The sequence below is a fragment of the Heloderma suspectum genome, chromosome 2 (assembly GCF_057233095.1).
Source record: "Heloderma suspectum isolate Gila_16-S chromosome 2, 16-S_ref, whole genome shotgun sequence".
In the NCBI taxonomy this organism is placed as follows: Eukaryota; Metazoa; Chordata; class Lepidosauria; order Squamata; family Helodermatidae; genus Heloderma; species Heloderma suspectum.
Window position 1 is genome coordinate 210,789,905 of NC_139459.1, and position 144,179 is coordinate 210,934,083.

Below are 144,179 nucleotides of genomic sequence, written 5' to 3' on the forward strand. Positions count from 1 at the left end.
CCAAAGCCATTGAGGGCTAACTGGATCCCCTAAGTTTGTACACTGTATTAACTATTTTATTGTTTTAGATTTAAAATTGGTATTAGCTAGCTTAATGATTTAGTATGTTTTAGCTATTTAAATTATTTATTATTTTACACTGTTTAAATTTATTTTATCTGTATGCTGCCCTGAGATCCTAATGATATAGGGTGGGATACAAATGTTTTAAATCAATCAATCAATACTCCTCCCCCCCACACACACACACAAACACAAACACACAACAGTCTGCTGAAAAGCAGCCATTAAAAAAAAAGAATATGCACAGAATTGTCAGTGTGGGGAGGGGGGGGGTCAAAACCCTTGTATTATAGCAATTTGTGAAATGAATGACATTTCATGACAGCTGTAGTGTCAGTATATTCTATCGGGATATAAAAAATATTGTGGATGTGGCACATTTCCAAGCTTCTCAAAGTTCTGCTTTTTTGTTAGAGACAAGCAGCTCTGTGAAACCCAAATATTTGCCTGATCCATCAATGGGAATAGGCCTATAAGAAGATGTTAGAAACCCCCTTCATTCCCATTCCCTCTCTTTCATATACTAGCACTCTTTTTGCAACTGCAACTATGAGAGAGAGATTTTAGGACTGGTATATTTGGAAGACATGTGACAGGGAGAGAGCATCAGTAATGTAGGACAGGAGTCAGGGGTTAGCATCGTTGGACACAACCAAGTCCTGCACCCTAAAAGGGGGTGACTGCCACCCCTGCAGTCCCGTGGTTTCACTGCCTCTCCTCCTTAATGTTACTGTCTTCTCAACTGCCCTCTTAAAGCAAGCAACGACAGGAACCAGGAGAAGAAGCAACAGCTGCAGCTTGTCTCTCCCTCTCTGGGCAGTGCTGATGGGGCCCAGAGGGAGACAGCAAGCGAGCAGACAGAGGCAACAGAGGCAAGGTAGTAGGCCTGTTCAGCAGGGCTGGCTCTACCATTAGGCAGAGTGAGGCAGCTGCCTCAGGCAGCATATACTGAGGGCGGGTAGTGGCAGCAAGTTGTTGGAGAACAGAGCTGTGTCTCATGGCCTGCCCTACGCCCCCTAAGGTATCTGCTGCCTTCAGGTGCAGTGGAGGATGTTGTGCCACCATTAGCGTTAAAGTAAGATTCAACTGCTAGTCCGGTAGATGGAAGGGGGGGGCACGCCATGTTGTCCTTCGCCTCAAGCAACACGGTGTCCCTGGCTAGCCTTGCCACTCAGAAATGGAGCCGGTGTTGCAATAATAGCCTGATCAGCAGATGTCAACAGCACTTTTATCTTCATATAGGAAGCTTTTGCAGAACAATTTGACCTTCATTGGCTGGGGCAGGGCAAAGAGTTGCATTCATTTTAAGCAGGATAACCGAGAGTAAAGAGTTAATCCATCTTTGTAGAGGTGCTGCAAATGAAAGCCTTTCTTTCAGAGAAATGAATAGCAAAACTCATGTAAATTTAAAATTGAGTTTAAAATTTATTAAGGATCCATGCTATAGAAAGGGAAGGGAAGCCAGGCTCTCTCGGGCGGGCTCTGCGAAGTACCAGGGGCTCCCGTTCAGTGCCTGACATCTTGGTGGAACCAAGTTGTTCAGAGTGAATGCTATGAGTGGCAGTTCCTTACCTCATTCCTGAAGTCACAGTATCTTGGGGGAAAAGAGCAGTTGGTTCTCAGATGACACTTTTTTCAACAGAATAGGACGACGTCTTTTTTTTCCAACCCTTTATTTTGGAAATGATTTTTTTCCCAGAACCACAAGGGAATTTTTCATGACACTCTGTACCTCGAAGCTAAAAAAGAAGTCACTCAAAAATAAGAAAAAAAATTCTGTTTCCTGACTTTTTATTATAAACTTCCTTTCCTTAAACTAAAAAAACTACAACCAACTAACATTTTTTTACAAAAGAACACACAAAGGGCGGGGGGCGGTTTAGAAAATTGGATTGGGGAAAGAAAATATGTAAAACACAGATGCAAAACGAAAGGAACAATTAACATTATATTATGATGAAGATTGAAAAAATAAATTGGAAGGAAACTCTCCTGGCTGCTGTTCTATCAGAAGAACTCTACAGAGATCAGTTTGGTACCACGTAAATGATTCTACAAGCCAAACTAAACAAGATGGTAAATTCATGATTGCATTTAATGGGTCTAGGTTTATTTGTCTTCCAAATAAAAGCTGCAGGAGCTGCTCAGGACCACAATACATGGATTAGGGGTTTAACCTTTCCTCCCTGGTTCCAGTGAAAATCCCCCAACAGCTGCTATTAGTGCAGGCAGCAGGGAACTCCATTGGCACCATTTTTAGCCCCTGGTGCTAATGGCAGCTTTGGGGAGCCGTTTTAGCAGCACTTCTGCACATTGTGCTTTACAGGATAACAGCAAGAAGACCAGATTCTGCCTTGAGAGGCTCACAATCTAAAATTCGTCACAGGGGAAACAACAGAAAGAGGGAAGGAAGATGAGGTGAGATTAAACAGGGGGTGGGAGGAATGTATACATTCAGTTCAGTAACACAAGCTTAATTTCAGTAGGAGATGGGGATTAACAGTGCAATCTTATACATTCCTACTCAGAGGGAAGTCCCACTGAATTCAGTGGGGTTTACTCACAGCAAGTAAGTAGGTATAGGATTGTCATAAATGCACCCTAAATAGGATTGCCCGAAATGGCCTTGTGGGCCCCTTCCAACCCTTGTATTCTATGATTCTACTATTCTATGAAATGTGTGTAAGAAGAAGGCTTAGGAATGCTAGAAGTATATGGAAGCCAAACTTCCACCGATCTGGTGCCCTCCATAGGACCAGCCCGATACATTTTGCTGTCTGAGGCAGAAAAGCGAATGGCACGTGCGCGCACACGAATCAACGTGCATAGTACTCAAGGCCAATCAAGTATTTTGGCACCTGAGAAAATCTGCCTCTTCTCCCTTTGGTGGCAGTAAAAATAAATAACTCACAATTTGCCACCCTTTAATGATGCCCCCAAATTAGCTGCTTCACACTGCGTAATGGTAGGGCCAGCCACAGCCCTCCAAATGTGTTGGGCTACAACTCAATGGCTAAAGCCTCCACAGAAAATGTGGAGTTTGAGGAAGGATATGAAGGAAGTACAAGAGATGGGATCACCCAGGTGCTCTGGGAGGCAGCTGCAGGCATAAATAACAGCAAGGGAGAAAATGTGGAGTTGTTTAAGGGAACAGGAGATGAGGGCCCCTGGCACCGCAGCCATGAGTCACCCCCTCTCCCCAAGCTAAGCCAGCAGTGGTGGTGACACTGTGACGGGATAGGATCCAAATGGCTGCTTAGCTTCCATCACAGTATTGTGCTCAGTACTGTAGTGGAGGCTGCGCTCGCAGGGTCAAAAGGGCGGGACTTTTTGATTAGCAGGGACAATGACATCATCTGCCACTCCCATCAGGTTCCCTTGTTCCCTCTGAGATGAGCTGCCATCTCAGGTAATGCAGGGTGGGGGTGGATTATCTCTGGAACAATATATTGCTGTGAGCTATCCCTCTGGTAATACAAAGTACTTTGGGGTGGTTTGGTCTTGAATAGGCAATTAAGACTCATTAGCTTTATGAAAGTTCTGTGCCTGGTGGAGATGAGAGAGAGAGAGAGAGAGAGAGAGATCAACACAGTTGCCTCCCTTTTTGGACTGTCCTTAGGGGCGTGGCTATGGGGATTGTCATGATGATAACTTGCACTTCAGAGTTTATCAGTACACCACTGCTTGTGAATGGCACGTCTTGCAGTCAATGCATATTAAGACCTCAGAAGTCATATTCCTTGAGATGAAGGCCCTGAGCAATATGAGCCTCCTTGCCATGATGCCTTGCACTCAAGTCCACAGCTGTCGTTAATACAAAGGCATGATCAGGCTCTGGGATTACAAAGCCGCTCAGGCTTTTTTCCTCTGTCACTTTGTTCTCTACTTCTCTTGTATTGCTAAACAGGGCATGGAAAGAGCTTTCCCCAAAGCTGGTGGGAGCCACACGTAAAGGGTTTAGCCTGGGTTCATTGGGAGGCAGAGGATTCATTCTTTGCAACTGGCATGCACACAGATTTTTCCGGCTTCTCCGTTCCGCTGCTTGCATGGAATAAAAGTTTTAACATCTCGGCCCAGCTGGACAGCAAATCCTCAGAGAGCCAGTCTGTGCACAGTTAGTCCCATTAGCTTTTCAAAGCAGAAACAAACAGGCCATGTACAGAGGGGAGTTCTGCGAAGGGTGGTTAATATTTCATTGAGAAGATGTATTTGATGCTGTGTCAGTCATTCAGGCAGAAGCAGCCTGCTAGCTGCCCAGCTCCCTCTGGGAGATGAAGTTCTGTCTTCTGGCAGGCATGACACTTGGTGATCCCAGCCTCCATCTTGATGAACTGCAGATTCTGAAATTTCCCACCTATCTAGAGGACTCCTGGTGGGGGGAGGGAATGCTTGGCACAACTATCTATGTCTCAGATAAAGGGAATGGAGGAAAGACAAAGGAGTTCCTTTATCAGCAACAGCCAATGATAAATGAGAGACAGATGTTGCTGAACAGTAACGGGGCGAGGGAGAAGAAGCCCCCATGCCCTTAATTAGAATCAGACGTGAGGCAATGGTGGAGGTAGAACTTCTGACTGGTTATGAGCACCCAGTGTGGCTGTTAATGTTGGTCAGCAGCCATTCCTGCATAGTGCTGGAGTCAGCCACCCACTACCTCCACCACCTCTACGTCATCTCTCCTGCCCGTGAGGGCGTAGGCGCTCCTGTCTTGCCAGGCCTGGCCCAAGACATTTTACTGCTTGAGAGGCAGAGTAGCAAATGGTGCCCCAGCCACCCAAGTCGAGGTGCTTAGGACCCAAAGCTGGCCAGGTTATTTTGGAACATGAGGCAGAACATCACGCAAGCCCCTCTCCCCATTCCTGGCAATATAAATGCAATAACAACAAATTAAATAGCCCTTTCATGGCACCCCAGATCTGCTCCTTTCACTCTGTCTGATGGTAGGGCTGGACCTGCATCAAGCTCAGGTGGCTTCTTCCTACCTGTGCTGCCTCATTGGCCTCCACTGTCAGTTAGGTCCCCGATCAGCTGCTAATCATTTCTAAGAGGGCATATTTAGAATTGAAGATGTGCCGAAGGGCCAGTGACATTGGCTCTGCCTGCTAGCTGTGAGGGTGAGGATACCTTGGGTGGAAATTGTTGCTAAGAGTAGTGCAATTTCAGTCTTTTCCATCTTTTGCTGCTAGTTTGATAACCTATTGTTAGGTCTCTTAATATGAAGTGCTGAATGGATTGTTTAAATGGGTATGATGTTGAAGTTCTTGGTACTGGATATTGTTAAACAGCCTATTGGTATGTGTTGTGCTCTTCAATTTTTTAAAAAATCAATTAATGGTGAATTGTTGAACTGTCCGCGTTATGTTGTCATGCATCAATAACTTTATTATGAATTATGGTGATTGTGCTATTTGTATTTTTCGCTGAATTGCTTTGAGCACTGACAGTAACTCTTATGTGGGCAAAGGGGTCTTTCATCTCCTCCTCCCCAGTGGGAACAGCAACAGAGGCTTGGGCAGAGCCCACCCCTCAGCACTAAGTCTCCTTTGCTTGCATCTTGGCATGGAAAGCAAGGGAAGGGCTCTTCCAAAGCTTTTCTTCCTCTTCACACTGGGAAGGAGCAGGCAGCCCAGATTGTGCAAGAGAAAGTGATTCTTATCTATAAGGGTGTGGGGTTGCAAAGGTTTGAGGCCTACAGAGGCAAAGGTAGGGATAGGTGAATACCTCAATGTCTGGTCCGGGGGGGTCCATCATGGGGCAGTTTGGGCCGCTTGGGGCTCCGCAGATCCCTCCGGAGCCCTGCCGCATCCTCCAGAGTTGGTGGAGTGGCTCTCCAGGTTTCTAAAAGGCATGATATTTTATACCATTTGCAGCTGTAGAGCACTTGCTTTTGTATAAATTGCAGCTGTTTACAAGTGTTTACAAGTAGGTGCTTTATGGACACAAATGTCGTACAATACGCCATTTGCAGCTGTAATTTTCCTGTGATAGGCTAATGGCAGCCACCATTAGCGTATCGCATTTTATAGAAAGCTGGAGAGCCTCCCCTCAGGAACTCTTTCGGATGCAGAGGTGAGTGCAGCCAGTCTGCTACTGACTCCGGAGGTCGGATTCTTTGGAATCTGGCCTCATCTGAGTCTGCAGCAGATTTCTCCAGCATCCCTAGGCAAAATGGGAAAAGGGACAGTCTTCGAGGCCTGGAATTTTCTGTTGGGAGGGGGTAACCCTGAGAGGAGTAGTTTCATTTCTCCCCTTAAGTTTCATTTCTTCAGGTTCAAAGCAGTACTTTGTTTTTGATGGAGGAGGGTATCTAAAGAGAGTGAGAGAGCCAGTAAGGGCAGAGCCTGAAGAGTGAGCAGGAAGAAGCAGCCTAGAAAAGTCTAAGGACAGCTAGGGTAAAGGAACTTGAATTTTGCAACTTTTATTTTCTTTTAATGCCTTTTATATCACTCAGCTCTATTGTGTAAATACCTTTAGTTGTAATTTGTTTGCTTTAAGTCTACTAGTAAACTGTGGTGGTTAAACCCTATGTCTAGAGTGTCATTCACTCTACGTCTACAGCCGAAACCCCACGTTACTGGGAAGTTTAAAAGAAGGAATGTGGGACTCTTAAGGAGGCAAGAGATCCTTAAGGGGTTGCTCAGGGGGTCCAGGTCATAAGGGGAACCTTGACAGAGGTCATATGGGAAATGCCTGGAAGCCTGGTGCAGGCTCAGCACCACCAGTGGCCTATTTCTGTCCTCAGATTTATGGAGGAAGACCTTAGTAGGAATTGACAAATCATGCTGATCTGTGTTGGATAAGGATGAGGATGGCTACTTCTCATGATGGTATATGCTACCTCCAGAATCAGAGACAGCATGCCTCTCAGTGTCATGCTTGTGGTAGGCTTCCTAGAGGCACCTGGCTGGCCCCTGTGGGAAACAGGATGCTGGAGGAGATAAGACTTTGGTCTGATCCAGCAGCGTTCTTCTTGTGCGTAGTGTCCCTCTGAAAGGGAGCTCAGACATCTGACCAGTGGCCATGGAGTAGGACTATTAGCCTGGTCCTTAACCTCTCGTAGCCAGGCTAGGGAACAACTGCAAGGATCTGCAAGGTTGTTGACTTGATCAGGCCCCCACGCTGAGCAGGGGATCAGGCTGCTGAAGTTGTGATTCAACAGTTAGCACTTGGACAGAAGCCTGAGCAGACAGACAGGTTATCTGGTCATAGGCTTTCCCAAAATTATAGCATTTTTTCTCAATTTACATCTCTAGATATAAGTTAGCATATGCATAATGTATGCAAATCCGTGTCTTCTTTTTGTGTTTGATGCATGTTTTTAATTTGGGGGAGAGAGGCAATGTACGCATTGCCACTTTACATCCAGAACATCTTAATGCACATTGCTTGCTAATGATTAAATATGTATACCTCTAAGACAGTAATCCTATGGCAGTCAGAGGAGAGAATCTGCAGGTGTAGCTTTTGTCACTTCCTATACCCTGCCAGTTTGTTGTAGGCTGAGTGGGTGGTGGTGGAACAGCGGTGGGTGGGGAGGGTGCACCACTGCAGCACTTTTTTCCTTCCCACTGGTATCAGTTGGGGAGGGGGATCTTAAGAACATAAGAAGAGCCCTGCTGGATCAGACCAAGGGTCCATCTAATCCAGCATTCTGTTCACACAGTGGCCAGCCACCTGTTGACCAGGAACCCACAAGCAGGGCATGAGTGCAACAGCACCCTCCCACCCATGTTCCCCAGCAGCTGGTATACATAGGCTCACTACCTCTGGTACTGGAGGTAGCACATACCCATCAAGACTAGTAGCCATTGATAGCCATTTCCTCCAGGAATTTCTCCAACCCCCTTTTAAAGCCATCCAAACTGGTGGCCATCACTACTTCCTGTGGTAGCGAATTCCATAGTTTAACTATGTGCTGTGTGAAGAAGTACTTCCTTTTCTTCACTAGCGCAGAGTTGGAGTAGTTTCTGGGCTGCTTTGGGGGTGCTGGAGGAACAGAAGGGCTTTGAATCCTGCAGATACAAGGCCTCTCTTGATCAACCCCAACACATCCCTTTCCTCCCTACAGTGATTAGGGCACTAATGGCTTCTACCACCACAATGGGGAGGCCTCCAGTGGTGGATCTCTTTCTCTGATGCACACCACTTTCTCTGCCTGCAGAGAGGGATGTGTCAATATCCTAGGGCCCCTGGGATATCTTTCCAGGGACCATGGTTAGGTCTATGGTTAGCTCCATGGTTAGCTCCACAGGCGTATGGTTAGCTCCACAGGCCAGTTCCAGGGACCTCGCCTCTTGGTTAGCTGTACAGCCTTAGTGTGTGGTCCTAACACATGTACTAGAGTGCAAGCCCTGTTAAAGTCAGTGGACTAACTTCTGCATAAACATGCATAGGATTGCACAGCACAACCTGATAGGAATAATGTGAGATTTACCCAGTCTTCAAATTCCTACTAGTTCTTATGTTGATTCCTGTATATCTTCATGTGTAACTCTCAGCAGCTCACCAGAAAGATCTGATTCACTAACAGGTAGGAGAAAATCTCTCTCAATTCTCAAGCTGAGATAAGTAAATGCACTCTCTTCTGTGCCCATGTTGTGCTCAGCCCTGGCTGCAAATTGTATTGTAGATTAATTTATTGCATTAGCCAAAGGCCATAGCACTTGGAAATCAAACAAATACATCCATGTTACAGATTAATAACACAATTATAACAACATGTGCAATGTCAGAAGATATCAAGAAACTCTCAATTCTCCTTAATAAATGTGTTTCTAATTCTAGTGCCAAAGAACCGGCCATCAGTACTGATTTATTTATTTGCATCTTTATATCTAAGCAGAAAAACAATAATGAATAGAATGTCTAATCTGTAAATCCCTCCTTTCCCAAACTTGTGCTGTCCAGATGTTTTGGACTTCAACCCCAATCAGCCCCAGCCACCACGGCCAATGGTCAGGAACACTAGACGTTCCAGTCCAAAACATCTCCAGGACACCAGGTTTGGGGAAGGCTGAACTACACCCTGCATTTATTATAGAGATCAGCCAAATGGAGATGGTGGTGGTAATTGTCCGCTGCACCAGACCTACATACAATGGTGTCATTCATACCCAGTGCTAGCTCTAGGTTTTTGAGGGGCCTGGGACAAGGCGCCCTCCATGGGCCCCCTCCCTCGGTGAGTCTGCCTTCTCGCCACCATTGTCACCAGCTGCTCTCGCTCCTCATCCTCTTTCTCATCATGCCTTCCGCTTGCTTGCTTGACAGGCAGAGAGCCAGTGGGCAAGCAGGCAGGGGCATCTACTGCTCCTCCTTCTAACCCCCCACCATTGTCTGGGCCAGAGCAAGAGGCCAGTATGTTATGAAAAAGTATGTAGCAATGGTGAAGAGGAGGAGCAACTCCAGCGGGACTATTGTCAGTGTGCCCCTGCTGGAATGTGGGCCCTTGGCAAGTGCCCAGTCATGCCCACCTTTGACACTGTCACTGTTTATACCTGGGTTTTCATAGCAGCTGTCAAACACATCAGATAGCATCTATTAGAACCCCAATACCACAGAAACATTCCTTAGCTGAAGATTTACCAAGCTGATGGTTTTACTAGTTTTCAAAAGAGTGAGCTTTGAGGGGAGGGAGAGAATTAACCAGGGTGAGCATCTAGATTTTAGGCGTATTCATAAGAGCTAAATCCTGCTGGGCTGCCATATCCTGAATTATTTCCTTTACTATTGGATCTGACTTTGCTTTGGTCAGATATGTTTGCATTCTGGAGCAACACACATACACAGCTCCTGGCTGACTCTCTCCCATGCCAGCTCTGTGCCCACTCTTCACCACAAATTACAACTGTCAGTTATTCATAGCCCTCTCCTTGGCCTCGTTCCCCTGACTGCATCTTGCGTCACAGCTGATCCCTGCCCCCTGTTTATCTGCCACTTTTGGAGGAAGTTAGAAATGCATTTGATAGTGAAATGCTGGCCTCTCCTGACAGTTTATAAATAGTTTCTTGGAGTCCAATTTTGAGATTTGGACTTTAAAAAACAAACAACCCCCCCAAAAGCCCCTATCAGCCATCTATCTGCAACACAATCAAAGGTGGCTTGCCTTTCCATTTCTCACCTCCCTCCCCGATTCCATTATATCCTGCAGCACGCTCATGGTTCCTTAATATCCCATGGGAAGAGAGTCCATTAAGACAAAGACTTATATCAATCTCTCCCTTCCAACTTAATTAAGTTTTTATAAACACTCAGCCCCATATGGAAAAAAAAGTGCAACCCCGCACCAAATTACCAAGGCAAATAGAATCCAAATGAAGTTATTTTCCCTGCCTTGTTTGAGTCCAGTTTTAATTAGGCAGCTGTTGGGACTTGCTGTTGCCTGCATGTAATTGTGTCATTGCCATTCATTAGAGGCTTGATTGGAGTTATTGTTTGCTTGCCTCCCAACGTTTTCATTTCTTCTGTTTTCTACCGATGACCTGGCCAACTTTGCCTTTCAAGTAATTACAGTTTAGCAGCATCCATTATTTATCTATTAGGGCGGTGTTGCAGCTGCCTCAGTCCTGGCTTCAGGAGTGAAATGTTGTTCTCCCACCCTTGCTGATAATTTGGTTTGGGGAGAACGGACCCAAAAAATTGTCCTTCATCATAAAGTCCAACATGTTAAGTAGAATGACTGGTTTCGAATGCGAGTTGCCCATAAAACTGAATGTGAGCAGGGTTCTCCTATTTAATAAACCAAATGTATCGATCTCCTTTGATATCTGTAATAGAGCTGTGATTTCTCTAAAGACCAGGGGAGTGATAAGAGGTTTGTATAATCAAACATTCAGAGAACTTTGCATGGTTAAACAGACATGGAGTTATACAGAGGACATCCAGGGAACCTGGACACTCAGAAAAATTGAAGCTTGGTATCTGCATTATTTGGGGGGTTTGCACAATGTCCAACTTCGCCTCATTCACTTTGCTCATTTGTTCGATTGCATTGAGCCATGGGCTCACTCAGCTGCCAATTAATTCAATCATTCTTAATTGATTTTGCCTAAAATCCAGCTAATCAAAATCTAATTTGGGCTTTGTTATAAAGTAAGTGGATTACACAGAGTTCAACCCCAGGCTGCAATCCAGAGGGACATGGGCACACGTTCCGCACACGCACCCATGTTTTTCTGGGCTATGCTTTCTAAAGGAGCCTTCACAGAACCCCTCAAACTACTCTTTAAACTCCACCTCTGAAGCACTTTGAGGATTTGATGCAAAACCTGTTTTAAAGAGGAAGTATCAGTGGTGTGTGCTATTCCATGCCCTGCAACATTTCCCGAATGAAAATGGAAACACACTTGTAGTTCACTTATTTTTATAGCAAGGAACACTGCTTGAACACACACACACACCTGTCTTTCTGTCTCTTTCTTTCACAAACATTTTACACCCTTCTTCAACTAATAGGTTTCCGGAGTAAGGATGGATAATAAGTTCAGTTCAGTTTTGAGAAGAGTTTACTACAATTCACAGAGTTCTCCATAATTGGCACAAAAACAACTTGAGACTGAAAAAAAAATGTGGGAGAGACTGAAACTTAAAAGACTGGCATCGAATCCTGGTGTATTCAACCATTTTAGCACTGATTTGGGGCTGCCACTTCTTTTTTTCTGGCAGGCTCCTCATTTTTAACATCTATATGGCAGGCAGGTGCATCATGGTCCTAGAATGGCTTTACCTATTGCAGTTGTTGTTGCAGATGGGAGAGAATTTTGTTCCACTTCGTTTTTATAAGAATTTCCCCAAATTCAACAAGTTCATATTTGGGAGAAAAAGAACTTAAGATTTTAAAAAAAATGAATGTAAGAGAGAGTGAGGGCTCCTTCACAGAGGGCTTTTATCCTGCAACTGAGATTGCTCCTTCAGGGAAGTTTGCGGGCTCTGTACAGGATGCCGTGACCCTCCTGCACGAAATGCCCTTTGTTCCGTTTTTAAATAGATTGCAGATAATGAGCTATCAAATTACCCCCTTGTGTTCCACTTCACTTTCCTCCTTGAAAAGTGGCAAGAAGAGGAGCAAGGTCAATGAAAGATAATGGAAAATTCAGGCAAGGGAGAAGGGGAAGGAAGCACATGCAAAAGGAGTCAGTTGTGCTCCTGCATTTAAAACAGAAGCAGAAAGCCCCGTTTTAAATGCAGGATTTTAGGCTGGTGTAGAGATGCCCTGAATCTGAGAAATTCTCCCATCCTTGTCCTAGAGCAGCTTTATGTAGAAAATAATACACATTGCTGAAGCTCTGCTCTCTCTGCATTACTTTACAGTACTCTGCATTTCATTGACTTAAAAGCCAAGATGTTTTGTTCTTAGGTTACAGATAGAAAAATAATAATTATCCTATAGTATGTTATCAAGAATATGTCAAATGGCTGGTTATCTACCACTTGTGTATTTACATGTATCTGCAATTGGGATAAGATGCATCTACACCCTACACAGAGATTTAACTATTAGGGACCAGAGTGGGGACTGAACTACTCTAGCAACTCATACTAACAGACATTGAATGAGCCCACCCCTGAAAAGCAAAACTAGGGGGACATTGGGGTGGTCATTTACCAGGGATGGGGTTCAGACAATAGGGACTGTCGCTGGGAAATAGAAATCGTTGGAGCACATGCTATTTTCCACTTTGAAAGCTCCCCAGCCTCACTATCTGCCCTCTTTGCTTTCGACACAGTAACTGTGGCAGCTCATGCAGAAGGGAACCCTCAGAGTTTAACTGTCATGGCTGGGAATTGTAGTCTGATGACGGTGTTAGGAATTTTCTGTTAAACATCCCTAGCTCCAGGGCATAGTCTGAAGGCACATGGGGCAGCCACCTTGCTGAAGCTAAGCAGGTCTGGGTATGGTCAGTGCTTGGAGGGAAGAGTACCTGGGAACCACATGTGGCCACCTTGAGTTCCATGATGGAAGAAAGGGGGGATATAAATGTAATAAATAAATAATAGTTTATTAATAGTCCTCTTGCAGAACTGCGGTTCCCAGCTTTCCCTGGGGAGAGGAAATGGCTATTAAACCAGCTTCAGTCTCTCATGTGGATATGCTCCCAGTCTCCTTGTAGGCTGAGTTAACTGGTTCCTGGGTTTTAAAAATCCCACCAACCAGGAGTGATCCTTTCCATAGTGTGACCAAGGTAAGGCAATTTGGGGTTTGAGATGGGGCTGGATCCATCTGGCTGGGGCTAGCTCACATCCCAGCAGGTTGTGAGACACATTTATCCTGCTTTCAGCTTCACAGCATGATCCTATGTAGGCTTAGGGAGGTACAAATTGTGTAAAATCCATTCTGTCTGTGTTTCACTGGTTGTCGGGCGCCTTTCGTTCTGTCATCCACCAATAAATGGCATTGGATTTTTTTTTTTCATTTCTGGATTTGTGCAAATTCCCATGTGCAAAAATGCACACATTCCCACAAAATGCGGAAATCCCCCCCATGCACATTTTCGTGCTTTAGCCTATAGGGAAAATGCATATTTTCAGCAGGGGGGTGGGGGTGGCATATTTTTCTACAATGAAATTTGCACAAAATACCCAAAGGTTAGAAAAACGGTCCGCAAGTCCATGGAACCTACCTGATACGGGGAAAGCCAGTCCCCTGCGGAATCCGCTGGTCAGATTCATAAAAATCCAAACTCATTTGGTTCTGTCGTGGATTTCTCCAACATCCCTATGTAGGCTACTCAGAAGCAAGGCCCACAGGAGGACTTACTCCCCATAGGTCAGCATGCATAAGACTACACCCTTAATTTTTATTAGGGACAGTAGAATCAATGGCAGAACTCAAGCTGTTTGAGATTTGCTGAGTTCTGCCTCGAAGCCTGGTCCACCTTATTCCCCTTTCCAAATGCAGCGCCTTTTGTTGTAGTTGTTCAAACAGGAGAAGTGCACATTTGGGTACATTTTTTTAGAGTATGCACCCAAATATGTACTTCCTCCCCTCATTGACTAAAGGTGCAATCCTATGCCTGTTTAGACAGAGAAAAGTCCTGGGAGTTGTAGGACTTTTTTCTGTCTAAACATGCATAGGATTGTGCCCTAAAGTGTGAAAATATGCATGTGTATGTGTGTGTGCGCGTGTGTATGTATTTCAAAATGTGTATTTTTTAAAGTACACATTTTTCTAACAAAACTCAGGAATAAGTGAGCTTTGCCAAAAAAATGTGCTCGTGCTTGGGGGGACAAATAAGGCAAGTTCTGATGTTTAGCGAACTGAAACAAAATTCTCATACATCCCTAAGTTTTAACACTGGAAAATAAAATATGTCCAGTGCAAATAATTTCCACTGGCGAGCTGCACACCACAGACTCACAGCATTCAGAAGTCAAACTAACCACCTAGCCCTTACACGTGTCCACAATCGGAGCCAACAAAGGCAATTTCTAGAGAACTGATCCAATTGTGGGTTTTCAGCAGTGCTCACAAGGCCTACACTGAAGACCTACACCACTAAAATGGGTGGTGTAGGGCTGCTGCGGTATTCAGTTATGGTTCAGAGGAAACATGGAGCACAACACAATTCACAGCTGCTAGACATTCAGACTGGCTCACATTTATTTATTTATTTATTTCCCACATCTTCAGCCCTAGCAAAACAGTGGCTAACAAAAAGTAAACAATAAAAACATCAAATGAGATTAAGAGGTACACAGTAAAAGAAAAAAAACGCGAACCAGCAGCCGTATACCAGCTATTAATTTAAAGCAGTCAAACTTAACAAAATAAAATGAGTCCTCAGAGAGAGAAAGAGAGCCTAACCGAAGCTATTTTCACTTGCTGCCTAAACGCACAGAATGAGGTGGTCTGCCAGTTCCCCAGAAACTGAACTGCCTCAGTCTGGGCACTGCTACAGAGAAGGCTGAATCCTGTGTGCCCATCCTCCATTCCTCTGAAAGTAGCAGGAGACATAGCAGCATCTCCACTCGTGATCCATGTGTTCATTCACGGGAAAGGAAATCGTCCTTCAGAGAACCTGGTCCCAACCTGTTTAGGGCAGGCTGGGCAACCTGTGGCCCTCCAGATATTTTGGCCTACAGCTCCCCTCAACCCAGCCAGCGTAGCCAACAGTGAGGGATTATGGGAGCTGTAGGCCAACATATCTGGAGGGCTACCAGTTGCCCAACCCTGAGTAGGACTGTAAAGGTGATAACCAGCCTTGAATTGGCCTCAGAAGCAAAGAGGGGAGCAAGTGCAATTGATAGGACTGGTGTTCTATGGCCAAAAGGCCAAGTCCGTGGCAGCAGTCTCACTGGGGCATCCTACACCAATGGAAGCTTCTGGATACTTTTCAAGAGTAGCCCCATGTTGAGCGCATTACAGGTTTTGAAAGCATGGCAAAATCATTTTTTTCTCTAGGAAAAGCTGCAACTGGTGCACCAGATGCAACGGGGGCTGGGGAACACTCCTAGCCACAGCAACCGCTTGCCCATCCAGAAGCAAAGCTGGTTCCAGGAGCAGACCCTTGCTGCTATATTTTGTTCCAATCGAACCAAGGATGGGAAATGTGTGGCCCTCTAGTTGTTGTTGGATTACAACTTCCATCATCCCTCACCATTGGCCATGCTGGCTAGGGCTAATTGGGAGTTGCAGTCCACCAACATCTGGAAGCCTGCAGGTTTCCCAACCCTGAATTAAACTTCCCACACACTCTTCAAAGACAGCCCTATGTGGAACAGATTACAATAATCCAATCTGGGAGTTGTCAAGGCATGGGTAAACTGTGGCTCAATCAGGAGAAGTCAGAGCTGGCATAATAATCTATGCTGGAAAAAGACACTCCTGGGTACCATCTCCACCTAGGCATCCAGGAGATGGAATATACAAACCAGGAACACCCCTAACCTTGATTTTTAATGAGGTTCCAACCCCATGCAAAAGAGGTTAAAGACTTGGTGCTAAATCAGCTCTTCCACGCACCAACTAACAGCACCTCCATCTTCTCTAATTAAGCTTCCATTTGTTTGCCACATACCCAGTCCTTCTTTCACTGACCTTTTCGTCATGTGATGAAAAGCTCCACCGGCTGTTTTCTGCAGATAAACTGCTGTTAAGGCACAGGGCCAGGACAGGTCATTTCTTTCTTCTCCTGGACAATTGGTAACCCTGGCTGTGTGTTCTGCGCATTGGCTTAGTGGTACATTTTGAAGTTCAGGTGCCCATCATCCCCATCACCATGCCCCCAAGGAGAGTCCAGAAATGCAGGCAGTTGTGTTAATCCATATCAAGAAGCCAGTTTTAGCAGTTTTCATTTCCACTAGGAGCTACTCTTTTGTAAAGCAAATGAGTCTTAATTGCCCATGGAAAACCAAGGCACTCCAAAAACTTTGCAAGACAACAGGGATAGTTCACAACAACGTATTGTGGCTGTGAAAGTCCATTTCCTCCCCAGACCCCAGCTACTGTGAGGAATACAGCTAAGCTCAGAGGGAAAGTGGGGGAGATGATATAATGGTCCCTGCTAATCAAAGAGCCCTGGTGCTTCAACCTTATGACCTCCACTGCTCCGTTGGTTCTGCAGAAGTACAGATATAGCACAGAATATAGTACTGGACAAGGATCTGCTACCTCCTGAGAGTCTTGGCTTTCATTGGGGGGGGGCAGTTCCTAGCCTTTATGGAAGCAAAAAAACATGCTTGAAGGTGTGTGGGCGATGCCTGCTGACATCTCAGAAGTCTGAAAGAGCTGGCTGGATAAGATCTCCTCTGGTGAGCAGGGGATTATACTCCAATGCTCTGCGTAGTGCTTTGCTTCTCCTTTTGATTAGGAGAACCAGAATGGAATATGGAAAATACTGAAAGCTATAGAATCAATAGTACAAAAATATTGCCTACCTGTACAATCCTGTACATATGTACCCAGAAGTAAATTCTACTGTGGTCAATGACGCCTACTCCTAGGTAAGTGTGCAAAGGATTGCAGCCTAACCGTATAAGCAGGTTTACTCAGAAGTAAGTCCCTCTGCATTCATTGGGATTTATTTGCCAGTCAATGTGTTTAGGATTGCAGCCTTACAGTGTAATCCCACACATGTCTACTCAGAAGTAAATACAATTTAGTTCAATGGGGCTTATGCCCAAGTAAGTGGGTATAGTATTGCAGCATTAGGCTGCTCATACTGTCCTTCCCAATATAACATAAAACTTCAACAAATAATTGCAATATTTTTGGAATGTGTCTTGAGGTCAGACAGAGAAGTATATGGATATCCAGGTACATCACAGAATGAACAGATTTAATAAGACATAATTCACATGATGATCTATTAATTTAACACAAGAGTCTACAGCCACTTTGATTTGACATGGTGATGGGAGAAGGGATTCCTTCCCACTCTTAAGCTGACAAGAAAACAACGCACCTGAAATACCACTGTCATTTCAGCACCAGTTCATCCCATCCAGTGCAACCTGCCCCACCCACTGACACACCTTGACAGACATCTAATTAAAGTTGACAGGTACAAGAAAATGCATGAAATGTATCAAATCCTCAATTCACCATGGGCTTTTGCACTGGCAATAATATAAGCTGAGAAAAGCTTGATTTTCACCACCTTAATATCAAGATCATTCAGCGTGCACATTGTACGGGAATCAGGTGGCTCCAAAGCCTACCCACTGCAATAAAAACAGGAGCAATTCTTCTGCCAGTGAGTGGGACAGAGGAGAGATTGAAACAGAGAAATACTTTCTACTCTAGTGCCCCCAATCCATACAGATGCAGGAATCATCGTATTTTCTATGCCGGTGCTCCCAGTATAAACACATTTGTGGATCATCATCAAAACACACTGAGAGAAAAATAGTGCTTAGGGAAGACTTTGGAAAGAAAGGCATGAACGAGTACCGATCTGTGTAGCTGCATGCCATAAAGCTGAAGACTGGTTAACCATGGAAACTGGCAATGAGGCTCCAAAGACTGGGCAAGCAATTGGGGAAATGGGCACTGGCTCATTTTTTGCTAACAACTGCAGAGTCAGTCATTAGTTATATCAAAGATACCTTCATTTTATTAACCAGGATAGCTTGATCTCCACTGCCTTGCTCTGTGTGCATCCTGCTTTCTAACTTAGGGCACAATCCTGTGGGGATAGTCAGCTGCCTCTGAACTCTGAGGCGGCCAACTAGGCAATACAGGGAGGGCGGAGTGTGGAGGGAATTGTCTCCTCCATGCTCCGGCCACCCTGCATTTGCAGTTAGATGGCCAATGTTGGCCTCCCCAGCTTCAGAGTGGGGGTGGGGGGAGGCTGGATGGCACATAGGTAGCGTCGTAACAGTGCTTCTGTGGTCCCCTCGCCATCCCCAGGAATGCCCCCTTTTCAGCCGATCCATGCTTCTCTTCCAAATGCAGAGCTGGGGGACAGACAAACTTCACCTCTTACAAGGGGGCGGGGGCTGGGAGCTGGATTTCTGGGAGCCGAACTCAGAGTGCTGGCTCCGAGCTCAGTCCCCAGAAACCAAAAAATCCTATGGCCATCTAGCCACTAGCAGCCATAAGATGGTGCCCTTAGTTGCTCCTTTGGTGAGTCACTTCCTGGTTGTCTTGTCATCATTCCCTTAATTTCCCTCCATGTGCCTTTCCTCTATGAAAAGCCAAACTGGAGAGATATCGATTTCCTGCCAGGGGCGTGGGGCAAATGGAACAAGGAAGAATTTGAAGGGGGGGAGTGTTGAACTCTCCTTTCCCTCCATGCTGTTTTCCCAAACTAATCCCAGAGGGGTAGTTGTGTTAGACTGTCACAGCAAAAACAAAAGGGTCTCTTGTGATACCTTAAAGACTAACAAATGTATTTTGGCTTCAGCTTTCATGTACTCTGTCCACAGATGCATGCAGTGTCCAGAAAAGCTTATGCGAGAATAAATGTGTTGGTCTTTAAGTTGCTACAAGGATCTCTGTTGTTCCCAAACTGAAATGCTGATTCCCAAACATGGATTTCTCTTTGTCTCATGATCTCATAGTAATACCTGTACATTTTATCCCATCATGGCACACATGGCACTGGGAAGCAGGAGGGTGATTTCAAGTGGGAAAATGACAAGAGGAGGAGACAGATTTAAACTTCCCCCTTGTCTAGCACCCAGCTCAGGGTGGTTCCAGACAGAGGGCTCCTGGCGCTACCTATCAGAAGGCATTGGGCAGTAATTCCATCTTTTCCCCCCTTAACATATTTTAAGAAAAGTAAAAAAAAAGGTAAGAAAAGGGGTAAGAAAAAAGATGGAAGTCGTGTGGGGAAACACAGGAGGGTTGTGAGTGGAAGACTATGACATCTGGACCCCCTGTAAAATTCTGTGGATGAGGCAGGGTGATGGGACTATAAAAGCCTCATCTGGAAGCACCTTCTGTGGATTAATAAAAAAAATGTGGGCGATCTTGTTCACATTCTTGGGCCTCAGTGAATGGTGGAGGGAGAAGTGCTCAGTCTTCTCCCGAAAGAAGGTCTATGACCCCCCTGGCAAAGGCGAAGTACAGGCTGAAGGGGCAGGACTGCAGCTTGAGATCGATGGCCATATGGTCAAGGAACACCTAACTACTTTGAATGAGTTCACATCTCCAGGGCCAGATGAACTGCACCCTAGAGTAATAAAGGAACTGGCAGAAGAACTCTCAGAAGCGCTGTCTATTCTCTTTGAGAAATCATGGAGGACGGGGGAAGTGCCAGATGACTGGAGGAGGGCTAATGTGGTCCCTATCTTCAAAAAGGGCAAAACGGAGGAACCTGGGAACTACAGACCAGTCAATCTGACACCAATCCCTGGGGAAATTCTGGAGTAGGTTATAAAGCAATCCATCTGTAAGAAGACACCCACATATCCCTCTTGCCCTTTCATGGAGGACAAGGCTGTTATATATATTACCTCCTGCGAGGCAGTACGTAGCTCAGTACCAGGCAGGAGGATGCTCTTGTGCTCATGCCCTGCTTGTGGACTTCTTACAGGCATCTGGAAGGTCACTGTGGGAACAGAATGCTAGACTAGAGAGGTCTTTGGTCTGACCCAGCAGGGCTCCTATCTTCTTAACAACGGCAAGGTCCATCCCCACAAAACACAACATATAATCTAGATACAGACACAAATGTGGACACCTCCCATCTCCTGAGTATACAAACAAGCCGTCCAGCCTTGCCTCCACCAATAGCTATCTTGTGGCAGACAGAAAGCAGCAGCAGCAGCAGCAGCACCGCCCCTTCCTTTTCAGGGCTGGAAAATGGCACTGCTCCCTTTAGAAAGAGGAGCCCAAGGAAAAGACGAGGGAGACTGTGCATGTGCCAAGTAGCCAGGCGCTGCTTCATGGAGGACTACAATACAAGCACTCTCCAGAGATGCAGCATTTCCCTTATTCACCCTGATGACCCCAGCATCCATATATAGCTTCATGAGGCTTCTTCCAGATTGCTGGACAGAAAAATCTGCCCAGCAGCCAGTTAGAAAATGGCTCATTGATTTTACTTGTCATTTGCTCAGGGCCACTTTCTCACTGGAGAAAATGGAACATCAACATGCTTAACTTTGATTGGATTGCGCCTTACTCTAAGGCTGGGCAACTTGTGGCCCTCCAGATGTTTCAGCCTAGAACTCTCTTCAGCTCTAGCTGGTTTAGCTGATGGTGAGGGATCATGGGAATTATAGGCCAGAACATCTGGAGGGCTACAAGTTGCCCAGCCTTAGAGTAAGGCGCAATCCAATCAAAGTTAAGCATGTTGATTCATGCCTTATTCTGTTTCTTGACCTTTTTAAAACAATTGTTGTGACTTTTGAGAAGATAAGCTGCAACTATATTTTCATTTCTTTGTTATACTGTACTAGGACTGAGACCAAATGGGCACCCAGGTTTTTACTTCTGTTCAAACATGGGGAGGGGGGCATTTTTCTGAGTTTTGTGGTGGCTGCTAATTGTTAGTAATGCAGGAAGGTCTTCTTCTTCTTCTTCTTCTTCATCATCATCATCATCATCATCACCTGAGTGGCGATGTCAACAAAAAGCAGCACTCTTTTTCAGCAGCATGGTCACCGTTTTATTTTCCCCTTGACTGCCCGGACACAGCATCATTCCAGGACATGGTGGATAGAAATTGATTTTCTAGGGGCTACCATTTTTTGTTGCAGCCACCCCCCCCCCCCCAATGTACTGAAATGATGCTATGTCTGGGTAGCCTGGGGAAAATAAAATGATGGCTGGCCCATTGAAAAGAAGTGCTGCTTTTGTTGCCACTGCCACAAACAAAGCCAAAGGGGGGTGAGGAGGGGGAGGAAGATCTGCCACAGTGAGAACCCCCCACCCTTAATTGGGCTTTTCCCTGCCATGTTTGGAAACCAGAATTTGCTAATTATTTTGATTATTTTACACTATTTGGTACTTCTTGCTCTTAGTGTACAATTAACATCCTTAATACTTACAGAACAAGAAATACACCAGCCATTTAGTTCATGGAGTTTGTAATTAAGTTTCTGTTACACTTGAGTTTCATAGCTTTATCCTTTTTAGACAAGGTGTTTGTTTTGGTATTAATTATAAGTAGCCAAAAGCTTCTGAACTAAACAAAAATGCCTTTGCATGAAAATTCATGCACATTTTTATGTATAGTTTTGTCTAATGTGTGGATTTTACAAACAATTTTCCTAATATGTATTTACTGTTATTTTCATGAATATGTGCATTCTTGTGTGCACTTTTCCCTAACATATGCCTTTTGTATAATTTTTTTATTGGAGAACTCCATTGCAAAAAAACAGCAAAGTGTGGATTTTGAAGGATAACTGTGTTTCAGTTCACATATTGGTTCAAAAGTGTTAAATTAGGGAAATTTGCCTTAAAACGCAAACCGAAGGGATTCTCCTCCATCCCTAGCAGAACAGCTGCTTGAAAAGACAGGGCCACTGACAAAGCTGAGTTTATCAGCAGGAGAAAGCAGGTTAGCCATTCTTTGACTGGTTGCTTCCAACCCTTGATAAAAGCAATAATGGAGATGATGGGTTGTTTCCATCTGTCTCTGGGATTGTGAGAGAAAAGTTTCTTTGCATGTTCCAGGGAATCTAATCACGTTTTTTGCTGCCATGTCTCTTTCATCCCTGGGGAAAACTCCAGTTCTTCAGGCTTTGTTCAGAAATGCAATTTCCCATTGTTGAGGATTTAGACAGTGAATTTCTCAATTGCTGCTTTTCCCCTCCTTTTTTATTGTATTTGGGCAAATCCTTTGCTGTCAAAGTATACTGTGCACACAGCCCCTGGGAATGAAGATATCTGTCTGCCTAAGCCCAGTGGTTCCTATCTTCTTCTTTTTAACTTGAAGAAGGTAACAGATAGTGGGACAGATCACCGTCACCAGTTTCTTTCAATTGATTTCCAGTGATGACCCAGAGGCTCACTCCTTCTCAGTTGTTTCAGATAGTGATTGTGGAGTCTCCTCTTCTCCATCCCATTTCTGATTTCTCTCAGGATCAACTGAAACATTATTTTTCCCTTCTTGTAGTCTTCAAGGAAGAAATGTGTGTGTCGAGGGTATGTGTGAGAGAGAGATACACACACACACACACACATTTGTAATGCTGGAATGGCCACATGCAATTTTGACAAGTGCACCTGATGGACTACAGTGCTAACTTCAGGTTTGCAGGGCGGGGGGAGGGACCTTGGACAAGATGCCTTCAGTGCACCCATCTCTGCTGCTCTGTCACCACTGCCTTCTCACTAGGGATGTGCGAAAGTCACCTTTTCGAAGGGGTGATTTGCGGTGGGGGGGAGGCGCTCTGCACCTCCCCCCAAAATTCTAACCTGGCCGGCTCCGCTCCGCAGCAACTCCACGGAGCCGCCAGCCGGGTGCATTCGCAGGTGTGCAGAGCCTGCAGATGCAAATGGCGGCGGCTACAGCAGCCGCCATTTGCATTCCCTTTTTTTTTCCATGGTAGCCTACGTAAATATTTATGTGGGCTACGTAAGTATTTACGTAGTCTATCATGGCAAAAATGGGGAAGCGAGTTTTTTGCAAAGCAGCACGAACGGCAGCAGGTAAGCGCTCCGTTTCGTGCACCTTTCGCAGGGTGGTGGGGCGGGGGGGCTTCGTTCCACCACGGATTTCAGGGGGCCGAATGTACTGGCATTCAGCCTCACTGAGATCCATGGCGGAATCCTCTGACATCCCTACTTCTCACTTGCCCTCTCCCTCTAGGCCCAGTCTGCACTGCCAAGAAAAGGAGAGGCAAGCAACAGATGATGCTCAGTCTTCTCACTTGATTGGAAAGAGCAGTTGAGCAGGCAGCTGTGAAGTATGGGTTTCACACCAAAGACATGAGAAGGTCTCAGCTCTCAATTAGGAATGGTGAAACTCTTAATTAGGGTCCCATTCATTTTTCCATCCTTAGGTTTTCAGCCCAACCACATATCCATGCACGAATTTTATTTTTAGAAGTTCACATTAAAATTCATATGGATTTTCATGTGCACTTTTCAGATATACATGTTTTTGTGTGCATGTTTTCCAAATGTATGCATTTTAGTGTGCACTTTTTGCAAATGTACACCTCTTCATAAGCTATTTCCCCTATAATAATGTTTCTCTGTGTTATTTTCACTATTGTGCACATTTTTTGTGCACTTGCCAGTAGTGTGGATTTTTGTGTGTGTGCACTTTTTCCTCATGTACTTTTTTTTGTGGGGAGGAGTAGAGAACTGTAGTGCTAAATTCAGAGAAGTGCAAATTTTAGTGTACAGCTCTGTTCCATTTCACTCTTTGGTTCAGCAGGTGAACATTTGGTAAATATTCAGATGGAATGAATTTCTCACCAATCCCAGCTATCACCTGACTTCATTTGGAAACCAAAGGATGAATGTATAACAACAGCAAACACAACAAACAGGTCTAGTATTCTCTAGCTAACTACACACAGCTCACGTTCTGTGAGGCCTGACAAACAGGAAGTTGTTCCATAAAGATACAGCAACACTACTTTACAGAACTATTCTATATGCTACATCAGTAACAGAAAGGAGATGCAGCAAGGCTACAGGGTTCTGGGATTTGGCCATGGGCTCCCTGCTCGTGTGTGTACCTCGGCAGGTGGCCAATGATGCTGATCTCTGATGCCAGCCCTAGCACAAGCTTTGGACATTGCAAAGGGTCAGTTTGGGAGCAGAGCCCAGCACAAATGTGAGCTATTATTCCAAGATGTATAGTGGGGGGTGGGGGGAGAGACATAGAATCATAGAATCGTAGGGTCGGAAGGGGCCTATAAGACCATCGAGTCCAACTCCCTGCTCAATGCAGGAGTCCAAGTCAGAGCATCCCTGACAGATGGCTGTCCAGCCTCGTCTTGAACGCCTCCAGTGTGGGAGAGCCCACCACCTCCCTAGGTAATTGGTTCCATTGTCATATTGCCCTAACAGTCAGGATGTTTTTCCTGATGTTCAGCCAGAATCTGGCTTCCTGTAACTTGAACCCATTATTCCGTGTCCTGCATTCTGGGATGCATTTGGGGGAGGGAATGACCTTGCCCCTCAGTTTTCTGGCAACTGCCCCCAAATCAAAAATACTGGTCAGGCTGGGGCCTTTTCAGGTCAGATGGCAATCCTATGTCTTACTAAGTGAAGGAAAAAAACATTGAAGTCTGAGAATCATCAAGAATATAGTTAGGTCTTTGGGATGGCATACAGTAGCTGGGTATTAAACTTCTGTTGAAGCAACACCAACAAAGCTTAAGTGACTGTTAGGATTTGGTGTGGTTTTGATCCTGGTATACCATAGATAAATCTTTAACCATTTCAGAGAACAACCCTTTGGTCCCTGGGAGAATTTCCCAGGGACCATGGGGTATGGTGAATCTCCCACACCCCAAGGCCAAAGACAGATCTATGACCTTGGAGGGTGGATCCCTGCTTGTATTTCCCACCCCTGCTACCCCTCTCAGCTACCACAGAAAGCTTCACAGTGGCTTCCTACCCTGAAGTCACTGTCACAACCACAGAACAGGATGGAGAGGGAGGAAAGGGGCTGTGACAGTGGGCAGGGAAGGGAGAGGAAAGGCTGTGGATCCACCAGATTCCACAAGGCTCTCTTCTCGTCCCCACCCCCAGGAAGGTGAGCAAGCTAGGAAAGCTCAGAGGCCCATCTAGCTCAAAATTGCACAAAAGAGCAATGGGAGGTGAGAATGCCTCTGGCATTCCTCCTGTCCTACCTGGCTCTTGCTGACAGGTCTACACTAGATGGAGGATTCTGATATCAGAGCCCTCCATCTATTAAGATCAATCCTGTAGGGTTGCACTCCAAGGCTTAAATCCTCTGCACACTTCCCTGGGAGTAGGGACTACTGAATACAATGGGACTTACTGAGTTTGCGCTGTGACTTTATGTTTTTTCTGTTTTTTAGTGCTACAACCCATCTGAAGCCTTTTGGGGACAAAATGGAATAAAAAGCCAAGTAAACAAACTATTCATCACTGTCTGGGAAGGTTTTCTAGGAGAGGTCAGAGGGTCAATTTGCCTCCTTTGGGTTCCAGGAAAACAACTTGAAGGGGGCATCTAAACGCAGTGCCATCACTTCCCAGAATTAGCTTAAGTGACAGTCGCTTTGTACACACATGTTTACAATCAAGAGCAGATGGTGTGGCTATTGGATCGATTTCAACACCACTCCAATACATTCAGCTGAGCCCAGGACTGGAACAAGACATGACGACAGATAAACACCCTGTATTCTGTTGCTGATCTTCCGAGATATATGTTCGCTCTCAGAAAACAGGTAGACAGGTCCCATGCCAGCTGTCAGCATTTTTAGCAGGCTTCCTGGGTTCTTTAAAGGAAACCACTTGGGGATTTGATGATTTGGCAGATGAGGTAGGGAGGAATCTACAGATAATCACCGAGAACATTATTTATGTTGCCAAATTATTTATAAAGAGCAGAAGGGGGGAAAGAATCACACATCCTCTCACACACACACACACCATCTGATTTCTGATCAACGCAGTCTGTACTTACCCAGACATGACATAATACATGAGGATAACTGACAGCAGGCAAGCCAAGTAATGATTTTTAAAACATCAACAAAAATGCATTATAATTGGGAGGAGGTTGTGTATTTTGGGGGTGTATGTGTGTGTATGTGAAGAATCCCAGCCTGGTGAATATGCTAGGAAGAACAGAGACCAGGTGGGCAGAGCTGTGTGGTGGGAAATCAAGACAGCTTGGACTAGACAAAAGGGGACTCTGTCACAACAAGGGTGCACATTTTAACTAGTCTCAAAAGGGAAAACAGATTTTGTGCAGTTAATGTGTTTTAAAAAGAAGGCGGAGCTGGTTTGGGGGGTTGATCCAACAGTAGCACATGTAGTCTTTCGGCTGGCAACTTCTTTCCCCATAAGGGTTCTTTCTGTGGTTTAGAAAGCCCAGCCTAGCATAAATAAGCAACTATATTAAGGGTCAGATCTGGTACCCAGGACATTTTTTTTTTAAGCAGAATGCTGTGCCAGGGTAAACCCACTTCTGTGCCAAGAAAAGTGGATTCTGCAACCTTACAAACTAGGGAAATTAAGAAAACGCGGCATGTATTTTCTTTTGTGCATAATTTATTGAGCTCCTGCCACTCACAGGGAAGGTGGCCACTGATGCATTGCCAAAAAAAAAGGAATCACATCACCAAAAAAGAGGACGAAAGAGGATACCAATTTGGGTAATATTTGCATATGCAAATGTATATGTAAAGGTGCAAATTAGAAATAATAACTATAATTTAAATGGAAATACAAGACATCTCAGCATAGTGAGGAAGACTGACCAGGTGACCTGTGTGCCTGTTCAGATTGCTGTCCGAGCGCCAACTCTTGATGGGCAACTTCAAGGCTCCTGAACCTCTCCCTTCTTATGGTTCTTCATCTTTAAACTGGACTTTGACTGGACAGCCCATCAAATAGAGGACACCTTCAAAGAGAGGACTGTCCCCTGCCAGCTCTCCAAAATAGAGGACTATCCTCTGTAAAGTAGGGCACCTGGCCACCCGATGTGACAGGGAGGGTCAAAGAGGTGCTGTGAAGGGTGCTGGAGGCCTACCTCTTGACCCTAGAAATCCTGCTCAGCCCTGCTTTTCCTCCTGCTCAACCACCATCTTCACTTTTAGGCATGACCCATAATCATTTCAAGACTCTCTCTCTACTGCTCTAAGGAAAAGAACAAACAAAAGAAAGTAAATCAGGCCCAAAATAGATATTACTTTAAATCTGTAACTAGCAGCTACATTTTCCTGCCTTTTTTTTTTTTTTTTACTTTAGAGTAGGCACAGGGTTGCCTGATCCAGATTGGAACCCTGGGCAGGGCAGATAGGGGGGGCTTTAAGATCCAGATCAGGTCCCCTGCACCTATTTCAGAGTAAAAATGAAAGAAAAAAAATATGTAGCTGCTAGATACAGATTTAAAGTAATGTGTTTTTCACCCTCAGGATGCTGAATTTTGCATCTGGAGTCTAGCACAGCCCAGCTAGCTTCCACAGAGCGTCCTATTGTGGAAGGAAGATTCTCCCCTCCTCGGTGAAGGTGGCTGATATAGTCTGATGTGCATTGCTAGGCTCAGACACTGTGCTCATTCATTTGCTAATATGGGCCACTGATGCCATCAATCCATGTCAATGTGCTAGGCCTCAACCCAGGCCTAGTGAGGCCTAGCTAGCACCCTGGCACATGAGCTACAGTTTCCATGCTAGAGCGTGGGGAAGGCGGAGCATACGTGCAGTGTTCAAAGAGATATAGCAATGGACACACGGAAGGAATTTCCCAGCAGTTCTTAGTGAAGACAAGATCAAGGAAGCATCCAGTGGGGAGCCAGCTGAAAGGCAAAGGTCAAAGAAGGAGGTCAGGAAAGGCAGGCAACAGTCAGCTGGGCCAGAGAGATGGTCCACATGGAAGTTAAAATAATCCAGGTGCAAAGTAGTGATATTCTCAGGGAAGCAGAAGGCAAGGGATTAGTTGACAGTTGATGTGAGACCACTTCAGGGGAAACAGTGCAGGACAGCAACACAGAGATGTGAAAGAAAGTAGAATCAGAGCCGAACTACATGTTACGGGAACCGCACGGTGCGTAACTGAGGCGTGTCTTTCATTTTACTCTAGCGTAACTGCATGTGGTCCAGATTTGGATTGGGACCAACATACTCTGAGAGGGGAGAATTACCCCCACTCACATTTTTTCCCAAAATTCTACACGCACACCCCCATGTGGCGGGAGGTGAAAAAAGTCTCCAGTGGAGTCAATGGAGGGTGGGGGTTCATTTGCATTGAAATTTCAGGATGAAAACATGTAGAGAAGGTTTAATCCTCCCCTCCCAGAGAGTGCTGGTCCCAGTCCAAATCAGGACCACACACAGTACATGTCAGGGTGGACACTAAGCCCATAGAATCCCAGAGTAGTTCTGATTCTGAGGAATAGGAGTCGCTCCTGGGAGAGGAGCGCGCTCCTCTTTCCCAGGGCCAACAGCTGGCAGAGATTCCTCCCACCGGCATTCCTAGCTTAGATTAGATAGCAGTCCTGGGAGTGACAGAGCGCGGGAAGCAGACTTGATGGACGCGCGTCGCCGACGCAGAAAGCAGCGCCAAATGGAGGGCGCAGAAAGGAGGCATAGTGCCCGGTTGGCGCACAAACAACGGTTGCGTCCAGAGGATCCAAGGGAAAAGGGGAGGGACTCTCCCTAGTCCGTAAGTTCAGGGGTCTGCCAGTGATTCCCTTTCAAACGGGGACCAACTGTTCCAACTTAGGGCATAGGTACTCTGCTGCTCATATCTAGTTGCTAACGGTAGAGTTGTTAAGTTGTAAAAGAGGAATTAGGGATGTACAAAAGTCACTTACCTTTTAGCGAAATTGATTCAAGGTGGAGGGGAGGCGCTCCGTCCCTCCCCCCCGAAATTCTGGCCGGGGGGGGAGGCGCTCCGTCCCTCCCCCCCGAAATTCTGGCCGGGGGGGAGGCGCTCCATCCCTCCCCCCCCAAATCCTGGCCAGCTGGCTCCGCAAATGGCGGCGGCCATAGCCGCCACCGTTTGCGTCCCTGCAGTCAGCCGTGATAGGCTATGTAAATGTTTACGTAGCCTATCACGGCTGATTTAAAAGAAAAAAACCTGCGTGTACGCAAATGGTGGTGCCCATGGGTGCCGCCATTTGCGTACGCGCGGTTTTTTTTCTTTTAAATCAGCCGTGATAGGCTACGTAAACATTTACGAAGCATATCACAGTGTTTTTAAAAAATCTAGCCATGATAGGCTACGTAAATGTTTACGTAGCCTATCACTTTTTTTGTGTGTTTTTTTACTGGAAATGGTGGCGGCGGCAGCCGGTCAGAAGACCGGCCGCCGCGGCCGCCGAACCGCTGCCGGAGCCGCCGCCGCCAGGAAGATTCACTGAAGGTAAGTCCTGGGGGGGGGGCAGACCGTTCCGCCACCGATTTCAGGGGGCCAAGTGCGCTGGCATTCGGCCTCCCCGAGATTCGTGGCAAAATTCTCTGACATCCCTAAGGGGAATTAAGCTTTGAAAAGAATCCCTTTGTGTCTGGACTTGGCTACTGGATTAGACTGAGAGAGGCCTCCAAGGAGCCCTTGACAGCACACTAGAAAAAATAAAACCATCAAGCTCAGCTACACGCTACACGAGGAGCCGGCAACACGGCACCCATGGGTGCACCTGCATGTGCCAAGGCCCCCTAGTGTACCCACTAAGACCCTTGTGTTCTCCTCCACTCACTACCACTGCCCTCTTTGTCTCCCAACCTGGAAGTGTCATGTGAGGATATAGGCTGTACGCTGAGTGAGAGACAGACACCTCCCCACTTCCGTTTCCTCTGCGTTGCCTTCTGCTTCCTCATCGGTGTGTCTGCAGGACCAAGAAGGCCCACGCTGTGGCTGAAGTAGACAGCCTGAAGGGGCTGTGGCTCACTCCCCCTTTGCAAGCCTTGGGGTGGGTGTCACACACGTGGTCGCAAGGACAGCCTCTTCCAGGACCAGTGGGGAGGGTACACGGAGGCCGACTGGTAGAGGAGGAGGTCGTGGAATTTGCCAGTCTCGTGCCTCGCAGCTATGTGGTCAGTGTTCCGCATAGTCTGCCCCTCATACAGAACGAACTGTCAAGGCTGAGAAGCAGTGGGATGGGGATGAGGTGTGGGCGGGGGCTGGAACTGGCAGAATGTAGACAAGGGAAGGCCGACAACACCACTGCTGGTGTTCCGAGCAAAGCATGGAGGAGAAGGAGGAGCCTCCCCAGCAGAAGGAAGTGACAGTGGCCACGTCCCAGCGGGTGGGGAGAAGTGATGTTACGGTGAGGGCAAGTCGCTAGAGGGGATTGAGGGAGGAAAAGGTAGTGGTGGGTGATTGCTTTGTGGGTTTCCCATGGCCAGCTGGTTGGCCACTGTGTGAACAGATTGCTGGACTAGAGGGACGCTTGCTCTGATCCAGCAGGGCTCTTATGTTCTTATGCTTTCTGGGTTGGGGAAGCAGCTTTTTGAGAGGTGGCAGGAAAAGATGAGACGCAGTGAATGTGGATGAGATTTGGACAGAGAGGGCGAATGGATGCAGTGATGCTAGAGGCAATTACTGCTAGGCTGGGATAGATAGACTGGGAGCTTCAGGAGGGAGTAAGAAGGGGCTCCAAGAAAAGGAAGGGAATTGACGTGGACAAAGTAGTGGGATCCATACAGTGCAATCCTCATTGTAGATGGAAAACTAACTCATTAATTGTTGCTATCAGCCTGGGTTGTTGCTGAGTTCTTCAAAGCATCATTCCGCTCCCTCCCCTTTATTGCAATAAGGATCAACTCTGAGTGTTTTTACTGCACACACTTTATTCTATAAGCTTGCAGGTTAAGTGTTATGTAGTTGGTCCTGGCTTTAAAGAATCTGGTCTGGAGTTGTAAATACATTTATTTTCTCATTTCAGAGTGACTGAGAGCCAGGCCATTCCAGCCAAAGGAGGTGAAAGCGGAGGATATTACAGCTGCCTGTCACCCTCCTGGAGAACAGGGGCCCTTGTCAATCATCCTCTATAATCAAGGAACGGCTGGGAGACAGGCAAAACTCATCTCAATCTCATTCGCTCTCATGCTTCTTCTTGGACAAAAGGGTGCTGATGTTGCTTGGACAGATGGGTCTGTTGTTATGCTACTTTTAGTGAAAAGCCAGGGCTCAGTTCCTTGAAGACATTCATGATGGTGTGTCCTAGGAATGTGGGAGAAATCTGCAACAGAGTCAAGTGAGTTCAGATTTCTATGACTCCGACCCACTAATTCAGTGGCAGACTGGCTTTTTCTGAGTCACACTGACCTGTGGACCTTTTTTTCACTTTCTGGAATTGTATGCAAATTTAGTCATACACAAATTACAAAAGATATTAAGAAAAAGAAACACTGACTGAAAATGTGCATTTTTCCCACAGGCTAAAGCATGAAAATACAGATGGGGGGAGGGGATTTGGGGATTTGCACAAATGCACATTTTCAGAAGTGTGCGTTTACGCAAGCATGCAATTTCCAACACAAACACAAGTTCAGGAAATTGAGGGAAATCCTATTCATCCATGAGTGGATAACAGAATGAGAGGTGCCTGACAATCTGTGAAATACAAACAGAACTGATATAACAAAATCTGTACATCCCTAGTGAATGCAGATAAAGCACTGCCGAACGCTGAGCTAACTGATGTGAGTTTCACACAGAATTTAACATAGAACAAAGGGGTTGTGGGGTAAGGAGGCAGGGTTTTTCAACCACAGGCTGTTGCTAGTCCAGAGGCTGCTGCTGGAAAAAAAGCAATCTCAGGGTGCTTTCACACATGACGCTGAAAAGCTTTAAGCTGCTTGTGCTTCATATGGGAAGGAAGGCAGCCCAAGAACCATTCTGAAACTGGTTGTAGATCCTAGCTACCATAGTCTTTAATTTACATTGCTGTCCCATTTGAAAATACTGTCAGCTGCGTATTGCTAAGACCGGGGCTCCATGCTCTCCTTCCAGGGGCAAAAAGGCAACAAAATTCTCCCTCCCACAGCAAGAACAGGCTGAGCTTATCAAACTGCAGTGTTGGGTGAGACTTTTAAAGAAACATCCATATTCATGAGAAACAGGTGAACAGTGTGGTCAGAAAAGGGAGCACAAAGCTGCACTCTGTTCTGGCCAGTATAAAGGCTCTTAACGGCAGACACTTGGCATAACAAGTGAGTTAGCTTCAGCATGTATGGAGCTCTTGGTTCCCCCACAACTGAGTTATTGCAGCAGCCTTCCCCAACATGGCACCTTTCAGATGCATGGTACTACAACTCCCATCATCCCCAGCCAGCACATAGCATGGGGTGGTGGGACTGTAATACCAGGCATCTGAAGGGCGCCAGTTTGGGGAAGGCTTACTACAGCAAACTTCAGTTGTTCTAGGATTAGGGAGAGCAGCTTCCAGGTCGGAGGGCAGAGAATTCCAGGCAGACTGCAGTACCAAGACTTCCCCTTTTCAGAAACAGAGCCCTGGAAGTGGACCTATATGCTTTGTATGCAGATGGTCCTCAGTTCAATCTTTGGCATCTCCTGTTAAAGGATTAGATAGCGGTAGGTGATGGGAAAGACCTGTCCTTATGCCCCAGAGAGCCCCTGCCAGTCAGTCCTGCCCACCAGGAGTGGGCAGAAGGTAGATCTCCAGCTGTTTGGGACTTCAACTCCCAGAAGATTCTGCCAGCATGGCCAATGGTCGGGAATGCTGGGAGTTGAAGTACAAACATCTGACCATCTACTTTCTCCCCACGATCTATTGGAGTAGATAATAACTGGGCTAGAGAAACAAATAGCTTGACCTGGTTGAAGCAGCTTCCTATGAAACTTTCAACTGCAGTCCTACGCACACTTACTTGGCACTGAACTCCAGGCAACTTACTATCAAATAAATGTGCATGGGATTCTTGCTGCTGGGTTCCCATCCTGCTTTGGAACTAGTAGATTCTGATGTGACCAAAGCCCTCTTCAGATACTCCAAGCATGTAGAGGGAATGTGTGTGAGCAGGGCATGAAAACATGCCCAACATGCGTGTTTTCACTCAGCTATAAGTACCATCCTTATGCACATAAAATCAGAAAATACATGCATGTAACTCTGTATGTACAGTTAGAAACTCTGCAAAAAGCAGGCTTCTCAACTACATAGATATACAGTATGTGCTCGCATAGGAACAGTACACACTGTGAAGTAATTGGGTGTAGGTCTGCCACCACAATCAACCTACACACACTCACACACACATACACACACACTTGGAACATCTGAAGAACCCTACTAAAGAGGCACAAGGGCAAATACATCTGTGAAACAGTCTGACGTTGGGCCTGTAGGCTTTGATGCTGGAGGTGTAGAGTTTGGGGGGAGTTGCACAAATTTGCACTTGCGCTAATGCGCGTTAGTGCTAATTCACACTTGCATTAATGTGCATTATTAATTTGTATGTGTGAATTAGCACTAATGCACATTAGTACATGTGGAATGAAATATTCATACATCCTTTAAAAAAATCCAATTCCGTCAAGGAGCCGACAATGGAACAACAGACCCCTGACAATTCACGAAACACAGGCAAAACAGATTTAATGAAATCCATACATCCCTACTCCTTCCCTCCATCATGCACTCCTGCTTCCCCTGCCCCCCTCCACACTGCTATCTTGGCACTGTTATCTTGGCATTATCTTTCAGAGCCAAGGTCTCCCCGCCAGTTTCACCTTGACCAGCCCACCAGAGAAGTCTTCATTTGCTTATTATCCTAAGCCCAGCCACTCCAGAAGAGGAAAATAAAGCCAGCTGCTCTGTTTAAGGGAAGGGTGTATTATATTATTCAAAATTGGAACGATTCAAATGTTATTAATAGAAAACACACCTTCTTGACTACATAAGTGAGTTCACACAGGCCTCAAGGCACACCAGCTGCAGCTTCCATCCACCCAGGGAGTCAATTGCTCTTGGGGAATTTGGTTTGATAATTGAATTCCCTTTCTCCCTCGCCATTTAGCAGATCAGCTACTGTATTTTGAGCTGCTGTTATTTGTGGCATCTCCCAGATTCATTTTTTTTCCTTGTGTATTCTGAAGTCTCTGCTAATTTGATTTCCTTGCTTCATCCTGTGCTTTGGTGGTCTTTCCTGTCTTTATTAAATGGCAGCAGGGGAAGTGAGCGCTGACAGAGGGGCGTGTGTATTTGTGTGTGTGCTTATAGCAATCATCTCCCCTGTATGAAATTGGATTCCTTCTGCATTCATGCTTATTAAATTATACCCAGTGGAAGAAAATACATTAGTCTGCAAAAAAATAGATAATCCTTGGAGGTTACTTTAACACCTACCTCTTGGGACACTTTTAGAAATTTTCTGTCAAGGCCACATTAAACTGACTTGACATGCGCACGCGCACGTACACACACACACACACACAGAGTGTTTGGGGGAGTTAGTTACACACTGCTCTTGATAGTGTTTCTCCATTTCATGGAAGGTGAAACTGCATTTCTTCCTGCTGAGCTAGAGTAGAATGTTATGTCTGTACTGATCTGACTGATGCATTGTTTGCTATCTCAAAAGAAATAGAGAGAACAGCAGCATAAGATGGAAAAGTGCACAAGCATTCACTCTGGTTTCTGGTTTGCCTTTTTATTAGGATGATTTCAGTCATTTCACACATCTTTGGGCAAACTCATCTTTTGTGTGCAAAAACTCAAAAATCTACAGTAGGGCAATACCAAAATATTTTGGTTGGTCCTAATAAATGTATTTCCCTACTGTAGGTTTTGTTTTTTATGGATCATCATGGCTGACTTTGCATTTAGTGTGTAAAAAACTGTACTCTTGTTCAGTGTGAAGAATGCACATATTTTTATTTTGTCATGGTTGCACAGGTTGGGAAGACACTATGTGCAGTGCTTTCTCCACTCATGCCTTGGCAATAAAATAAAATATTCATGTCCTTCACAAAATGATGGTATAGATGTCTTTCCCATACTGGAAAAAAAGTCATGTGTAAGGAAACTATTTACTTACTTACTTACTTACTTATTGCATTTATATCCTGCCTTTTTTTCTCTTGCAAGGAACCCAAGGTGGCATACATAATCCTGTCCTCTCCATTTCATCCTCACAACAACCCTGTGAGGTGGGTTGGGCTGAGAGTCTGTGACTGGCCCAAAGTCACCCAGTAAGCTTCCATGGTTGAGCAGGGACTAGAACCCGGATCTCCTGGCTCCCAGTCGAACACTTGCAGCACTACGCCACGCTGGCTCTCCTTCTTTACGTCATCTTTACAAGATCTTTTAGGAAGAATGGTGTAATCACAGATTTGTACCAGGGCATTAAAACTAGGGATGTTTGAGTATGTGGTTTTGTGTACAACACATGTGAGCATCCCCCATTTGAAGCTCCAAACCTGAGCACAAACACATGTACACTCAAAATATTTGTAAATTGCCAAACACATGCTCATCCAGTTTGTGCAAATTTCCTCTGTAGACCGAATCAGCTCTCCCATTTGATCACTGCTTGATTTCTGCAAGTTTCCCATTCACGCAGAGTGAGCAGCGATCACAAATGTGACTAGGAATCAGGCATGAGACAAGTGAATCCTGGTGATTGCAAACATCGCTCAGTCGCCTATCCCTACTTAAAACAAGAGAGAGAGAGATTGAGAGGAGGCAGTGCAACGAAACAGAAGAAATGGAAATGAAGGACCCTGACCTTCTTCAGCTAGAGCTGACCACCACTAACGTGATGTCATTACAGGACAATACTTCAGTATCCCAACGTCTACTGTGCAATTGGTATGAGCACCTCCAGGTAAGGATGGACAAATCTATCAGTTTTGCTTTCTCCCACATTCATTTTTTTTTAATCTCATGTTCTTGCCATCCTCTACATGAAGAAATTTGCATTTGGGGGTAAATTCTTATAATAAATAAACAGAAATGAAATTCTCACCCATTAGCACCAGCCAAATTCAACAGGTACAGCTACTCCCAGCATGGAGAGGACCATTGTTGTACCTGCCTGCCACACAACTGTTAAAGATGAGGAGCCTGTCAGAAAAAAAGAGGTGCCAACCCTAACTCAGCATCACAATCATGGCTGAATACACATCAAGACTTTTAAGAACTAAGCACTCAAAGCCTTGGGCCTGGATGGATGACTCTGTCATTTTTAGTATCTCCGACATCAAGGTTTTTTAAAATATTGAGTTCTTTCCATCCTGTTTATGAAGAAATGTGTAGATGTTAGTAAGTTCTTTAAAAAAAAAAAAAAACTGAATGAAATTCTCCCCAATCCATACTTAGGGATACACATTTCAGGAAAAGTTTCACAGGTTATGTGTTCATCCAGATTGGTACATACCTACAGTAATGAACCTGCCTGACTCAGCCTAGTTCTGGCTGACCTAAAATGAACCTAGGTCAACATCTATTGCAGAAGTTTAATCAGAGTCAGAGTCACCTCTGGATCACCTGGAATAAATTCACAGCTTGCATGAAAATTAAAGAAATAGCAGGGCTTTGGTGTATGCATATTACTTGGCTCATTACTCTTTGGCTGTGTGTCATGTAAGCATTACATCACCCACAGTGTGCAGTGCAGTCCTAAGCAAGTTTGACTAGAAGATGGTTCCCAGTGAGTTCAGTGAGGTTTAGTTCCTGGTTAGTATGCATAGGATGTATTTTCCCAACCTGGTGCCCTCCAGATGTTTTGGACTACAGTTCCCAGCATTTCTGACCATTGGCAATGCTAGCTGGGGCTGGTGGGAGTTGAAGTCCAAAGCCTCTGGTGGGCACCAGGTTGGGGGAGACTGTTGTATAGGAGAGTCTGTGAGAAAGTATAGTCCTTTGGATCACATAGTAGAAATGCTCTCTCCCTTTGACTGATTTATTCCTTCAACATCAGCAGAGAATGCTAAGAGTTAACCATAGCAGTAGTTGAGTTGCTGTGCATTCGGTGAACTTCCGCTTGCTCCTAAACTTGATAGCCACTTGGCACAGACCCTAACAAGAAGTCACAAATAGGCCTTCTTAAACTTGGGTGCCAAGATCAATCATTTTGCAATGGGCTCCACCACTGCTACCAGCAGCCAACAAAATGCCCCTGGGAACAGAGTGCCGTCTCTTTGCTGATTCAAGTTACACAACCACTTGATCCCGCGACTCTCTGTTGCCCCTAAAGCCACTGGGGGGCCAGTAGTTCTTGCATCTGCCCTTCAAGCTGCCCTCGTGAGACAGCTAATCCTTTCTGTCCACTAGAGGTCAGCGTTGTGCTAAGAGTTAGGTAATGATCATAGATTATTTGGCACTTCCAGCACGATTTGTCATCGGTTTATGGACATTTTGTCATTGGGGGAACATTCTGAATTAGTCAAGGGTCTCATGGGCTTCTCCAGTCAATGGGAAATGTTATTTGAAAGGAGTGTTTTGTGAACAGGCCCAGTTTCTGTACAGAATCGTGGAGATGGACCTCAAGAAGGGAGAGTGCTCACTTTGGGAACTGTTTCACTGTAGATTGTGTCAACTTCGCTTTGCGGGTGATCGATCTCTCTCTCTCTCTCTCTCTCTATATATATATATATATATGCATAATTTTGCTTCTATGCAGATTGTTAGACTTCCTGCTCATTTATTGGCATATGGATTCTTCAGTGCTTTTTTTCTACTCTACAGCTATGTTCCAGGCAAGACTTCACAGCATATTTTGATGGGTGGAAAATTGCCTGTATGCCACTATTCTTGTGTTGTTTTAACAATTAAGCATTTATTTATTCATTCATTTAGAAAATTTATCATTTGCTTTTCAAATTCTCAAACCAAAATCATTTTTAAAAATGAAGCAATGAAAACAAGAAAGCAACAAAAATAAAGCAATAACAATAAAACAATGACATAATCACTGTAAACACACACAGAGAGAGGGTGGGAGGGAGGGAGGGAGAGAGAGAGAACCTGAAAAATCCAGTAGGAAAAATTATAACACAGAAACTAAGTATATTTGGAGGACTTTCTCCCAGGCAGAAATGATGCATATAGAATCAGTTTCCTACTGGGATCCTGGGACTGGTAGTCCCAGTCCCATCCCCAGTAAGAAAAGTCACTATTCTGGGACCTGCAGCTGCATTACCTTGCCCCAAGTAAGTCACTGGGCCCTTGGAGGAAAAAGGGAGGCACTGGTGGCACTTGCAGAGTCAGGACAAGCAGGGAACTGCTGTCTGCACACCTTTAACTCTGCTTGCAAGCATCTAAACAGGGATGCTCACTTTTGTAAGCACCCGTAGAGGGTGATGTCATAACATCCCTAGTCACAGTGAGCCCCCAGAAATCCCTTTTACCACTTGAAAAAACTCTGCTGGATAAGAGTGTCCAGCACACAGTGGTGGCAGAGAAGGAAAAGACCGCTTTGCTGCTATCACTGTGACTGCCACCATAGAATTGGTCCGACACCCCTGCTTTAGTGGGATTTGGGGTGCTTGGAATGTGGGAATCATGGAAGAAAAGGAGATTCTGGGACACTAGTAGACAATTAACTCAGGGGAGAGTTGCCTAGTAGTGGGAAAGGAGGCGAGGAACCAGGGAAAAGACATAGACAAGATTCTGGTCCAATCAGGGAAATTCATGAGCAGGGATCTTGCAAATGAGTGGTGCGGAGCAGATATGGATTGTGGGGAACAGAGCAGTAAGTGAGCTGGGGGGGGCGGGGAGAACCTTTGGGAGAAAGGGAGAGGAACATTGCTGAGGGTAGGAACTGAAATGGGGTCATGGTAAGGCAGAAGAGCTGAGAAAAGATGGACCTGGCTGGGGCTTTGAGTAAAGAGCTTTAGAGTTTGGAATGCTCTAGGCGAGCTCATTCATTCCAGGCAGGGATATATGGATTGTGTAAAATCCGTTCTGTCTGTGTTTTGTGGATTATCAGGCACCTTTCATTCTGTCATCCACCCATCACCAGAATCGGATTGTTTTTTGCTTCCTAACTTGTGCAAATTCAGAAACAAACACATTTACATGTGCAAAAATGTGCACATTCCCCACAAATGTGCATGTTCATGCTTTAGCATATGGGGGAAATGTGCATTTTTGGCCATTAAAAAAAAAGTGTATTTTTCTACAATGAAAAGTTCAGGAAAGTTAGAAAGCCGGTCCTCAAGTCTGCTGAATCTGCCCAACAGTGCTAAAGCCAGTCCACTGCAGAATCCGTGGGTCAGATTCATGAAAATCTGAACTCATTTGGTTCTGTTGCAGATTTCTCCAACATCCGGGAATTTCCCAGTTCTTTGTTATCAAACATCCAAAAGAAGGGTCATTCTAAAACTTCCCTCCTGCCTTGGTTTTTCAGAATGTGCTTCTCAAACGGCAATGAAGGGGAGACCAGGAAGTACACCCCGGGTAGCTCCCTGGAGCCAAATCAACCTTGATAAAAGGTAGGGAACACAGCTGGGGAAATCTGGTTGTGTTCCTCGGGAAGAAGGCAACAGCAAAGGAGAAGGGGGCTGTGGCAAGCTGATGGAGTTGCTGGGGAGAAATTAGTACACAGGGAGGGGGACAATACCTGTCCTTGTTCGTCTGTGAAGCTCGGATTCAAAGCAGTGGAGATAAGTGAGTACCTCTTTGGTGACAGAAAGGAAGAGAGAGGATGGGGAGAAGATGGAACATAGGAAGCTGCCTTATATTGGGTCACACCGTTGGTCAATCTAGCCCAGTATTGCTGACACTGACTGGCAGTGGCTTTGCAGGGCTGCAGGCAGGATTCCTCCCTAGCCCTACCTGGAGATGCCAGGGACTGAACCTGAGACTTTTTTTTTGCATGCAAAGCAGGTGCTCTACCACTGATTTATTCCATGACATTTATTTTGTGCAAGAAAGAGAGACTTCTTTAGCTACTGGGGCAATGCAAACAAAACCAAAAATCCTGTCTCCGATGACTCATTGGAACTAAGATGGGGCTGCTGAAAGGTTTAAAATGTATTTGTCTGACTGATAATCTTCCTGGTTCCTCACTTAAGCAAGGAAGTAGAAAAGCATATTGCTGAAAGCATTACCTAGTGACCACTTCTATGGCCGGTGCCTGAGACATAATCTACAATTTTGCAAGGGGAGGATACAGAAGGTCAGGGGTCAAGTCTGGACATAACAGGCATACCACAGGAGTGATGATCTCGTGTCATGTAGACACTTTTTGCCTTGAATGTGCCCTGCCTGACTTCCAATAATGGCAAAGGCTCCTCCTTTGTCCTCAGTCCAGAATGAAGCCACTTTCTCAGCTATAAACTACTATTCCCCAAATAGCAGAAAACAGAGGTGCCTTGCAACACAGAGACGATCACATACATTTATGGCACTTCCAAATGTAGTTTCTTGTGAGTACTTAGTGCTCTGAACCAGAGCACTGGCCACATACTGTTCACATGTTTTCATGGCACCAGTCCAATGCTGCCCAGACTAATCAGCAGGGTCACAGAGCTGGCACAGCTGCCATTGTGCAATTCTGCTAGAGTAGCTCTATATTACCACAATAGGAAGTGCTTCTTCTTTGCTGTTTGGCTCTTCCTGTCACACTGTCTGGTTTGACACTACAATCGCTACTGCAAATAGTGTCAGAAAGTACACTTTGAATAACGTACTTTCCGACACTATTCACTCTTATCCATTTAGGGGGTTGGACTCGATGGCCTTGTAGGCCCCTTCCAACCCTACTGTTCTATGAGTCTGTTCTATGATTTGCTTATAAGATCCACTCTTATCCATTTGCTTATAAGATCCACTCTTATCCATTTGCTTCTTATAGCCACAGAAGTTCTGCAATTCGACATAATGCTCACATGCTCTTCCCTCATTCACTTGGAATGGGAGAAGCTGCTTTGTGCATGCACTGAAGCACCTACGTAGCTTCCCCTCCATCAAAATTAATGGGAAGGCCGACTTGCCTGCACTGCCATTAGTGTTTTGGAATGCACATAGGGCTCTGAGGCACTGGGTGTTGTTTTTGGTTTGGGGTTTGTTTGTTGTATTTAGATCAATTAAAATGTAGTTTGGTTTTTAAGAGCTTAATGTTTACATAGGCCAACTCATATTTCATCCCTTTTAACATTTCCAGCCATTAGCACTGTGTTGAGTTATGTTGGCATGTTGTCTCTGTGCACAAAAATAAAGTTTTAGCTGCCCATAAGCTCCAAAACTGTTATTCTAGTCATTTTCTCTGTAGCATCTGGTACTGTCTATTGCTGAAAGCAGAGTCCTGGACTTGGCAGACCATTGGTTTATCTCACTGTGGCAGCTAATTTACCACAGATGAATTAACCATTAGTTAATCATCAACTTAAAAGCCAAACTCTTTCCCGTTACATTACATTTGGGATGACAGCTCAGTGGCAGAGCACATGCTTTGCATGCAGGTTCAGTCGTTTTCATCTGCAGTTTAAAATGATCAAGTCGTGGGGTGATGGGAAAAGACACTTGCCTGCCCAAACCCTAGAGAACTACTGCTAGCCATAGTAGCGAATTATGGGATAGATGGACAAATAGTCTGATGTGCTATAAGACAGATTTGCAGGTATGTAATAGTGTCGTTTTCAAGAAGCAGCCATTTCAATTAACTAGCTATTAACTAGTTAAAAACAAAATTAATCTAGTTCCAAGTGAAAGTTGATGTAGTAGCATACAGGCCAAAAGACTGAATTATGAACCAGAAAGTTCCTGTTTCATCTCTCAACTCTATCACGAACTCACTAGGCAAGCTGCTACCTTTCAACCTTCATGTCCCCTTCTGAGATAAGGGGATAACAAAATAATATTGACCACCTTACAGTAGAGCTGTGCACCGCTTCGGCCCGAGGCCTGAATCCTGAGTCGAAGCAGGCTGCTTTGGGCCACTTTGGGCCTCTTCCGAGGTGAAGTGGAGGAGGCATGAAGCAGCCCGGAGTGGGTCAAGGGCTCGCTGCGCTTCGGCCCCCGGGCCGGCCCCCTCTCCAGTGCCTCCAGCTCCTTATCTGGGCTGCCACCTCCTCCTTTGCTGCTGCTGCCACTGCCGCCACTGCTGCCATGGCTGCTGCACCACCCGCCGCCACCGCCCGCCGCCTCCTGAGGCCTGGTCACACGGTGACTGGTCTTATTCCAGGGAGGCGCCATTTTAAAAATGGCAACCTCCTGAGAGTTCCAGGAGGTTGCCATTTTAAAAATGGCAACTCCTCTTAAGAAGAGTCGCCATGCGTCCAGGCCTCAGAAGCGGTGGACAGCAGCGGGCTGCTCCCACTTTTGCCGCCTCTGCCACCGCGCTGCCACCTCTGCCGCCACCTCCTGAGGCCTGGATGCACAGTGACTGCTCTTCTTCCAGGGAGTTGCCATTTTTAAAAGAAGAAGGCCAGTCGCCGTGCATCCTGGCCTCAGGAGGTGGCAGCAGGCAGAAGCAGCAGAGGCAGCAGCAGCGGGCGGCGGTGTGGTGGTGGCGGCAGTGGAGCGGTGGCAGCAGCAGCAGAGGAGGAGGTGGTGGCCCAGGTAAGGAGCTGGGGGGTCGCGTGGGGGCGTCAGGGGGGGAACCCGCTTTGAGTTCAGGGCCGAGGCGGGTCAGGGCGCCCCAGATCTGCCCAAGCTGGGTCGGGCCCAACTCGGAAGCCGCAAAGTGGCTGCCAAGTCAGATCGGCAGTGCTGTTGCAAACAGTTAAGTGAGGTAAAACATTTAGAATCTCTATGGACTGATTCATTTATTCATAAGATGCTTTCCAAATCCCAAGCTTTGTGTTTTTGCCCAAATTACAATGAAGTGCAGATCAGCCTTTCTTAGATTGATCCTCTTTTATGTAGTTCTTTTTCATTTTAATTCTAGCGCTACTGTGGTGCAATGGCTGTGAACTAAAGAGTCCCCAGTCCATAATGAGCCTCTGGCATCAATTCATTAAATACCATAGATAAGACAAGGCCTCATATCTCAGTCCTCAATCTGCACTTTGGAGTAGGAATGTTAGAGAATTCTGCCACAGATCCCAGGGGGGCCGAATTCCAGTGAATTCGGCCCCCTGGAACCCATGGCAGAACGGAGCCCCCCGCCCCACCACCCCACGAAAGCCCCGCGGAATGGAGCCTACCTGGCTGTGGCTCCGGCTCCGGTGGTGGCGGCGGTGGCGGCAGCGGCGGCTCTGGCCACTGCTAGGCTGCTGCGGTCACAAATGGCGGCCGTCATAGCAGCCGCCATTTGCCTCCCTACGCCGACCCGTGATAGGCTACGTATATATTTACGTAGCCTATCACGGCTAAAGCAGGAACGCAAATGGCGTGGGGGACACCATTTGCGTCCCTGCTTTAGCCGTGATAGGCTATGTAAATATTTACGTAGCCTATCACGGGCCGGCGTAGGGACACAAATGGAGTCCCCTACACAGGACACCATTTGCGTCTGCAGCAGCCCAGCAGCAGCTGGAGGCCCCGCTGCAGGTTGGCCCGGCCAGTGGCTCCGCAGCCTGGCTGCAGAGCGGAGCCAGCTGGGCAGGATTCCAAGGGGGAGGAACGGATCGCCTCCCCGCACCTGCGGAACCCGGCGGAGCCAGGTAAGCGGGGTTTTGTACACCCCTACTTTGGAGATGATGATGACCTTATCGGGTTTTTGAAAAGCAGGGGTGTTGAACTTCTTTTAGCCCAAGAGCTGGATTCTTTGGAGAAGCTCTCGGGGAGCACATTCCAGTGGTGGGCGGTGCCAAAGGCAAAAGAGGCGTGGCCAAAATACTAGCACATTTTAGCTTAAAAGTCTTACTGCCGGTGAGTAACCCTCATGTTACTTACTGAGGTATTTCAAACTTTTAGTGTGGGGGGAAAATACACAAAAGCTGGGGAAACAGCAAATGATTGGGAAGGGGTGGTGCCAGAGGAAGGGATGTGGCCTTCTCCAGATTGGGACACCAGGAGGGGCAGACTTGGCCCTCAGGCCTAAGGTTCCCTATCCCTGTTGTAAAGTGATAATATATTTGAAGCGCTTAGCAGCCTCAAAAAACTTTATATAAATTAGTGCTGTGCTGAAAATGTCTCCCACATTTTTTTCAACCATTCTCATTCAATTTGATAGAAAAGAAATTGCTTTCGAAAAGAAATTCAAAGGAGAATAGATTTTGGAGAAAATCTCATGGGCTCACTATTGTGCTTATGAGGCGGCTGAGGAGTGTGTGCAAGTGTCCTGTCTTTCATTGCTAGGGATGTACGAAAGTGACTTACCTTTCACGGATTATGTTGATGGTGGGGGGGGAGGCGTTCCGTCCCTCCCCCCGGAATCCTGGCTGGGGGGGGAGGCGCTCCGGTCCTCCCCCCGGAATCCTCGAATGGCCGGCTGTGCTCCACGGCAGTTCCGTGGAGCAGCTGGCCAGGCCCAGCCCAGCCAGGCCAGAGCCGTCTGCAGCCGGATTTCCGGCCGCGGAGGCTCTGGGTAAAACAACAACAACAACCACCGCGTACGCAAATGGCGGCGGCTACAGCCGCCGCCATTTGCATTCCTTCTTTTTGGCCGTCTTAATCTACGTAAATATTTACGTACACTATGACGGCGAAAATCAAGGGGAACGCAAATAGCGTAGCGGGCACTATTTGCGTCCCTTTTTGATTCACCGTTTTAGCCTACATAAATCTTTACGTAGGCTAAAACGGCGAATCAAAAGGGGACATAAAATGCACCCGCTACGCTATTTGGGTTCCTCTTGATTTTCGCCGTCATAGTCTATGTAAATATTTACGTAGATTAAGAAGGTAAAAAGAAGGAACGCAAATGGCGGCGGCCGTAGCCGCCGCCATTTGCGTACACGTTGGTTTTTTTTAAAACCCACCCCTAACCATGATAGGCTACGTAAAGATTTACGTAGCCTATCACGTCTTTTTTTTTTCTTTTTTTTTAAACCTAGCCATGATAGGCTACGTAAATCTTTACATAGCCTATCACGTCTTTTTTTTTTTTACAAGCAGGGAAATGGCGGCGGCGGCGGCGGCGGCCGGTCGGAAGACCGGTCGCTGCCGCTGCCGGAGCCGCTGCCGCCCAGAAGATCCGCCCCAGGTAAGTCTCGTCCCGGGGGGGATCCGGGGGGGCGGGGGGGCAGGCCGTTCTGCCACAGATTTCGGGGGGCCAAATGCACTGGCATTCGGCCTCACCGAGATCCGTGGCGGAATTCTCTGACAACCCTATTCATTGCAGAGTCACCTCTCTGGCAGCCTGGCATCTCTGCATTAAAGCCGTCATGAGGAAGACATTGTGAGGCAATTCCTCCCCTGGGGCTTTTTCAGTTCAGGAACAGCAGGTGGCCTGGGAGGGAGCAGAACAATGGAAAGATCTGTAATAGACAGAGAAAACACACACAGCACCCTCGGCCACCTCACAGCGATTAGGTACTGTAGGCTCAAAAATACCACCCAAAGAACTTCAAAATTCTGCCTCAGAAAAGTGGAGGCCTCAACATAGTTGATGCTGTTGCCATTTGCAGGAGCAGTGCAATAAACCTAAAGCCCCGAGGAAAAAAGAAAAAAAAAACTGTGCTACAAACCCTGCCAGTAGTGAGCCATATCTGTGAGAAACTATTGGAGAATTTCTCCTCGCCTAGGAGAAATTTCGTGAAATTTTCTCCCCAGTTCCTCTGCCCACAAATATGCTGGAGAATTTTGAGAGGCCATTTGTGCATAGCTCTAATATAAATGCCAAATATTATTATAATAAGAGTTTTAAAATGGTAGAAGATAAGTTTCTCTTTTAAGATTGCCTTTCAAAAACCTGCTTAACTACTGAAACAGAGATGATGAAAACAACACAATTAGAAGTAACCCCACCCACCTGAGTGTCAGAGTTTAGGGGGGTTACAGCAAACTGCACAGTGCATTCAGAGTGAGACTGGTGCGTTTCGCTTTGTTATGTGGGCAGGTAGAAGATTCGGAAAGCCCATAGCTATTAATTTGCTTGCTTTTCAAGTACTTGGATAAATGTTATGAGGAGGAACTGCAGCATGGTCACCTAGCAACCTTCCTTGGTTTTCAAAACCAGTGATCCAAGGGTGCTTGAAGTGTAAGATAATTGACGAGGGGCGGGCACGAAACAGTAGCTGAAATAGCAGCACAGCGGCCCACCAAATGGCATCCTTAAGGGGGTGAAAGAGGGGCCTCTTCTAACGATATCATCACTCCCTACTTCTCTGAAAAAGATGGGGGGAATCCCTCTACTATCAGGACCACCCTTAGTGCAGACCCTGGCCCAGATAAGACCTCCTCAGAGGATGGGGAGCCAGAGCAGGCCCAGCACAGACTAGGACCAAGGGGGTGAACTTCCCCTGAGGGCCGATCTGGAGCCACCACTCTAAAAGATACCTCACTCATGCAGGCTGTGGTGATTCACCTCCCAGCTCTGGTTGTCCTACTATCACCTTCAAGGCTTCTGGAGCAGAGATGGTGATGGTCCTATGCCAAAGCACAAACCTGGAGGTGCAGTACCCGTCTGGTCCCTCAGTCCTGCTCAGAAGGAGGCCGAAAAAAAATAATACACAGTCTGGATTGGAGCCGTGCTGAGGGTCAAGGAACAGGTAAGGCAGCAGTGCCAACTTAAAAAAAAAATGGCTCAGTTACTGCCGGATGGTTGCTGGTGCAAGAGCTGCTTAATCCCAGTTCCGTTGTTGGATTCCTTGGCCAGACAGCTCCTTTGGTGGTTCAAGATTCCTTGCCTAAAACCTGCTTTGGCCTTACCAGACATCCAAAGTATTGGTAATACTCCACTTCAGTTAGTTCTAGGTGGCCACTTTCCTCGTCAACCAACTCTGAAGTGGGAAGGAATATACCTCAGATGGAAAGGTAGCAACCAGCACTGTTTGGAGATTAAAGTTGTTGATGAGGATTGTGCCTCCTGTGCTGATCCTGCCACTCTCATCTGGTCTATCAGCCATCAGGATGGGAATGGCTGATGGATATCAGATGACCTGATTCCACATGCCAGCCACCTGCAGAGCCTTCCCTCTGACTTTAGGTGGCTCTTCCTTCCTTCCATACAGGCCTGGGATTGCGATATTTGGAAGCACCTGTAGACTGCAAGCCAGATACCAGTCGTCATCCATACAGAAGAATGATCTCTGTTCCTGTTGCACCTCCCTTTGCAGCAGCTTTCCCAAACCTGGTGCCCTCTAGATGTTCTGGGCTTCCACTCCCATCAGCCTCAGCCATCACGGCCAATAACCAGAAATTCTGGAAGTGGTAGTCAAAAACAGCTTGATGGTACCAGGTTTGGGAAGGCTGCTTTAGAGTGTGGTATTCTCCCCTAGCTGTTCACTTCTAAGAAAAATCAGAGAACAGAGTCTTGTATGAGGGAAAAGAAAATAACATTCTTTGATTTATATGACAGTATATATATGCCATGTGTCATATATTTGCCATGTGTCACTGCCTGCTGCCTAGCACTGAGACCAGTCCTTGGGACACATGTAGGTCGATGCAAACAGCATGGGTGGCAAGCCATAAGCTTTGTTCTTTATATTACTGATCCCAGGTTGTATGTGAGGAAGAGCCTACTTAAAGTCAGGGAGATGGACTGCAATTTAAGTGTGTATTTTTGTGGCCAATTGATGAAAGCCTCCCACTCTCTCACACACACTCACAGGGATGCTGGAGAAATCTGCTGCAGACTCCAATGAGGCCAGATTCCCAAGAATCTGACCTACAGAGTCTGCAGCACATCGGCCCCAGTATGTAGCAATGGGCAAACTCCCCAAAGTCCGGTCCAGGGGGGTCTGCCACAGTGAAATCTGGGCCTCAGGGATTTCCCAGGAGCCCTGGCGTGTCCACCAGATTTCACGGGGCAGCTCTCCAGCATTATAAAAGGTGCAATAGCCTAATGGCGGCTATCATTAACCTATCGTAGGGAAATTATGGCCATAATTGGCATATTTTATGCCATTTGCAGCCATAAAGCACTTACTTCTCCATAAATTGCAGCCATAAATGGCCACAATTTACGTAGAGGTAGGTGCTTTATGGCTGCAAATGACATAAAATATGCCAATTACAGCCATAGTTTTCCTGAGATAGACTAATGGCAGGTGCAATTAGTGCATCTTGCCTTGTTTAAAGCCGGAAAGACATGCGGTGATGCAACAGGGTTCCAAGGAAATATGGTAAGTCCCAAGCAGCCTGGATTTCCCCACCATGGACCCACCCCCAGACTGGACATCAGAGGGTTTGCTCATCCCTACACATACACACATACACATGCGCACGCATGCAGGCACTTTTGATCAGGGACACTAACACAGTGAAGCCAGTCCCCACAGGCTTGCAAGTCTTCAGGGTGTGCTAAGTCTCTTAACGGCTAATAGGCATGCACAGAATTGAACTGTGTGGCTTCTATGCCTGAAAACTATTGCACTACTCCTGAGTAAATAGACATCGAATTGAGCTGTGGCTTATATGCTTAGTGAGAAATTGGTACGAAGTATATCTGGCCCTGCCCATTTTGCTTTGGCCCCACCCACTCTGTCCTTGGCCCCACCTGCTGGGCCTTTCACCCTGCCCACTGCTAGGATGTGCCCCCGAGATCCTTCTCAAGTTGGAATGTGGCCCCAAGCTGAAAAGATTCACCACCCCACATTCAGAGGCAATGTAGCTCTGATTACTAGATGACAAAGGCCAATGTTATGGTATGGATAAATCTTCCCAGGGGCATCTCTCTGGTCATCACAGGAGATATCACTACTGGAGTAGATGAAGCCTTGATCCAGCAAGGCAATTCTTATGATGTTGTTGGTATAGAGCTGCCCTGCTATATATGCAGGGATGGGGAAGAAATTGGTTCACTTTGCATTTTAATGTGAATTTACCTAATTCTGCACTTTCGAACTAATACATGAACTGAAACTCAGCCATCCTTCAAAATTTGTCCTCCGAATTTTGCAGTGGAGTTCTCCAATTGAAAAATGCATTGAAAAATGCATGTAGTAGGGGAAAGTGCACACAGAAATGCACATATTTGTGAAATTAATATTCATGAATGCATTATAAATGCTCTATATGAGGAAAACTGCTTGCAAAAAATCTGTATATTAGGCAAAGCTGCATAACAAATACATGTATTAGAAGAAATGTGCACCAAAAATGCATATGACTTCATGTGAACTTAAAAAAAAAAATCCCCAAAATTCAGGATGAACGATATTTAAAACTGGAAAAATGAGAAACTGAAAGAAACTGAAATTGACAGACTCATCCATCCTTATTTATATTATATCATATCTCTGTTTCGAGCTGGTGGGGAGACCGCTTCTAAACTTCACCACTGACACTAAAGAACTAATCTAGTTTTGGAGGAAAGTCTTGCGTGAGCTTATTCTCTATACCTCTTAGGTGTCATGGCACAAGGACAAACCACGCACAGTGGGTGGAAAGATTATGCTTTCTGGCAGCTCTTAATTAACATAATTGTATTAGAATCCTGCCTAGCGCTCTGTTCCTTCATTTCCCTTGTTGTTTTTACTTTTTGATCATTTCCCGTGCCACTTTGAAATGGAGATAAACCAAGATGGCCCCAGGGTCCCCTTTGAAACGCGACAGCGACGCCACTTGCAATAAACCACACTCCTGACACACCGAGACTGTTAAATCAAACTGGTTTGAGGCTTTAAAGACAACTTCGTTTCATGGTGTGTTTATTTAAAAATAACTTCTGAAAGTCTATTGTTGGTAACATCACAAAACAAACATACTTCAAATGATGGATTCCCCCCCCCCACCCCTTCCCGCTGGGTCTAAATTCACTCTTTTATTTCCTGTGTTCTATTATTTGTCTTGACTTCGAGAAGAGAATAAAGCCCAGATTGTACAAGCAGAAGAGCAGGGGAAATGGATGAATGGTTCACTTTCTGTACAGAAGGATCGACCAATTGGGATGTTTGTATGGGTGGAGGTGGAAGGCAAGACTATGGGAAGCAGAAGCATCTTATTGTGTGGTTCAACTCTGCAGCAGAAGGAGAATGTATATTGAGTGGCTTTGTAATGAAATGTAATGAAACAAAATTCAGTTATACAGAGGAAAGGAAATGCTGTAAACATGAAGAACTGAAATTGAATTGTGTTTTAAGGGGACAGACTTTCACATAACGTGCAGCCTGAACCTAACTATATTTTCTCAGAACTAAGCCCTACTGATTGCAATGGGATTTACTTCCAACTACGTACATTTTGGTTTTGCTGCCAGTGCCTGTTACATCAAAAACAGGGAAAGTCACTGGCTGTTGACAGTTTTCACTGAAGCCACTGATTATGTTGAAGTGGAGTGTTGACATGTCCCACAAGCTAACTGACGTTGTTTAGCCAGAAATATGAAAACAGCAGAAAGCAAATTTGGAACCGATGCATATAACATTCCAATTTACAACTGATTCACAGTGTAACCAATTAGGAAACCAATTCAAAGACAGGATGCCACTGGTTACTGTCTGCTGTGGAGCAACAGCAGGAGAGGGCCTAGACCATTTCTTTGAAGCTCTGCTTGTGCACTTCCCAGAAGCATCTGGTTGGCCACTTGGAGAAGCAGGGCACTGGACTGGATGGACCATTGATCTGATCTGGCAGGGCTCTCCTTGTGTTTTGATGTTCATACATTACAATATGCTCAAATATCTGATCTACTCATGTGAGCCGTAGGGAGGGACCATACCTCAGTGGTAGAGCACCTGCTTTGCCTGCAGGGAGTCCCAGGTTTGATCCCCAGCATTTCCAGGTAAGGCTAGAGAAGAATCCTGGCTGAAACCCCAGAGAGCTGCTGCCAGTCAGTGTCATCAGTACTGGGCTAGATGGACTCAGGGTCTGACTCAGTAGAAGGCAGCTTCCGATGTTCCTGTGTTTCTATGAGCCACATAATGCTGGAGGAGAGGACTTCTGTGCCAGCACAATGCTTCCCCATGAACTGTGAAAATTGTAGGGTGCTGTCCTTCTAATCGCGGAAAAGGAACTGTGACCTCATGCAAATCCCCTCCAGCAGTGCAACGCTGCCTATGTGAGAAAATCACTCACTCGTTGTTGCAGGTATTCACTTTTATTAGATGAACTGGCTTGTAGAGGAACAGTATTAGAGAAATACCAAACTGCAAGGGAAAATGAAAACATTTTACAGGGGAAGTATAAAAAATGGGGGGAAATGTAATTTTTAATTGAGGGAATGGTTCAATCTTCCTAATTTCAGAGGGAAAACGTGGGCATGGCCCAGACAAAATGAAGCACATTCATGGCCCATTGATTTCTATGGGAGAGTTAAGTATGCTAAGTGGGATGCAGAGCAAGTTCTTAGATGATGAATGCGGTGGGCAGGATGATCATACATTATTATTTCTATCTTTACCTCTCTGTGGTTGAAGTAGCAGAAATGGACACAAGTGACCAGAATTCGGTTCTCTCCAGGCACTTGTGTAAAATTTCCCCTGTAGTATTCATTTGGTCTGTTACTTCCAGAGAAGCATTTGAAAGTTTAGCGTTTCCCATTCAGTGGATTTGAACTTAATTTAAAGAAAAGAAAAGACAGAAAGCAGATAGTGTTTTTTCATTTCTGTTTAAGCATCCATCGCACTTCCTAATTTCTTTGTAATGGTAAATTCCAATGAGGAGACAGGATGTGGCTAGGCAAAAGGAATTAATGTAGCAATGCCAACTCTCAGACTTGATAATAACCCTATTTGTAAGACAAACTGTCAGATAAGACTGGGCAAATTTCAGTACAACATTACCTTGAAATTATCAGATGGACAATAGAAGGCTAAGTATGGACCATTCTCAGAAATAAAATGGCAAACTAGGAGTGGTGTCCAATGGTGTTTCAGTGTCAGTGCTAATGATGTTGTGCTAGTGCAAATCAATGCTTGCACAACAGAACTAACCAACAGGGAAAACTAGCAATTAGCAATCAAAATATGGTGATACCAAAGCAGAAAAGGGGTGATTTTTCTTTAATTTTTTTTAAAAAAACAATAAAGAAAACTTGCCCCTTTTTTGCTACCACACTGCAGAATTTTGGCAGCATATTGTTGTTCTTTCCCATTGTGCTAGTTATATTGTGCAAGCATTGGTTTATGCGACTGCAATGTCAATGCTAGTGCTCGCACACTGTTCGCTGAGATCACAACCCTGGATAGGACACACACACACACACACACACGAGTGCAAATATCCCTCTTCGATATTTGAAAGACTTTCACATCTCTGATTCCAACAAATCCCACTGCACTCATGAATTGACATTACTATAGAGAATTCTTTAAATCAAATACATCGGCCCTATCCCAAGATTACATGCCTTCATTAGAATGTGTATAGAGAGCTTCTCATGTATGAGTATTTGCACAGGAGGTTCTCTCCATGCATTATAAGGAATGTGTGTAGGTCAGGGACAGGGCCGGCATCAGGTGCAGGCATAGTTGGGCACCTGCCAAGGCCCTCCTCCCCAGCAGGGGCCCATGGACGAGAGCCCCTGGAGCTGCTGCTCCTCTTCACCATTGCAACCTGTTATTCACTTGCCTCTCACTTGGACCCAGACAATGGCGGGGGTGAGAAGGAGGAGCAGAAGATGCCCCTGCCACTTGCCCACTGGATCTCTGCCCATCAAGCAAGCAAGTGGCAGCAATAGTGAGGAAGAGAACGAGGAGCCAGAGCGGGTGGTGACAATGGTGGCGAGAACGCAGACTCACTGAGGGAGGGGCCCATGAAGGTGTCTTTCCTAAGGGTCCTCAAAGACGTGGAGCCAGCACTGGTCAGGGACACAGCCTGCTATTTTGATGCTGCTCCCCCACCCCCAAGTGCATTCACTGTATTCCGTTCAAATGGCTGCAGACGGCTATTGTGTTTGCAGTGAAGGAATTGTGGAAAATATTCCCCACTACCTGCTTCAAGTTTCCATCTACATGTGAACATCTGAAGCTGCCATGCCTTGAACTGAGAACCTCCTGTGCAAACAACAGAATGACATTTAATGGGGATAAGTGCCAAGTCCTGCACCTAGGAAAAAGAAACCAAATGCACAGTTACAAGATGGGGGATATGTGGCTCAACAACACTACAAGCGAGAAGGATCTTGGAATTGTTGTCGATCACAAGCTGAATATGAGCCAACAATGTGATGTGGCTGCAAAAAAGGCAAATGCTATTTTGGGCTGCCTTAATAGCAGTATAGCTTCCAAATCATGTGAAGTACTAGTTCCCCTCTACTCAGTGCTGCTTAGGCCTCATCTTGAGTACTGTGTCCAGTTCTGGGCACCACACTTTAAGAAGGATGCAGACAAACTGGACAGGGTTCAGAGGAGGGCAACAAAGATGACCAGGGGACTGGAAACAAAGCCCTATGAAGAGAGACTGAAAGAACTGGGCATGTTTAGCCTTGAGAAGAGAAGACTGAGGGGAGATAGGATAGCGCTCTTCAAGTCCTTGAGAGGTTGTCACAGAGAGGAAGGCCAGGATCTCTTCTCCATCATCCCAGAATGCAGGACACGGAATAATGGGCTCAAGTTACAGGAAGCCAGATTCCCGCTGAACATCAGGAGAAACTTCCTGACTGTAAGAGCAATACGACAATGGAACCAATTACCTGGGGAGGTGGTGGGCACTGGACGCGTTCAAGACGAGGCTGGACAGCCATCTCTCAGGGATGCTCTGACCTCTATTCCTGCACTGAGCAGGGGGTTGGACTCGATGGCCTTGTAGGCCCCTTCCAACCCTACCGTTCTATGATTCTATGGATCATTGAACCTGGGACCTTCTACTTTCAAGGCCTCTGGCCTACCACTAAGCTGTGGTCCTTCCCTGTTGCCGCTAAGCCAAGACCCCTCATCTAGAATGAGGCAAGAGCTACATTCCTGACCGAGCTCCCTGTTGGTTCTGACTTTTGAAAACTGAGTTCCTGCTCACATCAGGAGAGAAGGTGGCCTTGTGTGCTCTTGCAACTGAAAGGCAGAGGCAAATTTAATGCAAAAGTTCTGCTGGATCAGAGCAAATATCTGCTGGCCCAGCATTCTGTTCCTGACATAGGTCAGCCAGATGCCCCTGGGATGCCCATGAGGTGAGGGCAACAGTCTTCCCTGTGGTCCCCACAGCTCCTGGTATTCAGAGAACTAGTGCATCTGAACAAGACGATGACTTACTGCAGCCTTCCCCAACTTGGTGCCCTCCAGATGTGTTGGATGGCAGCTTCCACCATTCGTGGCTGGGAACAGGGATGCCAGAGAAATCTGCTACAGACTCAAGTAAGGCCAGATTCCCAAGAATCCAGCCTGTGGGGTCCACAGGGGACTGGTTCCCCTTACTTCCATGACTGCCAGACTCCACATGAGACAGATTCCAGGTTTTAAAAAGACAAGGTCTTTAACTCACCAGCTACCCAACTGACTAAGAATGGATTCACAGCCCCACTGAAATTGGAGCCACCAGCTTCCACTGAGTCCTACCCTCTCTTTGAACTTGCTCAATCTCCTTTCAAAGCCACCTGGGCCCACAGCCATCACCAGACCTTATTGCCACGCATCCCATAAGTTAATTGTATGTTGAGTGAAGAAGTTTGTGTTAGTTCTAAATCTATTGCCAATCAATTTCATTGGGTGATCTCAAGTTCCCCTATTATGAGAGAGGGAGAAAAAAATCCCCCCCGTCTTTCCATTCTGTTCATAACAGTTGGGATGTGCATGTGGTGGGCTTTTGAGGATAATTCAATGTTCTGCAATGTGTGATTGTACAGAATGTTCTACAACCGTTTGTACAGGGCAGAGGGTGGGGGGGGGGGTTGTGACCCAGGGTCCAGAAAATAAACTAATTGCTTGTAAATTTTGTCCTGCTCTATCATATGTTAAGTATTCAATTATGTATTCCGGGGGTTATAGCTGTCACGACTCCAACCCTGAGCAGCAGCCAGGACTCTGACACATAGGGGAAGAACTGGCTGGATCAGGAAGACCAGTCATGCAAGCTGAGGAGGTGCTATACCCAGGTCTCGATGCTGAGCCTGAGCCAGATCCTGACAGCCAGGACAGGCTTTGAGCCAGAGACCCACACACTGGGACCTGTGGAGGCAGTGCCTCCTGAGCTAGATTTCCCTGAAGAACCAGGCCTCATGCTCCCCATTTCCCACTCATCACACAAGGCAGGGGCTAAGTGAGAGGCGGTAGAAATCTAGGTCCCAAGCCAGAGGACTGTCCCTTTAAGGCTACTCACCCTTCAGAAAGGGGGTGGAGCCTGGGATGGTAGGCTGGCCCAAGAGGGATAAAAGGCTTCTGCTGAACACTAGACCTTCTTGCCTGCTTGGAGCTGTCCAATGTCCTGCCTCTTCCTGCAACTCAGAGCTACCCAACTGACAAAGCCACTCTCAGGTATCCGTCGTACCCTGTGGGGCCCTGCAGGACAGGAGCCAAAGACCAGGATTTGTAGCCTTGTTCACAGAGTAACTAGGCTAGGCTTTGTGCAGGAGTAGAAGAGGAACGCACGCACCCCTCCACCCCACCATATATATAGCTTAACATGTGGGGCAGGCAGCCACTCCACATGGAGGTGGGAGATGTGATTCTTCCCCAAAAAAAGTTTAGGAGGGGGGACATTGCACAGATAAGGCATGTTGTGGGGGGGGGTGTCTCTACATGGAGTGCCTGCCTCGTGTGTTACATTGTGTGGGGAGGGGAAGAGTTTTGAGCAACTGCTGTTCCACCAGGCCAAGAGAACCATCAGCACAGTAGGGGGGGTGAACCTTGCCTTAATTTTCAAATAGTTGATAATTAGATGTTCTGTGTAACAGTCTTCAGTAGTCATCTTAGCCATATTAATTAACAGATTAGCATCATGTGTGTCATATGCATATAACAGAAGCAAGACCCTTTTATCCAAAGTAGAAATGGGAAGGGGGAATGACTGCTACAGTTTAATAACTGTATTATTTACATAAAAATTAGAAAGGAAAAGACTGAGATCAACAGGCATCTTTGCTTAGGCCCTGCTAGGTATGAGGATACAATCTGGCAGTTGTCTACTGAGCCCCAGCCTCATTCTGGTTTAGTTTATTCTGCAAAGGGCTTTAATCAAAAACAGTTGCCTGCAGCCACTGTTAGTTTTCTGGAATTTAAACCATAGTCTCTCTTTATGGATCAAATCATAGACCAATGAAAGGCTGGCAAAGAGTATATAAAGGTTTTTATTTTTGTATTGTTATTTTTTCATACACGAAATAATATTTTTTATCCAGTTGGGACAAGCTGAAAGAATGGTCTATAGTAGATCTCCTGCCCTTAAATCAAGAGAGTAGAGAAGCAATGTTCCCCCCTGCAGCAAGTCCCTCCCCCTCCCTCAACATAGCAAGGCTCCTCTCCCTCTGTGGGAAGTACTCTCATCGCTCTTGAAATGTTGCTATGTATACACAATCAGAGTTTATGGTATTGGAAATGTATGTGTCTGCTCTGCAAGCACTCCTACATATGAGGCTTAAGGAAGCAACTCTTGCTTTGCAAAATGAATGTAAAACCGACATCAGCCAGAATGTTCATTTGCATTACAAATGCCTTTTTCTGCTTTCTCTTCTGCATTTTCATTGATCAGACATTCATGCAAGTAGGGTAAGAAGGAAGTGGTGTGGGAGAGGCTCAAAGGCAATTTAAACTAATATACAAAAATGCACAGATTTTGCTGTGAAAGCAAGATCTGCACATGAAAAGATCTCTCCTTTCAAGATACACCCCCACCCCCACTCACTTCCAAATGTGTGCCAGTTGCTGTCATTATGCAACTGCTGTAATTGCCAAAATGGCCATACATGATTGCCTGGTGGTGCAAGAAAGGTATAATTGCCATATTTTCAGTCCCTGCAAAGTATTCCAAGCCATTAATCTAAACTACTTGATGATTTTGTGTTGAATGTAACATATGATCTAGCCTAAACTCATCTGGCAGTCTAGGACTTCAAAGCCTTCCTGGCTGTTAAAGCCCATTTCTTTGAAACCAGACTTCAGGAACTTCCAATTCTAATTCTTCACCACTAGAATGGTAATAGTACCTTTTCACTTCATCAATAATGCTGATGTTGGGTCAGCTCTTCAAGCTGATCTTTAGCTCCTTTCAGATTTTCTTTTTCATTCCCTGAGGACAGGACTGAATTGTGCCAGCTGTGGCATGGGAACTCCTTGGGCGTCTTTCTACACCAGCCCAGTAGGATATGGATGAAAGAACTGGGGCAGGGCACAGGGGAGAGCTAGGCAGTGGGATGGTTGCTTCTCTCATTCAGAATACGTGGCATGGACTTTGGGCCTAGACTCTTTTCAGACCTAAAAAGGAATCTGTACATAAGATCTTTGGGGCTGCTGTAGGTCTTGTGGCCCAACAACTTTCATGCAGAAAACTCAACGTGGGAGCAGGTCATGCAGCAACTGTGATCTGTGTGATGGTGGCCACTTACGGTGTAGTGGAGCGAGGACTCGCAGGGACACATCATCTGCCACCCCCTCAGAATTCCCTGTTCCCCCTGAGCTTAGCTGCAACCCTCACAGGAGCTGTGGGGAAATGGATTCTCCCAGCAACAATATTTTGTTCCCTGGTGTCATGCAAAATATTTTGGGATGCCTTGGGCTTGAATGGGCAATTAAAACCCATTAGCTTTACAACAGACCTGCTCTTGGTTGAGACGAAAACTGCCAGAATGGGCTTGTTGATATGGATCAACACAGCCACCTGCATTTTTGGACTCTCCTTGGGGGCATGTCATGATGAACACCCATACTTCAAAATTCACCATTACACCACTGCCTGGCACTGCTGCTGCTGGCCACCCCTGGAAGTGCCACTGATGCCATCCCCAGCAGTGGCACTCCCACCAGTGCTACTACTGATCAAGCCCACCCCACGACTCCCAAAGCCTAACCCAGCAGTGCCAGCATTTGGCTTCCTATGGGAGCCAAGCATCTGCTTAGCTCCAATCAGTGCTGGGGTTAGCACTGATCGGAGTGCTGATCAGAGTGCTAACCACCATTCTTAATTTCCCACAATGCAATGCAGTAGAGCATCCTACGTTGGGTGCTCCGCAGTGTTGCATTGTGGGAAGTTAAAAATGGCAGCCTCTCAACTCCCATAGGAAGAGCGGTGGCTCTATGCAGGGGCTTGATCGACAGTAGTACCACCGCCACCAATTGGCAGTGCTGCGGTAGGCTAGATCAGTGGCAACTCCACAGGAAGGGACCCACTCAGCAGTGCCCACTAGCATGGGGGTGGGAACAGACAGGTTAGAATCAGCCACCGAGAGCATGATGGGCTGTGTGGGTCCCAGCAGCTGCCTGAGAAGTGTATGGACACTGGGCCTGAGAGCCAGTGGTAGTTGTGAAGGTGCTGGATCCAACACCAAGCCCAAGCCTGACAGTCCAGAACCCCAACCCATAAACCCCCTGAGATAGCACCCCCAGAGCCAGATTCCCCTCTAAGTAAGAAGCCTCACACTTCCCAATTCCCATTTAAAAGAGCAGGCAGCACACCAGGCATGTAGGGAACAAGCAGGTGACAAAATGCCCAACTCAAGGTCTGATGGCTATCCCTTTAAGGCTCTTCACTCCTCAGCATGGGGGTGGAGCCTGGGAGATGAAATGAGGGCCAGAGGGGATATAAGGACTCAGTGGAGGCTGAGGTTCTTTGGGAACAGGCCATCTTCTCCCAGTGATCTGTCTATGTTCCTGAAAGACCTGTGTCAGACCAGCCTTGATCTCCAGGACCTTGACCTCGGACTATCTTCTGACTGCCTGTGCATGTTCTATACCATCCACCCTCTGGGGATCTCAATCGTGATCGACTCTGTCTACCTGGTGTTTCCTGCTCTCTCTCCCCATCAGCCCCAGACTGCTTACAGGACTTTCCTTCTCCCTCCGTCGGTTCTGACTTCCTAGGACTGAATTGCAGTGTCTAGAAAAAATGGTGTTGTGATTATGCAAATCATGGTGGCGATCGAGAAAGCATGCACACGCACGCACGCACCCACGTGGCAGTGCTGGTTCTCCAGTGACAAGCCCCCTAAGTACAACTGGTCCATGACATCGTTGGTGACCCTTTGTATGTCATTAGATCTGCGCCTTTGACTGTGGAGAAAGCAGGGTCATAACACCTACCCTGGGCTCTGCTCATTCCATGTGCATCCACTAAGGAGAGATGTAGTCCTAGGTGCTTAAACACCTTTGAATAAACATTCACAGAGTCTTAAAACAGACGAGGAGGCAATACCTTTAGAAAAATGGGAGGGATATAAATAATGGAAGAGGAATCTATAAGTAATTACTTTGTTATTAATTAGGAATGATGAATAGAGAACACCTAATGACTACACAAGAGTCGAGCGAGTCCTAATGTCCTTGTTCTTACCATGTTAAAATTGATTTGCCAGAGGCCAGTAAGAAAAATATATGGCCACTTAAGGGAAAATCAACAGTAGTGGAAGCTTGTCCTCTTGTAGAGATTTTTCTCTGCAGCCAGGAGCAAAGGAAGTAAATTTCATACCACAGCCTTCCCCAGCATGGCACCCTCCAGATGTGCTGGACTACAACTCCCATCATATCCATTGACCAAGCTGTCTGGGGATTATGGGAGTTTTAGTCTGACACAACTGGAGGGTGCCAAGTTGGGGCGGTCTGTCCTACCACATTTCAGGGCTTCTGGTGATATTCCCACAAGCCTTTAAAAACCAACAACAGTAAATATATCTCACCAAATGGGATCAGTGTAGAGCAGGGGTCAGCAACGCAGCCCATGCGGGTGCAGCAGTATCTGTGAAGACCCCATCCTCACACCCACCATCCTCCCTTCCTCGCCCCAAACCCTCACTTTTGCTACAGCTGGCGCTTCTCCCTCCCTCCACGCTCATCCAGGAAGCAGGGGGTAGGCATCAGAGGGAGGGGGCAGAAACGGAAGCGACGACAGGACTGGCCAGATGGCAGATGGGAAGAGGCAGTGGATGGGAAGAGGCAGCAGAAGTGGCTGCAGCAGGTGGCCAGTGGGTGAGCGAGTGAGCGGGCAGTTTGGCAGGGGGAAGGAGGACAAGGCAGCTGTGGGGGAAGGAGGAAAGGCAGGGGCAGCAGCAGTGAGTGGGGAGGAGGAAATCTGCAGGATGCAGCAGAAGTGGCGGGGGGAGCAAAACAGCATTAGACATCAGAAGAGGAGAGAGAAAGAAGAAATGAGGAGGAGGAAGGGGGATCAAGAAAAGAGAGAAACTGGGGGGGGGACAAAATCCCAAGGGGGGGCAGCAATTATAGAGAGCATGTCAGAAGGGTGGGCAAGAAAAGAGGATCCAGAAAAAGATGAGCCCTGAGGCCAGGAAAAAAATGACAAGTGGGCCCCAAAAGGTTGCCTACTCCTGATGTAGAGTGTGTTGGGGGTACAGCCTTGAGCTGAGGGCTACATAAGCTAAACTGCCCTTGCATGGTACAGGTGGGGAGTGCTCAATCCCTCCCCCTCAAATGAAATTAACATTTTTTTTAAAGGTAAGGGGTGGAAAACATAGGTATTGGGAGTGGACAGGGCTGTGGTGCTTGTTACTAGACCATCATAGGCAATATATTTGAAAGGGGCTGCCATTCGTTACAGAGCATGTGGCGTGTATTTAGTAATTTTGGTTGGCAACGCATCACCTTGACTAACCAGTCCTTTTTGTTAGAAGAAAGGCAGCAAGGGCCAGAGGCTTGAAGGCTGCCAGGAGGAACAAGAGAGTCCCAGATGGGCGGGAGGGGGGGGGCAGTACCTAATTGTCTATGTGTGTCCTCTGCTGATTAAAATAAAAGGAGTTGCTTCCACAGAACTGTGGATATGTGCAAATGGCTACCTGACTTCCAAGTCACCACTCCAGTCAGACAACCAAATGCTCAATCAATCTAACTTTAATTCAAGCTGCCAGGACCCTCCTTGAGGTCTCCTTTCATTCAAAAGAGTCAAACGAATGATCTTCTTGTCCTACCAAATCCTGAGTCCAGTCTCAAAGCCACTGACACTTTGTACTGTCTGAAATAGATAAGTGCCTTGGAGTTTGAGCACTGGCCACTCTCTGTTGGGACTCAGCATGGGCAGATTTGCTGTCACACCATTCCAATATTAGCTGAGAAACTGCTGAGAGCAAGCGTGGTGTAGTGGTTAAGAGCATCAGGCTAGTTGCTGAGAGGCCTGGGTTCAAATCCTCATTCTGCTGTGAAACTCACTAGGTGGGGGGGGGGCACTTGTGAATTGCCCAAAAAGAGGACATGCATCACCAAAATGAGGACAAACAAGGGCACTTATTTGCTTAATGTTTGCATGTGCTAATTTATATGTATAGATGCCAATTTAAAAATGGTTATTACTATTTAAATAGAAATACAGTCCATCTCACCAGAGTGGGTAAGACTGTCACCACGTGACCTGTGTGCTTTGCTCAGTCTGCTGTCCAGGTGCCAAGTGCCGATGGACAGCTTCAAGGCCCAGCTCTGCCTTCTGATGGTTCTTTGTCTTTAAAACCAGACTCGGTCCTACAAATAGAGGATGGTCCTTTAACAGCCCTTCAAATAGAGGACTGTTCCCTATACAAGAGGACACATGGCCACCCTATCACTAGGTGACCATGTACCAGTCATTATTGCTTATCACACCCTACCTCACAGAATTGTTTCTGAGTATAAAATTGAGTAGGGCTGTGCACCGCTTCAGCTTGAATCCCGAAGCAGATTGGGGTGATTTGGGCCAAAGTGGTCTGGTTCCGGAGTGGGTTGGAAGTGGATCGAAGCAGCCTGAAGTGGGTTGGACTGCTCCAAAGTGCTTTGGGCTGCTTCAGCCCAATCCAGACAGCCCCCTGCCCAGCCGCACAAACCCCCTGCCCCTTACCTAGACCCATGGTGAGTGACCACATTCGTCACCGTCTTGGAGCGAGTCGCCATTTTCTTTTAAAATGGTGGCTCATCTTCTTCTGGTAGTAAATGGTGCACAGATTGCGGCCATAAAGGGACCATCTATGCAATATTACAGGGGTAAATGGCCCATTTTAAAAGAAAACAGTGACTCCCTCCAAGACTGCGACACCTGCGGGTGCTCCCCACGGGTCCGGGTAAGGAGGAGCAGGAGGTTCGCACAGTTAGGCAGGGGGTGGGGGGGTGCGGGGCTTACGCGGCTGGGTGGGGGCTGAGCTTCAGGTGTCCGGATCTCACTTCGCATCCGGAGACTGAAGCAGGTTGGCCCAGCTCCGGATCGGCCTGAGGCAGGCCACGGCTGATTCAGAAGCTCCGAATCAGCCTCTGGAGTGGGTCAGGGGGTCCCTGCATAGCCCTAGTTTTCTTTCTTATTGTATCATGAACTCAAACTTCATTTCTTGAAGACTGGCATGGCCAATCTCTTCTGTACTTCTCGTTCTATGACTTTCTTCCCAACACTGTGGCATCAGCACAGGCCTGAACATTGGATTTTGCAAACATCATGCATCCCAAGGGTGAGGTCTGTTGGAATACGGAACAGTCATTAGTAAAAACCCATGGTACTGAGACAAAATGAAAGCTTGAAATTCCACTAAGTGTAGGAACAGCGAGTTGAGATGTGGTGGTTTTGGTTTCACTTTCACCTACTTACTTAGCCTGCTTTAGTTGTAACAAGAAAATGCCTGATAATATCAGTAAAGATCTTGTCAAAAGCCTTCAGTCATTTCTGTCTTGCGTGGTTGGATGAAACTTACTCTCCAACAAAATCAACATACACTTGATCTGATTTGATCACACTATGCAGCAGGTCTGCATACACATGAAGATAAATCCCCCATCTTTATTCTGCTTTTTCACTCCATCACCCCCAAAGCATTGCAGTACAATTTAAAGTGACTCCATTTATGAGTCAATGATGCCTACACATCTTCCTTTGTGAAGAGGGACTTTTGTGATATTACCTTGGAGACTAATTAAGCTGAATATGAGTGCCAGAACACCTTGACACCAAGGTTAATGGTCCGAGCCTATCTTCCTTTCAGGGATGAGAAGCCTGCATGGAAGTCAACTTGGCGACATTAATTGTCGTATGGAGCAGAGCAGAGTGAGTGCTTCTGAAGTCATTCTTTGCTATTACATTAATGGCATTGCCGTGTCTATGTTCTTTAAGTAATTGGCAGTCTTTTTCTCACAGGTCTTGTCCTCCATTTGCTTTCACAGAAGATTAGACACTATTGTGTACACTATCTTCTCAATGCATAAGATGCATGTATAGAGAAACCAGAATATAATAGGTTGACAGGACAAAAAGAGGATAGGAACGGGGAGAGGGAGGAAGGGAGGGAGAAGGGAAAATATGTCAGGTTTGTCTCTTCAACCCCTTGTGTGTAACGTTTCCATTGCAAAGTAGAGCATTAAGCATGACAACTTCCATTATCTCAGGAGCCTGATCTGCATTTTATTTTTTTCATAAAAATATTAATTGAAGGTATCTGCATTGCCACTGCTTTTGTCTGTATGAAACAAAATCTAAATGTTTTTGGGAACACAAGATCAAGGAAGGTCAGAGCTACATTCAGACTATGTAGCTTTGTATGGTTTATACAGGGATTGCTTTGCAGCAATGCATTAGTATTCTGATTCAGCACACAAAAGCTGATAACTCTGGGTTCTGCCACATGTGAAACGGAGCGATAATTTATCAGAACCTTGACTAGTGCCCTACACTTCTTTGTCTGGCCTGGTCCACATCAATTTCTCAGGTTTGTAAGCATTAGAAGCAATGTATTTCCACATGGATCAAATCATAAAAAAGTGACAAAGTGCAGAGCATGCAGGACAGGGCAGAGTGAAGATCCCATTTCTCATACCACCTGTCCCTTGGGTAGTCTTCCATCATCAGGTCCCAGCATTACTTTGTATTTGATTAGCACTTTGCATTCATTCACACTCCTACGTTCTTCTTAGGCAAATCCTGCAACCATCAAAGCTCGGTCAGCTAAGGCTGGAGGTAGACACGTTTGATTCTGATTTTCGTAGAGCTGAGGCCATTTTTTATTTTTTTTTTTAAGATCACTGCTGCTCATAGTATGTACACTCAACCCAGGTTTGCCTCTGGTGAATAGGTTTAGCAGGTTTTCCCACGGTTTCAAAAACTTGCAACACCTGTTTGATTAGAGATATAGCAGGAGAAAATATGTGTGTATACTATGGGAAGCAAATACTCTCAAACCACTTTTGACTGTTTTAAAAATTACTGCAATCCTTCAGCTTCATGCATTATAATGGCCAAGTGAATGGGTTGGGGAAATTGCTTTCCCACTAGAATGTCCAGAAATTAGCTGTTTAGACTGAAGTATTAAAACTAAAAGAGGTTTAGGAAAGGGGGTATTCAAGAAAAGCATGGAAACGTTGCCATTTTCCCCCAGAGGTCACAATCAAAATTGAAGGGGTTTGGGGAAAATGTGGGTGGGGGGAGTGTGCTTGTGACAAGGAAACAGCATGAGGAATAGAGGAGGGGATTTAGTTCATGCTTCCAGGCATTGGGAATAGCATGTCAGAAGGTACAAGAAGTAGACCTGGAAGAGGACAGAAAGAGTGGCAGACAGTAATAAATGACAAGCTCCTTTTGAAAGAAGATCTGGTAAGCAATATAAGTGGAGAAAGAGGAGATTCAGACTCAGTTCTCTTATTCATTTTAAATAAGACACTTGTCTGTGGTGGATGTGACTTCTGAATGAGCTCCCACATGCAGGGAGAAGGATCTTAGCTTTGCATATCCCGGATTCCCATGGAAGCCAGCTTACATGTGGTTACAGCCACGGATTATGCAGAGCACCACCCTTCATGATTTAACAAATCCAGAACTGCTCATATGGGAAGGAGGAAGGGAGGGAAGGAAAGAAAGAAAGAAAGAATCTATGTTTATCAGTAATGGATACTGTGGTGTGCATTGATCTGAGGTCACCAGCTATTTGCAGGTGCTAAATGCAACCTGCAAAAAAAAAAAAAAAAAAGCTGTAGGCATGAAAGCACATTTTTAATTCTTCCCTGATCAGCAATTTGCCTCTTGGTTCGTCGGTTTGGTTTTGCTGGTTAGTAAAATGATGGGCTCTTAGCAGAATCCCAGCCCTCGTTTAAAATGGAAATCAAGTAGCACAAAAAAGGGCAACAATCTGGCATCTGTTGAAAAAAGAAGGAGATGAATCAATTGGATTTGGCAGCTGTGATATCTAAGACCAGAAGGAGCATAGCTGTCTGTGATGTGAAATGTAGAATTAAGTGGAAAGCTTTAGGAACAGTTCACTTTTGGCTGCTAGCCCTTTGTGGACATAAGAGCTCATCTCAGTGGCTGTTTCTGAGCTACGCAACACTGCGTTTTGCTGCAATTGATTGATTTCAACGTAGAATTGAAACGGGTGGCCAACCCAACCTCCAGTGCTGCATTACTAATTATTTAACAATAGGACAAGTCAGTTCAGATTAAACCATTCTTTGAGCATTTATATATGACACGGTGGCCATCTGAGTGTCATTTTTAACACAGGTTTTGTTACATGCATATGCCGTTTTCAGTGCTTGATGAATGTCTGTTAAATAAGCATCATTCTACTATTAAAATTGAAGGAATAGCTATTTTGCGTGTTTCATTACACCACAGCCTGCACAACTGGTGACCCTCCAGCTCAGATACTGCCCACCAGCCATCTATAGTGGCCTGCCAGTTGCTTGACAGGCTCCCTGGGGATATTTGCAGTCACAGGTAGGCAGAAAGAGCAAGTTTATAAAGCCCCTGATGGACCACCAGGCATAGCTCACAGCGTGCTTTAGGCTCAGAGGGTCAAGTTCTGCAGGCCTGCCAGGCCATCACAGACATTTCCTTCCTTGTACAGAAATGAGAAGCAAGCAGAATGTTCAAAGCTATCCATCTTCTGCCAGGGCCATTCTTCTCCTCTGGAAACCCCCGAACACCACCTCAAGATGCAAGGAGGAGATTGTGGGTTAGATCCTATGTCGCACTAGCCTTGTCTTCTGTGAAAAAAATGTAGAGATGGATGACCTCATCTCAGATTAACTGAGAAATTAACTGAGAAACTTATTTTAAAAATCATTAATAACTTAGTTTTCTGAACCTATCCCATGCTCAGATCCCACACTTCCCAGCCAGCCCTACTCATCACCCAGGCACCCATTCTGCCAGTCTCTGGACCAGTCACTTGCCAGACCAGTAAGTGAAGGGAAACAGAATATGTTTGGTGGCTGGTAGGGAAAGTGTTTGATTGATTGATTGATTGATTGATTGATTGATTGACTGCATTTATACCCCGCCTTTTTTCCTCTTGCAAGGAACCCAAGGCAGCTTACATTATCCTCCTCCTCTCCATTTTATCCTCACAACAACAACCCTGTGAGGTGGGTTGGGCTGAACCCAAAGTCACCCAGTGAGCTTCCATGGCCGAGTGGGGACTAGAACCTGGATCTCCCAGCTCCTAGTCCAACACTCTTGCCACTGCACCACACTGGCTCTCATAAAGTGTTTCAGTAATGGACAAGGCTTGGGGACTGGAGAGCTGGAATTTTTTTGCTGGCTTGGATTTTAACAATCCCCCCCCACCAGGTTCTCCTTGTGTCTGGGTTTGAGCGGGAGAGGCCATGGCTCAGTGACAGAGCACATGTTTTGCATGGAGAAGGTCCCAGGTTCAATTCCCAGCATCTCCAGACAGGATTGGAAAAAAGTATGCTTCAAACCCTGGAAAGGTGCCGCTAGTCACTGTTGACAATACTGGGCTAGATGGACCCCGGGTCTGACTCAGTATAAGGCAGCTTCCGATGTTCCTGTGTTCCATCTCACCAGCACCTCTAGTAAAATGTGTGCAATGTTATCTGGCTGTTTGAGGATTACTGTTGTTGGATAGCCACCTGCCTCCTAGAAATAGATGGAAAGCAGAAGCTACTGAAGCCATGACACGGTGGCTCCCTCTGGGTCTAGGGGCTGGATACACCAGATCTCGTCTGATCTTGGAACCTAAGCAGCATCAGCCCTGGTTAGGACTTGAATGGGAGACTGCCTGGGAATCAGGCTTCCTGCATCGAGCAGGGGGTTGGATTCGATGGTCTTGTAGGCCACTTCCAACTCTATGATTCTATGAGTTCTACTCTGGCCCTCTGGGCCTACCTGTATAACAAATAAACTGAGACATGTTGGGATGCAGCACCCGACATGCAAACAGAACATGATGGCATGAGGGGACAATTGGGGGGGGGGGAGCAGGGCAGGGGATGAGGAGAGGAATCATCATGGAAGGATTTGATGCCTGTGCAGTGGCAGCAACCACTGTTGATCAGTTGCGCTTGCACTGCCCCCCTGCCAAGGACTGGTTGGTGGATTTTCCTCTCACACAGAAAAGCTGGGTCTCGGCGGGGTGGAGGACAAAGACCTAACAGCAGGGGGTGGGGGAGAAGAGGGAGGGGGAGGGGGAGGGAGCTAGCAGAAGAGGGGGCTGACAGAGGGGAAGGGTTAACTGCATGGGGAGGGAAGAAGAGAGAGGGGTGGAGCTGAGCACACATGCACAAGGATACGAAGATGGTGGAGCTGCAGATGCTGCTGAAGGAGGAGATCCCAGGAGGGCACCGGGCACCGGGCACCAGCCTTGAGGGGGTCGCCACATGCTGCGAGACAAACTACATACAGGTTAATACACAGAATGTGAAAATGGGTGGTCTGCCTCATTCCACACCACACCCGCCCAGAAACCACTCAGTCCACCAATGTCAGGGAAAGGAACCATTGGGCATCACTCCCCCTATTGCACAACGGAGCCAGTGCATCCTCCAGTGGTACCAAACAACTATGTACCTAGCCCTACCCGTAATATGGCTTGTTCACAGCAGAGCCCTGTTCGAACAGCTTCTGTGAACCAGAGGAATTGTACTTATGGCTCCAGTGAAGGGAGCCACAGCAGCAGTGGGAGCCGCAGTCATACAGAGCAGCACAGGTGGAAGCGTGGGAGCCCCTACTGCCGTCCCCACAGCCCCTCCCAGTGTGTATCCAGCCCCAGCCAGCTCAGCTGGCGCTCTATCCATCCGTCCATCCATCCATTCATCCATCCATCCATTTATCTATCTATCTATCTATCTGATTTATACCCCGCCATTCTACCAAAAAATGGCACTCAAGTCAGCTTACTAAAACCATTTAAAATAGATTAAAGCAATAAAACACATCAAAATACAATCAAAGCATAACCATTACACAGTAAAAACATCATTCCAACCAGCAGCCCTACTTTCAACAGACCCAAAGGCCTTCCTTCTTGAATAAATCACTTGTCCCCTTCTTCTGCTTCTGCCCCTGCTCCAATGCCTCTCCCTCCTGCTACTGCCCCCTCTTCTGCTGCCCCAGATGCAGCTGCTTCTGCCGCAGGGGCTCAGCCCCTGATGGTGGCTTGCTTGACTCCTCCTGCTGCCTCTTCCACTCCTTCTCCAAGTCTTCCCATTCAGTTCTACAGCATGAACATAACCAATAAACTCCATTCCTGTTCTTCATCCCTGGCTGATATCTTTTCCTGACTAGCTAGAGAACATCCCTAGGAGCACATGAAAACACAAACAAGAAGGCTGCCATGTGGGTGAGGCAGAATTTTGTAACAGATAGTGCTGCCCATGTGATGTGGACAGGGCTAGTCAAAGACATTTTGGTGCCTGAGGTGAAGAATAAGGTAGTGCCTCCCCCCACCTGCCCACCCGAGTACAAAACCAAATTGTACTGGCTGTTGGTTGATGATGGGACATCATCCTTCACCTCACCTGAAGGCAACAGGCTAGGTTAGGGGGCACAGGGCAGACTCTGTGGCACACAGCTCTCTCTTCCCACCACACTGCGTGCCTCCCAGCATCTGCTGCCTGAGGTAACTGCCTCACTTTGCCTAATGGTAGGACCAGCCCTGGATGTGGTGCAGTTTAGCCAGTGTTTAGAGAAAATGCTCCATCGATCTGGGCTTTGTGAAAGAAACAGACTGTTTGCGGACATCACCGTACTACAGTGATTCAGCCAGGAAGGAGGGAAGCAGCAGAGGGTGGCAGATGTCAGACAATCCAATTGTGGAAATGGCATTACCCCCCTTACAAATATGCATGAAGTTACCAAGGTTTGTGGAGAAAAGATGGGTGGCTCCCATCCAACCGACATAGAAAAAACACACACATTTAGCTGGACTAAAATGGTTCTATCTCCAACAGTGCAAATGACAGTGGAAGAGAATCATTTCCCTGACATCATGGGGAAATTTCAGCGTTAGTGCCATCTTATCTAGATTCCCCAAGGTGTGGACTAAAATAAACAAAGCTAGGCAAGGCAATAGCTGTCCCTGAGGTATCATTTCAGACTGTGTTTGTTTCCCAGTGGGCACCCCTGCAGGTTTTTTTAAAGAATCTGTTCACACTTTCAGGGTTTGCTTCTAGCTTCCAGAGTCTTCTTCAATTTCATTCCCAGCTCCTGGCTGCATTAATATGATAATGATGAGTCATTTAACACTAAATTCCAAGGGTGAAGCCAATTACCTGTGTGCGTATTGGTTAATGGTGGAGATGCTAATGAGACCTTTTGCAGCTTGCCTGAACGGAAATTGACCTATCAGAAGGTGGGACTCCAGCTCACCTACACTGCCACTTCACTGAAATGATCAGATAGGTATTAATAACCCAGCAGCAAGGGACAAAAGAACTAATGCAGTTGCACTGATTTCCCTGTTTTGGGGGTCCCTTCTTATAATATCTGTAGGACATGGGAACTACTGCAGTCTGTGTTCCTCTCAAACTGCTCCAGTGATGTACGATCACTTGGGCTATGTGTGGGGAGCTCACAAACTCCTGCCCAGACCAGCATTGCTCCATTTGTGGGTGGGGTAATGCTGAGATAGGTTTAAGCCTGAATTTCCTGATGTTACAGAAACAGTGTGAGAGGAGTACATGCTATAGCAGGGGTGGGGAACTTCAGTCCCACAGGCCAAATCTGGCCCTCCTGGGTTCTCAATTTGGCCATTCCATGTTTCCCAGATGTCCATTCCCCCATTTCCTGACCACACACCCTTCCCCCTTTTGCCAGTCATTTGGTGATTTCCCAGCTTTTGCATGTTTTTCCCCCCATTCTAAAAGGTTGCTACTGGCAGTGAGAGCTTTAAGCAAAATATGCTGGCATTTGTGGTATTCTGACCCTGCTCCCTTCTGCCTTTGGCCCCGCCCACCACTGGAATGCAGCCCCCGAGAGCTTCTCTGAAATGGAATTTGGCCCCTGGACTGAAAGGGGCTGTGCACCCCTGCACTGTAGTAAGTCCCATGGCCTAAAAGTAAATGTCAGAAGGGATGTTCAAGCTCAAAAATTCAAGCACTTGATCCTCAAGACTGCTTTGCCTTATATAAGGTGTTTAGTTCTAGGTTACTAATCAAGGGAGTCCTCTTCTGCTGTGTCCCCCTACCCCCCCCCCATGGAATGAGCTCCCTAGAAAGGTTCACCTGGCACCTATGTTGTACTCACTCCAGCACCAGGTGAAGGCCCTTTTATTCTCCCAACATTTTAGCTTCCTAGTATTTTAGCTCTGGTGTTTTAAATCTGTATTTTAAATCTCTGCATTGCTGCTAGGTTTCATTCTGGTTGTACTGTTACATTGTGGTTTTAAGCTTTTGTATTTTATTTTGCTTTAGGCTGCACTTTGTGGGTTCAATTTTTGTGAACTGCCCAGAGAGCTTCGGCTATTGGGCGGTATAGAAATGAAATAAATAAAATAAAATGTCATTTTCACAGTAGCAGGCTCAGGCATTTTCCAATGAAGCCCTAGATGCACGGTAGTGAACCTCTGGCTACTGCAGCCTCTATGACCCTTGTAGCTTTTCCACGTGGCCTAAGGGTCAAACTACACATTACATAGTATGTAGCTGAGCCTGATCCTTTTTCTTTACTGTACTGTAACTATGCATGGCCCCAATTTGGACTGGACCAGCACACATTCCCCCCAATCACCCACCCATTTGCTTCCCCAAATTCCACCCCACCACTACGTGCAGGAATTTTTAAAAAGGGCGGGCGGAGACTCCATCGACTGCTCCCTCCAGCTCGAAAACTGTCCCTACAGAAACACAGATATAACGTCTATTGCAAAAAAAATGTTTGCTCTCCCTCTCCAGCTGTTTGTGTTCTTCTGGTTATATTGATTCCAGATTTGTTTCATTTGGGCAACTACAAGTCAACATAGAAAATGACCAGGACACAATCCAGATTTTTTAGCTCAGGGGACAGGGAGGAAACAGGTGGATTTTTGTAATTTTGTAAGAAGTGGAATAATTTGTCAACTGAAAGTGGGGAGTGAAGGAGAGAGAAGGATGAAAGAACAAAGCCAAGGTTCCATGCTTTATCAACAGGGTGAATAACAGCAACATCGATGGATATAGAAAAGCAGCCTTCCTCCTCCTGGTACCCTCCAACTGTTTTGGATTTCAGCTTCCATCAGCCCCAGCCAGTGTGGTCAATGGTCAGGAATAGTGAGAGTTGTAGCCCAAAACATCTGGAGGGCCCCAGTTTGGGGAAGGTTGTGGTAAGGTATCGAGGAGAGGATGGTTTGGAAAGATAATTGGTTCTGTCTTGGACATACTGAGTATAAAATGGCAATGAGACATCTAAGAGGACATAACAGGCAGGCAAGTAGAGATTTGGGACTGGATGGAAGGAGAAGAGGCCCTGTGGTAGACAGCTTGGTATCATCAGATGAATCTAACCAACCATGGTACATCAGTGGCAATGTTACCCTTTTGGATTTCAGGTACCCGTAACATACTGGCCAGGTCTAAGGGTCAGCCCTATCATAAGGCTAAGTGAAGCAGCCACCTCAGATGGCAGATGCTGGGGTGCAGGGAGAGGCAGCAAGATGTTGGAGGACAGAGGGATGGGTGGTATATGGCCTGCCTTGTGCCCCCTACGCTAACTTGCTGCCCTCAGGTGTAGTGGAAGCCACTGTACCATCACTGGTGTTGAAGATTCAGCTGAAGATTCTGTATATGAAATGGGAGGAGGCATTATCTTCTCCTTTGCCTCAGGCAGCAAAATGCCCCAGACTAGCCCTTCTGGGTTAAATCTGCTTATGGTCTGTTTAAACCACAGCGGGCTATGCTAGAAAAAAAAATTGAAGGCAGCATTGTCTCTTGGATTACCCAAACCATGTAGGGAATGCAATTACAGTAGAATGTGACATAGCCAATCAGCCTGGCTACCTGAAGTCACTGAGGGCAGTTGTGAATTAGGGCAAGTGATAGCGATTTAAATGAATAAATAAATATTTTCATAAGGATTGCAAAACAAATTGCCTAAGGCTGCAATACTGTACATACATCCCTGGAAGTAAGTACCATTGAACTCAATGGGGTTTACTTCTGAGTAGACACGAATAGTGTTGCACTGCACATGTTTTGTTTGGTTTTGTTTGTACTAATAAAAATAGTCACCAGAGTATGGAGAGCAGTTTCTCTGTTCACCCCTAAAAACACAGCTCCCAATAAACAAAATGTAAACACATATATAATTTTATAGGCAATTGTGGCCAAAAAAAGGGGGCAGAGACATTACCAAAGTAATTCAGAAGGTCAGTGTAACAAATAGAAATTGAATCCCCCCTAACCACTGAACAATACTGCCCCTGGTAATCTCTGTTCCTTCCTTTACCTTTGATTTTATTCCAGTCTGAGGCTTTGTTGACTTTAATAAATACTGGGGGGGGGAGAGAGGAAAACATTGATGTGGTTTGTAATCTCTATGGATGCAAATTCTGTCAAAGGATCCCTTGCCGGGAGAATAAGCACATCAGCAGGGGCTTTGGAGATACCAAGAGGTAAATGAAAAAGCTCAAGGGATAAATGTACTATGTACCATAGTCGTTTGCCCTTGAAAGAATGAAATTATAGGTTTCATTAGAGGGCTGCATTGCACAGCCACAATGCATAAACAGAGCATATTTATCCCATTACTTCCTCGCCCTGCTGGGCTGCTGACACCTTGCTAATAGGAAACTTGTGGAATGTTAGGATTTACCTGGTGTATTTGGCAACCTGGCAGGTTTACTCTGTGTGGTACGGATGGAATCAGCTCATTCACAGTCTGTCACTGCCGAGATAGCATAGATGTCAGGCCTGAAATCTCCAGCTAATCTGCTGCTTGAGTCCTCAGCACAATAGCCTGAGATGGCTATGCTGCTCTCAACTGAAAGGTGCAAAAAAGAAAGATGCAAAAACAACCCAATTAGGTAATATATTTTATTGGACTCTCTTCTATTAATGTAGTAGTATGCAGGCTTTGGAATTGTATAAATCTTCATCAGATGGCAGGGGAAATTATCCAACTATCAAGTATTTATAAGCAAGGTTGATTAATTACTTAGGCTGCAACCCTGTGCCCACTTACCTGGCAGTGCAGCAAGCCCCATGGGACAAAGTGGGACTTACTTCTGAATAGACATGCATAGGATTAGTGGCTCTGTTAATAGCCTACTGGTAGGATGGCCACTTATGCATCACTGAAAAAGAGGAAATGCATCACCCAAGAAGAGGTCAAAAGAGGGCACAGATTTGCATAACATTTGCATATGCAAATTTAAATGTTGTAAAGGTTTGAGGCCTACAGAGGAAAGGTAAAAAGGTCAGGCCTAGAGGTCTGGGGACAGGGTTGTTGGGAGGGGGTATCCTTGAGAGAAGTAGATTCATTTCCCTGGTTAGGTTTCATTTTCCTGAGTTAGGTTTCATTTCTCCAGGTTTGAAACAGTACTTTCAGTTTTGGGGAAGGAGGGGATATAAGGGGGGAGACAGCTAGAGAGAGGCAGACCAGAGAGAGAGGAAGACCAGAGCCTGAAGAGAAAGCAGAAGGAAGCAGCCTGGAGAAGTCTAAATAGAGCTAGGGTAGAGGAACTTGCATTTTTGCAACCTTTATTTTCTCTTAATGCCTTTTGTATCACTCAGCTCTATTCCATAAGTACCTTTAGTTGTAATTTGTTTGCTTTAATTTACCAGTAAACTGTTGTGGCTAACACCCAGGTGTCTGAAGTGCCAATCACCCCATGTCTACAGCCTAAGCCCCAAGTTATTGGGAAGGGGAAGTTTAAAAGAAGGAAGGTGGAACTCTTAAGGAAGCAAAAGATCCTTGAGGAGTTGCTCAGGGGGTCCAGGTCATAAGGGGAACCCCGACACATGTCTAAATGTAAATTCAGAAATCGTTATGGTAATTTAAATGGAAAGACAATTTCATAGTGGGGAAGACTGACCAGGTGACCTGTATGCTTGCCTGTTCAGTCTGCTGTCCAGGTGCTAACTGGATGAGCAACTTCAGGGCCTCTGTTCTCCCTGCTTATGGTTCATTATCTTTATACTGGACTTGGACAGGACAGCCCTATATTTGAAGGGCTGTCCAGTCCAAGTCCAGTTTAAAGATATTGAACCTCAAATAGAGGACAGGCCTGTGGCAGCCCTTCAAATGGAGGACTGTCCTCTAAAAGAGCCCAGCCAGCCACCCTACTGGGGAAAGGGGCAAGCTCCACAGAAAAGTCATCCTTTGTAGGGAGAGGGCTCTTCCTTCAATCCCGACCATTTCCATTCAAAAGGATCTCAGGTACCTCTGCCTAGGGATGTACGAAAATCACTTACCTGTTTGCGGATTATGTTTATGGGGGGGGGGAGGCGTTCCATCCCTCCCCCCGGAATCCTGGACGGGGGGGGAGGCGCTCCGTTCCTCCCCCCCAGAATCCTCCGTGGCTGGCTGTGCTCCGCGGCAGCTCCACGGAGCAGCCAGCCAGGCCCAGCCAGGCCAGAGCCGTCCGCAGCCGGATTTCCGGCCGCGGAGGGCTCTGGGAAAAAAACAACAACCGCGTATGCAAAAGGCGGCGGCTACAGCCGCCGCCATTTGCGTTCCTTATTTTTGACGTCTTAATCTACGTAAATATTTACGTAAACTAAGACAGTGAAAATAAGGGGAACGCAAATAGCGTAGCGGACGCTATTTGCATTCCCCTTATTTTCGCCGTCTTAGTCTACGTAATTATTTACGTAGACTAAGACGGCCCAAAATAAGGAACGCAAATGGCGGCGGCCGTAGCCGCCGCCATTTGCGTACGCCTTTTTTTTTTTACCCAGATGTTTTAGGCTACGTAAAAACTTACGTAGCCTATCATGTGTGTGTAAAAAAAAAAAAAACTGCAAATGGTGGCGGCGGCAGCCGACTGGAAGACCAGCCACTGCAGCCACTGCCACCAGAGCCGCCACCGCCCGGAAGATCCGCCCCAGGTAAGTCTCGTCCCGGGGGGATCCGCGGGGGGGATCCGTGGGGGGGATCTGCGGGGGGGCAGGCCATTCTGCCACAGAATTCGGGGGGCCGAATGCACTGGCATTCGGCCTCCCCGAGATCCATGGCGGAAGTCTCTGCCATCCCTACCTCTGCCTGACCCTGCAAGAGAGCTTCTGCTTGTCCGAGGGCAAACTACTGGTCTATGTATTTATTTTTATTTATTTCATTTCTATACCGCCCAATAGCCAAAGCTCTCTATTTGGGCCAGTGACTCAGAATCATAGAATAATAGGGTTGGAAGGGGCCTACAAGGCCATCAAGTCCAACCCCCTGTTCAATGCAGGAATCTAAGTCAGAGCATCCCTGACAGATGGCTGTCCAGCCTCGTCTTGAATGCCTCCAGTGTGGGAGAGCCCACCACCTCCCCAGGCAATTGGTTCCATTGCCGTATTGCTCTAACAGTCAGGACGTTTCTCCTGATGTTCAGCGGGAATCTGCGGAATCTGGCTTCCTGTCACTTGAGCCCATTATTCCTTGTCCTGCACTCTGGGATGATCAAGAAGAGATCCTGGCCTTCCCCTCTGTGACAACCTTTCAAGTACTTGAAGAGTGCTATCATATCTCCCCTCAGTCTTCTCTTTCAATGCTAGACATGCCCAGTTCGTTCAGTCTCTCTTCACAGGGCTTTGTCTCCAGTCTCCTGATCATCTTTGTTGCCCTCCTCTGAACCCTCTCCAGCTTGTCTGCATCCTTCCTAAAGTGCGGTGCCCAGAACTGGACACAGTACTCCAGGTGAGGCCTAACCAGTGCTGAGTAGAGGGAAACTAGGACTTCCCGGGATTTGGAAGCTAAGTTTCTATTAATGCAGCCCAAAATAGCATTGGCCTTTTTTGCAGCCACATCACATTGTTGGCTCATATTCAGCTTGTGATCGACAACAATTCCAAGATCCTTCTCACTTGTAGTGTTGTTGAGCCACATATCCCCCATCTTATAACAGTGCATTTGGTTTCTTTTACCTAGGTGCAGAACTTGGCATTTATCCCTATTAAATTTTATTCTGTTGTTTTCTGCTCAGTGCTCCAATCTATCAAGATCTCTTTGAATTCTGTTTCTGTCTTCCAAAGTATTAGCTAACCCGCCCAATTTTGTGTCATCTGCAGATTTGATCAGCATTCCCTGCACCTCCTCCTCAAAGTCATGAATAAAACTGTTGAAGAGCACTAAGGCCACATGAGTGTCTAGAAAGCATCATAACCCAACATGTAAACCAGAAAGTGACTGCACAGCAGTTAAAAGCCCATGAAACCAAAATCATTGCTTCGCTTACTGTACTTTTTCTGCAAACAAATAATGAATCCCAGATATGTGTTTTACAGGTAGTGTGCTCAGGGCTGATCCTGCCATGTACCAGGGTGAAGCAACCTACTTCAGGCAGCTTCATGAGACAGGGGAATAGATGAAGGTGGGCACTGAGATATGAATGGTACAGCAAGAATGTTTCAAGTGTTGACTCTAGCAAGGAGAGGAGGGAAGATGCCGTTCAGGTTCCACTTCAGGCAGCAAAATCTCTTAGGCCAGCAGCACTGGTCGTGCTATGAAAAGGTTCACCTCTGGAAAGGTATTCTTCAGAAAACCACAGTGAAAGTCAGAAGGACCTATATAAGAGAGCCAGTGTGGTGTAGCAGTTAGAGCATTGGAGATCTGGGTTCTAGTCCCCACTCGGCCATGAAGCTTACTGTGTGACTTCAGGCCAGTCACTGACTCTCAGCCTAGCCTACCTCACAGGGCTGTTGTGAGGATAAAATGGAGAGGAAGAAGATCATATACACTGCCTTGGGCTCCTTCGAGGAAAAATGGGCAGGATATAAATGTAATGATCAATAAATCTAAATATATAAAGTGGGTTTTATTACTAGTAAAAAAAAATACAATAATACATGCGAAACTTGTTTTGGAAAGAGACCATAGTGGCTAAAAGACTGAGGTACAAACAGAAAGTCCCTGGTTTGAATCCCATCTCAGCCATGAACTCACAAGCAGAGCAATTCTATCAGGGTGGGGGTGAAATCCTAAAGTGGAGAAACCACCTTATCTAACACCCTGCCAGACTCACACTGGCAGAGTAAATGCCAGGAAGGAGTGGTGTTGTTGCTTTGTTGCCGGGGGGGGCTTTACTTTTACAGTTTTCTACCCATTCGTTGCTATGGGGGGGGAAATATCTATGCTAGCTTCAGGGCTGGTGTACATTTCCCCCAGTTCCAGGGGGATGTTGGAGGAATGGGGAGGCCATGGATCCTACAGACTCAAGCCTTCCCTGATCCACACCCAACATGCCATGGAACACCCCTTTTTTGCCTCGACCAATATTGGAGCTCCAGTGTTAGAAACGCAAGGGCTGCAGAAGCTTCCAGGGCGGCTGGGAGCATGTTTGTGAGGTCAGACCTCTCTCTCCACCCTCCAAGGGGGAGATCCAAAACAGCCTATGGCATAGGACTGCAGCCTTAGGCAAGCCTCTCTCTCTCTCTCTCTCTCTCTCTCTCTCTCTCTCTGCCTCTGCTACAGTCCCCATATCTGCAACATGGGGAATAATAACACTGACTTACCTCACAGGGCTGATGTAACAATTACAGCTGGATAATGCATTTGAAGTGCTTTGGACACTTAAAGCATTAGAGGAGGAGGGGGAGGTCTCCAACACTGGCACCAAAACTAATAAGCAGCCCAGAAGTCCAATGCTTTCTTATTTGGGAAATGTCTGGTCCTATTTATGGTGATCTATGCTGAAAATGTTAACATGAGCATGAAAGAAGTGAGAAGATTATAGCCACCATCATATAGTGGTAGATGATGCTGCTTATGGGAAATCTCCTTTAGTTTCTTGTGCCCATGTTTCATTTAGCAATAAAGCTTTATTGAGAGTGAAGCCAATACTGAAGTCAGTGAAACTGCATCATGCTTAGCATTCTCTCAGTGAGCCTTGCAGGTAATTAGTTAGATTAAAAATGCAAGTGCAGCTGATCCTTCAACCTCTCAGAGGAAGTAGTGGCAAGGTGATGTGAACTGGTGCCCAGTCGGAATGGCAAGAAAGAGCTCTCTTATGACTCTAAAGATGAATGCCCTCAGTTTAACTGGGAATCTCTTCAAACATTAGCCATTAACACCATAGCATAGATGGCATTCTACATTTCTCTGATGAGAACAACCAGGGCCTCATTAGGATTTTGGCCAGAGTCAGGGTACTGAAAAGGTCTGAGTCAGTGCTGAGGGACACAGAGGTTGGAGATGTAAAGATCTTGACTGACATGACAAGATCAAGTTACCAGAGATGCCCAAAAACTAAATGACAGCCATGTCTTACAGAATGACTGCTTCTACGTCCCATCCTGATGGGTGTGGTCAACCAATATGTATTAATGTTATTTTTATTATTTGTTATGTTTGTACACTACCCTTCCAATCATGTAACCTGTCAGGATGATTTATGTTATCACTCAATGCTTCAGAATATATCTGCCTCCAACATGGGCAAAACCAGAACCACTGGGGTAGGCCAACATCATCCGTCCAAATTTAGCCTGAAATTTGGAGATGAACATGGTTATAAGCTGATGAGATGGGGGGCTTGGAAAAGCTACTGTGGGGTCTTCAGGCCATTTTGGAAGTGGGCATTGTGGAACTATGCTCTCTGTTTCCTCATAATATCCATTTTGTAGCAGCTGAGCTTAAGCTGGGATTTGGTGTAAAAACAGAGGCTGATAAGAGCGGTCAAGGAGCTCTTTTCCATAGATGTAAAAGTCCCATGAGCAGACTAGAGTCTAGTGACTCTAACCCAGCAACAACAACAACAACAAACCTAAAGAGCAAAGACTGGGGAACAGGCCTATGAGGGAAATTTTGCCCTGCAGAATTTTGAAGGGAACCTTAAAGAGCTCTCTCTATTATTTGGTTGGTTGTTTATAAATTTCTAAAATGCCCTTCATCCACAAGGGATCCCTGGATGGTGTATATAAAAATGTATTAAAAGCAAACATATTATAAAGAGAAGCCCCACAATTTTTAATTTAAAATGCCTTGACAAATAAAAACATCTTGATCTGGCTCCAGAAAGAATACAGAACCAACACCACTCATCTCCTTTGGGAGGACATTCCAGAGCTGCAGTTCCACCACGGCTTTGTAAGTACATAATGCACTTTTCTCAAAGTGCATAGAACTCAGAGAAGAACTCTGACAATAGCACACAGGTAGGAAATAGGAGGCACTCCTTCAGATATTAGGGCCCAAGCCATTTAGGGCTTTAAACATGAGCACCTGTTAAAAGCACGGGAGAAGAGGCTATTAAACAAACTTGGCAAACTCAACTTCTCCATGAATTCTAGAAGAATAGTTGTGTTGTAAGCAGCAAAATGACATGGTTCTGTGGCACCTTTCAAGACTAAAGATAGATCGTGGTGTGAGTTTTCACAGGCCATAGCCTTTGAGCATCAGCTCATGCCACAACAAACCAGGCGGTCCACAATGTGCTACAGCACATTTTGTTGCCTTCCTCCATTAATGTGTTTCAACTCTTTTTGAACCCACCACAAATAAACTGTCTAAATAAATAACAGAACAACATTTGATGCCTGAAATCCATTCACATTTAATAATGTAAGATGCTATTAGACACACAGCAAAGAAAATTTGTTTTGTTTTATTTTTTAAAACTGTAATTTTTTTTAACCTGACAGCGTCCCTTTAATTAAGCGATCAGATGAGCTGAAGCGTGAATAACAACATGCTAATTCATGCCTAACAAGTTAGGCATAAGGCCAAGAAAGAGCCTCTTACTGCAATTTTTAAAAAAATTCATTAAAAATGTTTTATTTTAATGTGGGGTTTTGTTTTGTTTTTTACACTTGTTAATTTTGCAAGAGGACTAATAAGTTACAAGCAATGGAAGTACTGTTCTATTAATCTTCCAACTTTGCAGTCCCAAGGACCAATTGGATCCCTAGCTTCTCCTTTGCAGCTGGGTGATAATTCATGATACCATTAGTTAGACAAAAGAGGAGAGAGATTAAAACAGAAGGCCTTGGAGGGCAGTTTAGTTTGAAGGAAAGTGGGGACAAAACATGTACAACACCTAAACTTGATCCATCAGCTTTCATTTGCTATGCCTTTCTTTTAATCCAAAACTCTTTCATTGCCCTCAAAAGAGAGGGGAAAAGAGCGCCTAAGTAGCCGTTTATTAACAGTTGTAAGTATCATTAGGAGGAGTGATGTGGTGAAATATAGATCAGGGTAGGATAGAGCGGGAGATCAGAATGCCATTTTTCCTGTTCAGAATGTCATTACACATTCCATCGTGGCATATTACTGAGATGATTAGTGGCATCAAATGACTTCTGAAAAATGATTATGTGCCATTAAAAACATTAGTCTGTCTGAAACCAGCACAAACAAATGGCCGTGCAGGGGATGAGTCATTAGTTTTAGAGGCTGGGTGATATGACGGGAATGGCGGGGAAATATCTTCGCAAATTAGCAAGTGCAACAAGTTAAAGGGGATGTGGTTGAGGTGGTTTCTTTTGGAGTTCAGGAATCAATTGTTTCAAAGGAGAGAAAAAGGCAGTCTGAGAGAATGGCACAATTGTGGCTGGCTGATGAAGAATGTGGATGAGTTATTGGCACAGATGACAGATCATATTCTACAACAGCCACAGGAATAATAAATAAAAAATTATTTATGCAGAACTATCCCGAAGAGCTGAATTGACTTTACAAACAGTATCTCAGTGATCCTGAAAACAGTCCTGGAAGATGGGCCAGTGTTATTATCCCTGGAGTTGTATCCAATTTATGCTGGATCAACTGCACTGGTAGAAGTGGACTTCTCCACCCCCTCTTTCCCATGGAAGCCCCTGCAGCCCCCTGAAAAGGTTACACAGAGAGTCAGGAGGTCCTGCTGAATGGGGTGAGCTGTGGTGTGTGTGGGGAGAGGGGATCCCCAAAAATCAGATGGAGGGACCTGCATGAGTGGAGTCCTTCCTCTTGTGGAAGGCAGATCCTGGATCCAACCCCTGGATTGCAGGTGGAGGGGTCTAAGCCTGAGATTGTGGCTTGCCTAATCCACCCTGATAGGTCCTGATTTTTCAACGGGTAGCTTCCTAGTTGTCCGTACATGCTCAGCACTAGAATGCTACACCATGTTCATGTAGGCTGTGCTCCTACACACTGGAAGTAAAGTTAATAGAACATGTCTGCAGAAAGCAGCTTCAGCCAATTTCATTAATCAATAGCAAGGCTGGAAAACAAAGACTTGGAACAGTTTTAATATCCAGTGAAATTTGCAGATCTGCATTCAGGATTGGCACACTATTCACACATCCAACAAATGGCATTCATAAACCTTTGCCAAATTTTTTTTTTGTTCATTGAGGTTTTATTTTATTGATAGGCACATTTCTTAATTTTATACTCTGCATTTTTTTAACTTGATATTTCACCAGTTGTTTGGTATTTCATAATATATATAAGAGAAGGACAATAGATTTGTTTCTTTTCGAGAGAAATCACAATCTACATGAACAGGTCAGTGCTGAATGATGCCCAGCTAGGCCAAAAAGATTTCACCAGGGCCCCATCTATACCAGGCTTTTACTCCGGGGTGGGTGTGAGGCGAGGTCCCTCGTGATAGATGATGCAGTCGTGACTTCGCAGCCATCTGTGGTTTTCGCCGGGAAAAAGCAGAGTTCCAAGGAGTTATTTTACTGCGATTTGGGGGGTTTGCTGTGGGTTCCCCCACAGTTGCGGGCCGTCTGTTCTTTCCCCAAACTGACTTCACATCTTACAGTGGGCGTGTTGTAGGCATGAGTAGTGCCTGTGTCACTCTGTTACCCCCCTTTACTCCCCCATCCCTTTGCAGCTGCACAGTTACAAAGACACAGAGGGGCATTTTCATCTATTTAATCACACTTTCAGACAGTTTGGCAGCTTCGTATGTTTGCAATGGTTGTGGACTGAGTACCCAAGGGCGGGTGGGGGGGGTCTTGGGGAAGGACCAACATCACTTCAGCCACCATTTCGGAGCAATGGCCAGGCACGTAGCGCTCACACGTGTGACTGTGAACCATCACGAGAGTCTGACTGTGAACCAGTCAGTAGCTGGGGAACTAATAAACTGATGGTGCGGAAATAAAGGAGCACAAAACACTCACTTTTTACATAAAGAGGGACAGAAAGACACAGCAGAGCCCCTCCAGTACAAAACAGCCACTGAAGTGTCGTACCTCCACACTCACGGGACTTCCTAGCTGCACATTTCAGTAAAATGGCCAAAAAAGGGGGGCATGGTGAGTCTGTAAGGGAAGCGCACAGTACATCACAAGTGTATTGCAGGGCATGCTGACTCGAAGCTGAATCACTGCACAGTTGCAATGGGAAGGGGGTCAAAGCGGTGCCATATAGATGCAGCCTAGATCAAGAGTATGAAATAACAAGTCAAGTAGCAGTGGATAGAAATAGATTCTGCAGGACCATGGACAGCAACTAGGTAACAATTCAGCCATTGCTCCAACAAAGGCTAGTGTTCAGCTATGCTCTTAGGTTCTACTTTCATTTCTTGTATCAACTTTAGTCCTCTTAAAGGACCCCCACTTACAGCCTTACACCCTGACAATGCTGAATAGCCTCCTGACATGCCTTCTGCCATTTCAGGTATACATTCCTTGGAGAGTGAATGAGGGTTGGGTTACTGGTGAGTTACCAAGAAGTGAGGCTTGGACTTCTCACTGGTATCTTCAGACACTGACTTTGAGTACAGGACTGGCTGCCAAGTTTTATCCTCAAGGAAACGCAATTATTATTCATTCTCAGACTCTAGTGCTGCTGGGAATGGGGATTCCATGGCATCTGAGGCAGCCGCATCCTGCCCCTCATTAGTGGAGGACCTTTCTATATCTCAGAGCATTATGACACAGTTCTACAGGGCTCCACACAAGCAAGTGATGCCCCATTCTTATCAGTGTTGGATGAAGCTCTGCATATTGCACATCTGGAACTTTCCTTAACCTTGAAATAATGAGCAGCCCATCCAGCATTCCATTCCCACAGTGGCCAAACAGATGCCCATGGGAAGCCCACAAGCCGGACATGTGGCAATACCACCTTCCTGTTTGTGTCCCCCAGAAAGGGGCTTTGAGAGGCATACTGCATCTAATACTGGAGGTAATATATAGGCACCATGACTTAGTGGCCTTGCTCATACAGATCTCCAAATGCACAACGCAACCTATGTACACAGAAAGGAGCTTTTGAGTCAGACAATACAATATGGGGAAAGTAGCTGAATGTAGTTGTATTAACATGTCTTCTCTCCAGGACAGAAGCACTGGCCTTTTAACATATTTTCATACATCTAAAGACTCAGCTGTGCCTCCCAAGAGCACATCAGTATCTTTTTAAAATAATGTAGGAAGTGGCCTGGAGACTTCATTAAAAACCAAGTTAATTGAGGTTAACAAAGTCAAACTTTTGGTGCTGTTAATTAATTCAGAGACTTGTACAGCTTGAAGAAATCTGAAGGTAATTCAACATAACCCCTGTGCGCTGAGGCACAATGTTCTATAACAAAAATATTTTGAATATAATATTAATTTATATGATAGCCTGTTCTTAATCCAGGTTCTAGCATTCCATAAGCATAAGCTAAGAGGATCAAAGAATACAAATGCCTATGGAATTTATTTTAAAAATGCATACAATGATTTGTTTTAATGTAACAAAATTTAAAATTTTGAATATGAACTAGGGATGGTATCAGGTCCCTAGGGCTACAGATCCTGGACTAAGGGAAGTAATCATCACATAATGAAACTTGAGAAAAATATGAAGTTGTGGTGGGATCATATGAGATGGGTGTGACAAATAGCCAGTTTATGCAACCATCTGGCCCTGGAAATTGCTGCAGCCATGACCTTGTTGCCTGTGGTAACCAGGATCATCTGCAGATCCCACTGCACAAGATCAAGTCTTTTACAGGACATCACAAAGCAAAGCACACATTGATTAGCAATGGTGTGCTACAATTCAGTCCTATGTGTAGTTCCTCCATACGATCAGCACACCGAACAGCAGGAATCCAAGTATTCAGCCATCTTAAATGGCAACCATATGTTCAGGTGAGTGTGTGAATCAGCCCACAATCACCCAAGCATTCTGTTGTGCTTCCGGTAGTGTAAACTGGGAAGTTGAATGCATCTGGGGGTATTAACACTAGTATGGAATGCTGACATTGACAGTATGGGACATTTACATGGCCCTACCCAAGCTAAGTGATAATATACAAAGTATTGTTGAATATGGTAACTGAGAGCCTACGGTCAAGGGTCCACACATTATGTTTGGCTTGGTAGCCAAACAGTATTTCTACTAGCAGGAAGAATATAATAGAAGTGCCTCTGAACACATGCAGAGTGCCTTTCCTTTTCCACCCAGCAAGTGGCAGCTTGCCCCTCCCACAGAATTAAGGATAAGGGCTATTACCACAGACGGTCTTGTTCCCCACAAGCCTGAGCCCCTTGCAGGTCTTTTTTTTTTTTAAGTAAACATTGCTCCCGCTTCCCTGGCAAGCCCCAGCAGAGCCTCGCAAGCATCTGTTTTCAAAACCAGTATTAAAAAGGCTAGGAGACACAGTCTTTCCCTCTTTCCCAAAAAAATCCACTCCAGATTTTTCTTCCTTCCCTACAGTAGCTCCCCTCCAAAGCCCTGTCTTTTTGTTTTTTTAACCTGTCTCCAGAGTTGGCACAAAACTATATATATATATATATATATATATATATATATATATATATATGTTGTTCAGTCGTTCAGTCGTGTCCGACTCTTCGTGACCCCATGGACCATAGCACGCCAGGCCTTCCTGTCCTGCGCTCTCTCCCGGAGTGTGCTCAAGTTCATATTCATTGCATCCGTGATGCTATCTAGCCATCTCATCCTCTGCCGTCCCCTTCTCCTTTTGCCTTCAGTCTTTCCCAGCATCAGGGTCTTTTCCAGGGAGTTTTCTCTTCGCATTAGGTGGCCAAAATATTGGAGCTTCAGCTTCATTATCTGTCCTTCCAATGAGCACTCAGGGTTGATTTCCTCTAGGATTGACTGATTTGACCTCCTTGCAGTCCAGGGGACTCGTAAGAGTCTTCTCCAGCACCACAGTTCGAAAGCATCAATTCTTCGGCGCTCAGCCTTCCTTATAGTCCAGCTCTCACAGCCATACATTACTACTGGGAAAACCATAGCTTTGATTAGACGGACCTTTGTCGGCAAGGTGATGTCTCTGCTTCTTACTATGCTGTCTAGGTTGGCCATAGCTTTCCTCCCAAGGAGCAAGCGTCTTTGAATTTCATGGCTACAGTCACTGTCTGCGGTGATCTTGGAGCCCAAGAAAGTAAAATCTGTCACTGCTGCCATTTCTTCCCCTTCTATATGCCAGGAAGTGATGGGGCCAGATGCCATGATCTTAGTTTTTTTAATGTTGAGTTTCAAACCAGCTTTTGCACTCTCCTCTTTCACCCTCAACAAGAGGCTCTTTAGATCCTCTTCGCTTTCTGCCATTAGGGTGGTATCATCTGCATATCGGAGGTTGTTGATAATTCTCCCAGCAATCTTAATTCCAACCTCTGATTCATCCAACCCAGCATTTCTCATGATGTACTCTGCATATAAGTTAAATAAGCAGGGTGACAATATGCAGCCTTGTCGTACTCCTTTCCCAATTTTGAACCAATCGGTTGTTCCATGTCTGGTTCTTACTGTTGCTTCTTGACCCTCGTACAGGTTTCTCAGGAGACAGATAAGGTGGTCTGGTACTCCCATCACTTTAAGAATTTGCCAGAGTTTGTTGTGATCCACACAATCAAAGGCTTTAGCGTAGTCAATGAAGCAGAAATAGACGTTTTTCTGGAATTCTCTTGCTTTCTCCATGATGCAGCGAATGTTGGCGATTTGATCTCTAGTTCCTCTGCCTCTTCGAAACCCAGCTTGTACTTCCGGTAGTTCTCGGTTCGCATACTGCCGAAGCCTAGATTGTAGGATTTTGAGCATCACCTTGCTGGCATGTGAAACGAGCGCAATGGTGCGGTAGTTCGAACACTCTTTGGCGTTGCCCTTCTTTGGAATTGGAATGTAAACTGACCTTTTCCAGTCTTGTGGCCACTGTTGAGTGTTCCAGATTTGTTGGCATATTGAATGCAGCACTTTAACAGCATCATCTTTTAGGATTTTAAATAGCTCGGCTGGAATACTGTCATCTCCGCTAGCTTTGTTGTTACTAATGCTTCCTAAGGCCCACTTGACTTCACTCTCGAGGATGTCCGGCTCAAGTTCAGTGACCACACTATCATGGCTATCAGGGACATTCAGATCTTTCCTGTATAGTTCTTCTGTGTATTCTTGCCACCTCTTCTTAATCTCATCTGCTTCTGTTAGGTCCCTGCCTTCTTTGTCCTTGATCATGCCCGTCTTTGCACAAAACGTTCCCTTGAGATCTCCAATTTTCTTGAAGAGATCTCTAGTCTTTCCCATTCTGTTGTTTTCCTCGATTTCTTTGCATTGTTCATTTAAGAAGGCCTTCTTGTCTCTCCTTGCTATTCTCTGGAACTCTGCATTCAGTTGGGTATATCTTCCCCTTTCTCCCTTGCTTTTCGCTTCCCTTCTTTCGTGAGCTACTTGTAAAGCCTCATCAGACAGCCACTTTGCTTTCTTGCATTTCTTTTTCTTTAGGATGGATTTCGTTGCTGCCTCCTGAACAATGTTACGGACCTCCGTCCATAGTTCCTCAGGCACTCTGTCTATCAGGTCTAATCCCTGAAATCTATTCCTCACCTCCACTGTATATTCATCAGGGATATGATTTAGGTCATACCTGAACGGTTTAGTGGTTTTCCCGACGTTCTTCAATTTAAGCCGAAATTTTGCAAGAATCAGCTCATGATCTGAGCCACAGTCAGCTCCAGGTCTTGTTTTTACTGACTGTATGGAGCTTCTCCATCTTTGGCTGCAAAGGACATAATCAATCTGATTTCGATATTGACCATCTGGTGACGTCCATGTGTAGAGTCGCCTCTTGTGCTGTTGGAAAAGAGTGTTTGCTATGATCAGCGTGTTCTCTTGGCAAAACTCTATTAGCTTTTGTCCTGCTTCATTTTGTACACCAAGGCCATGCCTGCCTGTTATCCCGGTGATTTCTTGACTTCCTACTTTAGCATTCCAATCCCCTATGATGAAGAGGATATCTTTTTTGGGTGTTAGTTCTAGAAGGTGTTGTAGGTCTTCATAGAACCGATCAACCTCAGCTTCTTCGGCCTCAGTGGTTGGGGCATAGACTTGAATTACTGTGATGTTGAATGGTTTGCCTTGGATTCGTACTGAGATCATTCTATCATTTTTAAGATTGTACCCCAGTACTGCTTTTCCCACCCTTTTGTTGACTATGAGTGCTACTCCATTTCTTCTAAGGGATTCTTGCCCACAATAGTAGATATGATGGTCACCTGAATTAAATTCGCCCATGCCTGTCCATTTTAGTTCGCTGATTCCCAAGATGTCGATGTTCAATCTTGCCATCTCATGTTTGACCACCTCCAGCTTACCTTGATTCATTGATCTGACATTCCAGGTTCCTAAACAATATTGTTCTTTACAGCATCGGATTTTCTTTTCACCACCAGACACATCCACAGCTGAGTGTCCTTTCGGCTTTGGCCCAGCCGCTTCACTCTTTCTGGCGCTACTTGGAAATACCCTCTGCTCTTTCCCAGTAGCATATTGGACACCTTCCGACCTGAGGGGCTCATCTTCCAGCGTCATCTCTTTTAGCCTTGTGATACATTCCATGGGGTTTTCTTGGCAAGAATACTGGAGTGGGTTGCCATTTCCTTCTCCAGTGGACCACATTTTGTCAGAACTCTCTGCCATGACCTGTCCGTCTTGGGTGGCCCTGCACGGCATAGCTTATGGCTTCACTGAGTTACGCAAGCCCCTTTGCCACAACAAGGCAGTGATCCATGAAGGGGAGATAGATAGATAGATAGATAGATAGATAGATAGATAGATAGATAGATATATTCCTGATGTGAAAAGTGAGAATAAAAGTTAGAGACGCCAGTAGCAAGTAGGGCTGAGGAATGGCAACACAGCAGAGGTGGAGACACAGAGGGAAGAAAGTAGACACTAAATGGCTGGAGGGTGGGGAAGAGGAAGTTTTAAAATTGCCCTCTGCTTTTTCCCATCCAGTCAATTGATTTACAAAGCAAACTTCCTGCTGCTCTTTTTTAAAAAAGGAAAGGAAAGGTTCCTCCTGTGCAAGCACTGAGTCATTGCTGACTCCTAGAGGGACACCACTTTCGCTGGCGTTTTCATAGCAGACTGTAGCAGGGTGGTTTGCCATTGCCTTCCCCAGTCGTAAAAAAACATCTACCTGCAATTCAAATGAAGTGGCAGAAGTTTATTGACTGGGAGGCTGTTCCAGACAGGAAAAGAATAGTGCTGGGGGAGGGAAACAAAAGAGACCGCGTGGCAGAAACAGCTTTGCATATGGAGAAGGAGACAAACTGAAACACAATTCTGAGCACAAGAGAGAGATTGAAAATGGTGGAGTCAGCCCCCAACCCCCATCAGAGCTACAGGATTCCCAGAAAGAGAAAGTATGGGGAAGGGAAAAAACTTTGCAGGTGCTACTCACTACTAAAGAAGATACTCTCTTTCCCAAAATCAACTCCAGTTTCTTCTGACAGCCTAATTTAGCTGCTGCAATGAGCATGCATGCATCCCAAAATAAAAGACCTGGCATATTGGTGACTGGGTTTCTTGAAGGCTTCTTATGGTGGTTGACAAGATGCAGGAACTAGCATAAGATGGTGATCAGGAACGTCTCTCTTTCTGAATGGGCATTAACCTAGGGAGCATGAATCAGCGAATTTCATTTCCTTGATACCACCATTTCTCCCTTCTCTTTTAGAGGAAATCCTTTCCTGGAACCCTATAACAGGGGCTGGTTATCTGCTAGGGAAAATGCTAATGGATGGAGATGGAGGAGGAGGAGTCCTCTGCTAATCCTTTGCTTTGTTCCCCATTGTGCTTCTGCACAGACATTCCTCTTGGATTGCATTCCAGGCTGTGTCCTCCAGCCATGCAGGGATAGTTTAATTCTTTTTGATTTGGCATGTAATTACCTCTGTCCCTTCAAATGCAAATTTGAAGGGCACTCCTGATACTTATTAAGGCTGCCTCTAGGTACCAGCTTCTCCCATGGCTGATTTAGCACACTAGCACTAAACCAGACGTGGATGTGGGAAGGCATCTCACAGAATATGCACCAGTGTGTGTGCATGCATGCATGCAAATGGTGTCACTGTTTTGGACTGTGTCAGCCATGCTGATCCTACTAATCTCTGGTTTGATGTTTGGACTAGAAGTGATCCACACTTGCTCTTTGAGGCTTGTGGGGCTCTGACTCACAGAATCAGCATACCTGACCCTTCAAAAAGCCTCTCTCTGGAAGATGGAGTTCCTCCACTTTCTATCCAGTACTTTCTTCCCTCTGCTCCTGCTTTAGAAGCCCCTCCCAGTTGTGGCACTATCAGTCATGTATGAGCTTTTGGAACAAGTCTTGCTTTGGAACAAGATACATAGCCCAAGGCTACCAGGGATGAGAGAACAATTTATATCTAAAAACAAATGGCTTAGATGCCACTGCCCTGCATTGAAAATATTCTGTCTTTGTGTAGTTCAAGTGTTCGCTCTTCTTTGCCAGCCGGCTCACAGCCCAACAACCAATCAGGAGGATAGCTGAGCTGCCTAGAGGCTGGATTTCCTTGCCATTTGCTAAGCCAGGACCTAATTTGACTTTTGACTACCTATGGAAATGAGCGGAGAAAGCTGTTAGACTGTATTCCCTAGCAACTGCTTCTAAACTTATCAAGTGAAGTTTCTACCAGATAACTGTTCTTGTAACTCATCCTGCCACCCCATAAAAGGAGGAGAAAGGGAAGATAACTATTTGTTCTGCTGGTTCTCTTATGCTTAGCTGGCAACCACCCCAGTGAAATCCTCTTCCAAAAAAGGGAACAGCCTGCACCATTGCCTGGCAGAGTTAGTGTGACATATCTCAAAGGGGTCTTTCAGATACTACATCTCCCTTGCAGCGATGTGACAGGATAGCACTGCCTAATGTGTCAATGGCCCCATCTGTTTTTAGGAGGTAGCTGTTCAGACAAGTCTAAGCCCAAAGCATCATATACTGCCATTCTATAGAGTGCAGTTGCAGTGCAATTGTACCCACCCACCCACCCACCTCCATCAGTGTAGCTTTGCCTCGGATCTATGGAGCTGGAGCCAAGCAGCAGCACCGCATGAAAGAGGCAGGCAAGAGCATAGGCCTATTTCTGTGGGACCTCCTGCTCCTGTCTTGGCATGCCACACACTGCTTATGACACTTATGGCATAGTCACTGGCTACCTATGCCCTACATGGATCACAGGCAAATACCGGAGAAACATTTTGATAGGTCTTCCCCTCTCTACAATGACCATTGGGGGAACCAACACTGGAAGTGTTGCATAAAATATAATCTAGATCAGCTTTTCCCAACCTGGTGCCATCCAGATGTTTGAGACTACAATTCTCATCAGCCTCACCAGCATGGTCAGGGATGATGGGAGTTGTAGTCTAAAACATTTGGGGGGCACCAGGTTAAGGAAGGCTGATCTAGAAGTTTTGTTCATTGCAACCTATATCTGATTATTCCTCCTTCCTTAGGTGTTTCATTCCCTGATGAGGTTCATTCCATGATGAGGAGATATATGTGTCTCAGAAGATCTACACACACACACACACATTTTGACATTTTAACACTAAGCCTTTGGGAAATGGCAAGTCTAAAAATGCTGACATTGGGTGGGAGAGGCGGGGGGGGGAAGGGAACAGTTCTTTTGGAGAGTCTCCGTGTGCTGTTGCATAGCAACAGGGGAGAAGGCGACCTGGATGGATAGATCCCTCTGTGGGAAGAATGGAGCTCTAAGAGGATTGGGTAAAGACAGATCGCTCTTTCAGAATGGGATACTCTTTCCCAGCACCTTTCTGAAACCACCACTGCCAGGAAGCATAATGGATCCATAGAGGCCCTGACGGGGAAAGGCCTACATATGCACACCAGAACAACAGGGACTCTCCAGGGGTAACATTTTCTATTTAGCCCCAGAAGGAGAGAGCATCATATGTCACCCAATGGAGTTGTAAGTAGAGTCCAAAAAAATTTTTAAAGGAAAAAAACTGTTTTGGAATCTGTGCTCGCTGTTTCCAATTGGTTCAACAATATTTACATCTCATACTAGGTCCTAGGTGACACCACTAGGATTAAATCGAGGGTCACCTCCCCTCTGGTCAGTTCCACGACCAACTGTTCTACGGCACAGTCATTTAAGGCATTGAGGAATTTAACCTCTTTGTTGTGACTGGAATATGCATTTATCCAGTCAATGTGGGAGTAACTGAAGTCACCCATTATTACAACACTTCCTCATTTGGAGGCCTCCCCTATTTCGTTTTCCATCTCAAGGTCACCCTGAGCATTCTGGTCTGGGTGATGATAGCACATTCCTAGCACTAAATTAGTTTTGGAGCCCTGTATTGTCACCCGCAGTGCTTCTGTAAAAGAGTCTACCCCTTTTAGGTGTTCTAGTCCGCTTGACACTATTCCCTCTTTGACATACAGAGCAACACCTCCCCAGTATGCCCTTCCCTGTCTTTCCTGTAGAGTTTATTTCCAGAGATGATCGTATCCCACTGGTTCTCTCCATTCCACCAGGTTTCTGTAATGCCCACTAAATCTAGGTTTTCCTTCAAAAACCAAGCATTCCAACTCTCCCATTTTGGCTTGGAGGCTTCTAGCATTTGCACAGAAACACCTATACTTGGTGTCCCTCCCCAGATGCCTCTGGCATGTGCATCTTTTGCTATGGCACTTAGGCCTCTTTGGCTGTCATGGTCTACCATATGCTCATGGCCTATTTCCTCCCCTTCTACATTTGGGCAATTGAAAACATTTTCCTCTTCATCCCCTTGGGATGATTTAACCCAAACCAAATGCTTCCCATCTCCTTTCCCCCAGGGGCATGCTGGTACCGTCAGTGGAAGCTCAAATGGCACAATCCACTGGGAACATCTTAGGTGTGAGCCTCTTTGAAATGAAGAGCACAACTGGTATGAGGGTAAACTCTAGACTGAGGAAATATTTCAGTTCCTTGCATAGAAAAAACTTCCTAGTCGATTTTGCTGCTGAGTTAGATCTTGTTGTCTCTCACACTGCCATCCTTAACAGCCCCTTACAATCTGCCATTTGTGGTGGCCACCTCACCTTGACTCACAATATGGCTGCCTCTGTCCCTACAGCCAAGTGCTCAACTGTCATGAACTAAGATGGCTTAGTTCTGTTTTTAGGAAGCTATTTTGCCCTAGCTGGCTGTTCTCCAGTAGCCTTGGTATATGCCTCCCAATTTTCTTGTAAAAGAAGGTGCTGTTTAACCTCTTGCACAATGAATGAAGGGTCTGCAGGATTGTCTACTTTGTGCCATAGCCCACAACAGGTTAGCATGGGCCAGTCTATGCTCTCCCAATTTCCTTTCTATTTCCTCTTTTAAGATGCCATAAATCTAGTTAATAGTTACATCCGGTGCAGAAAAATCAAAATGTCACATCAGTGGAGACGGTTCAATTGAAGGCATATTGATTGTCGCAGAGAATATTCTCACTTTATTCACCTACTTAGTCTCTTCCCCAAGGCACATATGAATTCATCAAATATTGTCACGGCGCATAATAACACTTGTTCCTGGGTGTTGATGTAACAGTTCAAGCTTTGTACCGATTTCTCCAGTCACGTACACACTTAGGAAAGGAACAATGTCTTCATGAAATGAATGTGTCCAAGGCTCTAGTTTCTGCAGTCATAAATGATGCTCCCTCACATATCTCAAACCAAAAAAGTTGCCAGTGGAAACTAATGTGGAGACAAATCACAAACTGATGAGAAAGAAAAAAAGCTTTTTCCATTCCCAGAATGTCAATAGACTGTAGAAATGACCTGCCACAAAACATAGCTGAGAATGGGGCCAAAACAAATAACTGAGATTAACCAGAATATTACGAACATAAGAAGAGGTGTGCTGGATCAGACCAAGGGTCCATCCAGTCCAGCATTCTGTTCACACACAGGCCAACCCGCTGCCCACAGGAAACCCACAAGCAGGACAGGAGTGCAACAGCTCCCTCCTGCTTGTGTTCCCCAACAACTGGTGTGCATAGCCATACTGCCTCTAATACTGGAGGTAGCATAGAGACATCAGGACTAGTAGCTGCCGATAGCCTTTTCACTTTGCAGATATTATAAATAAAGTCTGGGAGAGGATTGTGAGGTGTTTATTCATTATTTTAGAATGAATGGATTAATCAGACTTAAGATTGTTTAATTGCTAAAGTGGGGGTGGTAGTACCCCATGACAGAGTCATACCTTCATCCTTAGACGAAGGTAGACAACACCTGGCTCTGAAGAAGGACCCCCTTACAGCCAGGCATTTGGGCCTTGTTGGGTCTCTAAAGAGCTGCGCCAGCCACTTTTTACAGTCAGCATGGCACTTCAGAGAGCAGCAGCAGCTGTTTGAAGGTTGGCTGTGGTATATAATGGTGAGTGGAAGGCACTCTGTATATGGTTGGAGGCCTTCTCTTCTACTTTTGTTGTGTTGCACGGAAGAGTTCTGGAATTAAAAAAATAGAATTGGCATAGGAAGCTGTCCTATACCCAGCCATCCGTCTTTCTAATGGAGTCCTTCCCAGCCTTACGTGGGGATTATTTAAACCCGGGCCCTTGGGCATGCAAAACATGTGCTGAGCCAAGCCCTGGTGAGCTCTAGTTCACCTTAGGCCTGACCCTCAGTATTTGTTCCATCCCTGGAACAATATTTATTTCACCCAAATCGCATTTCATGTTTGGGTACACAGCATTGGGTGCCGTATGGTGCTGTACCCAAACATTAGCTTTTATGCCCCTAAAATTCACAACAGTCTATTACGAGCATGTTATACAAACCCTTCTGGAAACCAGGCCATATTATTATAAGACAACTTCCTTTATCTGCTCCTCATTTTAATATATCTCATTTCTTTTCCTTTGGTCTTTGAGCTCAGCACTCACTTGTGTTGATTCCTTTTGACAAAACAACAATAAAAAGAAATCCGCCAAAGAACTAACAAATGACAGATTCCACTTTAAAGCAAGAGAATTAAATCCCTGCTTTAATTTTACCTACTTGCAATATCTGTTTATTTGACAGTATTTTCATATTGCCAGCTGTGGGAGTTATGCTTGTAGCTGCCAGAGATCAATTTTTGTTAAATTGATGTTAAAATTACCTCTGGTTTTAAAATATAAGCAAGTATTAACTGAACAGCTGTTACAGACATAGCATCAACTTCATTTATGATTTATTGGATTTTTCCAAATACCTTTTTAAAAATATCATTTATTTTACTTGAATTAAACTTTTCTGTTTGTCTTCCAAACCAATAGCCAACCACTTCAATGAGATTGGCCCTATGCTATTTAAATTAACTACACTTATGGGGATTGTTTTAAAATGAACTGGTACTTTTCAGCACACTAATGCATTTGGGGGGGCGGTTTTGCAGGCGAGGTTTGAATAATGACAGCTGTCAGCTGTCTATGACTCTCTCCACCAACCAAGTAGTTCTTTATCCTTCAGAAAGGTATGTCCCCTGGGTGTTTTGGATAAAGGATCCTGTATTGCATTTCATGTAACAACTTCTACGGATTAACAATAATGTGAATACACTTTTTAATACTGCCCTGTTGTTTAAACATGTGTTATCAATTCACGATTAGGCCAGAATTTGGCATTGCTTCACTTAGCCTGCTCAGTTCAGGATTCACTATCCTGTAATACCAATTATTTAAAACACATTTCAACTTATGTTCAGGGGGCAATCAGGGGCTGGGGCTGTTAAAAAAGAAAGGGAACCCACCTTAATAAATTCAGAGTTTCTCTTCATGTGGCTCGCTTTCTTCCTGGGCAGAGTTGGCCGTCCCATGCAGCAGGGTGAAACCCACACTTCAGAGGGTGGATCAGGAGGAGAGGTGAATTGCACCACTCCCCCGACTCTGCCCACACTAGGAGGGCCCGCTGCTGCCTCTAGCGGGTGCTCCAGAGAGCCCTGCCAGGTACACACCCACTCACTAGAGCAGGAGAGGGGGCCTGGAGGGGCCTTCTGGAGGAGCCGCCCACTCAACCATGCTAGTAGGTGCTCCAGAAAATCCTGCCAGTCCCACTCTCCTGCTGTGGCAAATGCCACAGTGAAAGGGTGGCTGCCAGAGCTCTCCAGAGCAGCCACCCACCCACCCACCCTCTGTTTCTCTCTCAGAAAAACAAAGGACAGAAGGCTGCTCCCCTGGGACATCCCACAGTACCTGGCTCTGAAGAAGGACCCCCTTACAGCCAGGCATTTGGGCCTTGCTGGGTCTCTAAAGAGCTGCTGCGCCAGCCACTTTTTATAGTCAGCATGGCACTTCAGAGAGCAGCAGCAGCAGCAATGGGCAAGGGGGGGGGATGCAGTGAGGGGGATGCAGGGTGCAGGTGGGGGGAAATGTGGCGGGGCAGGGGAGGTTTGCATATGCTCTCCCATCTCAGGTGGCGGTTGAGCTTGCACCAGCCCTGTTCTTGGGATATATGGCAGGATAGTGTTATCTATGACACAGAGAGGTGATCAATGTTCAAAAATGTTACAGCTCAACTTCAGTGAGTTTTTCAGTTTCATCCCTTTGTTTTGGAATGGAACGTTCCAAATGTAAAATGTAATAAATACACACAACTTTAAACCCACGGTCTTGGTATATCAGCATCCAGGACCACAGATTTCCTTTTAAGAACACACACCATGCTAACAAAAGCTGCTTAACAATGGGAAAGAGCTATTAATTAAGATCCGCTCTGAACTCATCTTCTCCTTCATGCTTTTGTCTTGGCTTTCTGGCATTTGCTGCTCCTTGGGAAATGTAAAGGAAGGTCCTATTCTATTTTTGAACTCTTGGTTGAAATGCCATGTCATGACATCAGTTGTGGGTCCACCAAACTATTAATTGCTCCCTGCCTCAACCAGGGCCTGAGCTTGCTTTTTTAAGTGGCAATGCGCTTGCTGAACATCACTGTGGTCATAAACCAAAGCGATCACATGTGACCTCAGTAAGGGAAGCCTTTGACTTTTACAAGGGAGAAGAAATGAGTTTTCTGTGGCTTTTTAAGAGCTGGTCCAGCAGGCTGAGTGTACTGAACTGCAATGCAACTGCAAGTCCATTCAGTGACAGGCCTGGGTAGATGGGCTTATTGAATTTTTTTTTGCACAGCTTCTGATTTACAATTCATAACCTGAATTATATTATGAGTTCAGCCCTGCTGGGGTCAGTGTGTAATTTAGATGGAGGAAATATTTGCAGAGCTTTCAATTCCCTTGACATCTGAATGAGCAAAATGGATTCCTTCCCCGGAGCATTGATACCAACCATACAAAGCAGAGTGGGGTGGGGCACGGATTCTAGAGAGAGTTAAAACACTGTGCTGAAAGGGGATATTGATAGTCACAAAGTGAAAAGAAAAGCCCATACTAGCCAGAATCCCATGCAAGTAACACTCTTGGTGTCTTGTAACATGTTTGTCTTAGGGCCATATAATACAGTTACAGGAAACTACATGCATGTGCAATATACACAGGTGCTTTAAAATACAGGTTTATTATTTCCCTTGCATATGATCTTTTTTTACAGTATGCACAGCATATACAGTTTGTTGGAGGGAGCAGGGATATGGCAACTGATCATCCGCTTGTTAATTTATGTGGATTTAAAATTGCCTTTATTTAACTTATATGCAGAGTACATCATGAGAAACGCTGGGTTGGATGAATCACAGGTCGGAATTAAGATTGCTGGGAGAATTATCAACAACCTCCGATATGCAGACGATACCACCCTAATGGCAGAAAGCGAAGAGGGTCTAAAGAGCCTCTTGTTGAGGGTGAAAGAGGAGAGTGCAAAAGCTGGTTTGAAACTCAACATTAAAAAAAACTAAGATCATGGCATCTGGCCTCATCACTTCCTGGCATATAGAAGGGGAAGAAATGGAAGCAGTGACAGATTTTACTTTCTTGGGCTCCAAGATCACCGCAGACGGTGACTGTAGCCATGAAATTAAAAGACGCTTGCTCCTTGGGAGGAAAGCTATGGCAAACCTAGACAGCATAGTCAGAAGCAGAGACATCACCTTGCCGACAAAGGTCCGTCTAATCAAAGCTATGGTTTTCCCAGTAGTAATGTATGGCTGTGAGAGCTGGACTATAAGGAAGGCTGAGCGCCGAAGAATTGATGCTTTCGAACTGTGGTGCTGGAGAAGACTCTTACGAGTCCCCTGGACTGCAAGGAGGTCAAATCAGTCAATCCTAGAGGAAATCAACCCTGAGTGCTCATTGGAAGGACAGATACTGAAGCTGAAGCTCCAATATTTTGGCCACCTAATGCAAAGAGAAAACTCCCTGGAAAAGACCCTGATGCTGGGAAAGACTGAAGGCAAAAGGAGAAGGGGACGACAGAGGATGAGATGGCTAGATAGCATCACCGATGCAATGAATATGAACTTGAGCACACTCCGGGAGAGAGCGCAGGACAGGAAGGCCTGGCGTGCTATGGTCCATGGGGTCACGAAGAGTCGGACACGACTGAACGACTGAACAACAACAACAAAATTGCCTTTTGCTAGCATAAGGGCTGACTCTTAAAAAAAAGAAAATGGCCAGGCAGCTCAACTAAACAGCATGTGTCTGTTTAAATCTAGTCAGGAGGTGATCCTACCTGTTATGGAAATGGCATTCAAGACATTTTCTGAGGGAACCTACAAAAAAAATTCTTTTAAAGAAAGGAATATTTCTGTCTTCCTAATACAGCTTTGGGGATATAAATAAATTTTAGAGACACCAGCTCTAGATTTCTCAACCATTAAAGTGACATTCCCTGTTCATCCCTCAGGGCAACATACTTTCCAAATGGCAGCCACAAGAATTACATGTTGTTGTTACAGATTGTTTGGGGATACCCTCTTGTGAAAGACCTAGTGTTATAAAGTTTGCAGGCGAGAGAATATATCACTCTTAGGAAGGAGGGGCTTCCTAAGAGTATTTCTTTTTTTGCCAATCCCCTGTATTGGGGAGGGGGGAGGACTGAAAAAAAAATTTGGCTAAGACTCCACTGTACATGCTGGCAAAAGCTTCACCTGATCAATTTTCTTCTTGCCTTATAGCTGCTAAAGGCACAGGAGCCTGCTAGGAAAAAATATGGGATGACTCTACACAAGTGATTATTGCATGCTCATGATTGGTCACTTGCAGAAGTTTGCAGGTCCTTTACATGGTGTCATCAACCTCTAGGATGTCTCCTGCACATTTCCCCCTTTATCGCACTTTCAAAAAGATCAGAGATAAGCTAATAATAAAAGTTAATGGCGCCATATTGGCAGTGTGTAATGCCAGCATAGCACTATGAACTTGCCGAGGAAGGACTTTCCTCAATCCAAACCACGTGTCTGCCATGCAAATGCTTGAGCAAAATGCCTCCCTGCAACAAAGGGAGACAGATCTGATTCCCCAACCCATCAAGCTCAGAATCAATTATTTCTGTTGATTCAGAGCACCCCATTAAATTCAGTGAGGCTTACTCCCAAGTAAGTGTGCCTAGGATTGCAGATTTACAGCATAATCTTACATCTACTCAGAAGTAAGTTGTAGCTTTCTTGGGGCTGCAAGGAAACAGTACAGCATAAGTTAAGTGATGAAAACAAGACTCCCCCCGCCCCTCCTTAGTACACATGCCAGGGAGGGATGCAGGCACTCCTTCGATTCAAACCACAAGTCTGCCATGTAAAGGAGCCCATCCTAATCCCACAAAGAACCCAAAAGCAGAAAGCCCCAGTAAAGATGCGGGGGTTTTGCTTAATGTAGAGATACCCAAAGATATCCGAATTCTTGAAGTCTAATTGTGTATCTTTTGCACCCGTCAGGGGATCTTGGGGTTCTAGTAAAAAAAACCAAAGTAGATTCCACATGCCTGAAGTTTACCCACCCCTGGGGCTCCTTCACACTGAGCTTTTATCCTGCAATTGATATTGCTCCTTCATGGAAGTTTGCGGGCTCTTTACAGGACACCGTGATCATTCAAGACGTCTCCTGCACTAAATGCCCTTTGTTCCGTTTTTAAATAGATCGCAGATAATGAGCCATCAAACTACCCCGTTGTGTTCTGCTTCAGTTTCCTCCATGAAAAGAGTAAAAGTGGCAAGTAGAGGAGTGAGATAAATGAAAGATAATGGCAGACTCAGATATGGGGAGAAAGGGGGAGGGGGGGAAGGAAGCACATGAAAAAGGGAGTCGTGATCCTGCATTTAAAATGAAAGCAGAAAGCCCCATTTTAAATGCAGGATTTTAGGCTGGTGTAGAGATGCCCCTGGTCTGTGGAAACTACTGAACAGCTTCCAACAAACCTATCAAATTAGCAGAACACATTTGTTTGTTTTGCATACAAGTTTTATTGAAGTTGTACTTCATTCTGGAGCTTTTTCTTGAATGGCCCAGGCCTGTCCAACTTCCTTGGGATCCAGAACTTATGATTTGGGTGGTGTGTGCTGAATCTGGAAAGTTTAAACATTCTGATATTTTGGGAGTGAGTTGCATGGTAACAAAAGAAACTACAAATATATAGGTGAAGGAATTATTTGTGCATCCTTTTGTGACCCCTTTCTCCATTACTCTCTTAGATTATAGTTTGTTACTGCAGGGACTTGCCTTTTTTCCCTTCCTTTCTCCATTTTGGTGCAGCATTAGCATACATTTAAGTGGATCATCATTATCATAATCATCGTCATCGTTACAGCAACAAGAACAAGACTAAATGCCAACATTTGCATTCTGGGCTATATAAAAATGCAAATTTTAGCTCTCTGTGTTTGTGTGCCTTAGAAGGACAGGCAATTTCCAATAATGGGGTAAAAACAAATCCAGTGGGTTCACTAAACTGTTTCTTCTCCAGGCTTGGGCACTTGCATATGCGTTAAATATGCTAGTGAAGTCAGCTTGACGTCAATAACCACTTGTTGTAGGAGGAAAGGGGCGAGCTGGATTCACCCCTCAGCCCTCCCCAATACAGGTGACAGGCAATGTCAAAGCTGACATCACTGACCGATCATTCAACACAGCATGTAGGATGAAGGATCTCAGTTCAGCAAGAGAAATAGTGCCCAGAGCACTGAGCGATGGATGCAGGGATCCAGCAAATGGCAACAACTTCCAGAAGAGGATTTGCCATGGCGTAGATTGTTTCAGCCTGAGGATTACCCTTGCTAGCTTGCGACATCAGTCAACTGCATTTTTGTCATGTTTATTTAAAATCTACTGCAGCAATTGGATAGTTTCTCCTTGCTAATGTGAAGAGCACATAACTTCCAAGGAAGCCATCTCTGCAGTTTACTCAGGAGGGAGTGAAAGTACAATGTAGCCTATTTAATCAAGGAGCTGCATCTGGAGAGGGCTTCTGAAGTGGCTTTGACTCAGACGTAATCATAGGGATGGAATGATAGATGTTCAGCATTTATTTGTTTTCTTAAAGAGCACCATGGATGTGTCCCTGGGGAAGACAAGAGGTCAGACCTTTTATGTGAAAACCACAGTGGAACTAATCATGTATGTACACACTCATCCTGGATTTGTTTTGCTGTCAAATGAAGTACTGAGCATCAGAAGGACAGCACAAAGCATTGCCAGACCCTGTGCTGGTGTCTTATCACCAGCATAAAACACAAAAGTCAACCTGCATTGATTTGGCCTAGCAATCCCAATGCTTGCACCAGTGCTTCCTCCGCTCCCCCCACCCTCAGCCCTTTTCTCCACTGGCACCACTGTAGTTTCAGCTTATTCAGAATGATAGCTGCAACTGCCTACTTAGACCTCTTTAATACATTTTCTCACTGTGTGTACAGGTTGGTGTACTTCATGTCCTCAATTGCTCATGAAATGGGCATTAACAAAAAATTAACATGCGTATGAAATCTAAATATGAAAATTTACAATTATCTCAGCAATCCTTACAACAACGCTGTAAAGTAGGCTTGTATTATCACTAGGGATGGTGGAGAATTCCACCACGGACCCCAATGAGACCGGATTCCAAAGAATCCAGTCTCTGGAGTCCATGGCGGAATGGGGCACTCACCTCCGCCTCCCTCCGGAATCTGTCCAGGCCGGCTCCTCCATGCAGCAGTCCTGCTGATCCAGCCACCGGGTCCGCATTGCTGGCGATACGGCCGGCCGCCATTGCCATGCTGTATCGCTGGGCTAACTCCGGATGCAAATGGCATCCGCTATGCCATTTGCGGCCGTAAAGCTGTTAGATTAATCTAAATGCAGCTGTAAATGGTAGTGGACGCCATTTGCAGCTGGAGTTAGCCCAGTGATATGGCATAGCAATGGCGGCCAGCTGTATCGCCAGCGATGCGGACCTGGCAGCCAGTTCCGTGGGATTGTTGCAGAGAGGAGCCGGCCTGGACGGATTCCAGGGGGAGGGACGGATCGCCTCCTCCCAAGGGCGGATTCCCACCCGGACCAGTAGGTAGGGAATCCGCCCATCCCTAATTATCACATTTTGCAAGTGCAGGAAGAGGTGGAGGGCTGATGCTAAGAGAGACCTGCTTAAGGCCACCTAATGAGTAATAGGTTCATGTCTGAGGTAATATCTGAAGGAGGAACTTTCCAGTACAGTTCATTCTCCTAACCACTTAACCACTTGTGTATAGGGTGGCCACTTTTGAATCGCCAAAAAAGAGGACAAAAAATTATACCAATTTGCATATGCAAATGTACATGTACAGATGCAAATTTACACATAATTATTATAATTTCAGTAGAAATACAATACATCTCATCAAAGTGTGGCAGACTGTGACCAGGTGCCCTGTGTGCCTTGCTCAGTCTGCTGTCCAGGGTACCATCAACGTGGCACCGCTTTCAACCTTTGTTCCGCTGTAGCTGTGCAGTAGTACGGCTGCGAATTAACTTCTGCTGCAGTACACAGTCCGATTTACTGTGGACCTCTCCAAGGACAAAATCCGCTGTGCCGTGACACACAGCTGTGAATGCGGAGTAAACTGTGGCAGTTTCCAGTTGCACTGCAGCATATTTTTAAAACTTTTTTTTAAATGCTTAGCTGCGCAGCAATGTGTGTGTTAGAGGTTCTTTTGTGTCTGCCCATTTCTCATTCAATAAAATGTGGGTAGGTTGCTCCTCCATTACTTTGCCAACTGTTTGTACACAATCACACCAGAGATCCTCCAGCCCCGCACTTTCGCGATGGTTCACACATGCAAAGGGGTGTGCCCAGGAGAGAGGTGTGCACCCACCCATCATTCCAAAATGGATCCCTCTGAGGTCAGGCTTTTGTCCAACATTCCACAGCGCTGCAGTTGTGCCCCCTTTTCCTCACTTCCCAAGATATGAGCTCATAGGAATCGATGTTCCTGTGGTTGGAGCAAAGCTGGTCCTGGGCCTTCTGCTCCCCCTGCACATCTAGTAGGTCCGGTATCTTGAAGTGTTTCCATGAAACCCCCCTGCCCTTGGCCACTGACTCCAAAGCAGCCATTGCGAAGATACAAAGCCGCAAAGGTGTGGTTCAAGAAACGAGCACGTTTCTTCGTGCTGCTGCAACTGCGCAGCTGTGAGGGAATGAGGAGGACGGGATGACTACAGTAGCAAAAGGGTGTCACACAGCGATGCCGCAATCACTAGGCACACCACCACACGCCTACCACAAAATGCAAAGTTGGTTGGTTCGGCGAAGAGGCAGACAGCTGGGCAAACGCAGGAATCCTGCAGTAAACAAAAAAGTGGAGTAAAACGCCTCTGCGGAAATCTGCACTTTCAGGATAAAAACTACAGTATGGCTGTGAAGTTGCGACTGTGTCATGTGTCCTGAAGGACCTCGAATTGCAGCAGGCCCAGGAGCCCTGGGTGCTCCTGATGGCCAACTTCAAGGCCCGGCTTTCCCTCCTGATGGTTCTCGAGCTTTAAAACTGGACTTGAACTGACAGCCCTTCCAAACAGAGGACACCTTCAGAACAGAGGACAGTCACCTGGCAGCCCTTCAAATGGAAGACTCCCCTCTGTAAAACAGGGCATATGGCCACCCCAAATCGGAAAGTTTTTGCTTCAAATCTTACTTCAGCAGAAACTTACTCAGTGGCCTTAGACAAACCATCCACTCTGCTTCCACTCCCCACCTGTAATGTGGGGACAAGAATACTGGCCAGCCATACAGGGTTGTTGTAAGGATCAGAGCAACAAGGTAACGCGCACAAAGTGTTTGGAATGTCCCATCAGAAAGTACTATATAAATGCTAATTGTTTTTAATTACATATTATGCTGCCTTAGCTCTGCCTCATCCTCTTATTTGCTAAATGCAAATTTAAATACGAGCAAGTTTGTCTGTGTCCCTAAGTCAGCTGCTGGCAGACAAAGGTCTCTCTGTACAGGGATGTGCATAAAACAGGATCAAACCAACATGAGTCACTTCTTTCCACAATGATACTCATTGCAATCTAATATCTTAGCCTGATACAGACACAAGGGGTGGAAGACCACAACATCAGGGTTGGCACCAGATTTGAGGGAGCCTTAGGCACCCTCTGAGTACCCCCCCCCAAGCCCCATGATCACCCTAGTGGGGATCCTGCCGGCTTGCCAGGTGTTGGAAGGCTGGGCACTGCCTCAGGAGGCAGAAGTGGGCACAGGAGGCAGCAGGCAGCCCAGTGCTGAAAAGAGAAGCATCAGCAAATCAGCTGCAGCAGCTGCCGCCATCTTAATTTCCCCACAATGCCTCTGGGTCCTGTCTGTCTGTCTGCTTCTCTCCGGAGCACTGGACAATCAAAAAAGGGACCAGCACCAATGACAGCAGAATGGGCCTCAGCATTTGCCCCACCATGCCAAGTGCTGACGCTGGTCCTTCCCCTCCATATAAATACAAACATAAGGCAATCGAGCATAAAAATAGGTGCCACTGATTTTTCTAACACCTCCCTTTATTTTCTTTACTTTTTATTTCCTAAACAGCTCCAGGCACCTTGCGTTTATCAGCCTTGATCCCTAGTCCTCCGAGCATGGAATCCTAATTACCGGGTTTCCTTGGTCTCTCTCTATGTCTCTTCTCTCGCCCGACTTGAAATTATTTTTTGAGGCAGCTGGCGGCAAGGGAGTGCAGCTGCTGCTAACTTATCCAAATGATTTATCTTAAGATTCATACAGAATTCATTGTGTGGGGAGCCTGGGCCTGTTGGTGTTTAATATTCATGTGAATTGGGAAGCTGCGTTAATCACAGGGTCCGATCATTTGTACAGCCCCTTAATTGTGCTTGCGGAAAGTTGTGTCCAACCTATTCCTCCCAGTCTTGCGTGCTCAGTTCCCTGGGCTATTTACAGCACAGTCCGTGTATATATTTTACAATGATTGTAGATTCATTCCATCGAGAGCCTAAGTAACATGGCTGGAGCAGGTGGTCTGTTTGAAACAACACATCAGTGCCCGATAACAGGGAATACAGCATTGTGCACAATGTTGTCTGTTAAAATGCAATGTATTTGTGGTCGTGTTAACAAAAGGCAAATTGCCATGATGCAGGGACTGATCTTAGCTTCCTGAGGGCTTGTCTGTACTATGTGTTTACTAGGGATATATGCTGTACAGTGCCTATTGCCATCACAACTATTATTCACATTTTAAAGATGAAGAACTGAGGCTGAGAGATAGGGACTTACCAACAGCTTTCCATAGATAAGACAGATGATATCCCCCCCCCCCAGCATGCCCCTGAAAGCTGAGGATGATTCGTAAAAGGTCTTGATGCTCATGTTGTGCACATCTATTCCATTTCACCACTAGCGTTTGTTTATTTATTTTTAATTTATATTCCACCTTTCTACCAGGAATTGGCACTTAAGGTGGATAACAACAACAGTAAACAGGTTTTTCATGTGTGTGTATGTGGCGGGGGGGGGGCAGTTAACTGTCTCAAAAACCTGCAAATCCTGTTTGAACAGAAGTTATCATGGAATAAATGAAATGTGTATGTGTGATACACTCAAGTAGGGATGTCAGAGAAATCCACAACAGAACCAAATGAGTTCGGATTTTCATGAATCCAATCCATGGATTCTGCAGCAGATCAGCTTTCCCCCTGTCGCGCAGATTCCGCAGGCTTGCAGACTGATTATCTAACTTTCCCAAATTTTGTCATAGAAACGTATGCCAATTTTTTTTTTTTAATGGCTAAAATGTATATTTCCCCATAGGCTAAAGTGCGAAAATAAGCAGGGGGGGGGGGATTTGCACATTTTTGTAAGTGTGAAATTGTGTAATTGCACAATTTGTGCCACTGTAATTGCACAATTTGTGCCACTTTATCTGTGCCACTGATAAAGCAGGATTTTTCATCCAAACGGATATGTACCATTTGTTATTCGCACAGAGAACATTTGTTATTGGGTGGATGAAAAATAGCTCCAAAAATATATCTAGCTGGCTTCAGTATCCCAATGATGGAATGCTAAAGTTTCCTTGGATGATTTGTTCTTGTCTTCTCCTTAACAACAGGAAAAACTAACTACTTCTGTCGCTATTAGTGTAACTATGTATGTATGTACATACCTCCCTGCCCACCTCTTCTCAGGATGTATAGATCTTTCCATTCTTTCCAGTAGCCACTGTTTCTAAAATTCCTATTTGTCTTGCCTGGTCTCTTTTGGATTGTTTCCAGCTCATCCACTTCCTTCTCAAAGCATGGACCCTGCAACTGTTGTCAAGATGAGGCCTAGCTGGTGCCGAGTACAGCAGATCTATTACCTTCTGTCTGTTACCTCCCATGACTTCATTAGCTGCATCTGCTTTCCTGCTAGGAAGGAAGGCCAGGAGAGGCAGCCCCATGCCGTGCGTATTGACATGTTAGTTTATCCATGCGTAAGGACAGCTGTGCTGTGATCCGATCAGCGGCTCACTTGGTAGTTTTCCACTCCACTAGTCCACTTGTACAAAAGGCAAAGCAAGCCAACCTGCAACTCTGCCAAATCCCACAGTTGTATTACAGACATGGAGCCTCCTCAGAACTGTGACAAAAGGCAAACGCAGCAGGTAGGAAGTCACTCACTGCACCTCTTTGCCCCTGTGCAATCAAAGCAAATGGTGAACAAATGCCAATTTGTGAGTGATCCGGGCCTGTTGAACAGATTTCGCTACAACCTCCTGACCATGCTTTTGTACCAGGCTTGGTACATACTGCAGAAGCTCATTTAGAATTTTGACTTCGCTGGTCAGCTACAGTCAAGTGTAGCCATGTGCTCTCTTAGAGGACAGTCCTCTATTTGAAGGACTGCCAGAGGACTGTCCTCTATTTTGAAGGTGTCTTCTGTTTGGAAGGGCTGTCAGTCCAAGTCCAGTTTTAAAGATAAAGAACCATCAGGAAGGAGAGCTGGGCCTTGAAGTTGCCCATCAACAGGGCAACGTCAATCTCCTGTCTCCTGGACAGCAGATTGAGCAAGGAACACTGGGCACGTGGTCACAGTCTTCCCCACTATGATGAGACGTACTGTATTCCTGTTTAAATTACTGTAATTTCTACATTTGCATCTATACATATACATTAGCTGCTTATGCAATATTTATGCAAATTCATGTCACCTATTGTCCTCTGTTTGGGGTGATGCTTTTGTCTTCTTGCGGGGGGGGAGCAGTGATTCATAAGTAGCCAACCTCGCCAATGGACCTACATGTTCCATAACAAGAACTCGTACAATGTATTAATTAATAGCTTCCAGGAATGCAACAATCATATTCATGGATTCTCAGCAAGACATCCTCTCTGATATTGAAAACAGCTTGGGCCTTGCTGCTATTGGAGATCAACTCAGTGTTTCTTTTTTTCAACTCTGCGAGTGTGTGTTTGTATAGGGGGTCTACCCAAATGTATTTGCACTTTGATTTGAAAACAGTGCTGTTTTCTCCACTGCAGAGAAGAATTCTACTTTTAAACTTATTTCTCAGTGCATTTTACAGCAGAAGTCTTGTCATGAATTATACAGAGAGAGTGAATTAAGTCGGTCATTTGCTCAGTCTTGTAATGCACAAGTTAAGAAGATTCTGATAAAATGAACAAGCAGTGGGCTTAGAAAGAAAGGGCTGTGCTTGTATATAGCTAAATTAATCTGTGGAACTCAAGTGTCCGTGGGACATTCCAAAGGCCAATAATATAATCATACTGAGAAATGAACAGGCCATCTCTTGTGCTCCGGCCTCCCATGCTTTGATCCTCTTGCCTTAGTACAGAAAGAATGCTGATAGGATTATCCACTCACCTATATTATTTACCATCACTGGCATGGGAAGCATAAAGAGTGATCAATGATCCATCTAACTCAGTATCATATGTACAGAGCAGTACTGGCCTTCCAGGTCTTGGCTAAACCTGCTGCCTGAGATCCTTTAACTTGAAATGTCAACGATCTAACCTGCAATCTTATACACAGAAGCCTCTCCCTTCCCTTTCCCCAACATAAATTCAACAGAACTACTTTTATCTATATCCAAGCAAGGGAATATCTTTGCTGGAAATATACATTGATCTTCTGCCACTTTAACAGTCATGGCTTCCCTCTAAGGATTCTAAAACTTGTATGTTGATGAAATGCTGAGAATTCCCCGTAAGAGAATTCTCCTAACCCACCTCCTTCCTAAGATAGTCACTTGCACATCACCCAAAAAGAGGAAATGCATCACCAAAAAAGTGGGGGGAAAGGACATGGATTTGCATATATTTGCATATGTTGATTTATAAACAGATGAAAATCTGGAAATAATTACTATAATTTAAACAGAAATACAGTTCATCTCACCACAGTGGAGAAGACTGTGACCATGTGACTTATGTGCCTGCCTGCTCAGTCCGCTATCCAGGTGCTAACAACTGTTGATAGGCAATTCCAAGGCCCCTGCTCTCCCTGCTTAGGAGTTTTTATATCTAAACTGGACTTGACCCAAACCCCCCTTCAAATAGAGGACACCTGCAAAATAGAGGACTGCTCTCTGCCAGAACTTCAAATATAGGACTGTGAAGTAGGATACAAAGATATATGAGCAGCCTATTTACAAATAAAACGGCCATTCCCAGTATTCCCAAGGGAAAGAGGAAAAGAATATGCCTATTGGGTGCTAACAGAAGAGGGACATTCAGCTGCATTTCTATGCTGGGTGCATAGGAGGGGTGTTACCTCCACTAGCAGCCCATTTGGTTCCTAGGTTGGCCACAAATGAAGGCACGGGGTGCTCCATCCTTCCTCTGCCAGTCAGCTCACTCACCAGCATGCAATTCCTGGTCATCTATGGTCACCTATGCAATTCCTGGTCACCTACTTAAATGCAAGGCTGATTAAACTAGCTTAAGTCTGTAGCATAGATGTACTAGTGTCCCTGGTGCACCACAGCTACCCACTTTCATCTTAGAAATAGAAATATGCATTCCTTGATACAAACACTGGTTGTAAACCTCAAACATACAGTCGGAATAGAATAGAATAACACCAGTTATTTATGCCACCAGTGTGTGTGTGTGTGTGTGATTATGGCACACAGAATCTGGCAAAGAATTACAGCTTTAATTTTTTTTTAAAGCAAAAAAATGAGTTTCTGGCCCACATTGTTTCAGAGGAAAGTCTGAAAAATTGCCAGCATTGTGTGCCAGAGGCAGAGCTGAAAAACATCTGGAGCACCTGATAGTATGAGGATTTTTTTATCTTATATTATTTCAGTATTTTCTATTATGGGGGGTGGGGAGGCAGAAATCTCATGTTGAAAGCTGGGTGGCATCCAGATGAAGGTACCTTCAACCATACAGTGTGCTGAATTTTGATTACAAACAAGATGACAGCTCTTCAACCTGCCTTGCTGGCACTGCCTAGCAGGACAGTGCCAGCAAGGTGGTCTGAAAGGCTGCTGGGGCAGCTCAAGAATGGCTTTTGTCATGTATGTACCTATCACTATGTTTCTTCAAAAAGTGTTGGGCCCTCAGCACAGGTCAGGTTGAAAAAGTTTCCATGTGTAGCAGATTGCTGGCTTTGAGAAGATGAGATAGCAGCAAGCCATAAAGCAGAGATGCTGTTGAATTACAGTCCCATTGCAAGGAGAGTTCATGGATTTTCAGTGGCCAAGGAGGTAAACTCATCTTCAGAGGCCTTTATAGGTAGTTATCAAGGCTATGAATGCCTAAACCAGATATACAGGGAATCAGGACCAACACATCTTTCATTTTAAAAGGAGACCTAAGCATTTCTTATTTACCAGCATGTCCATCATTTTCCAACCAAAGCCTCTTCCAGCTATAATGGATCTTTTATTATGAAACTCTTCACATGCATTTGGAATGTGTATAGACTGAATGCATGGAAAGGGAGGGGGATTACACCCACTGTCACCACCTGTAACTTCCATACATTGATCAGCTCTGTGCACACAGAACATAAGAAGAGCCATGCTGGATCAAACCAAGGATCATCTAACCCAGCATTCAGTTCACACAGTGGCCAATCAGCTGCCCACAGGAAACCCAGAAACAGGGCAGGAGAGCAAAAGCACCCTCCTGCTCGTACATCACCATCAGGACTAGCAGGCATTGATAGCCTTATCCTCCATGAATTTGTCTCGGATCATAACAGAATAAGGAGCTGGTCAACACATAGACCAGCCTTCACATCAACCCTGACCATTGGCTATGCTGGCTGGGGCTGATGTGAATTGTAATCTAAAAGATCTGGAGGGAACCAGGTTGGGGAAGGCTGACACAAAGTTTGAGGATGAGAGCAGCAATTGTAATCCTGTTTCCATTCTACATATTCAGTCTAAACACATTATGAACATGTATAAAAGCTCTAGGGCCTATGCTTTGCACCTCTTTCCTGAGCCAAGCATCGCTTGCCCATGGGGAATCTGAACAAGCCAGTGTTCCGTGATAGCATCTAGATCTGGAGTTAAAGACAATCATGTCAATGCAGCCCAGTCTGTTTAACTGTGCCATGGAGCTCCTTCTGATCAGTAGCTTGGAGCATAATTAAAGATGAGCGGTGAGAGAGCCCATTAATCTCTTAAATGATATGCTGGAGGAAATGCAAGAAGGGTAAGCTTCAGTCCTGTGCATGCTTACTTGGGAATATGTCCAAATGACCTCTCTGAGATTTATTTCCAAGTAAAGATGGCAAGTAAAGAATTAATCTGTTTGGCTAGGATAGATAGATACTCAGATGTGGTACTCATCACCCTGTATGAAATTCCAGTCTCACCCTATACCTGATTATTATTCCATCCCCATGCTGAGGCAGCTGGCTGGTAGAGAACTAGTCAGACAGGCAGTGACAGGTAGCACCAGCCGCAGCAAGAATGGCAGACTGAATCCCAGCAGGGGGCATGGAGAGAGGCATGGAGCAGGCACGAAAGCTGACTATGTGGGAGTTCTGTTTCTAACTCCTTCAATCAAATGGAGGCCTACAAGCTTTTGTGGCAAGTCAAGGACAACCTTTCACTTCCTCTTGGCTTCCACCACATCATTCTAGCTTTGACAGAGGAAAAAAACCAACTATCCAGCCATATGCCACATTCACTTGGCAGCTTCTGCAACTCCCTCTTAGTTCCTCCACCAACCCACTGGACTCCACCACCTACTATAGCAGAAAGCTAAAGTTCCAGTTGCTACAGCAAACAAGAGAAAGCCAGTCAAGCAGAGGTACTGGGCAAGAGGCACAGCATCCTCCCCCCCCCCGCCGCCCCCCAATGCTCTGGAGCTTTTAAAACAAGGCTGCAAAACCTCTGTCAACCCAAGAGCCAAGTGCCATTCAGATAAGCTCCCAGGGGCCATATTACAATGGTGTGTGGGGCCAAAGGCAAAAGGGGTGTGGCCAAACAACCAAAAATCCCAACTTGTTTTAACTTAAAGCACTTACTACCAGTAACTAAGCCATATAAAAGGCATTGCAACCTTCTAAATTGGGGGGGGGGGGAGCTGCACAAAAGCCAGAAAACCATAAATCAGTGTTTGAAGGAAAGGGGTGGGGCCAGAAGAGGTGGGGCATTCTGTGGAACCATGGAGGGCTAGATTTGGACTCTCAGAGGGCCGTTCTGGCCCCCAGGCCTGAGGTTCTGCACCCCTGTTATAAAACAAGCATTATCTCCAGGTTGACACATTGCAGCTCTCTAACAAAGCTTTGGGGAAACAACCATTGTTTCCTTTTTCTTTCTCCATAAAATTCGAGGCTCTACATTGACTAGCTGTCTTGTAGTACAATCCCAAACCGAAAAGGTTTCTTATTTATGGAGCATCTCATCTTAAATCAGAATCTCTTTTTTCCCCCTGTGCAGCACTGTAGTGTAATTGTCCTAATTAGGTAGGCTTATTTTGATGAGGGTTTAAAAATAATAATCAGGTTGAAATTGACATTTGCTTCACCCTGCCTCTTCCTACAGAAGCATCAATGTAACTTAATCTGAAAATGATGCATAAAGGAGAGAAATTACCATAATATTCCCTTGCCAAACTACAACAAATCTGGCTCCATTTTTGTTTGATATGTCAAGCTGCAGGGGGATAGAGAGCCAGCAAGAAGCTTACAAAGCTTGCAGTTTTATTCTGGTTTGCCCAAGTTTATAACCCACTATGTGCATAGGCTACTTTTGATGCTTACCTAAGCGGGCATCCATTTTGAGAGGCATACACATATTAGAGCAGTAATGGAGAAAGATGGATGTTCTTCGGATTTAGCATTGATTGTTCTTTTCTTCCGAGGAAAGCTCAGCAAGCAGTTCAAGAATTACATTAAGGGGTATAGGCTAACTAGCAAAATAGATCTGAATATATCAGTTTCAATGCATACATATGAGTGTGTGTGTGTGTGTGTGTGCATGAATGAAAATACAGGGTTTTAAGAAGTATACATAAGCTTCAACACAAGCAGACCAAATATCCAAATAAGCATCCATTCAATTGTTGAAACTGTTGTAAAGTCTTCAGTCTATTGCATTATAAGAGGAGGGTCTTTATCCTTTCAAGGTTGTAATATCAGTTGTTTAGCTGTCAGAAGGACACGAAGAATCCATTTTCACTGACCCTGATTTAACTTCCAGGAAGCAGATAGATAATTTAAAACAGCATGTACATTAGTAAATATTAAGGAGTGTTCCAATACAAAATTTATCTAAAAAATGACCTCCTCCCCAAAAGAGGCAAATACTGGGCATTGCCAAAACATGCTTAAAAGAAGCATTCGCTGCATTGTACCTCCAACAATTAGCCAACTTAGACAAACCCTTATTAAAGAAATGTTGTGGCATCCAATAGACATGAAACAAACGTTTTTGCTGAGTAAGACAAAACCTGAGATCCATAGATGCATCAGATACAGATACCAAGGCAACGATTAGGCAAAATGGGACAATCCAGTTCCCTATTCCATTCCTGCTTAAGACCCTGTATATCACATTTATTCACCAATAATAAGTATTTACAGACAAGGATCTTAGGTCAATTTGCCTGATAGGCCTCAATAAGCGCTTCAAATAACACTGAAGCTGTAAACGCGGCAGGGCCAAACCTAGATACTAACAAATATTGCAATGTGAATATTGCCATTCAGCCATAGCTGGCAAATCATATTTACACGTAAAATAGAGAATTACAAAAACTCAGCAGCAGCACGCACCAGTTGATCCAAGGTAAAAATCGCCTTATCCATCCATAACCACCACAAAAACATTTTCTTACCCATGTTTAACACTGGGTTTCCACATAGCATTAATTTTCCATGAGAAAATGGATCAAAATGTAATTGACGTGACATCTCTACTAGCCGTAGCTGTGGGAGGAGCCCTAACTGTTCTGGTATGCGAAATGCCCACTGAAGGGTGGTGGGAACATGTATGGCGTAGTGTACTTCTGGTTGTTCATTCCGTATGACCACATTCATTGTTGACCTTTTGTTTCTAGATCGGTTAAGCATAATAGTCTTTGCCCCTTTCCATAGTGCTAAGCATGTAAATAAGTATGAGATGAAAATGGGAATTGGAGTAATAGCTGCTAAGATTACCAAGGTGCTTATGGCTCCAGAAAGCAGAGGAAAGCATTGTCATTTTCTGGTGCCGTTCCTAGGTCAGCCTTCCCCAACCTGGTGCCCTCCAGATGTTTTGCACTACAACTCCCAGCGTTCTTGATCATTGGCCATGCCAGCTTGGAGCTGATGGGAGCAGATGTCCAAAGCATCTGGACGGCACCAGGTGGGGGAGACTGTCCAAGGAGAAGGGACATCTGGGGGCTCTATCCTAGTAAAATGTTGCAAAACAGTCTCTTACCTTCTCTCTTTTCTCAGCATTTTCACAGTAGTTCTCACCATGATGGCAAAGTGGTTCAAGAAAGACAGATTCACAGATCTATGGGACAACAGATGTTTCTAGCCCATTAACTCTGGCCCGGTATCATCCAGCAACTGGATGAGGCATGTTTGCATTTTCTTTTACGGAGCATCAGCAGCAGCTGTTTTTCCCTGGCTATGCATGGGGACAGCTGGTGCAGACTAGACTTTATGCCTGTAGTTAGCTTTGCTTCTGTTTGTTTTGAGGGGATTTATTCAGACAAGTGAGTACTTCTTTACTAAGATACTCACTTTGCCTGCAATGTTCCCCAGAGTGCCAGTGACTGAATCTGGGACCTTCTACATGCAAAGCATGTGTTCTATTAACGGTGAGCAAATCTACTCACAAGTAGAAGTGCTGCAAGGCAGTGGTGCAGGCAGGGCAGCCCTTTGGGGTGGAAGTGTATGTCCTCACTCCAAAAGTGAAATATCAGTCAGCTGTGCAATGCAGTGGCTAGGAAGGCTCATGGCTTCTAGGCTGGATCAGCAGAAGTATATTGCTCAGATCACGAGAAGCAATGGGACTGCTCTACTCTGCTTTGGTCAGGCCTCATCTGAAGTACTGAGTCCAGTTCTGGGCACTGCGATTTAAGAAGGATCTTGACAAGTTGGAGCGTGTCTGAAGTAGGGCGACAAAGAGAACCCACTGTGGCTTATCTTTTATAGCAGGAGTGGAGAAACATACTGGCTTTGCCCCCACCCCCCGAAGCCTCCAAGAGGCCAGATGATGTCACGGGATGGAGCCACATCATCGGGTCTCCGGCTAAAGTACCTGCTGGAATTCTTCCAGTCTGCACTTTGGCTGGGGAGCTGGTTTCATTTGTCCTTCACTTTCCATGCATGGGGAAGGCAAAGTGTGAGAGCCAGTGTGGTGTAGTGGCAAGAGTGTTGGACTAGGAACCGGGAGATCCGGGTTCTAGTCCCCACTCGGCCATGGGCTGACTTTGGGCCAGTCACAGACTCTCAGCCCAACCCACCTCACAGGGTTGTTGTTGTGAGGATAAAATGGAGAGGAGGAGGATAATGTAAACTGCCTTGGGTTCCTTGCAAGAGGAAAAAAAGGCAGGGTATAAATGCAATCAATCAAATCAATCAATCAAAGGAAGAGCAAAGTGCACTTGGATAGTGCTTGCAAAGTTTCTGCAAGTATGCAACCAGCTTCGCTTGTCCTCAGCCACCTGAGTGTGCAGCACTTAGTGCACTGCGCCCCCCTCCAAATTGACAGGGGGCACAACACACTAAATATGCAGAATTCACTTGTAAGGGGAATTCCTCTCCCTGCCTCCTCCCCAAACCTCCAGTAGCCAGCAGGTCTGATTAGGCCCATGGGCCAGAGGTTCCTCATCTCTGTTAAATAGCAAGGTTCTTAGACCCAAAGACATCTTTGTTGTACTTTGTTCCTAAGATCTGCATTTCTAGTATTCATTTGCTTGTTAGTGAACATTTGTATATTATTATTATTATTATTATTATTATTTTATTTATTATTATTTATTACATTTATATCCCGCCTTTTTTCCTCCTCAAGGAACCCAAGGCAGCATACATAATCCTCCTTCTCCTCCACTTTATCCTCACAACAACAACCCTGTGAGGTGGGTTGGGCTGAGAGTCTGTGACTGGCCCAACGTCACCCAGTGAGCTTCCATGGCCGAGTGGGGACTAGAACCTGGATCTCCCGACTCCCAGTCCAACAGTCTAGCCACTACACCACACTGTCTCGCTTGAGTATAAAGCTCAAGTTGCTTATCAAAGTGAGTTGAGGAGCTTTTGCAACCAGTCCATGGTTTGATGTAGCAGCTCAGCTCTTGCAATGCACATCTGTTTGTCTCTTAAGTACCATTGTTTAGAAAGCTCAGTGAAAAACCTAAATATTTGGTAGCATGTGTTCATTTCCCTGTCCAGTCTGAGTTGTTGTGCTTTTCCTGTTTGCAGTCCTCAAGTCCTGCCAAGGTACCCTATTGATTCTACTTTGGCTTATACTCTCATGCCCTATTCCTATTCATAACCACCAGTTCTACTCCCATCGCAAAAATGTCCAGTAATTAGTATCTTGGAATTCCATCACAGCACACTTTCCCTAAACGGAATACAGGTACAGTCCATCGCTCCATGTATCAAAGGCCTGTCAGCCAGCAGCACCTGCAAGATTCTAATGGCAGACCTGCTCAGTGCTACCCCAGGAATTCAGAATTTGGAAACTGGGGTGGGGAGTGAGGCACTGCTATTTCCTGTCTTCCGTGATTAACAGAAGCCATTGAGCCTCATGAACCAGCACTGAACTCTCAGATATGTGATCCCAGCAGCTCCTGAGGTTCTGGAGACATCTGTCTCCTGTTATGAAGGCCACTTGTTAAGACAGGCTTTTGTTTACACAGCCAATAAATATAAAGGCAGATGTCTCTGAAGATAAATAACCCAGGAGATGGCAATCCATCCAAGCCCAACCTGCATTATTAGTCAAAGGTAAATGCAATAGTGAGCCAATATGAAGGGAGCAGGTGGTTTTGTACTCCATTGCCCATTCCGAGCAGAGTCTGAAGGACAATGAAGTGTGATATTGTGCCGCTCAGTGTAGCAATCAGCAGCGAAAACACAGCATAAAGCGCTTCGATCCTACTTTAGCCCATCAGGCTCTAACGAAGATAAAGCTGTTCAATTTCCCAGCCCTGCTGCAGGTAGGGAAACAGCAAGAATTACTGCAACAGGCTACAGATCTAGGATGGATCCTGCTTTGCTTAGCGGCGAGATGCCTGGCTTTGCTAAGGGACAAGCAGGAAAGGCAACAAGGGAGCTGTATGTGCTCAGTGGCTATTGGCTTTGGAAGGAGGGAGAACTCAATCCATGTGCACATAGTTACACTGATAGGCTCAAGCACACATCGCAACACATGCACATATTCATGTAATGCATTCCTCCAGCACATATTGCTCTACGAATGGACTATGTGCACCAATATCCTTATATATACCATGTGCAACCACGTGCAGATGTGGACATAGCCATGACACCTACACAGCCACAATTGGGCATGCACGCATTCCTCTGCACACATCTAGTATCTGTGCCATGCTAAACATTTTAAGCATTACATAAACCAGGGGATGGAATACAGTTTGGGGGAGGAGGGTTGATATGAAGTGGATGTGTGAACTAGTTCATGAACATGTGAGAGCAGCTTCACTTGGCTACAAGGGATTCTCAAGGGACTGGAGAAGACAAGTATGTGGAGTGTGTTCTCCTCCTGCACTGGAGTCTGAGGGCCAAAACAGACATAACTTGCAATCTGTGTCTAGCAAATACATCTGTTTTGTTTTTATTCTAGAGTAGATGCAGGGCCCCCAATTTGGACTGGAACCCTAGTGTGCATGCAGGGGATTTTTAAGATCTGGATTGGGGGGCCCTCAGCCTACTCTAGAGTAAAATGAACAAAAGACATGGATGCTAGAGACAGATTTCAAGTCACTTCTGTTTTGGACCTCAGAATGACATAGAGGCCAAATAGGATACTGTTAAGTCTCTCTGTGTTTTCTGCACTGGGCTGAATGTGCTCCTTCTGCATTTCCTGCCCAGCAACATTTATGCTTTTAAACATGGGAGAGGGAAAACCCCCAGTAAGAAACTCAGCAGGCCTTTGGGTGCTTTGGAAAGCTTCCTACCCCATTCCCAGTTTCTTAATCTCCCCAAGCCCAGAACCACATGAACATAGTCAACAGACAACTGAACTTCCTTTTATCTTTTGGGTTTCAGAAGGGAAATCCCACAACCTGGCTCAAAGCAGCTTCTCCAGAGGGAGAGCGATCCAGGCTCTGAAGAGCCTTTGTAACTCAAGCACACTAACGAAATGCAATTAAAACATAGTTCACTTAATCTTTCTCTCTTTTTTCTCTCTTGCTCTCTCCTGAATTAAATAAGAGCTTTGCTGGCGATCACTGACAGAGCCAACGTCTGCTTCAATGACTTCACACCTCAAGTGCACCTGGCCCAGTCCTCAGTAGAATACACTGAATTCCTATGTTGTGAAAGGCGCTTTGGCTCCCCTCCTGTCCCATCCCATCCCCGTCACCACCACCCCACTGACTCATGTCCCTGCAACATTCGCCATGGCTCAAACATTAACTGTTGAGGATCCCCCTCCACTCCTGACCAGAGATTTCCACAGCCCCCAGAATTCAGAGGGTATTGAAAAGATCTTTGCCATCGCCCCCACTCCCCCAAGAACTTGTATTTATACTGCTTTTCCCTAATCAACAAGGGCCATCTTAAACTGTAAGGCCCAATTTCATTGATATACTTGACTTCATACCATTCCCATAAGCGCGTGCGTGCTCTCTCTCTCTCTCTCTAAAACAAACTATATAAAATAAACAAACTATTAAAATATGAGTCTCTCTTCTCAGATTCGGCCAGAGCTAGTATGTAAAAATCATCCTCCCTGTCTCCCTTACAAGCCTTCTGATTCTAACAGCACTGCCTAACAACCCAAAAGGCATCCATTTTGTTCTGAAAAATCTTCTCTCCCTCTTATAACTGTCTAGGTAACAAGGAAGGTTCCCATTCTCAGTGATTTGCCATGCCAACTCAAAGTCTTTATCTCTGCGTGTTTATGTCCTTGGCTCAGCATCCTGTCTCTGTTCTTCTCAAGGCTTCATCTTCATATATATGGCTTTGGCAGGCAGAATTCACCAGCAGCCCAAGATGGCTCCTTGCTCTTATTTCCATTAAACTGCCTATCTCTTTAATAGAAAATCAGTGATAGATACCACGAAACCCTTGGGCCTTCAGCCCAGAGAATCAACCTCTTAGACACAAAGTACAATATTGCTCATTTCATGAGCTCTCTGAAACCCTCAGGCCAGCCATATTGACTCCCTCATGCTCCTGGTTTTCTTACAAGCACTGTCTCTCTAAATTCACCCTGTGCACTCACATCGGTGATAACATATGGATGCTACACCAACAACAAGAAATAATATAACTAGGTTTCATTTTGTCCTCCATCCACACACGCCTCAGCTGGGCATCCATCTTAGAAAACAGCTTGAGCCTCAGAGCATGCTCAGTCAGTCTCGACTTTTCTAAATAAATGAATTTGCCTTTTGCCCACCAGGTAGCAACAACATGAACATAGATAAGAGGAACAACTGCAGAATCAGCAGGCCTCAAACACAACTGTTCTTTAATTCACCACACCCAGAAGTAACGATTTAGCAGAAGCTCCGCCCACTGATGCTACTCCCAGCCCTACAGGAGCTGCCAAGGTTCAAAAACAATGACTGACCCACAGTACCCCACCGCACACACACCCCAGGATACATAACACCGGCGGTGTCATACCTCAGTCCTGGGAGTCAAATCCAGATCACCTCAGCTCCTAATCTGGCCCTCCAGGGTTTTCCAGATGGCCACTCCCCCTTCGCATCATAGAATAGTAGTGTTGGAAGGGGCCTACGAGGCCATCGAGTCCAACCCCCTGCTCAATGGAGGAATCCAAGTCAGAGCATCCCTGGCAGATGGCTGTCCAGCCTCGTCTTGAAGGCCTCCAGTGTGGGGGAGCCCACCACCTCCCTAGGTCATTGGTTCCATTGTTGTATTGCTCTAACAGTCAGGAAGTTTTTCCTGATGTTCAGCCGGAATCTGGCTTCCTGTCACTTGAGCCCATTATTCCCCGTCCTGCACTCTGGGACAACCGAGAAGAGATCCTGGCCTTCCTCTCTGACAGCTTTTCAAGTACTTGAAGAGCGCTATCCTATCTCCCCTCAGTCTTCTCTTCTCAAGGCTGAACATGCCCATCACCAGACAGTTCCCACTTCTTTTTTTATCTGACGGCTGATTGTTTGGTGGATTTCTGCTTTTGCCTGTTTTCCCCCATTCTAAAAGGCTGAAATGCCTCTCTCAAAGCTTAGTTACTGGCAGGAAGAGCTTGAGGCTAAAATAGGCTGGTAGTTTTGGCCCTGCCCCTTTTGCCTGTGGCCACATTCACTTTGCCTTCATCCCTGCCCACCATTGGAATGCAGTCCCTGAGAACTTCTCCAGCCTGACTTTGCCCATCCTTGCGAGGTCGGTAAAATGAGTACCCAGCTTGCTGGGGGAAAGGTAGTCACGGCTGGGGAAGGCAATGGCAAACCACCCCGCTATAGTCTGCCATGAAAACGCCAGCGCAAGCGGCGTCCCTCTAGGGGTCAGTAATGACCCAGTGCTTGCACAGGAGGAACCTTTCCTTTCCTTTCCTTTCCTTTCCTGAAAGAGGTTCAACGCCCCTGTCTTACGCCAACCTTAGCAAGGTTGTCAAATATCCAAGGCCCCATCCACATGGAGACGCTTCATGATACGTTTCCAGTTTGATCTGAAGTTTCATCCATTCAGGTTTGTTCCTCCTGCAGCACACAGTAGCCAGTAAAGCGATTTTACCTTTCAAAAGAAACACCACTTCTGCAGGGCAAACAGCACCTGAAGCCACATTAGTTTGGGGTTGGGTAGATGAGTAGAACATCATGAATGGTGTAGGTGCAGGGCAGAGAATGAGTGGAGGCTTGCTTTCCACCCCTGTTCTCCTTTTCCTTCTCGGTCAAGTGGAATGGACATGCAGGACTTACTTCCGAGCAGGCACGTTTAGCAAACACTTCCCCTTGGGTGCTCCCTCAGGGGAAGTTGTGGTGAATTAAAGTATTTGAATTAAATTGCTGTGGACATGTGAAAATTGCTGTGGACAGGCTTGCCCCCCTCCCCACTGCTCTCCGCGCTCCCGTGCTTCGTTAAGTCACTAGGAGGCACTGAGTTACTTCCGCTCCTGTTCTCCTTTCCATGTTCAGTCAAGTGAAATGGATGAGAATGAGGGGGGGTTAGAGACGAGTGCTCTTTGAGTGCCTAGAAATGCACAGTTCTGCACTCCCATATATGAATCAGCAGGCTTCCCCCCGCCCCTCACTTGCATGCAGTGGAGGGATTACTTCTGAGTAGATGTGCAAACATCCTCCCACCCCTCTCTCTCCCTCTGGTGGCAACAGCATCCCTAAGCCCTGGCAAAGGTGCGCAACCACGCTCCTCTGGAAAAGCAATAATGTGAAGACTGAGCAGCAGCAGTGATAATAATAACTAATAATAATAATAATAATAATAATAATGGTCCTGGTGGGATTGGGGGTCATTTGGGGGCCATCAGCTCTTAAAATCAATAAAACTCTGGGTACCTGAGAATCGGGAAGTGGGGGAGAGAGAAGGCTTTACAGGAATGAGCATAAAACTATGATGCTCTGTGGAGATAGTTTTCTTTTTTTTTTTACAAAGGGAACATGAAAGCAACTAGCTGACTTTCTCAGAAATAAGGCTCATTAAAAATGTGATTTACTTCATAGTAGACATGGTTATACATACCAGCTCATTATTCTTTGAGGCAAAGAAATTAACAGGGAAAAAGGAGAGGACCCCCTCCCCTCAAATAGGGAGAAACGGAAGGTTAATTCCTTCCATTCCTTCCCTCTCCTGCTGTTTGAGGTTTGCTCTCCACCACTCTTCCCCTCACCCTCCACGGGCGGTGAACTGCAAAAGAGGATGAGTTACTTCCAAGTGGGGATACGTAGTTTTAGGGCACAATCCTGTGGCCACTAGACAGCGGCTAGATGGCTATAGGATTAGTCAGTTCCTGAGAACCGACCTCAGAGCCCACGCTTGGAGAACTGCCTCCCCCACCCCTCCCCTGCCGCCTCATAGGCAGCGTGGATCGTCCCTGCACTCTGCACTCAGAAAAGCAGCGTGGAGTGGGGAAAGGAGGCGTTCCCAGGGGTGGGGAGTTCGTAAGTGCCGGTACAACACTTCCTATGTGTCATCCGGCCTCCCCACCCTGCGCTCCGATGTCCCGCAACTAGGCAGCCAAAATCAGCTGTCTAGCCACGAATGCCATGCATTGGATAGGCGGTCACCTCTGAGTTCTCCGCATAGGATTGCTTGCTTAAAATGGCAAGCTTGAGGCTTGCTCTCCACCACTCCCTGTCCCCACTCCCATGCTTTGTGAATACTATCAAACAAGCAGAGGAATTCTCCTGGCCCCTCTGCTCCCGTACTTGGCAAAGTGCAATTTGAAGTCATTTCCAGTAGACATGACTCTGCTCTCCACCCACCACTTTCCCCTCTGCCAATTAGCACTGCTCCAGCAAGGGCAGACCCTGAAATCATCCTGAAAGCTCCGCAGTGGGATAATGTGTCAGAAAAGCAGTTTCAGAAACATTGAATTTTAGAGCTAGAAAAAGAGTGCTGGCTACAGAGAAGGGCATACATCATCTGACTCTATCAACTTCAGGGTGCAGTAGGACTGGCTTAAAAGTCCCGTGTAGATCCAGCCCAAGTATCTCTTGGACAAAGCAATACAGAAATTACAACTCTTCTCTAGTATTCAAGAAGTCAACCTTCATCCTGGATGTCCACTAACATAATGCTTTTGCTCTCAGCCCAGACTCTCAGTTCTCTTTTCTTCTCCTTGTCAAAACTACTGTTGTTAGCCCACAGCATGGGAATTGAGGAGGATCTCCCATTTTTCCCCTGTTTCATACTTCATGTGTATCCCACCCGTTAGGTCTGCTCTTCAGACCTGAGAGATTGCCCAAAGTGCGATGTCTAATGGGGAAATGTTACCAATAAATTTATCTCAGCTGCAAGATGAATAAAGTCATATTTAAGTACTTATTATAGGATTCCCCCTGCTAGGGTGGTGGCGTCAAGGATGCAAACAAAGGCTTAGGGTACGATCCTATGCATGTTTTGACAGAAAAAAAGCCCTTCAGTTCCCAGTATGCCCCAGGTAGCATAGCTGGCTGGGGCATATTGGGAACTGTAGGACTTTTTTCTGTCTAAACATGAATGCGATTGCGCTCTTAGTGAGCTAGTTAGTAAGTTTCCCCAACAGCATCTTAGTCTGTGCCAATCATATGGCCTATCAAATATGGTGAGAATTGTTATTTTGTTGAAGAATATCTGTTGCCAGCATTTGGGGATATTCCCTAACTATGCAGTTTCATAATCTTGATATGGCCCAGTAGAAGCAAAGCAATTGCTTTTGATGGTTTCACTTTCTTTTCTGCTTGTTAGTAGTTTATTTATTAGTTTATTTTAGAGACTTTATGCCACCTTTCAAAACAAATGGTTTTCCCAAGGCACCTCACAGTAAACAAACTATAAACAAAAAATAATATAATAATATCAGTATCTAAAAAAACATAAAAACTAAAAAAAAAAAGAAGTAAAAACTCAAAGACTAAAGGCAAAGCAGGAACAAACACAAAGTCAATAGTATCACAATTTTAGGGAAAAGCAAGAGCGGTATCAAATTAATACCAGCCCATTTACTTTTTCCAAAGGAAGATTAGTTGTTAGTTATGTCCAGGCAGGAAGGCTTTCCTAATTCTCAGCCCCTGTTCTACTGGGTGTTTGTGGAATTATTACAGGAATATATGCTATTGACATCAAAGAAACCTACACAATGTGCAGGAGAGTATTGTTCTGTAATCCTACATCCTACTCCAGCAGCTCAGCCAAGCAGGTTCTTTCTTCAGTGTGGACAGTTATCAGGTTTGTGAAAACAGCAGAAGCCTTTATTGTCATACAGGGGCTAAAGGTTACAAGACCAACCCAAGCCCACATCTATAGCTATTATCACTCACCCTGTCTCCAAAATAAAAGCTCACACACCATCCTCATCATCACCAAATGTATTACTGAAGCTGGACCAGGACCAACAGAAGTACAAACCAATTCAGCAACTTGTCTAAAAACATATTAGAGTGATACATCAGATGACATAATGGTGAGAAATGTTTGTACATTAGATCTGGGCTGTGCTTTGGTCCAAATCCCAAATAACAAGGTGAAGCGGGCTGCTTTGGAGGTGCCTTGGCATGATCCGAAACGGATCAGAACAGCATTGAGGAGCCCCAAAGCAAAGCACCTCATCGTTGAAGTGCCTCGGTCTGCCTCAGAGATTCGTAGCTCTTCTGATGCCTTCTGAGCAGCCCAGACAGTCTGGATCCAAATGTATCAACTTGAGAAAGCTCTGGGAGGGGAGAAGGGGAGGAAGGAGGGGGAAGGGGAGAGGAGAGGAGGAGGAGGAGGGAGGGAGGGAGCTTTGGCGAATGACAACTCTCGTTGCCAAATTAGGGCAGAACAGAACCCAGCAGTCTCCAATCAGTGACAGTGGTGGAGGGGGGAGGATACTGGGCTGGAGAGATCAGCCTGCTTTTGTTCATTGCAGGAGAGAGAGAGAGAGAGAGAGAGAGATGGTTAGGTGGTGGTTGGTTTTGTTAGAGAGAGATCTGGTGTGTGTGCAGCTTTGGGTTTCTTCTTTATTAATTTAACTATTTCTTTCTTTTGTAGATTCTTCATTTTAAAAACCAAACATTTATTTATTTATTTATTTCTATTTATTGCATTTATATCCCGCCTTTTTTCCTCTTGCAAGGAACTCAAGGCGGCTTACATTATCCTCCTCCTCTCCATTTTATCCTCACGACAACAACCCTGTGAGGTAGGCTGGGCTGAGAGTCTGTGACTGGCCCAAAGTCACCCAGTCAGCTCCCATGGCCAAGTGGGGACTAGAACCCGGATCTTCCAGCTCCCAGTCCAACACTCTCACCACTACACCACACTGGCTGTCTTTAGTACTTTAGTTCTTATTTTGAGTTTCCTCCCTGGTTCTTAGTCTCTCCCCACCCCATCCTTCTGTAATAGGTTTTACCTCTCATTCTTCTTGTATGTTCATTTAAAAAACCAGAAAATTTCACTTTAGTTGCTTTGCCTCATTCTTTAGCTTCCCCTCCCCCACTTCTCAATTCTCTGTCAGCCATTAGTTTGCCCTTACTTTCATGATAGATAGATAGACAGATAGATAGAACTTTCTTGTCCTTGTTCTTGGCTCCCCTCCCAGGGCACTACATCACCAGCAGCCTGCTCCTGTTCTTAAGGAGGCAGACCCAATTGGTCTTGCTCGGGGAAGAGGCCCCGACGTCCCAAGAGGCAGGCAGCAGGGGCAAGCAGAAGGCTGGTAGTGGCTCTGGAACTCCTGCAGGCTCTCCATCTCTCACCCCCCAAGAAGCTTAGGCAGGCCACCATGGAAGAGATGGGCTGGGGAAAGTATGGGTCCACAAGGTGGAGGTTTCCAGCACCCAACCAGATCACCAACTGCATATATAAATATAAACTGGATAATGATGTGCACTTTGCTTCACTCCCAATGCCTTTGGTTCACTTGCATCATTTTTTAAAATTAAAAACTCTGAAATTTGGCAGGTGTGTGTGTCATTTTCTGTGGGCTAAACAAAAAACAAAAAAATGCACATTAGCACAAAAACTACTCCAGCCTGTTCTCCTAGGTAACTGTGTATTCCAAATTCAGACAAAGAGAGACTGAGGTCATCCACTGTGAAGCTGAACAAGAAAGTGGATAGGGGTATTGCACTTCAAAGAAACCTACAGCAGAGATTAGGGATAGTGACCTCCTCCTAATCACTGCTTCAACACCTAACTTCTCTCATTATCCTATTATGACCTTTGGTTTGAGTTTCTGAGAACAGCACATTTTACCTGTGCTTAGCACAAAAACTCTGAAATTTGGCAGGTGGGATCCCCTCGATGGCAGCTGAGAGGTCTCCAAATTTCATGCAGTTCTGTGGAAACAATGAAAAGTTATAGCTCTTTGCTTTGAGAGTTTTTGTTGAAAAAATCAAATTTTAACTCCTCCTAGCACGATAACTACTGGGCCAAACTGTCTGAAATTTGGCTGACAGTTCCTTGAATTTCATGTATTTATCATGAAAACTGAAAAAGTTATGGCCATTTCTATTTTCCAAAGCAAGTCAATGGGGAAACATCATATCAGAATGATTTGGATATCCGAATCTCGCTTTGGAATTGGATCCAATTCTGAAGTGAAGCAGATGGGGTCCAATCGATCCGAAGCGAAGCAGGGCTGCTTTGGAAGGTCTGAAGCGGCATCCAAAGCAAAGCAGGAGGTTCGTGCACAGCCCTACGTTAGATCACTTCATTTCTTCTGCAAAGGCAAGATATTCTTGAATCATGGATGCGAGAAATACAAATACAACAATGCTATGTAGATGTTTTAAAGGTAAATGTGCCACTCAAAAGAAACTCAGTTTAAAGAAAATGGAACTAAAAGCCACTTTAAAAGGGGGGGGGCTCACAATTCCCTCTTCATGGTGCTATAAAGAGGACAATTCAGTAAACTGTGGATAAAACATCCAATGACATGACATCCCATCCATATATACAGAGTCTTTCTTCTAAAGGTGCTTCAATAATAGCCTTCAAGATCCATGCAAGGCATTGTTTATAGTGTGACTTCCAAGAGGTGAGAGGTTTCAAGTGCTCCAGCACTTATCCAGGGTTTGTTTTCCTTAGAAGGAGGTTGCTGGAGACTTATGGCATTTCTGTGAAATAAAGTTTGCTTGCAAATATATACAGGTTAAGCATAACATGATGATTTACAGCATTAGCACTCCAAGAGGTTCCTGTTCCCCATCAGATATCTGGGGGAAGCCATAGTGCTATAGGATTTCCTGCTGAGATCAAGGTCAACTCTCTGCCTCTTTTTCAGATCGAGCTCCAGCACCAACTGACATCCTGCTATACACACAGACCTCACTCACCCTCTCCCCTTCTCTAGTAAGGGGAAGCAAAATGAGTCATCTCTGCCCATCACCTGTGCCTTCTCGAGCCATCCTAGCTCCCACTGAAACACATCACTAGAACAATATCAGCTACCCACCATCCTTCAAGACAGTGGTACAGAACCTGAGGCCTGGTGGACAAACCTGGTCCTCCATGGGTCCCAATCTGGCCCTCCAAGGTTCCCCACAAAGCCCCACACCCTTTTGCCCAACCACCAATTGTTTGGTGGTTTCCTAACATTTGTGCAGTCCCGTTCCATCCCCTGCCCCACTCTAAAAGGTTGAAATGCCTCTGCTGAGGCTTACTTAGAGGCAGTAGTAGCTTTAAGCTAAAATCTGTCACTAGTTTTGGGTTTTTGGCCCTGCCCCTTTTGTCTTTGGCCCTGCCCACCGTTGAAATGTGGCTCCCAAGAGCTTCTCCAAACTGGTATCTGGCCCTCAGAATGAAAGAATTTCTGTTCCCCTTAAGAGATCGTAAGAGATATTGCCTCAAGGCGGCAACACTGATAGCTCTGCTTATAGAAACGTTTGAGTCACGGATTAGGTCGCTGAAAGCGGTCCTGAATCTCTGCGATCATAGGCACTGGGCTGCAAGAGACCCCTGAAAGGTCATCATTCATCAATACTGTAAGAGCACACACACCTACTCTTGGGGTTCAGAACTCTCCAACACCCTCCTCCTTCCCAAGTTTTTAAAAAATGGCCTTTGAGAAGGGGTAGGGGAAATTAGAGATGGGGAGTGCTCACTAGAGACAGGAGAGCTCTTTCTGCCTTCTCCTTTACTGGGAATAATGCATGCTCGGGAGTATAATTTCGTGAGGGAGAGAATTGGTATTTTGGTATTGGGAGTTGGTATTTTCTCTGCCTCCTGAATTGAATCAGGAGGCCTAGAGAATTACGAATCCTATGCTCCTGTCAGGAAAGGATGTTCCAAAGCATGCTCAGGTACATCAAGGCCAGAAAGGCCTCTCCTCCTGTCATTTCCCCTGTCCCTACCCCACTTACCCCTTCTCAAAGATAAAGGTAATTTTGATTAGGAATCAGGAACTAGGAGGGGAATAGGCAGGGAGGCTGGCCCCGTTTTGAGCTGGCCCCAATTTGAAGGAGTGTGTGCTCAAAATGGGGTGAGGCTTTTTGAGCTGTCTTTCATATTCAGAAGCTGAAGCTCATGCAAAATGCAGCGGCCAGATTGGTAATGGGGATCGGAAGGTCCGAACATGCAAAACTGACTCTGGCCTGCTTGCATTGGCTGCCTGTTTCCGAGCCTGATTCAAGGTGCTGGTTTTAACCTATAAAGCCTTTATGTGGCTCAGCACCACAATACCTGACAGAGCACCTCCCCCAGTGCAAATATACCCATACACGACACTCAGCATCTAAGGTCTTTCTCTGTGTGCCTACAGGGAGGCTTGGAAGACAGCAACAAGGGAGAGCGCCTTCTCGGTGATGGCCCTGCAATTGTGGAATGATATCCCCAGTGAGGCCAGCCTGGCACCAGCATTATTATCTTTTCAGTGCCAGGTCAAGACTTTTCTCTTTTCCCAGGCATTTGGCAGTGATGAGTTTTAATTGATCTTGGATTTGTGTTATGGTTTGGCTGATTGCTCAAAGTTGTTTTGTTGTCTTTGTGTACACTGTCTGTTTGTGTGTTTCTTATACTTTTAAATTTTGCATATTGTATTTTTAATTTTTTAACCTTTGCAAACTACCCAGAGAGCTTTGGCTATGGGGCAGTACAGAAATGAAATGAAATGAATAAATACATAAATAAATATTTCCAACTGTCCCAACTGCAAATTTTCTCTCACCACTATCAGAGACAGCTTCTTCATAAAGATCACACACATTCACTTTAATCTCCCTCTAGTAGCTGTCCTGGAGTTAGATAACATATGGTCTGAACTGTTCTTATTTTCTGGTAATTGTTTTTGGCAGAACACTATCCCTTTTTTGTCCCTATTTTGCTATATGAGGAGATGTTGGCAGTGCTTTTGAAAATAGTTATTAGTCCAGATAGATGCCCACCGGAGTACAATATATTTAAGCCCCATCTTCACCCTGCATCTCTAGAAGTTAAAACTCCAGAGTGGAGGAGATACATAAAATCTCTAGTGCACACACATGTAAATGCCAGTGCATTGCCTCCCAGCCATAAGATGCACATTTCAGATTTCTGTTGCAGTATATTATAAAGCTGAATGTGAAACTTACTGGAGTGACATCTAAGGAATTAATCATGTTCATGCTGGTGGCAACTCATAGGATAATAGTAAAAAGTTGGAAAACTGCAGAATTTTTAACAATGAAGTCTTGGTACATGGAGTTGTTGTATGTAAATATCCATGGCAGAAAAAATGAGATATCAAATTAGCTAAAGGCAAAGTTAAAATGTCTGATTTGTATAAAATATGGCATGATTTTATTTCATATACAAATCAGGAACATATGCAGCAACATCTATCAAAGCCATTCCTCAGATTGTAGAGACGAAATATAATGTGCTATAATGGGGAACCACGAAGAAAATGTTCATGCAGCCAATGGATTCCACCCATATTTTTGCCTCTAGAGTAAAATGCTTTAAATAGGACATCTTATTTCCAGTACACTATTAGGCCCAGAGTGCAGAAAAACAACTGTATGATGAATTTGTACAAGAGAGACTTTTGGTAGTTGGTGTCCACGTCCTTCTGTTTGACACTGGGGTATGCCAGGTGCCCTTGTCGTGGCTAAGGACGGAGACATGTGTTATGGTTTTTTGTCTGAGCACAGAGGCACCTTGCACCTAGTGTTGCTTCCTGCTGTGTCTTATTAGAAGCACTGGAGATATTCATCAAGGTAGATTTACTGAATAGATGTGCATGGTGGAGGCCAGAGCTGTGAAGCTGAAGTGTGAAATTGATCAATTTCTCTGGCTGCTTGGTGGTATTGGCCTGTGTGAACAAATTCAACGAATAGCTTTTTCTTCTTCCAGATGCAGCATCTGATGTGACTGAACTCCTCAATGAGGATCAACTGTAGTGCAAATTCAGACTTTGTATACGGTATATATATCTACAGACATAGTGACATTTCTCTATATAATGATGGTAGAAGAAGAAGGCCAGACTAGATGTGACATAAGCTACCACCCCAAATGGTGGATGCATGTCCTAGCTCCCCTCCCTATAATTCTCAGGACCTACTAGGACACAGACCTCAGACCTCTGAAGAAGAGGGTAGCCCCTAACACAAATGGGGACCTTGGGGCACAATCTTTCCTGAGGCACAGCCAGGAGCCACTTCCACAAAAAAGCCTATTTTTTGGCCTATTGCATTACTTGCTTTCTACCCATCATGACTAAGTCTATATGGAACATTGCTACGGGAGATGAGTAGTTATCATATGACTGTACAAACACCCTATGAGGTGACAAGCCATTTGACCAATCAGTTAATTGGTCCAGCCTCTATTTGATGCAGTCCTTACAAGTGATGTCTGTCTGTCTGAATAATGTCCTTGATTTCAAAATTAAGTTTTAATAACCCATTTGATCCAAGGCCTGCAGCAAGAGTGGATGCTACTGGGGGGGGGGGTCCTTTGAATCACCTTTCTTGGCATCTGTCTCTACTACAAGGGATTTGTTTGCAGTGACCTTTTTCCATTCAACTACACTCACACCTTTTTAGAAATGTTTGCAGTGATGGGAAGAGAGAATCACCAACCTCACATGGTGAGCTGTTGCATAGAGACAGCCACCATGTGGAGTGATTTAAAATTACCTCCATGTGTGCATCAGCCCTAATAAAACTATCTAATAGTGGGTAGACCTGAAACTTCACAATATCCTCAGAAAGGAAAGACCTTAATAGGCAGCGTTTAATAGACAACCGCTGTTGTCCTACTTTCTTTTCAGTAGCTGTAATCTGCTAGCGAGAGCCAAATGTTTTATAAAATGTGGGTTTTGTCTTCCCTCCTCCCCTTCTGTAAGAAACTACTAGTCAATTATCTGGTGAGCTTTGGCTTTGTTGATGTGCTTTTTTTCCCCTGCCTGCCTCACTTTCATGCTTAAAGGGATGTTGCTCTATTGATTTCTGTTGGAAGCATCTAGCGCACAGATTGGAGCATATTAAATGCCACAGCACTGGCTTTTCTATGTTCTTGGGCAATTTAACTGTGTTGAAGATGCAGAAACATCAGGAGGAACTGAGATGGTCAGTAGGTGACCCCTCCCCATCTGAGTTCCTCTCTCCTAATCTTCAGGATGCAATCGGCCCTTTCAAGTTTTCACTTTGCCAGTCCCCAGCATGTAGCCAAAGAAGATGACCGCTGAACATAGAAGGGTAGAACAAAGAAAATTGCAGAGAAGAAGTCAGCAGCAAGCCCACTATCCATGGGAGACTAAAGACAGAACATCCTTTCCAGGGAAAGGCAAATAACTGATTGCAGCAAGCAATTACTGGTCTCTGTGGTCCAAATCCCCAGGTGACGTAGACTGATGCAACTATGTTGACTTTAGGAAACTTTATCTTTCTTTCTTTCACTCCATTGTAGTTATCCATACTGTGGCCATGCAACTTTGTAAGATGCAAAAAGGTATGGGAAAACTCTCTAGATTATAAGGTTACCCAAGGTTAAGGCTCCCTTGTTCTGAGGATCAGATGTGTGAAGTGAAATCAGAAGATTCTGAAATGACTAACCTTGATAAGATGGACTGCAATACTTCACTTGCTGACTATTTCCCCACAGCTAACTAAACAAACACACATTGTTGCAATTTCAAGAGCCATGTAGACAGATGGATGGATGGATGGATGGATGGATGGATGGATGGATGATATTGCATCTATAGGAACATCAGAAGCTGCCTTATACTGACTCAGACCCTTGGTTCATCTAGCCCAGTATTGTTGACACTGACTGGCAGCTCTACCACTGAACTCTGGTCCCACGCTCTATGAAAATGGGGAAGAGTTTGGGGTAATGGGAAAAAGGGGATTGGAACAGATACCATGGGCAGAATGGGACTTCTGTGTCCTCTCCTCCTCTCTGTACCCCCCATGTGCCCTCCAAATCTGCTCCAGGGGGTTGGGGGACCTGCCAGAGGAGACTTGGAGGGCACACTGGGGGGTGGGGTTCAGGGGAAAAGAGAGGATGTGGAAATCTCATTCTGCCTGCAGTATTTGTTTTGCAGGTTCAGCAAGGAAGCTAGATCCAACCCCCTAGCAGGTACAGAAAAGCAGGTTAGTCCCTGCACCCTTTGTCCCACTGACAGCAATGGCTTCCATAATAGATGGGAGGTTGGGGTTGGTGGAAGAACATACCTCTAGCTCCTCCTTACCCCATTCAGGAGTAAGTCTGTTGCATACAGCATGGGGCACTGGCAAACTAGCTTCTTTGTTTAGGGGGTGGGAGAGGCATTTGGGGTATCATTCAGGGGAAGGCAAGATTCACACTAACATTCATAGGCCTACTCTCAGATCTGTTTGGAATTAAATTGCATTAAAACCACTTAATTTTAAAAACATTTCTTGCTATCACCTTTTCAAAAACCTTGTGATATCAATATTCCTCTCAAATAATTGCATGTCATCTGAAATATCAAGGGAAGGTAGGGTGCTATAGCTGTCCACCTGCTCTCCACCATATGACACTCTTGGTGTGAGTGGATGCGTCACTTGCTGGTGTCATGTTCCTCAGCCTTGACCCACACTGAAGCACAGAGGAGGACACAGATGGGGAGGAAGTGCCTCCTGAAGAGTCTCCATCTCCCACTCTGAGTTCCTCCAGGCCAGAAGATGTTGGTTTACCAGGCTCCTCAGATTCAGAAGACTCACTTCCAGAGCATCCTCTATCAGCCCCACACTGTAGGAGCCAATGGCTGCAGAACTAGGCAGCAGCTCTTTAACGTAGGGGTGGAGAGCCTCCAGTCCACAAGTCCTCCCCATCTGGCCCATGGAGGGCCCCATGACCATGAGGTCCTCCCTTCTGAATGCACCAGCCCTCCCTGCCCCCTCCCAGAAGAGGCTCTGCGTGCCCCTCTGCGTGCCCCTGTTGGCGAAGGATGGATGGAATCTGCCGCTTCAGCAGTGCTTCCAGGGAAGTCTGCATACTCCTCATCTCTCCCACTGAGAAAAGCAAGGGGTGTGCAGAGCTGACTCCCTCCAGAGCTGTTTCTTCAAGGCACCATGACCACCTCGCAGCTGCAGCTCCTGTAGGAGGGGTTCCCCCTTTGCCATTGCAGCAGGAAAAAAGAGGGAGCTGCTCTAGCTTTCTGTGTGTGTCGGTATGAGAGTGTGTGTATGTGCAAATGGGGTATGAATGGGTGTGTGTGTTTATAAATATTGTGAATGGTGTGTGAGGGTGTGCGAATGGAATATGTGGAAGAGTGGGGTGGCTGTGAACACGCCTACTACCGGTACACAGCCCTCGTGAGGTTTCCCAGATGGCAATCTGGTCCTCAGGCCAAAAATAGGTTCCCCAGCCCTGCTTTACGGGCACAGAAGCTCCTCAGAGGATGCAGGAACAACAGCAGGACTAGTCTGGCCAGCCTTCAGAAGGCCTGTGCACTTTGCTGAAGCAAAAGCTCCCCTTCCACGCGAGAGAACACTCCAGCCAGCTTTCTCGCGGTGATCTGTTCAAGGTCCTGACCGCTTCTGCCTTGTAGAAGCCAGACCCTGCTATACTTGTCTTGCCTTGACCGTACCAGGCAAGGTTCTGCTTTCCTTGCCTTCACTTGCTCTTGTCAGACGTGACTCTGCCTTACCTGCCCTGCCAGTAAATGGCATTGTTGGAGTCCACTTCCCCTGCAAGAGCCCAGCCAAAACAGGACAAACGTTCTTGCCTCCAATTCAATATTGGAAATGAGTTAATTTTGCCAAACACAAAACACTTTTCAAAAAAACAGGATTGTAGAAACATGGGTTGTGGGAGGGCTATGAAAACAGATTTGATAAATCTATACATACTCAAGATGGGAGTTAATTGAACCAGTTTCTAGTAAATGTAACATGAATATGATGGACCATGGTGAGTTTCTTCAGTATAAGCCAAAAAATTAACTATTAGGAATCACAGTGATAACTTGAGGGCAGGGCATTTTTTATCCTTCATTTGGCTGCTACATCTGACCTCACAAAAAGGACAAGGACTTCTTGCTATCTCTTCAAATTCATCAGGCATTCTGCATTTTCATAATTAGAGGCCTCGCTCATTTAGTGGCCCTCTCAAAACACTTCATAGACCCAGAATAGATGGCTTGCATTTACCATTTCTTTGTTTAACACACTCCTGCTGTGAAGAATTGAAGAGGCTGACAAATTTCCTAGCTGGTGGTTTGGAGGGAAGATGGCACACAGAGATGGTTAGTTCAGGAGCAGCTCTGACTGAGGAGCCAGGCCAGTGAGCAGTTTTCCCAATAGACCTCTCTCCATTTATCACCTGAGCCCTGCTGGACTGGGCAGCTGCAATACCACCAGTAGTACGCACCGTAGCAGAGGGTGGCCCAGCAATTCCCTTCTGTCATAAGCGTGTACAAAAAGTAAGACATATGGGTCCTGCAGCTAGACCCCTAGTTCAAGACCCGCCCCCCAGTGCCTTATAAAGCTGCTGGATAATGGAATATAATGTATGAAATATGCTTTAGGAATGTTTCCTCTAAGTTAGCAACTTCATCTGTTGACTATTGTATTCCTGGGGCCGGGGCCAGGGGAGAGAGAGAGAGATGAAGATCTACTGGTAGATTTGCAGTTATCTGCAAAAGTTTCCCATTCCTAATAATAACAACAGAAAAAAAATCCCTGCTCCCTTCCTTCAAAAAAAAAAAAAAAAATCAGGATGCTGAAATGAAGAAAGTGTGTATGTGGTATTTATTTTATTTATTCATGTCAGAAGCATCACAATTAAAAAACATACTATAACACATAACATTTAAAAGATAAAATGTAGAAGTTAAAATATATAAAAATTAGACAAATCTTGCCCAGAAACTAGTAACATTAATTGCGTTCTGTCACGCTGTCATAAGGTCCTATTGTGTACATTGGTCAGGGCACAAAGGGCAAGTATACATATGTGTTGTTGTCTGCAAGTCTCCGCAGTCGCATAGGGCAAAGATCACCAGATAACCCCATTTATTCAAAGTGTCTCTAGATCTTCTTACACCCGTACGCAGTCTATTCAATGATTTCCAAACTTTCCAGCTTTCATCGAAACCGGGTGCCAGCTCAATCCAGAAGCATCTAAAAGTGTAGCATTTTACTAAGTGTAGTGTTTTACTAAAGTGTAGTGTAGTGTTCATTAAGTGCAACAAAATGCGTACTCCACAAAGGACCTTTTCAGGACCAAAGATGACTATTAACTCAATAAATATTGAGGGTCTGTCCGCAGGTAAGGAAGAACTGATGCGAGACTTATGCCAAAATCACAATTGTATGTGGTGAGGGGTCCAATAGTGGATTTTCATGTGAAAGGGCTGTGAACAATGTTCTGGTGCTGAAAACATTCCTGGGCTGAGCTTGTGCTCAGAGTTACCCTGTTTCTTAATCCTCAGTGTATGTCTGCCACCCTGAGCCACTAGTTGGCCCCCGTGAGTGGACCTTGTAAAAGGTTCCAGTAAAAAACAGATGCCACAAGCCTGATGTCATCTGAATTAAACTATAGGAAAGCAAACAGCATCCAAAAACTAAGTGGTTTATGGTGAAGGAAGTGGCTACACCAAAAAAGCAACTTAATTAATCCACATAGGTAGGAAGATGCACAGTGTAAAAGGCACTGAGTGGTGCATTAGTTAACTATGCCACCTATGTAAAAAGCAAAAGAGGCAAAAGAAAATTCAATTCATGCTCCCCTCTACTAAATACCCCCTTATAAATTAATACCAATGAAGTAGCAAGATGGGGGCAAGATGAAAGGTTCCGGGCCACATCTTTGTAGAGATTGGGGCTGTGTTTTCTGCTCCATTTTCAGGATTTTTCCTAACAAAAATTCTGTAGGAAGTGAGAAATCCCATTTGTGCATCAGCCATTGTCCAATAGTAGCTGATAGAGAAATAAAATGATAAATTGAACTCACCTGTGGCAGATATATCTTGCCCACATTGCTAATAATAACAAACCATCAGTGAGTCTAGGAAGTTTCCTTGTCCCTGGAGCGGGCACTGCCACTTCTACTTACTCTGCTAAGCCTTTGCACAACAGGCATTCTAAAGAGATCCATCTGCAACAGTTGCATCAACTGCTCAGAGTCTGAGAGAGACCACATTCTGGAAAGCATCTCCTGCCCATCAGCTCACCCTGCTCCTCTGTGTCATCTTACAAGCAAGATTCCAATTATGCCCCACAGCAGGTAGGAAGGGTAGGTAGGCAAGGGCACAAACATGAGAGACACCCTTCCTGAAAACTCCCTGTCTGCCCTGGACCTGTCAAAGCAGGAGTGCAGAACTCACAACGAATGTAGGCCACACTTACAGCATACCACAGGTAATGTGCAGCACACTAGAGGTTGTTCAGCCAACGGCCTCTCCCCACCACAAGGTAAGAGGTGGCTTATCTCACCAGCCAGAAGAGAAGCATTTGCTGCCTCTTCTAGATGTGAGCCCAGGACAACTTCCCAAGTGCTCAGTTTATGGGAGAAAAGAAAGGCAGAGTGCTTTTCTGCCCTTATGCAAACCCCACCACCCCCAGACTCTCCCCATCCCCATTTTAATAAACTCATGGTCCTGTGTAGCCTTCTATGTAGCCAAGCAGGGCATCACAAAAGGTACAAGTCCCAGGTCCCCCCTGGGCTCCCTGTAATTTAAGCCCTGGACTCCTCCTACCCTTCCCCCAAATGAGCACCCTTACCAAAGATCATCATATGTGTGTGAAGGAAGCAATGGCACCAGATAACAAGACAAACACTGGCTACAGCCAAACCCTACCAGTGGACAACCTTGCCTGTCCTTCAGCCACTTCATGAGCAGTTGGGGCCCCATTGGGTTGAATTTAAGGGCAGTTAATGGATTGCATGTCTGGTCACAACAAAGCATGGCCTGTTGGGCCACGTTTGGTACAAAGGTACAGAGGAACAGAGGAAGCTGCCTTATACATTGGGCCATCCAGCCCACTATTGTCAACACTGACTGGCAGTGGCTCTCTGGGTTTTCAGGCAGGAGTCTTTCCTAGCCGTACCTGGAGATGCCAGGGATCGAACCTGGGACCTTCTGCATGCAAGGCAGCTGTTCTACCACTGAGCTATGGCCCTGTTCTCAAACTTGTGTCTAAGTAAAAGTTATAGAAATGTGGCTTTTCTTTTCTTGGGCTCTGTCACATCTGTGGTTCTGCCTTGAGTGTTGGATTGGTTCTCTACTTGTGACCATTGGAACATGGATTCTTTACTGTCTTTTTTTCATGCCTTGCCTAATGGGGTAAGCCAATGGCCTTAAAGCAGGCTCAGGATAAGATGGGACTATTCCAGTGTATCCACATGTTAGCATTTGGTGTATGGTAAACTGGATCTTATGTTTGTTTGTTTAAAAATTTTATAAGCCAGCTTTCTGGACCATGCCTGCCCAAGATGGCAAACAGCAATATGACTTTTAAAAATATAACATTACAATGCAATACTGTATATTGTAATACAACATAATGTTACAATTAAATATTTAAAATTAAAAACAAGACCAAAAAAACCCCCAACACAGTGAATTTTAATATATTGTTCAGGGGGGTATTTTTTTTAATTTTAAAACCTTTATTAATATATATTTCAGCCAGTATAAAACCATTTCCAAAGCCACAGCAGTAATAACAGTAAAATGATAGTATGTCTAAAACATATCATTTAAAAGCCTTTTGAAACAGATTAGTTTTTAAAGCTTTTTTTAAATAGTACAACTGGAGGGACCAACCATACATCTCTTAGCAAAGAGTTCCATAAGGTAGTGGCCATTACTAAGAAGGCCCTGTCTTTAGGGCCTATCAATCTAACCGATCTTAAATGCAGGCCAACTGCAACAGGCAGGTTCATATGGGAACAAGAGGTCCTTCAAATAATCTGACCCAAACCATGGCTTTGAAGGTCAAAGAACTAGCACTTTGAATTGGACCCAGAAACACACCAGTAACAGTAACCAGTACAGCTGGCACAGAACAGGTGTAATATGTTCTGACCATCTGGCCTGCCAAGCTCACAAATGGCCGCATTCTATAGCAGCTGAAGTTTTCTGGTTGTCTTCAAAGGCAACCTTATATTGCAGATGTTGGAAATGATGCAGATATTTTGCAAATGCAACTACTCTTTTATTTATAGGTGGTGCATACCTCCTGCCATGCACAACCCGTGCTAGTCCTGCATTGCAGAGATGCAGGGGACCATCGATGGGATGCAGAGACTGTGAGCCGACCTGTACAGATTGTGCAGAGGTCTGATGTGCCTACATTCCCCCTTCAAATCAGCTATGTGCCTGACCCCTTCTGTTCCTGAGAATTCACTCCCTAATCCTGGCAGTCTAGGGCCAACCTATTTTCTTGGGATGGCTTCTTTCATGCCTCAGCGTTTCCATGATGAGGAAGAAATCCAGGTCCAAATAAGTCTCAAATAATGAAATGTACTGGTATTCAAAAGTTTTGTTGTTGCTTTTAAACCTAACAGAACAGCCCTTGAGATTAAACTCTCAATACTGGTTCCATTGGTGGCTGTAAAAAGAAAAGAAAAAGAAGAAAAAGACAGATTGTGCTCTACATTTATTCCCATGAAAGAATGGGGAAGAGGAACAGGTTAACTCTGCTGGTTTCCAGAAAGCATCTCTGGATTCTCTCAGTGCAGTAACTGAGATCAGAATCCAGTTCTAATTTCAAAATAAAATCTGAGTTCTTCAAACAGCTTCCAGCGCCTAGGGGAAAACTTTGAGCGGCGTTTTATGCTCCTTTTATCCTATAAGAGGCTGGGTTCTGGTCTGAGCAACACCCGTGAAATTCAGCATGGATGCATGGGGGAATAGGATTGAGCTGTTTTTATCTCTCCCTGCTCCCCACTCTGCCCCTTGTCTCCTCATTCAATATCACTTTCCAACCATCTGCACAAAGCCAGGATCTTTGTTTCTTAAGGTTTAATCTGACTTCTACAAACCTGCAAGCAGTTTCTTTCATTGTCTTCAGCAAAATCACAAACAAAAGGCAAAGAGAAAGAAAAGATTATGCTGTTTCAGAATTGGTTGTGTAGTGAGTTTATTATTTTTCTCATCTCCCCCCCACCACCACTAGTTTCCTCTGAAAGACTTTTGCTCTGGGCCTCAGTTGCTGTGTGAGACTTGGGTTGATGAATGATAGGACATCTCACTTGACATTAGCTATGAATTGATTGGTCCTCAACCACCATGCTTAGGAAGGCAGTTTTCTTGTTTCTTTTCTTTTCTTTCTTCCTTTTTTACAAAAATCAGAAAAAGAAAATACAGTGTGATTGCGAATAGTTTTCAGTTGCCGGTAATAATAATAAATGCATTCAGCAAATTGCACTCTCTCTTTGGAGGAGCTGATCTCGATGCAAAGCCTTTCTTCTCAGCACCAGAGGGGGAAAAGAAACCATAGCAAACAGGGGGGAGAAAATCAATTTCTAAAGCACTTTGTTCATTGAATAGGAGAAGTTCAATCCCAACCTGTCTTTTCATGTCTTCTATTAACTCTGTCAATTTCCCACCTCGACTTAAGTTTCCAGGATGAACACATTTCCACAGTAAAGAAGGACTTGCAGTTTAGTAAGAACAAACCTCATGCAGATATTGGTTCCCAGAGGCACCTTCTGCATTTCCAGCATGCTGCCTGAAGGGCAGAGAGCAGTGGGTAAGAAGATGGATGCTAATCTTCTTGCAACAAGGAGGACACATTTTCACAAAGTCTCATTTTTAACTGACCAACTTGAAAATTTGCTCTCTAGACTAATTGTAGCTATTTATCAGGGACAGTCCCTGTTTTCTAGTACCTGTCCATTGTCAACTGCAGCTGCTATTTTTCCCTATTTGATTTGGGGAGAGTTTTGGCTTTGGGGAGATGTATATGCACACTGCCCCAATGTTGATGGTGTGCATATACAAGTGTCATGCATTCAGTCTGCAGGATCTCAGTAAGGGTCATCCAAGGTCTAAAGACTACTGACACTCAATGACTGCCACCCCAGGATGATAGGCAGGGGGAGACTGACTTCATCATAAGAACATTGGAAGCTGCCTTATACTGAGTCAGAGCATTGTTCCATTTAGCCCAGTATTGTTGACATTGTCTGGTAGTGACTCTCCAGGGTTTAAGGCAGGATTCCTCCCTAGATCTACCTGGAGATGCTGGTGATTGAACCTGGGACTTCCTGCATGCAAAGCATGTGGTCTACCACTGAGCTACAGTCCCAACCAAGTTCAACACTGGCCAGTTCTAAGAAGGAATGTGTATGCTCATTATAATATGCTCAGTTCTGGTGGGCAGCTGGCCCTTTAAGTCTCCTCTCCTCCTCTACAGTGTCACACTGGTGTGTACTGTGGAAAGGAGAGGAGATTCAGCCTTGCTGCACCTTTGAGCAATGTTGTCCAGGCTGCCACCAAACTTTCTGTCCTCCTGAAAGGGCTTACTACTTCTATGGGAGTTGCACTGGCCCTGCTCCCGGAGATCTCCTCGGTTGGCACTTCATCACTCTCCTGGGCTGGCTGTGGCTTATGTGGACACAGGTCAGGTTTAATCTGCAGTTTTCCTGGTGCAAGTGGCACCATGTGACTTCCAGCCTAGCTAGGTTTGTTTCTGGCTGGGCATGATGGGCTGTGGAGCCACTGAAAGGCAGTTTGTGATCCAGTTTCTTACACATGTACTGAAATGATCATTCTTCAGTTTTTAGCCTCCTCTACTAGGTCTCTAGATGTTAATTATGTACACTAACCTTACTCAGCCTTGTGACCTCCAGATGTGTTGGACCACAACATTGGCCATCCTGGTTGGGTTTGATGGGAGTTGTAGTTCAGCACATTTGAAAGGCACCAGTTGTAACCAGATCCAGAATGAGGCTGATTCTTTCTTGGTTACTAAACACAAAATCATAGAGTTCAGCATCCCTTCCATCCCCATGACTTCCTCCCCATCACTCATAATCATTAGTAAATGTTGCTCAATATGGTTGAGTTGCATTATGACTGGAGACATCTATCGTGTGTATCTTTAAGCTGTTCCCTTCATGCTGAGCAACCTACTTTGGAAAAAACAAAGGTTTTTGGAATGTTTGTCCAGATTGGAGATTTTTAAAAAGTGGATGCAGCGAAGATTATTAGTAGCTCATCAAAGCTTGGACTGGATGTGCAGAGTGGTAAAATGCTAAGGAAGGTGCTTTCACACTGCACCATGGCAACCTAGAACAGGCTGACCTAGGCCACAACCTGAATAACAGTGACCTCTTAATAAAGCCAAAGAAGTCTCGTTGGCCCAGAAGAAAAGTGACAACATTGAGCAACCTTGAGCAAAACACACAGGTTACTTGTTAGTTAGAGAAAAGAAGTAAAAACACAAAAACAGGGCAGCTTTTTGTGTGTCCTGGAAAATAGCAAATGTAGGCACTGAGGAACAGGATCCTAAAAAAGGAAAATGATTACTTTGTGCAACCTGAAGATAGGACTTTGTTTTGTGATACATTCCATATAACCTTAGGGTAAAATGAACTAGTTTGGCTTCTATTGACTTTTCAACCTAGTCAACCACCTAAAAATTAATTTCCAGAGTTGCTAATATAAAAACTGCCATGTTTCTATTTACTTCTGTTCTGTACCTGTTAAGGAACCCATGTGTTTGGCTTCAGGGAACCTGGGTCACTTAGAACTGAGAGGTTGTCCCTCTGTTTCCCAGCTGCAAAATGAAGATAACTCTCCCCCCAACCCACCACCCACCCTATGGCTGAATAGAGACATGACTGGAAGCTGGACCAGATGTATCCCTCACATGGCCCCTGTATGCCACAAGACAGAGTGGTTAATTGGTAGAGTGATGTCACATTAGCAGAAATGATGGGTTAGTTTTGATGCAGCATATAGTTTTGATGTAACCAAGCCCATTTATTAGATCAGGTCATGCAGGTGGAACTTCTTGACCTGAACCAGGCACACACTCTGTTTCATATGCTGGTCTTCTTCTATCATGTCCCAACCAGTCAGCTGGTTTTATGTTCAGTGCAGACAGTTTTCTTGTCTACCCACAATGGGAGTCAGAAATTGGGAGAGACCATAGCTCAGTGGAAGAGTGCATGCTCTGCATTCTAGATTAACCACTGCTCCCAACAGTGCTACAGAGCAGGAACCATCTGAGCTAGAATCCCTCGCTCTAGATGAATTCTTTGAGACTGCCTCCATGTGGAAGCTACTGTGACTGCGCTTCTTGTGCTTCATCTGCTCCATGCCATTAAAACCTGCTGCCATTCAAATAAAGGGCACATTACAAGGAGCTGGAGCCACCACGCTGGAGCCGCCACTCCAATTCTGAAGAAAGGTGTGATACTGATAGCTTCCATGGCATGTGGCTCAGGATAACTGAATTGTTGCTGGTTTCCAGTAGGGAATTAGGAGTAGAGGGGAAGAGGGTTTGACACCTCCCTCCATGTGTGCCTGTGGTGATGAACACTCCGGGTCTGAGTACCAACAGAAACAGGAGCATGGCATATAGATAGCCCTGAAAGCTGAGGGAGCCCTCAGACACTCTTCAACAAAGAAGGCGCCTAATGCAGTTGGTTTTGCCTTGACACCCCAAGAGTAGAGACTGGAGGCAGAAAAGGATCCTAACCCAGCAGGCAGAAAATGAAGACTCTTTCTTAGCCGTTATACTGCGTAGGCTGCAGGGATGGCTTCATAGGGATGGCCAAAGTTGCTGCTGCTCGCGTCACATGCCGCTTGCCAGACCCTGCTCGCTGTACCCAGTGAGCCACCAGATGGTCTGTGGGTGCTCAGTGAGCAGCGCGAGGGGTCCTGCTGGTCCAGTGACTACCAATTTGCACAAAATGGTGGCAGCCAGAGTTCCTGTCACCACCCACCAACCCCTCGTTCTCTCCTCCTTGCAAGGGAAGAATGAGGGGTTGGATTGCAGCAAGGAGGCTCCTGGCCCTGCCACCGCTCAACCCCTCGTGGTCTCCTCGCAAGGAAGGAGGCTGCAAGGGGTTGACAGGTGGCACAGGCAGGAGTCCCATTGCCACGCACCAACCCCTCGCTCTCTCCTTGCAAGGAGACTGCGAGGGGTTGGCAGGCAGCAGAAAATCACGAGCTTGCCCGACTTGGCACACACCAAGTCAGGCAGGTTCAGGGGTCCGCAAGCTGGCATCTGGGGGGCCGAGCTGCCAGTGATCTGCCAAGCTTCGAGCCCTGAACAGACACTCGCAACACCCATAGGCTTCGAGGGTCAGCATGGTCAGGCACTTGCCAAGGGCCCACAGCCCAGCAAGGGGCCCTCTGACCTGTTCCTCTTAGACTTTTCTGGTGGACTTGCCGTACTGCGAGTCACACAAAGGCCATACCTGTCAGGAGGCCCTGGCAAGCGTCCCCTGGAGTTGCTCCTCCTCTTCCCCATGGCAACCCCCTTGTTCACCTGCCTCCTGCTCTGGCATAGACAATGTTTGAGGCGGAAAGGAGGAAGATGCCACTGCCTGCTTGCTCACTGGACCTTTGCCTGTCAAGTAAGCAAGTGGTAGTGAGGAGGAGGAAGAGGAGGGGGAGGGGGAGAAGCAACTAGTGACAATGGTGGTGAAAAGGTAGACTCACTAAAGGAAGGGTCCTGTTAAGGGTGCCCTGCCCAAGGGCTCCCCAAATCCAGGAGCTGGCACTGATAGGCAGCTGCTAGCAAACAGGATAGATCTAAAAGCAGGGAGGTGGTGCTTTATCTCTGTGCAAGCTCCACCCGTGGCTCTGGTTCCTAATCTGTGGCCCACTCGGGTTGGGTGGAAGCCACGCTGGAGGGGACGAAGCACAACCACAGGTAAGCATGGCCTGGCAGCAATTGCCGCCCCTCTGCGAGTCAAGTTAAGTTCTCATTTGTCAATGGTTGATGGTGTCGCTTTGCTATAATGGAGCCCTAAGCATTCATATATTCTGATTTAATGGTGATTATAATGACTGTAGATTCCCTTAACAGAGCTGCTGCTTTGCTAATGTGGGCTCTCGTAGTGATAGGTGAGAAAGATATTTATGGGCATATGAGTCATTCATATATATATATATATATATATATATAACACACATTCTTAATAGTTTAAAAGCAAATATTAATGTACATCTAAACAGCGATTCCCCCCCCCCTTGTGTGCTATGCATCTCTCTTTTGCATTAAAAAAAATCTGTGTGACTACATTAAGGAGAGTATAATTATGGATAATAAAAGTATGTCTGCCCTTGTATATGTAAACACAGATATGACTGAGTACCCTTTCGCAAACAGCCCTTCTGGCTTCCACAGTGTGACAATAAACCATGTTAAACATGGCCAGTTTCCAAGCAGCTGAGGGTGACTCTTTAACTTGCAGTGGCTGGCAACAGAAGAACCAGTGCCTGGGAGAGGGAGTGGAGGGGTGGGGGGTTCATAGAGCAAAATCTCACTGACAAATTGAGTCAGGAGCATATTTTGTC

General features: G+C 45.5%; 1 long non-coding RNA gene across 1 annotated transcript; it reads right to left on the reverse strand.

Moving 5' to 3' along the window:
* Window positions 1-65,474: 65,474 nt before the first annotated feature.
* Window positions 65,475-119,299, reverse strand: LOC146353889 (uncharacterized). Its single transcript, XR_014787409.1, has 3 exons — window positions 119,261-119,299; window positions 73,068-73,235; window positions 65,475-66,025 (listed from the first exon to the last, which is right to left on the reverse strand). It is a non-coding gene; the product is annotated as an uncharacterized LOC146353889 (long non-coding RNA).
* Window positions 119,300-144,179: the final 24,880 nt, after the last annotated feature.